We start from the raw sequence: 144,179 nt of genomic DNA on the forward strand, positions 1-144,179 counted from the left end.
ATATGGTCCGAGCGGTTCACGGATATCGAACTTGGTCGGTTCGGTTCATTTAGGGGTGACAAAACGGGCCGCCGGCCCCACCCGCCTTATGCCCGCCAAGTCTAAATGGGCCTAAAACTCATGTTTGCCCGTCTATTTTTTATTAACTTATTTTGACTTTTTTTTTAATACATTAATAGACTTTTTACCTTTCAATTAAATTTTACACTTATTTTTTAAAACAATTTTTTATAAAACATCTCTTTAACAGATTTTATTTTAAAAAATGTTGCATATATTTGCAAGGATTATATAAGTTTTTGGTCCCTATAAATATTGCAGTTTTTATTTTTAGTCCCCCTGCCTTTAGGCAACGGTTTTTACAAAAAAAAAGTTGTCAAAACCAGCTAAAACCGTTGTCAAAATCCAGGAGGGACTAAAAATGAAACTGCAACATTTATAGGGACCAAAAACTTATTTAACCCTATTTACAAATAAATATATAAACTAAACCATCAAGAATTGGAATTAAATAAAAAAGGCAGAATAGGCTGAACGAATAGGCGAGCGGCGGGTTTTGGCAGACAGACTTGGGTGGGCGGCGGGCCCAAAATCCCAACCTAACTCGCCATTTTATAACGGGTGCGCAGGCTGACCCGATGGGCCTCGACCTATTTTGCCACCCCTAAATTTATTGATCATTCATTAATGTTAGAATATTTTATATTAATTTTGATATCATATAAATTAATATAAAAAGACATTATCATATATTCATAATATTCTAAAAGAAATTATAAGATATATATATATATATATATATATATATATATATATATATATATATATATATATATATATATATATATATATATATATATATATATATAAAATTCTAAAAGATATTATAAGATATATATTTATAATAGTTTAAGAGATATTATAAGATATTTATATTATTTGAGAGATATTATAAGATTATAAATAATATCTTTTATTCTAACAATTAAGGAGATATGTTTTGGAATTTGCTATGGATTTGTTGGATTTTAGCTATCTTCTATTATTTATAGTGTGACAATTTTAGAGCTTACAGCAATAAGGGAGAGTAAGGGTTTAAAGCCATAACATAGGATTTTGGCTATTCTCAAGAGAAACCTTAGAAAGGCAAGGATTTTTGAGAAACCGACTGAAGAGATTGGGAAACACTTTGATAGAAACCTTAGAAATTGAATATTAAATCTTGTCGTAATTTATAACAAGATTTACAGTATATGAAATGGAAGTTATCGAAATGGGTAAGTAATGAAAGAACGATAAGAAGTGCCCGAATGTATGAGGTCATCCATGTGCCTAAAAATAGTGCTGCTTGATAGAAACCCACACTTTATTTTAAATTTCTAAACTTGTTTAGTACAAAACAATGAATATATAATAATAATAATAATAATAATAATAATAATAATAATAATAATAATAATAATAATAATAATAATAATAATAATAATAATAATAATAATAATAATAATAATTTTGTTTTACCACGTATTCGAAAATATTATCTCCTTACATTATTATAATTGATTATTAGATTTTGTAAGCTTTCAATTTTGACTCTCGTATATTTATTATAAAAAAATCGAGTCTCATAATTATACAATATAAAATTTTACATTATTAACCAATAAAAATAAATTATTTAGTCATACCATATAAATAATTTAAAATCTAAGGTGTGGCGTTTCATGGTGGTGATTGTCAATACATATTTCATTTTTTAAACAATTTTTTTTTTTATATTTGACATTTATATATTTTTATGTCAATAGATATTTTCTATCAGATCAATAACCATACAATTTGATCGGTAAATCAGTGATTCAATATCTTAACTTTGATCGGCCTGGGTTTTAAAATATTAATTGAAAGTTTATAAAAATAAAGAATATTTATATAGATGGATTTCATTTTTTCAAACTTTCAAATTTCTACTTTTATAAATAAATTAATATGTTAGAGTCAAAGATTTTTTTAATAGTTTACTTCCTCAGTTTTCTATATAACATATACCAATAATTAAATGTATCTAAAATAAACTTTTATTTTTATATGACTAGAGGGAGTGTTAATTTGGGAGGTATAAGTAAAAATGAAAGTATAAAAATTAATTTTCTGAAAAAGCCCATACTCAATCCTTTTGATTTCTCTGGGTTGCACACGATCCAACAGTCAGAAATTCCGATCCTCGTTACTTAGGTCTTAGACCAATACATGCTTGGTCAGCAGATGGGTTTAGATATCAAGATTGTAAACTTCTCTATTTTTTTTCTCCCATATAATCCTTACAAATTTGTTTACTCTTTATGATCAAACTTTTTAAAACTATAATCTCAAATCTCAACAAGTCACCCTTATATCCCACTCCAATTCAAATGTGGTTGTATTGTCGAAGTGAAGTTCAATCCTTGTATTTTTTTTAGCCTTTTTTTTTGGGTTATTGATTATCTTGTCTTGCTATCCTATATTTTTATTCATTTGATTGAGCTATAGAACTAAAATGACTTGGTACTATCCAACAAAGGGTTGGTACTATCGAATAAAGGGTTGTTTATAAAGATTAAAGGTCAATTTCGTGCGTAAGATATCATAGACATGATACCATATAAAGTAGGATAAAGATATGATATGGTATAGATAGAATAAAACTTATCATATTATATATTTGAATCACACATGATACCAAATCTAATAACATTATATATACCAACTACATTTTCTCTAAATTATTTTAAGAATATTTTAAAATTTGATAAAACTATCAGGCTCATGGATAAAATTTAACATGAATAAAAATATATATATATATATATATATATATATATATATATATATATATATATATATATATATATATATATATATATATATATATATATATATATATATATATATATATATATATATATATATATATGACAAAATTATTCTTGCAAGAAATTATATTTTAATTTGATAAATAAATAAAATTAGTATTCATATTTTTAATAATTATTTTATTTTAAATATTATAATTTAGATGACTTCTAAGGTAAGGGCTCCATCAAATCGTTCACTGGTGAGTCACATGTACAAGATTTTAGAGCTATTAGATCAATCAAGCACATCAATACTATTACACATTAAATACACTAGATTTTTTTTCTATTATTATCCCCCTTATCATCTCGCCCTTTCTCATATCCTCTGCACACACTCGTTTTTGTTTTTTTTTTTTGCATATAACAAAAAAACAAAAGCGAGTGTGTATAGATCATCTAGAGTTTCAACTTTTCACATCACATAATTTTATTACCAACTTTGCACATCACATAATTTTGTTAGATGATATAGGGTTTCAACTTTGCACACAGAAATTTGTGATGTTAATTCTAGGATGGCTTAGAAAAATAAAGGAATTGATATTATACATACCCGTGTTTATATTAAAATGAAATAAAACATCCTTTAAAGCTTTCATGTTTTCATTTGTTTGTCGGTTAGTGAATTGATTGTAATTTTTCACCAACATCATATTTAACATCTCATTACATTAAACCTTACACATCTGACCTTTCCCAAGTTCCAATAAGAGAGAGGGCATCTGTGAAATTCTTGCAGACACAGAGAGGTTAAAATTTTGAGAACCTTTCTTTTTCATTCACCTTCTTAAAATTTGAAGATAGAAAGTTCCTATTTTTAATTAATAGATCATTAATAAATAAGATGGAAGAAACTTTTTGTTGTGAAAAACGATGTCAAGAACAAAATATAATAGGAATTAGGGAAGGTAAGAAGAACACAAGAATTGGTTATAACTGTTATTCTTTTACTTTCTCTTAAAACAAGATTACAAGTTTACAAGAATAACAAATAACCTCTCTCACCCTAAATTAGGATTTGCAGCTTAGCAATGATGAGAGACTAGTATGCTATTTATAATAAAACCTAACATACTAACTAATGGGCTTTTTCCACAAGGCCCATTACATAAGCCAACTTAATAAACAAACTAACTTAACAAATTAGGGTTTAAACACTAAAACCTAATTTAACATGCTAACAACCCTAGCATCTTCGACACAAGCATGTGAACAACCTTCGACTTCATGCTTAATCCTGTCGAACACAGAAGCTACCCTTCGACCATACTAGAGTTCGATCCAATATCCCACAAATCTCCACCTTGGACCTAACTCTACAGCATCAAGGGAACAAACTAGCTTTCTTCATGCAGCTTTATCAACTGCATACAGTGGAAAACTTGCAACTCGGCAATGTCTTGGTGATCATATCAGCATCATTGTCTTCAGTCGAAACCTTCAGCACTTGGACTTCTCCACGCTCGATTACTCCTCTGACGAAATGCAGTCTCACATCAATGTGTTTAGTTTGCTCATGATAGGCTGAATTCTTCGCAGGTGTATTGCACTTTGACTATCACATTTAACAGTGTTACCTTCACCTTGAAGTTTCAGCTCCTTCGCAAAACCTTCAAGCCACAATGCTTCTTTCACAGCTTCAGTTAGGGCAATATACTCGGCTTCAGTGGTTGATAGAGCAACAACCTTTTGAAGTGTTACTTTCCAACTAATTGTTGTGCCAAACATAGTGAAAACATATCCAGAAATAGATTTTCTGGAATCCATACAACATGCATAATCAGAGTCGACATATCCTTCAATTGCTGCTTTACTATCTTCACCCAAGGCTCCACCATAAATTAGGACTCTGTTCAGAGACCCATTTATGAATCTTAAAATCCACTTTAATGCTTGCCAGTGAACCTTTCCAGGATTCGCCATGTACCTGCTTACAAGACTTACAGCATATGTTATGTCGGGTCTAGTACAGACCATAACATACATCAAAGAATCAACTATATTAGAATATGGGATGCTATTCATATAGGCTTTTTCGACATCAGTACTGGGACACTGATCAATACTCAGCTTGAATTGAGGGTTTGTCGGAGTCACAACTGGCTTTGAATTCGACATACCAAACTTTTCGAGAATCTTTCGTAGATATGCTTCTTGAGATAAGCATAACTTCGACTTCTTTATATCTCTTCGAATGTCAATTCCAAGAATCCTGCAAGCAGCTCCCAGATCCTTCATATCGAACTCCTTATTGAGTTCAGCCTTCACCCTCGTCACATCTTCAACATTGTTGGTTGCTATGAAAATATCATCCACATAAAGAAACAAAATAACAAATGAATTACCAGGTCGAAATCTGTAGTAAACACAGTGGTCGAATTGACTTCTAATGAAACTTATGCGTGCCATGAACTTGTCGAATCTCCTATTCCACTGTCGAGGAGATTGTTTCAGCCCATACAAATATCTCTTTAACTTGCACACATAATCTTCCTTCCCCTTTTCGACATACCATTCAGGTTGCCTCATCAGGATCGTTTCATCTAGATCACCATACAAGAACGCAGTCTTCACATCCATCTGTTCCAGTTCAAGATCGAACTGTGCCACCATGGCAAGCAACATTCGAATGGACCTATGCTTCACAACAGGAGAAAACACATCATTGAAGTCGACACCTTCTTTCTGCGTGAAACCCCTTGCGACCAACCTTGCCTTGTATCTTTTCGACGTCACTCCTTCGATTCCTTCCTTAACTTTGAAAATCCATTTACAGCTGACTAACCTTGCCCCAACAGGTTTCTTGATCAGTTCCCAAGTATGATTATCATGAAGAGATTTCATCTCATCATCCATGGCCTTCATCCATTCAGTTTTATTTCGACTCCTCATAACTTCCTTGTAGTCTCTAGGTTCTTCGTCTAGAACCTCACTTGCAGAGATTAAGGCATAAGCTATAAGATCTGCATATCCAAGTCTCTGAGGTGCCTTGATGACTCTTCTCGACCTATCTCTCGACAATAGGTAGTCATCGTCAATTTCCTCAACTTCCTCAACATCTTCTGCTTCTTCTTCGACTTCATCAGGGATATGCAATTCAGCATCAACATGCTCCACCTCAACAAGAAGCTCTACCTGTTCCAGCTCTTCGTTAGATGTCTCTGTACTTCGACCAACATCATAAGTTTTTTTTAAAAACCATTTCAGTTTCATTGAAAGCTACATCTCGACTGGTGATACACCTCTTGTGACCTGGCTCTAGGCACCATAGCCTATAAGCTTTGACTCCTTCAAGGTATCCCATGAACATGCATTTCAGAGCTCTAGGTTCGACCTTGTCCTGCCTAATGTGAGCATAGGCTAAGCAGCCAAATACTCTCAGCCTGTCGAGATCTGGTGGATGTCCCGAGCAAACTTCTTTAGGTGTCTTCATATCTAACACTGTCGAAAGACATCTGTTTATCAGATATGTTGCTGTCGAAACAGCCTCAGCCCAGAACACCTTCTTTAACCCCGCACTAGTCAACATGCATCTGACTCTCTCCAAAATAGTTCGATTAAACCTTTCAGCCAAACAATTTTACTGTGGAGTACCTGCAGTAGTTCTGTGCCTTGCAATACCAGAGGCCACACAAAAATTGTCGAACGCCTCATTGCAAAATTCAAGGCCATTGTCGGTTCTCAACCTCTTGACCTTTCTGCCAGTCTGATTTTCGACCAGAGTCTTCCAACTTTTTAAATTCTCAAAAGTTTCATCCTTAGTCTTCTGAATGAATACCCATAACTTCCTAGAATAATCATCAATTATGGATCAAAAATACCTTGCTCGTCAATGTGATGGACACCTTGCAGGCCCCCAAATATCAGAATGGATGTAATCAAGGGATCCATGTGTTATTTGTTTGCCTTTGTTGAACTTCACTCTGCAAGATTTTCCAAGTACACAGGGTTCACAAAAATTCAGCTTTTCGACTTTGTCTCCACCAAGCAGATTTGGTTTCCCTAATTCGACCAGACCCCTTTCACTGACATGGCCCAATCTCATGTGTCAGATTTCTGTCTTCGACAACGGTTTCGTGGATGCAACATTTGTCGAACCACTTACAACTTCAGCCTCAAGGGTATACAAGCCTTGTTTCTACACGCCTCTCAAGACTTCCTTCGACCCCTTCATGACTCTTAGGATACTTTTCTCTCCTTGGAAAACATATCCTTTCTTGTCGAATTCACCAAGAGAAAGTAGATTTCTCTTCAAATCAGGAACATACCTGACTTCAGTCAATAACCTTATTGACTCATCATGGAGCTTGAATCTCACAGATCCAACACCTGCAATCTTGCAAGCCTTGTTGTTTCCCAGCAATACTGATCCACCATCTTGATCACATAATTCCTCAAACAAGTCTTTGTTTGGAGTCATGTGCCAAGTGCAACCTGAATCCATAATCCACTCTCTTCTCGAGTCACTGCTTGAAACCACAAGAACATCAGATGATTCGAAATCATCTTGAACAATGGCTGCATTGCCATTATCCTTATCTCCATGATCTTTCAGGCGTTCAGGGCACACCTTTCTCGTGTGACCCTCCATATTACAATGATAGCATCGAATACCAGATGTTTCGCCACTGTAAGACTTCGACTGGCTTTTGCCCTTCTTCTTGTCGAACTTACCATCCTTTCGTAAGAATTTTCCTTTAACGGTCAAACCTTCACTAACAGTCGAAGGTTTATGCTCCTTTCGTTCATTCAAGTCCTTAGAATACAAGGCTGATTGAACTTCTTCAAACGTCATGGACTCCCTTCCATACAAGAGAGTTTCTTTGAAGTGAGCATGTGATCGAGGCAAAGAACATAATAGTAACAGCGCTTGATCTTCATCATCGATCTTCACATCAATATTTTCAAGATCAAGAATCATCTTGTTAAACATATCCAACTGCTCAGCCAACACTTTATCTTCAATCATCTTGAATGAATACAAAGCTTGCTTCAGGTAGAGTCGATTTACCAGCGATTTGGTCATATACAAACTTTCAAGTTTCACCCATAACCCTGATGTCGTCGTCTCCTTTGATACCTGCCGGAGAACCTTATCACCAAGGCTAAACAAAATTGCGCTGTGTGCTTTCTCGATCATATTCGTCTTCTCCGCTGTCGTCAATTCTGCATTCATGGCTGCCTCTCCCTTCAACGCTTCCAAGCAACCCTGCTGAACCAGTAAGGATTTCATCTTCAAGCGCCACATACCGAAATCATTCACTCCGGTGAACTTTTCAATCTCATACTTTGTTGAAGGCATCTTCTCCACGCTCACCGCACCAATTTATTGTGAAAAACGATGTCAAGAACAAAATATAATAGGAAATAGGGAAGGTAAGAAGAACACAAGAATTGGTTATAACTGTTATTCTTTTACTTTCTCTTAAAACAAGATTACAAGTTTACAAGAATAACAAATAACCTCTCTCACCCTAAATTAGGATTTGCAGCTTAGCAATGATGAGAGACTAGTATGCTATTTATAATAAAAACCTAACATACTAACTAATGGGCTTTTTCCACAAGGCCCATTACACAAGCCAACTTAATAAACAAGCTAACTTAACAAATTAGGGTTTAAACACTAAAACCTAATTTAACATGCTAACAACCCTAGCATCTTCGACACAAGCATGTGAACAACCTTCGACTTCATGTTTAATCTTGTCGAACCAAGAAGCTACCCTTCGACCATACTAGAGTTCGATCCAATATCCCACACTTTTGAGTAAATATTTTAGTTAAGGGATGTTGTGATGGTAGTGTTTTAGAAAGAAAAAAAATTGGAACTCAAAGTTGCTCTAACAAACATAAGAGAGATAAGCACTAGAAAGAGATAAGCAGTAGAAAGATAATGTGCAATCTAAATCTTTAGTAATATGTACAATAGATTGGTTGGTACATAAAAATGCTCAACTTGTGAATTACCTAATTGATGGTTCATTTTAGCCACATCTAATTTATTTAGTTTTAATTTTTATATTGTATAAAGTGATAAAATTATTTTTATGACAAAATCATATATGTTTTTAAAAAAATTATTTAGGCTAAATTACAATTTTGGTCCCCCTGTTTTAGGTTTTTCACGATTTTGGTCCCCCTATTTTCTTTTTAAACAGTTTTGGTCTCCCATCCCAATTTTGTCCATGAACAGTGCATGAACAGTACATGTCCGTACATGAACAGTGCATGAACAGTTGCATCAAAATTGGGATGGGGGACCAAAACTGTTTAAAAAGAAAATAGGGGGACCAAAATCGTGGAAAACCCAAAACAGGAGGACCAAAAGTGTAATTTAGCCAATTATTTATTAGTATTTTTTAACATAATATCAAATTAATTTTTATTTATCCTTCATTTTAAATTATATTTTATATGGATACATTAGTAAATTTTTATTTAAATTATATTTTATATAGATAAATTAATAAATTATTTTTTTATTCTATCTTTCCGAATTCTAACTCAACTCATATTCAGGATAAGAATTTAAACTACTGAGATAGAAAAGGATAAATTTCACAATTAATTTATCATATCATATTGTGTCATTAAACACTAGATTGAGATAAGATATAATATAGATATACTATCATACTATGTCTCTTATCTTGTACATCAAAGAGGCCTTAATTGAAGTAACTTCTTTTTTAAAAAATGTTTTCAATCGAAATTGAAATGATTCAATTAAGGGTGGACAATCGATCGGTTTGCGTCGATATCGAGCCCAAAACTTAAATCCGACGCAAACCACAATTTCAATTTAAAAGCCTAATTCTGATCGATAAAATTTTAATTTTTGATAGATTCGTTTAGATCGGTTTATCGGATAAATCAGATGGATTTAATCGGTTTAATATTTATTAAACTAAATTCATAAAAATTATTTCTTATAAAGTTTATTAAAATTTATTTTTTAAATTTAAAAAAAATAATAATCAAAATTTTAGAATAGCATTATATTTTTATTATTGAAAAAAGTTATTATTACGTGATAACATTTTCAATATCATTTGACATTAATTTGATTGTTATCATACTTTAAACCATAAAGTAAATAACAATCAAAATTGTGTATTGCATTTTCTTGTATTCTTGTAAATAAATAATATCATTATTAGATTATAAAATGATAATATCATAACAATATTATTGAACTCTATTTTTAAAATCTATCAATATATAATAATACAAATAAAAAATTAAAAATTAATTGAGTTCGGTCGGATTCAGTTTTCGACGGATCTAAAATAATCCCCCAACTTGACCGAATCAATTCTATACTATTCAAATTAAGCATTGAATCAACATAATGCCCGACCTAATCCAAATGGTTTGTAAAAAAAAATACAATAGACCAGTCGGTTTGAGCAGTGGGCTGAAATTTGTCTACGCCTAAATTCAAACACAAGTTCTACTTTCTAGTCATAATATCAAATTATAAACCATATGTAGCTATTATGCCCCGACCGTTTTGTAGAGTGGCAATTGCCGTTGGCGTTGGTCGTGCTGTTGGTTTGTTGTTTCCCCCTTCTACATATAATAACAATACAACAGAACCAAGGGCGGTTGTAATATTCAAGAAAGTCGGTGTTTTAGAGTTTGATGCCAGCTATTTATACCAAAACTTCCCAACTGCTTTTTATTCTTTTCCACAACACTCCAAATGAAAATTTGTTGTTTTATCCACGTCGGCGACTACAACTTCTCATCCCAATCCCAAACTTACCTTTTTATAAAGCTTGTGCTTCAACTTATTTGTTCTATGTGTCAAATTGTCAAACTAACTTACAAGCTCTTTTCCCTTTTTCCTAATAATAATGTAAAAAAAATGGAGATATGTTTTCAGTACTCAAAATTTGGTTGGTATTGGACGGTAACATCGGGCAAGTTGTTGAAAAGAAAGCGAATCTTAAAAGGCCAAAAACTATCTTTAGATGGCCCCATCATAGAGACATTTGGAACCAAAATCAATTACGTGCTATTTATAAACACGTAGCACTTAAGTGGGTTATTCACCACACAAAAATTATGCACAAACGTACTTTATGTACTATAAACAATTAGTTGTGTTGTGTGGTTTGGTTTGGTCTTTCACGTAAACACACTAAAAAAAATCGTTTAAGAGATTCTGATCCAACTAGCGATACATTGATCAATTAGATCGTGTTTTTAGAAGCAATCATATTTCATTTCGGTGTCACCAAAGATTGACAATTGCCCCCACGTGTTTGTTCATCTCCCCTGAACAAAGAATACATGATGGAGAGGACATGAATAATGTTTTTATTTTCTCTTGTTATTCAACTATTTTGTTTATACATTATTCTACTTTCTTTTTAATTTGTTGTACGGTATCTCATAGTACTTCAATAAGGAATATTGGACTTTATGGTATGAGTGAGCTCATGAGACAACAACGGTGAATGAAGTAGACGATAAGGTGACTAATTCAACGCCTAGTTCTTGAGACTTGGTGGCGGACCTGAGACTCAAGTAGATTGTAAAGGATGGGTCGGTCATTGCTCTCAACTCGTTGCATATACAAAATTACAAAACATTAACATGTAAGTATACCCTGTTAATCAGTGCATCTCATATGGATTTGTGTATGATAATGATTAGAGAAATAGATCATATTATTTTGGTTTGAAGTGTTTTAAACGAACCATTAGATAGAATAAAATTTAATATCTCAAAATTCGAATCTGATTAAGGGTATGTTTATTTTGTATTTTTAAAATGATTTTTAGAGTGTTATATAATTTTGTGTAAAAAAAATTAACAAATTTTTTTTTATAAATATTTCAAATAAAAATTGATTTTTTCTTTACCCAACTCTCTATGGGGGTCACCCCAGCGAAAACCCAAAACTGCCTCTGCTTCGGAGATGCATCTCCGAAGTTATTTTTTTTTTTGAATTTTTTTTTACTTCGGAAATGCATCTCCGAAAACACCAAAAAAGTGGTGTTTTCGGAGATACATTTCCGAAGTCAAAAAAATTTAAAAACCGTGAATATTTTCGGAAGTTCATTTCCGAAAATATTGCTGCATATACAAATTTCCCTCCTTCACTATTTCATCATTTTTCTCCAAAACTTCCCCAAACCCTCTCCAAAACCCAATCAATCTCCATCCATTTTTCGTCCTAAAATCAAGTTTTAAACCGTTGATCACGTTAAAGGGAGCATAGAAAGCTACAATTTCAGGTAAACATCACTCATTTATTCCCCTATTTCACTACATTGATTGATGAATTTTATGCTGAAACTGATATGGTTCGGAAGTTCATTTCCGAAATATATTACCTAACAAATTTCGGAAATGAACTTCCGAAATATGCCCTGGCAGTAAAAAAAAATTGTTTTGGCCAACTTTTGCTAATTTTTCATTTGTATGGTGCATCCGGACAACATTGTGCAAGACGATCCAGTAGTTGTCAGTGTTAATAACGATACGGTTATCGACGTTAATCCTATGATCAATGCAGTTGATGTTCGGCAAGAATTTACAAATGATCGGAGCTTCAGTAGTCGCGAACAATTGATTGAGTGGGTTCGGAACGAAGCTAGTAAACTTGGATTTGGAATTGTTATTTTAAGGTCGAACAACGGAAATAGTAGGCGGAAAGCTTTCGTTGTTTTGAATTGCGAACGGGGTGGGAGTTATGTACAATCGAACCGGGTGCTAAAACACGACGACACGGGATCTAGAAAGTGCGGGTGCCCTTTTAAGTTGCGTGCTACTCGGAGGGTTGATGATCTGTGGCGGTTAACCGTAATTTGTGGAATTCATAATCATGCCTTGGATGTCAAGTTACACGGACATCCAATGGCGTGTCGTTTGTCCCGCGAAGAGAGGAATGTGATATCGGACTTAACGATAGTCAAAGTGGCGCCTCGCAACATACTTGCCGATTTGAAGCGTAAGAAACCGGATAGCGTTTCAAATATCAAACAAGTTTACAATGAACGACACAATCTCAATGTTTTGAATATGGGCCCTCGGTCGGAAATGCAACAACTTTTGAAACTACTAGGCGATAACAATTATGTTTCAAGCTTCCGAACCTCCGATAACAATTATGTTTCAAGCTTCCGAACCTTCGAAGCCACCTCGCACACCGCCGATCAAAAAATCACCGATTGTCTACATTGATGAGATGCCACTTTTTATGCACAAATGTATCGATAACATCGTTGATGTTGGAGGCGACGACAATTGTGGATATCAGGCCGTTGCGGGTTTGCTCGGTAAAGGGGAAAATAATCACACTTTAGTCCGACGGGAACTCATTGCGGAGTTGACTTCGTATCGGGACATCTACGGCCGACTATATGAAAATCAAGAAAAGTTTGCGAAAATTCATGATTCACTTGTTCCATCACTTACCGGTATCGCTCCGGTTTCGAAGTGGATGTCATTCCCCGAGATGTGTCATCTAATAGCAAGTGCATATGATATGGTGTGTGTCGATTTGACGAGGTTTGGACTAAGTGAGACTTTCTTTCCACTTCATAGTCGACCGCCGTTGGACGCGTCAAGCCGCATCATATGCATCGGGTATCTACGATCGCGGCACTTCGTCCAAGTGTTTTTGAAACCGGGGTGTCCTATACCGGCTACTTCTTGTCAATGGACGGCACATCGTTCAAATGAGGCGGAGACTTGGCCGGATCCGTTCGTTTCGAGAATGGCGGAGTTTGAAGAAATGATGAGCCAAGAGCGCGAGCAAAATAGAGAGCAGTCGAAGAACGTACCTATTTTGGACTTAGGATCCACCGATTGTTTCGGTGAATTTTAGTTTGTTCCGGATCGTTTTTTATTTGTAATGACCATTTTTGTATGTATTGTTGTTTATCATGTAAAATCGGACCGATTCAATACATATATAATATAAGTATGTTTTATGTCATCTTTGTCTAATTTATGTTTATTTTGAATTCAATTTGTTCAATTTACACAACTCACTAAGCAATCAACAAAATGCAAAATTTTGTTCTGTTTCTGCATAATTCGGAAATGAACTTCCGAAATATGCTAGTCTGCCTCCAATTTTCGGAAGTTCATTTCCGAAAAGTCCCCTGAGGCATGATAAGGTTTGTTGGGCCAACATTGCTCCAATAAGTCTATAAATACAACACACTCTTCTTCATCCTTTTCACACCACAAAACACAAATGACACAAACCTACCCCCACCTAGCATTCGTCTACTTCACCACCGGCTACCCGATGCTGTTCCAATTTCGCTTCTCGCGCGACACGCCGTTTGCGGAGTTGATAACGTCGCTCAACACGCTTTTGCGCTATCCCGAGAATCGAAAGGTTGTCAAGCTCGAGTACCGCTCGCCATCGCTTAACAACGAGGGAGCCATTGAATTCACATCTTTTGAGATCAAGAACGACGAAGATTTAGCGGTTATGTGGACAACGTTCGACCGATTTTCTTCGAAGGGCCCGATCGAGTTGGACGCGAAACTTCAAAGATCGGCGGACGACGTTATCAAAATATTGACTCATCCCCACCTACCTGTGTTTAACAATATGTAACTTTAATCTTATGTAATGTGATCGATGTAATCTTCACCCGATTAAATAAAGCGAATCGTTCTTGTTTTTCATCTTTCTTCTGTCCAGACAATATTTCGGAAGTACATTTCCGAATTCCTCCAAGGGGGGTGAATTCGGAGATGAACTTCCGAAAACACCACATTTTCTAAAAAATAACTTTATTTCGGAGATGCATCTCCGAAATAAATATTTTATATTAAAAAAAACACTTTTTCGGAGATACATTTCCGAAAACATCTTTTTTTTCAAAAAAAGTACGTTTTCGGAAATGAACTTCCGAAAATAGGGGTATTGTGGTAAATTCACCGGAGGTGGCCAAGAAGGTTAGGAGGTGGGTGAAGAAATTTTCTAAAAATTTGGTTTGAATAGTTATTCTTAAAATGTGATTTTAAGTATTTCATCTATTTATGGAAAAAATTTGGATATCAAAATTTTAAAAAATTACTTAATTTTTAAGCTATTTTAAATAGATTTTATAAAAATTATTTTTGAAATACAACTTTTTAAAAAAGTTGAGATTTTGACTAGGTTTTGGTCTTCAATAATATATGTTATAGGATGTCAAAATCACTGTTTCATTTTTAAAAAAACAAATACAAAAAACTTGTAATATTTTAAAAAACGATTTTGTAAAATTTATTTTCAAAACTAAAAAAAAAAAAACTATTCTTTTAAACTTGAAACAAACATGTCCTAAATATATATCTAGACTTTAGTTAGTCTTGCCCCAAGCTGACCCGCAATCCTTGTCTCAAAGTAAACATTCATATGGATAGATTACGGTTACCGACTTTCAATGCCTCTCAAATCTTTCGTTTTCATCTGTATCAAATTAGGGTTGTTGTTCCTATGATTTTATAGTGTTTCCATCTATGTCAAATTAGGGTGTTGTTCTTATGATTTCATAGTGTTCCATTAATCTATAACGGTCGCCACTTACGGTCCTCAAACCAACCTTCAAGTTTTCTTTCTCGGCAATACGATAGTTGGCAATCTTTTAAAACTCGGACCGGTCATCAACCGGTGAGGATATTGAGTCATTAGTTTATTGGTCAAATTACTGAGTCACTGATCGAATTGCATGATTAAACCTAATTAAATCAGATAACTCTGTTGAATAAAATCAATCTTTATAACATAATTATATACTTCCTCCATTTTTTTATTATAAGTCGTTTTGGAAAAAAAATGTATTTTAATATAAGTCGTTTTACAATTTCAATGAATAATTAATGATATTTTTCTAATTATATACTTAAATATTTATTACTCTCTCCTTTCAAGTATGTAAATTTATCTTCCACGTGTTATTAATTAAGGATAATTTTGGAAAACTTTTCATAATTTCTTATTTTCATACAACAATCATTAGTCCAAAATGACTTATAATATGTGTGAAAAGTCCAAAATGACTTATAATAAAAAAACGGAGGTAATATTTATAAATCGGTCCAACGAATGACTTGTCTCTAAAAAATCAAGATATCTACAAAATTTCAAAATATTACTCCCTCTGTCCCAAAATGAAAGAGAGAATAATATTTTTAACAAACTATTCTTATTTACTATTGGTGTATTCAAATTATTATTAATGCAAATTCGGAGAATAATAAACTAAGAGTATTAATTAGAGGGTAAAACTGAAAGATAAAAATTAAAATTGCATTTAAAACTAAAAGCGACAATTATTTTGAGACAAATAATTTTATCAGATGCGACAATTATTTTAGGATGGAAAGAGTAAATTGTTTCAAACAAGTTTTGAATAAAATCTAATTATATTTTAACTATATATTTTTTAAATATGAAAACGATGTCATTTTTTTAAGGAAAAAATATGTATTTGACTCATCGATTTTTACTGATTCTCACGTGTTAAATAACATATTCGTTCCAACAATCAGATCGCTCTTTCGATTTTCAATTCGACCGGTCCGACCAACCAATTCAATCTGATTTTTAAAACATTGATAGTTGATATTCCCCAGCACGACTTATTAGGGGTGTTCGCGGACCGGTTTGGTTCAGTTTTGAGAGAACCTGATACTCAAACCGATTAAAATTAAATGGATTGGTTTGGATTGGATTTGTAATTTTTTGTGATAAAGCCCAAACCGAACCGAACCGAGAAACAACAGATTGGTTTGGGTTGGATTGATCGAATAGATAAAAAATACAAAAATATTTATAAAAAAAACTTATTTACAAAAACTATTTTTTCATAATAATACACAAAATATAGTACTAATAGTGTTCAATTGTAAATATTAGACTAACAATTTTTTCCTAATATATTCAAAAATATCTAACAAGAAAAATATCTAACATAGAGACTTTTGAATCTATAACTAGTCACTTTAGTTAGTATGATAATGAATGTGTTTCATAGCTCTATCCTCAGTTACCACATTTCACTAACAATTTTCTAATAACAAATTAAAATAGCATAATTTGTCCACATACGACATTTTACAGTTGAATGTTTGGTAGTAATTTTCATGATAATTAATTATGGTTGGTCTGGGTTGGGCTTGCGGGTAGAAAACTGAAAATCTGATGCCCGAACCAATTGTCATTGGATTTCATCGGTTTGGTTATGTTCTTGCCCGAACTGAAAGAATGTCCAACCCAAACACTATAGTTTGGTTCGGATTCTGGTTTGATTCGGATTTACCCGAACCAACGAACACCCTTACGGCTTATGTGGATCTCTCTCCCTCTCTTTACTACTAGAGAGCATGCTTGGAATGGTGATAACAACGGTGCAGTAATGATGGAAGAACTAAACGATTTCACATCTGAAAGACACCTACACCTAATGACTTAAGTTGGTCCTTTATCATCTCTCTCCATTCCTTAGTTTCTTAGCATCTCTCTCAAACAGGTAAGACTAGGGGTGGCAAAACGGGCCCGGCCTGCGGGAAAAGCCCGTTTTTCCCGCACTTTTACGCGGGGCGGGACAAGGTTTTAGGCCCACTCTCTTTAATGTGTCCCCGCCCCGTTTTTTTGCGGGCATTAGATTTTTCATACAATTTTATTATTTTTAGGCCTAAAAGGTTCAATGCCCGCGGATTTTCCCCGCCCCGCCCTCATTTTTTGCAGGACGGGAAAAAGTTTTAGACTCGCACAATCAAATATGTCCGCCCCGTCCCGCCCCATTTTTTCGCAGGCTTTTGTGGAACGGGTCTAAACGGGGCGGGCATGCCCGTTTGCCACCCCTAAGTAAGAGGCGTCTCTCTTTCTCTCTCTTCACTATTTTTAATATATGATTTCAATGGCTATTCAATTTTGTTCCTCTAATTTGACGTGCCATTTATGTTTTACATCTGTTCCATTTAATTTCTTGTATTTTTTTGTTAACAAATTAAACACTATCAAATCTAAATATTTTTCCTGTAGTTGTTGTTGTTTATGTACAGTATATTGCTTAACCTTTTAATTTTTGATTGTTTAGTGTTACACCTCAATCCATGTATATTGTTATTCACATTTACTTCAGTATGAGCTGGCCAGGACTATGTTAATTTGCAAGCTGAGAGATGAATATTTTGAAAGGCATGTAGTTGATCTAATGTAGACATATTATGTTGTTTATTACGTTCTTTAAGTTTCCAAGTATTTTCTATTAAATTTGCAGAAGCGGCTGAAGTATATATATGTTGTTGATTTATGCTAGTGGAATGGATACAATGCTATTGCTATCTTATAATGAATAAATATAAATATGACTGTTCATATTACTCAGCTATTCTCTATTAACTGTTATGATTTTGCATATTTCTAGTGTTCTATAATTCACATTGCAATGTAAATGAAATTTGAATAATATAAATAATATTACTTTCTTTCTTCTCTTTCTCTCCTTCATCTCTATATTATTTTGGTAAATTTCATAACACGTTATCAGCACGGAGCTCTCAGATATATTTTTCTTTGTTTGTTTTAGTTTCATTAAATATATTAGTTATTCAACCTATTATATCTTATTTGATTAGGATAATATCAATTGTGATTTCGATGCTTCCAAAAAAGAGGAATTTGGCGAGCGAAATCCAGTAACTCTTCCAAAGTATAAGACTAATGATCGCACGATTTTTCTGCTCCCAGTAGGCAAAACAAAATTACAATCGGACACAATTTTCCCCAAAACCGGATTTTTTACTCAAAATCACGAATTGGCCAAAATCGTGAGGAAACTAAAGCCTAAACACGCGAACACTAAACTTATGACTCTAAAATCAGTTAATAACGACAAGAATCTCCGACAATGGTGCCAATTTGATCCGCTGTCGCACACGGATAAAAAACAGGTATTTTGTCAAAGGGTAGTTTAGTGACAATGGCCCGAGTATCGTTCTCAAGGATTCTTATTAATTAACCAAATGTAGCATCGATTTAGGGGGGTTGTTTTGGTACTGTTCAAATAAGCAACAGTGTAATTAAGTGATTAACAAATAAGCTAAAACGAATCAACCTACTGTATCGACTTCCGACTTATCATTGATTCCTATAAAATTTCAATTCCCTAAACGGGTCTAATCCTGCTCGATTATAATAACCACTAACAAGCGCAATAGAAATTATACGATGTATGTTCTTGAATTCCGGATCAAGCAAATGGATTAAAACTGTAGTGAATAGGCAAACACAACTTGATCGAACGCAGTAATGCAAAAGCTACGTTAACGCAAAATTGATTCAAGATCATACAAACAATCGAATTTAAAAACTCTATCCTATAGCAACAATCAAATTAAGCAATCAATCGAAATTATAGGAAAAATTCAAAGGAAAACAGATTGACATGAAATTTATAAAAGAACCTCCAAGCGGAATTCAAGTACAGTAGATTGATTCTTGGATGTGGAGGTGATTGCTACAGTCGAACTTGCAGCGATTGTGCCTTCCCCCGTGGCATTAAACAGTTGTTATCTATTGTTGTTGTTTCTTGGATTCACCATTCTAGTGTATCTTTTTTTTGTTCTACTAGGGTAATCTTTGGAAATCCCACCACTCCTCAATCTCATGCACACAAAGACTCAAAAGTTTCATAAACAGAGAACTTATATGCAGATTTTAAAGAGAAACTGAAATTTTTGCACAACGAGTTCCACCATATGTGCCAATTTTTTTACTTAAGAGATTAAACTCGAAAATATCCCGGACATACTGTGCAAAAAATTGTAGGTTTGAACATGTTTGACATTAAAATCAAAACAATGAAAAGATAATAAAAGGGAACTTTAAATGCAGTAAAATAACTTCAACATAATAAATGAATTAGAAAATAAAGAGCTTAATTCATAAAGTGGAGCGTAAACACACCCATTTTCAGATCACTCGTTTCTCTTGACACCGATACTTTGAGTTTCTAGAATTTGTGTGAAATTGCGTACCCCATAAACCATAAACAAACATTGCTTATATACTAGTCCTAATGTAACCGTCTACAAAATTCGACTTAGCAAACTTCGTCACGTTCCTAAAGTTATGCAATCTGATTTTCTACAAGCTTTACACGTGTTTTGAATAACTGTATGATCTTATCTGTTCTAGCCTTGTTCGACTATGTTCACTTATTGTGTCACTGGAAACCTCAACAATTCTCTAACTCCAAAACATATATCTTTGGTCTTTGTACTACTAAAATTTCGACCAAAGTTATTTCGCCTTTCGACGGGACAAATTATTCAAATGGTCGAGATTGGCCATTCCAATTTGAAGATCAACTTATTTCTTAGGATTATTTCTACTTTCCAAACCCCAAAGCTTTGTGTTGAAAATCTTAGATAAAAGCTCGAAAAAGATAATTCAAAAATCCCATTCCCAATTAAGTGATCCCTCATTTGTAAGGAGAACTGCAGAGAGAACTGAGTTTCGAACAGAGACCGACCATAATTAATGGTGACGAGCCTTTAGGCCCTATGATTTTTTCTTGTAGGTTGTGTTTGCAAGCTTCTAGACCTAGTTGGTATTGTTCTTCTAGTATAGCTATTGCTAATCGATCTCCTTTAACCCAATGGATGGGTAGTTGGCTAACAGGTATATTACAAACATTGTTAACAGCCTTTGCAAATGATTTTGAAGTTTTAGGGATGGACATTTATACCGTTGGAGAATCACGTTTTGGATGAGGTAGATGTCTTTTGGGAAAAGATCGTAGACTTTTTGCAGTTCCATTTGAAGAAGATTGATGCAAAACAAAAGCTAGGCCAAGTTTGGTGTTTGCGCTTAGAAAATCGCCAGAGCGACATGATCTTCCTTAATCTAATTATTTATCTTCAACTAATTTTTAATCAAAATCAATTATATATAATCAATTCGCTCAAAATAATTTTTTTTCACTACATTATCAAATACATGCAATATTAAGCAAAATTAATTTCACAAAAATGATTCATTCAAAATTAATTGTCATAATTGTGGAATCAAAATCACATACAGTACAATTTATTATGTATCAAATTTTAAATATATAAATTATAAATTAATATTTTTATTAAATATATTACAAAGATACAATAAATTAATAAATTTGATGTACAATATAATATATTTAAAATTGATTAAATTAAAGTAATAATTACTATAATAAACTTTAAAAACAATAAATAGTAAATTGATGTAATATATTATATTAATAAAATAAATGTATAGAGTTATATCGTTAAGTTAACTCAATTGGTAGTTGTGTAAAGATATCAGGTACATGGTTACGGGTTCGAACATGTGACATCCCATTTGTTCATCTTTAAAGGATGAACTTCGGCCACTAGGGTACATGACAAAAAAACTAAATCTATACATATTAATTCGATTTATTCAAAATAACATTTTTACACGTCTAATATCCGTTTTTCAATTTTCAGTTTTTTGAATAACTTTATCATATCAATTTGGATCAATTTAATGTATCTTTGATTTTACGGTTGGAGCACTTAAAAATGGTAATGGAGATGTAAAATTGATTTTGACATGTTTGATTTTTATTGAGTAGATTGATTATGCTTTTCGGAATTGATTTGATTTGAAATTATAATATGTAACTTATAAGTCCAAACATGATTTTTACACAAAAATTTATTGTTCTACTCACTTTAGCAGAAATTTATCCAAACATAAATCATTTTATCTTTAACTCACTTTAAACCAAAATCATTTTTTATAATCAATTCAGTCAAGGTCAATTTTTTTCATCACATAATCAAACATACGCATAACATTGTTGTCTTTAAAAATGTTGTCTCATTGAACTATTTATATGAGTCGTATGTGATTATTTTCCCTATTTTAGAATACATTATATCTCACGTTCGACTTGCAGTCTTTTGCTTCTTAATGTGTTTCATTCGTGTGTTTTGGTGTGTGCAATTCTCTTATTTCGTAGTTTCACAATCTTCGTCCTCTTTAATTAATGACATTATAAATATGAAATGTGATAAAAAAAGAGTATAATTTTCATTCATACTATACTTTTGATTAAGTCTATAGTGTTAGTGATTATGATAGGTAGAAAACTTGATATTTAAAAACAAAATAATAAATTAAAAAAAATTGGTAGAGACTTTGATATTTTAAAAATATTGAGAAGTTCTTGTTTGCGTTGGACCGTTGGTGTCATTAGCGTCAAACACATGTTTAGAGAGTTTTAAAAAAAAGTAAAATATACTAAGCGTCTAAAATAAAAACAGTCTCTTAATCCAAGTGATCCAAACTTAGGTATTTTGTCCTAAAAGAAACAACCTGTAAGGCACCTGTGGTACTTTTACAACAAGAGAGTAAAGTTGGTAATACTGTGATTCATTCAAACGAGACTTGTACTAACGAAACGTGGGAGCTGGTAATGGTTTACGGTTGGTTGGTTGGTTTGGTTAGAGTTATAGTATTGAGATTTGAGGTGACAGTGACGCGTTAGAAGAATAATCATATGGCAAGAAAGTCAAAGGAATTCAACTTTGAATCACGTGAGATTCTTACAGCCTGTTAGTGGGGTCTTCTTACGTGGACGACCTTCAACTCTTTTTTCAAACTGCTTTTTTTATGCCTTTTTTAAGCCTTTTTTAAACAACTAGATCGTCTACCCGTGCTTCGCACGGTATATTAGATATAAAATTATATTTTTTATAATAATTTATATTTAATTTTTTTATTTACATATAAAATTATCTAAAATTATCTTGTAGGGCATTTAGATTATGTTTGCAATTATAATATGAAGGACAATAAATTAGAAAAAAATTATTATGATAATATAAAATATATAAATTAAAGAAAAGAAAGATTAATTAACTAAAGAATATTATTAAATACTAAAGAAAGATTTAACTATGAAATTATATTTATTAAATTTTAAAAAACTTAGAACTCATTTATCATGTAAGGTCCAGAAAAATTAATAGTCTAGTAATATTTTTATTTTGTAACTTCCATGAGTATTGAAGAGTTTTTAAATGAATTTATATTTAGTATATTTTTTAAAAAAATCATTTATATTCATTTAATTTTAAAAAGTTTCTTATAATTCATTTATTGGGTAACTTCCAAGAACTTAATAGCCTAGTAATCTTTTTGTTACATAACTTCCATGAATTAAAGACATTGAAAAGTTTTTGAAATAGATTTATAATTAGCATAATTTGTTTATTTTTTAATTTTTTTAATTTCTTCTCTATTATAAATTATTTATATAAAGGATCTTATCACATAATTTTATGAATATAAAAATCTAATTACTGAAACTATATTAAACTTAATATTTAAAATATAATTTAAAATATAAATATAAATTTATTATTTAAATCTGAAATGTGGAAGAGAGAGATTTTTTAAATTATATTTTAGAAATGATATATATATATATATATATATATATATATATAAATTGTTTTTTATATTTTTTATTTCTTCTCTATTATAAATAATTTTTATATATGGTTCATGATCAAATGACACAAAGGTGTCAAACTTAATTACATGACACCAAAGTGTCAAACTTAATTATATGACACGTTCGATAACTCTTTAAGGGATATCCGTATAATAAAATCTACCGTTGGATTGAATGGTAAATTGTTATGTATTGGATTTAAGACTTTTTAGACTTTAAATTAATTGACTTTTAAATTAATTTAAAATTTTAAGACTTTTTAGAATTATATTGAATTAATTGACTTTTAAAAATAATTGTTTTCTATTAAGATTTTTTTCAGTTTTAAATTTCAAAGAATTTATATTACCACCATATTTTTGTATGAATTTAAAATATTATAATATATTTTTATATTTATAATATTTATTTTATTATAATCTTTAACAATTTTTTTTTTCATCTTTCTCATTTGTTAGATTTTTTCTTAATCTTTTTTATCATTCTAATTTTACTTTTTTCAAATATTGTATTTTCATGATTACTTGTTTGTTATAGATTTAAGAGTTTATTTCTATTCTTATTTAGATGGTAAAGTTGATTAATTTTTTTAAAATATTTGTTTATGAATCCTGTAGTTTTCAAATGATATTTGAGGAGATTCACCATATTTTATCCACAACATAATACACAAACATGAACTTAATAGCTAATCATTTTACCAAATATTTGTCATTTAATAAATAAATTAATATATTTTTATAACATTTTATCTCATATACTAAATTATTAAATAATTATTTTTTTAATCAATTAAATAATATTATGAAATATATATATATAAGCACTTAGTATTATTATTTTCTCAAATTTAAATTAAATTTCACAATTATTTTAAGGGATTTAAATAAGTTTTCACATTTTAAAAAAATAAAACCTTAAGAGACCTACATATATGCCTATACACCATAAATAGATAGATGTATCAATTACATAAAAAAATCATTTTTATCATTATCATGATATAAAGTGAATTACATATGACTTGTAGTAAGGATGCAAAAGTAAGAACAATAAGAATTTTCTTTATTCTCTTCTTTTCATTCACATAACAATAATAGTTATATTTACATAAACAATAAGTAGAAGAGGAAATTATAAAAGTAGATAACAAAATATTATATTGATTCTCAAAACAAATTATTATAAAATACTATTGATAAAATATATGTAGATTAAGTTGACTCAATAACCTGCAACATAAATCAGAGTCGTATTATTATAAAATACTATTGATAAAATATATGTAGATTAAGTTGAGTCAATAACCTGCAACATAAATCAGAGTCATTAGCCTGCAACATAAATTTAAAAAATAGTTAAAACATAAGTGAAAATTAAGAAAAAATAATGAAAATATCAATACAAAAGAAAAAGTAGATCTCATTTTCATATGGATTGGGTGGTAGATAGGACCTATTTATATTGAATAAGTTTTCTTTATTAATTGAAGAAATTGAAAAGGTTAAGAAAATTGTCATTATGATTAACATTACAAATGATACTATACACAATAAAAACATTTTATGGGGATACCGTTTTATTATAATATAATTTGTTAAGTAATAATCAAAAATGCATTTATTTTTTGTTTTTAATGTTTATATATTATCATTAATATAGTGTGTTCGTTATAGTTTATGATAAATAATTAAGTAATTTACTAATGTAATAATTAAATTTAATTCATAACAGTTTTGTTTTAAAATAAATTGTTAATTAAAATGGTTTTAATCAGTTACATATTAAACTTATATTTATAACTATAACTATAATCTTTTATTTTCTTCTTATTATTACATATTAACTAAACATAAAATATTAATTTATATTAAACAATTATTAAAATATAAGTTTCTTACATAATATTTTTATAATTTGCTTTCTTTATATTATTTTTGTAAGTAACAAATATGAAATATAACCCAATGCTTAAAAGTTTTTAAAAATTTGAATGATTTGATGTTACTGAATAGACATAAAATAAAAGAAATAGAAAAGAATATGAATAAATTGATACTAAATTCTTTTTATGAGTTTTTTTTTTATTTTAATTCTAAAATTTCTTATAAATTTTGCATTCTTTAAACTATATTCTTTTAATTTATTATTTTATTATTATTATTATTATTATTATTATTATTATTATTATTATTATTATGTATTAACTAAAAATAAATTAGTAATATATATATATATATATATATATATATATATTTATATATATATATATATATATATATATATATATATATATATATATATATATATATATATATATATATATATAGATATATATTAAATTAGAAAAGAGAGATTTACATATACTAAACATAAATTATTATATTAAAAAGTTATAAAAATTTATGGTTTTTTACCTAATAATTTTATAATTTGTTTTCTTCATTTTTTTTTGTGAAATATTAATAAATATAATATATTATAAAATTATATATAACTTTTATATATATATATATATATATATATATATATATATATATATATATTAAGTTAGAAATGAGAGATTTATTAATTGGTAGAATCTTGTGAAGATGACACATAAGCATGAAGCTAGCATAGGATGACACATAAAAGTTTTTTCTAGGGTTGCCATCATGACAACCTTACATTTATATTAAGTAGATGATTTTTTAACTCTACATTATTTTTTAATGAAACATATTAGTAGTTCGTTAATTATTACTCCAACCATACCTTACTTCTTTAAACCACTAAATCATCTTATCGTTTAAATTTGATCCCAAAAAAATACTTGTTAATTGATAAAAAAATTCTTATCGTTCAAATTTTAATAGTAATTTGTAATTTTACTTTATTTTATTTTTTTGCCAATGTCAAAATTTTATAGTAAAATCTAAGTTTAATTAGATTTTTAATCTCTTAACTATTTTTTTTATTAAAATTAATCTTTTATCTAATAAACGTAATTATTAAGCTACTTCAATATAATTCGGTTATTCAACATTAAAAAAAACAACGTTAAATGTTGCAATATTAGCATTATTTATTATTTTTCTTCCATGAATATAATCCTGAAGCATCTATCATGGCGATCTAAAGAAAATCAGGATTCCTTCTTGTTCATCTTCATTCTCATATTTTTGTGTGTTCATTTTCATCTCACAATTTCCTTGTTGTTCATCTTTATCACAGTTCGTTAAGTTCTAATTACTAATAGTCACCATTTCATACTGATTCTTGTTAATCTTCATCTCAGATCATGATCATCTTCATCTAAATCTTCAAAATTTCAAGTCTTTTATGTTAATTACCATGTCCAACTCCTCCTAAAATTTGAGATTCCACTCTGGTCCGCAACAAAATAATTGATCATTTGATTATGTTGGATCTATTCCAAAAAGACACAAGATGAAAGATTGTTATTGTTAAGAAGATACTCTTCTTTCACATGTGACATGTCCAACCTTATATTTGTTTTCTCTAGCTCGCTAAGCATTAAACAAAGGATAAATAAGTAAATGTTAAACCTATTTGAATCAATGAATCAGTTTGTCCATTTTGCATCAATAAATGCTTAGCCAAATTAGCTTGTCTAGTAAATGATTAGCCAAATTTGTTGGGACAAAATCTATTCATACTCCTTAGATTTTGATGATAACAAAGTACTTGAAGAACAATAGGGTATAATAATATTTGTTTAAGTGTGCAAGATCATTAAGCTAGTAATTAACTTGGCTCTGACCCAGTTAAATAACTTATGAAGAAGAAGAATTTGACTCAGATGCTAATGGATTAGAATCTGATTTTCACGTAGAACATCAGCGTCTAGGGACTTAGCCTCTGATTAGTACAACACTTCTGGTCTAAACTCTGTGTAAAGCAGCTTCATCTTGTCAACTGCCAATTTATGGAGAAAGTCAACTAGGGGGTTCTAGCGCAAGGCTCAAGGCTGTTTGAAACAATTTCTTTAGTCTACTCCAGCATGTCTATGGTCGCCTTACTTGAGAAAGACATCATGGATAAAGAGATTATTCAGAAGTAGAGGATCCTAACTGTACCAACTCCAACGCCTCTCTATTAAAAACTACTTCTTCAACAAAGATACTTGTGCAAGTTAGCTTCCAACGTCTCTTTTTTCCCTCTATATTAGGAGCTGGAGATTCAAAGGAAGACACAACAATATAAAACAAGATATCATAACAAAGAATAAGAACTGTTTTTCTCTCTAAGCTTTTGTACATAATTATTGTATTGTAAATAGTCTTAAGATTTCTTACACTTGTATATCTTAGAAATCTTAAGTAACAAGGTCTTGGCTTGTGTTGTATTCTTTGTACCTCTAATTGTATATCAAGTACATCTTATTGTAATCCTAAACATTTTATTTAGAATCTGTAAAGTCTCAGACTAAGTGTTTGAGCTTAGAGGTCTTTATCTAGGTTGCTTGAGCAAGAAAGTCTCAGACCGAGTGTTTGAGCAAGAAAGTCTCTCTCAGGTTTGATTAAGCAACGTAGTTCTGAACTGGTGTGTTTAGGAAAGGAAGTCTCTTCCAGGTTTGATTAAGCAACGAAGTCCTAGGCTAGTTTCTAGGCAAGGGAGTTTCTTTCAGGTGTGATTGAGCAAGGAATTCTTGGACTGATGTGTCTAAGCAAGTTGTAATCAGGTTCTGATTATAGTGAAAAATTCTTGTGGGACAAAGAGACTGGATTACTCTCGTTATAGAGGAATCAAGATAATTTATGTGTGTACTTTAACTTATTTCTTCCGCCCCTTAAATTATTCTGCTGCTTACTCTTGCTTAGAATCTAAACTTGGTTAGATTCCGAAGATGTTGTTCTAAAAATAAAAAGTTTACCAGATACATAATTCAACCCCTTCCTTCTTCTGTATTTTTCCCTCCTTCAAAATCAGATTGCATGAGTCAATCAAATCAGTTTAAATCAAATTTATGTACTAAATTAGTTTGTATCAATAACTAAATTAGTATATCATAAACCAACTCCATAACAATTAGTACTTTTTTGTTCTACAATATCCTTTTAGGAAACCACCATCTAATCATATTATTGGCTTAAACTTGGAAAAGCTTTCCTTACATCCTTTGAATTATATCTAAATCTTTTGAAAAATGTGGGTACAATGACCACTCAAGATGTTCTAGATCATCATCCCCACCTTGATATGCTTGGGCTATTACCTTCATACTTTAAACGATATTTGACCTAAAGAGTTCACAATCACAATCATACATCAATGTGTATTGTTCCTTAAATGAACCGCCAACAATATCAATAACAAGTGATTTTGTTGTGTATAACTCTGTCTTATTGATTCCTACAATCCATTGTGTTTTGTATACATTTCTCCAAAAAAAAAATTCTTCCCCTTTTCTTTCGTTTTCCCTTTTTAGGTCTCTTTCCTTTTTTCCTTCCCTGCATTTTTCCATTTTCCTTTCCTTTCTCCATTTTCCTTCTTTTTATCTTTCTCTATTTCTTTCTCTTTTTCTTTCTCTACTCTTTCCATACTTATGTTTGTACAACACCATATTCTCCTTGGTCACCAACTTCCACACTAAACTTATATTTAAGTTCAAACTCCTCCTTTGAATCTTCAAAATGAAATTTAAATGCATCATTTAATACAAGTGAACCATTGTCTAAATCCTCTTCAAAAGGCTCTACAACATATAAATATACATTCTCATGCATTAATGTAATTTTTTTCATCGTACTTGTACCTAAATCATCTTTTAAAAAATTCATCTCAACTTTGTCCCTAAAATCATAAAACCCCATTCTCTCTACAACTAGGTACCTCGAGTTCTTTAAGCTACATATTACTTTAAAATATGACCAATAATTCATATCACATGCCCACATAGTCTCAATCCCAATTTAAAGTAAAAGATAAATTCACTAAATTCCCTCCCAATGATAGTATGACACATTCAAGTCTACTGTCCATCACAAAAATCATAACAAACATTGAAATTAGGAGAAAAAGGGAGAAAAAAACTTATAAAATATAACAAAAACAATGGTATAAAAGAAACCACCAAAAAAAAATCCAATGATGAAACATAACCAAATTCGTTAAGTAAAAGCGATTATGTGTTCATCGCGTTCTTCTAGTGTACTTCTCTGATGAACCCTAGCTAAATTTTGTTTAGTAAAGGCAATTGATAAAACGCGAATGAAAAAAATGTTGAGTAATCTTCGTCAACTAAAGCCTTTCAATTTAGGGTTTTTGTGTTTCAACATTAAGCCTTCTTCATCTATGTAAGCATGTTTGTCTAAATGATGAATCATAATAAGTCTCGCAAAATTACAATGTTTCACTTATAATGTTAATTTTTTTTTACTAAAACTAACACAAAGGATTTCGATGACTAACATAAATGTATTTAAGAGATCTAATAATAATATTTATTAAATAAGAGATCAAGTTAAAACAAAAAACATAATCAAGAAGCTAAAGTTGTAATTTAAACCAAAATTTATTTTTCATAACATTATTATTTTAATTGTAGTTTAATATTTTACTATTTCTTAAGAGTGTGTTTGGATGGAGCATTTTAACGAGGGAAAGTAATGTTTTGAGGGAATTTAAAATGATTTGACCAAAATCCATTGTTTGGATACAAAAATGAAGAATTGTTAAAATGATGAAAATTTATGGAATATTTCATCTAAGTTAAATTTAATCATTTTGAAATGACACCAAAAACCAAAGAATTTGAAATTCCTCTCATGTTCCATAGAATGTATTTGTTATTATTATTTCTTCAAATTTTACAAATTGGTCCTCATATTTTCCAAAATTATAAAATTGACCCCAAAATTTTTAAAAAAATTACAAATTGATCCTTAATAATTTTTAAAATTTACAATTTGGTCCTTCAAATTTTTAAAAATTGCAATTTGGTCCCTACTTTTCAATTTTTTAATTTGGTACAAAAAATTTATATTTTATAAAAAATGACCCAAAAAATCTAACAATGAATTACCTTAATACTTCATCCAAACAAAATAATTTAAAATGAATGGATTTCAATTGAATCATTTGAATTGCTTTGAATTTTAAATTCCCTTAAAATTTCTAATTACCTCATCCAAACACACTCTAAAGATAGTATAATATTATCTTTAGATTATTTCTAAAAATTGATATTATATATTTTACTTTACCTATTGCATAATATTTTTAATCATCATATTGCATAATATTTTTATAATGTATATTTTACTTTTTATAATTATATATTTTACTTAACCTCATATATATAATTTTCTTTTACAATTATATATTTTACTTAACCTATTGTGTAATATTTTTATAATATAATTTAAAATTTTAATTTAAAATCAAGAGAAAAGGGGTGATGCACTGACAGTGTAAAATATTTTTACACTGTCAACCAATCACCACCCATGTATTCAATTAAAACATTTTTTTATTAAAGAAAAATTTAATGACATGGCACATTTATGATTTTCTATTGGATGACAGTGTAAAATTATTTTACACCGTCAGTGCACTACCTTTTAACTCTAAAATCAATTGTATTTCATGGTATTAGAAATTATTCCTCTACAATCATTCTCAAAAGAATTTGTTTTATTCTCAAAATAACTTGATTGTAATATATACTTTTTTAAAATTTATATACGATAAAATAAAATCAACTGTAATACAAAAATGAATAAAACACGTTTTTCAATTAGAAAAGCATAACTATAATTATTGAAGAGCACTATGAGTAATCAGTTCCTTATGGATAGACTTGAGAGGAGAAGAAGAGAGAAGATGAGTTTGGCTTTCATATATTACAGCTGTATATAGTTCATCAAACAAAAGTAGTCAAAAAGACTTTCGACCCCACTTGCATATACTACTATATTTTAAAATTTCACCTTTGTTTTTTTATAGTAAAACATTTTATAAAAAACGTTTGTTGTGTGCCAAACAGCTCGAATTTTCCTGTCATGTCATGTTTTAAACACACCCAACAAAATTGTCCATTAACTACTTCCTCCCTCTAATACTATTTTATTCACTCACCGTCTTTAATTTCCCTGCCCTACTTATTCAGTACGAGAATGATTTTATGATTTTTATAGTTTATACCCTCTTTGTTTTCCATTTTTGTGCTATTTTTCTTGCTCCCCTATACTCACACCCCTGTATTTATTTACATTATGACTACTCTCTCTACTCTCTACAGCTGTGTGTGGTACCAATCCTATGTGTGAACTAGGTTACTCTATATTTTATTCTACTAATAACTCCAAATTTGTGCCTAACTGTTATCATTATAAATGCTAAAACAGTAAGAAGAAAATGACCAAATAACTGTAAAAAAATGAAGAGGTGAAGAAATTTCAATGAGGACAAAATGGTAAAAAGAAAGAAAAGGAAAGAAGACAAACATGGATCAGAGTGTGCCAGCCAGAAAGGTTGCTCAAATACACACACCCAAATCAAATCGCATCTAATCTATAGAGTCATTGTAATTAGACTCTCTCTATAGTCTACACCCACCAACTATACAAAAGCCTAGTTTCCTGGAAAGTACCCTTCCTCTCACGGTCATACCCTAACAATACCTTACCCCAAAAATATTAATTATTAATTTTTTTATTATTATTATAACTTGCATGCACATTTAAATTAAATTAATAATCTAATCACTCTGGTTTTTCTCTCCATATATAAACCCAATTAATACATCACTCTCTTAGTCCCTTCTTCCCTCCCTGTGCTACTTTCTATTACATCTCAAAATTTACTAATAGAACACTTAGTTCATTCTTTTTTTTTGGTTCAACACTTGGAATGAATTTGAATATGAATATAAATTTTGAAGCAATGAATAGAAGCTCTTCAACGACAACTTCTTCATCCGATTCTTGTTCATCGGAATCGAATCCGTTGAATCGGAGCAAAGTAGATAGGATCAAAGGTCCATGGAGTGCTGAAGAAGATAGAATTCTAACGCGGCTGGTTGAACAGCTCGGAGCGAGAAACTGGTCGTTGATTAGCCGGTATATAAAAGGGAGGTCCGGTAAGTCTTGCAGACTCCGGTGGTGTAATCAGCTGAGTCCAACGGTGGAGCACCGTCCGTTCTCGTCGCAAGAGGATGAAACAATCATAGCGGCGCATGGTCAATACGGGAACCGTTGGGCAACCATTGCGCGTCTTTTACCGGGTAGAACTGATAATGCTGTGAAGAATCATTGGAACTCGACGCTTAAGAGAAGAGCAAGTGGTCGCTGTGGCGGTGGTGATTCTGTTACGGTTGCCGGAGCGGTTAGTGGTGGCAACGAAGGGGGAAATAATTCTTCCGGTCCGTTTGCTCGATCTTGTTTTGCGGCGGAGGATGATCCGTTGACCGCGTTGACTCTTGCACCTCCGGGAATTATTAATGGCGGTGCTGTGGAAGAACAGGAGGAGGCGGTGGCTGATCATCAACCGTCACCGTCGCCGGAGAATGTTCCGTCGGCGTTCTGGGATGTGATGAGAGGTGTGATTGCAAAGGAAGTTAGGGAATATGTTTCTTCTAATTTTTCTCATAACTCTGGTTTTCATTGAATTAAATTAATTAATGAGTCAATAGTCATAAATCATAATCGTTAATTTCTTTGTTCGGTTAATTAGTATTATTTTAAGGAAGTTAATTACACTGCAGTTGGATTTTGTTCTGCTTAATTCGGATTCTAATTCTGTTTCTGGATTAATTTTTCTTCTTTGCTTTTTCTTTTTTAATGTGGCTAAGCTATGCAGTATTTTACTGCTGGCAAGCACTGGCTTTTAGTTACTGTATTATTATATTTGGAGTAAAACTTTATGTACCAAAGCTGTTTATGAATAACTGAATATTGTACAATAACTTTCCAAATTTATATATAATTAATTAATTAGGTGAATTCTTATCTACTCAACTCAAAAAGTTGGGTAAGGTTACCTCCTTTGTAAAATGTTTTAAAAATAACAAATATTTGTATCATTTCAATAAATAATTAAATGTGTTTAATGAGATGGAATCATGTGATTGGTTGAAGGTACACTACCCAACTTTTTGTGAACTTTTTGTGATGGGTAGAGAAATTGTCTCCAATTAATTAACTGTTGGAAACTCGTCAATTACTTAGATTCCTGTAGAAAAAACGCGGTTTATTAATTAATACAAAAAATGCTACATGAACGTTCATTTAACTTTTGCAATAACATCTAATCTGATGCAGTAAATTTTGCCAAAACATTAGACATAACACAAAATATACTACATGTTGATGTTGTATACGCAGGGTCGACTACAAGGGTATAGAATAACTTTATTTTGGGTATCTATAATACATTTGTTATTGTTAAATCATGATCCATGACTAAATAAACTTTTAATTGTGATGATTTAGAATTCAATTTAAAACTAAATGATTAATTCAAGAGATCAATCTAAAAAAAATGTACTCTTAAATCTCAAATTTTCACTCACCAACCATCTATAAAAATTGTAAGCCTATTTGTTTTAGTATAAAAAAATGGAAAATTTGTGGTATTTTATAAAAATATTTTTTAAAATATTAAAAAAAATTTAAATTAAAAAATTAATTTTGACATCCAATAACATAAATATATATTATTGAAGATTAAAACATAATCAAAAATAATTTTTATGAAAAGTTGTTTGAAATAGCTTCAAATTTCAATTTTTTTTTAAAATTTTAATATTTTAAAAAAATTAAAATTCTAAAATAATATTTTAAAGAATATCTATTTTAAAAAAAACTTTTATTTGAAAATTATTTTTTTTAAAAATTATACATATTTTTTCAACAAAAATTTATATCATTATAAAAACCATTTAAAATAAACTGAATCAAATAAATCTATGATTTATCAAATTAAAATTATTTTTTCACTACATAATTAAACACATATTAAATAACATTTGATTATCCCGTGATGAATATTATTTATGTAAAGTATTTTATATTTAAATATGATCATTTAAAAGTGAAGAAAAGTTAATTTTAAAATTAAAAATTATAATCTATAACTTCAAATACAATTATGAAACAAAGTACATTTTATTTTATAAGAATATAATATTAAATTTAATTCATCTTTAAAACTACTTTTGCTTCTTTTAAAAACATAGCTAAACATACACTAAAGTTACTATGGGATTCTTAGAAGTCACAACATTGTTTGGTGCCCCTTGATTTGTGATGAAAAGACAAAATTTTGCTTCTTTTCTATTTTCTAGTCTAATTTCTTGAAACTAATGAAATAAAACATTTTTAGCTGGATATTTTTTGTCGATTAACAAACATACAACATTTCAATTTTTTTCCTTTCTCTTGTATCAAATAGTAACACATTATTGTCTTTTATTCAAAAAATAATAATACATTATGTTTTTTCTAATTTTCGATTCTTGTTTCCTCTCATATTCTTTTTTGTCTATATCTCTAATTTTACTCTCTTCTCCTAATTGAGAGTGGGAAATGTTGAATTTGCAACTGGCAAGAGCATGGAGCCACCGCCCCAACCTGGTCCAATTAGGAAACTTTCTTTGTATGTATATTGAAACCAACCATTGAGACCCTTTTCATCTTTTACTACTATCAAAAAAAAAAAACTAGTTCTACACCCCACTTCAACGCGCAAAGAGGCTATGCAACTTGCAAGTGATAGTATTACGTGGCTAAGTAATCAGCAAGATTGTGAGTTCAGACAAGATTGTACGGTGTTTGTCGTTTAGTTAAAATACAACCGAATCTCTCCGTAAGCAACAGCATAACCTACGGTTGTACGAAAATGAGATTTATGATATTCTGTCCATATACCTAGCCGATATTAATTATTCAAGCCCTACTTAAGCTAAGAGGGTTCGTGTTAGGTAGTAAGAAGAAGAAATCTCACATGCTCAAGTATCTTCAAACACTAAATTTAATCTCATGCGACACTCCATATAAAATTTTAAAAAGAACACACACTACTATTCAAGTCTTCCAATACATCTCAACAGAATAAATTTTAAATTTAAATTGATTTTAAATTTTTATTTTATTGTAATAGTAGTAGTAGTTGTTTGTGCTTACAAGCATGGGCGGTTCTAGCATACGGCTAGCTTGGGCAATTGCCCGGGCTCGGTCCGGTCCAATATTTTTTAGTGTTCATATTTAAAAATAAAAAAAATAAAATTAAGGGTTAGATATGTTTTTTTGTCCTTATAAATAAAGGGAAATGCTAACCAATGTCCTTAGAGTATTTTTTAAGTGATTAAAGTGGTAAGTTTTTGTTAAAATATGTGTATTTAATGTATTGAAAATGTACTGGAAATTGAAATGTTAACTTTTATAAAGAATATTTTCCTATTTAGTATGCTTAAAAAATGCCCTGAGGACACTCGTTAACAAGACCCATAAATAAATTAACATTCTAGTCCTTAAAAGAATTTCCTACCATGAATGATCCTTTTAAATTTTTTTTAAATTTTTTTTCCTACCTCTTTAAAGATTTTATGCATGGAATTTTAGTCCGTGTTATTTTTTAAAATTTTGAAAACAATGTAGTTACTCTTTCATTTTTAAATAATTCTTTTTATACATGTTTAAAATAGTGTAAAATATTTATTTATCAATCTTTAGAATTTTTTAAAATGAGAAGAATTAAATATGAGTTTTTCAAATTTTAAAAGACAATGATAAAAGTAATTAAAATTTCGACTTAAAAATTAAATTTTGAGTTTATTTTAAGGATTTTTTTAAAACGTTCTAAACTTGTCTGTAAATAATCATTCAAAAATACATACTAGTTTAACAATAAGGATTAAAACTACATGCATAATAATTTTGTAGGAACCAAAATATGTAATTTGTTTTTATAGGGACAAAAATAATATTTGGTATTTTATATCGACCAAAAACTTATTTAGCCCTAAAATTAAAAAAAATCTTTTTCAAACTGAAATTAGTTTACAAATTTATTTACTAAGATTTGATATTGTCGGTGTCGACTATATCCATTGAAAGAGCTTTTTCAGCAAAGAAGATTATCCAGTATAAATTGCACAATAAAATCTACGACATGTGGTTCAATGACTTGATAGTATGTTACACAGAGTCTCGTAATTTTATTTTACATGCTATTGTAAGGTTATATTTCATCTCTTTTACTTTTACTACACTTTTGTTTTTGACAAAATGACGAGTCTTTTTTATTTTGATTGATAATTATTTATATATTATAAACAATGTTAAATTGCGGTCTTTAAAATTTTGCCCGGGCTTTATAGTTTTGCTGGCTCCGCCACTGCTTACAAGCTCTTTGCTGTCATTGATTTAAGTCAATTAAAAATATTTTTTTAATCTAAAATGAGTAATGTTTATAAAGGTTAAATATATTTGCTGTCTTTTAAATATTATCAATTTCGTTTTAAGTTTTTTTTTTAAATATTGCTTCTCAAATATTTTTTATTTACACATTTGATCTTTGATGTTAAGTGGTGTTAACACAATATGACGTGATAATACACATGAATTAAATTTTAAGTTGTTGGTTGTATAAGTGATGAACGACATGAAATATGTTCATTAAAATACATTTTTTTTAAATTCTTACAATACGAAATAAATAATTATTTTCCTCAATTATTTTACTCTAACATAATTTTATCTTCCCTCCTTCATCTTGCACGCAGAAACGCAGAAGGGTCTATCTCTCATGTTTTGCTCCGTTTTGTTTCATGTCTTCTTCTTTGGTAAAATATCGAGTTAGAAATTTCTATGGGTGTCAAGGTCGTATGGTTTTATATAGAAAATTTTGTAAAATTTTGCATGGAAATTTCTTTTTTGGAGATGTCCCTTTTAGGGGAGTGATGAGACGTGTGATTTGTTCATATGGGATGAAGACATGAGAGCAAAGGCTGAAAATGAATATGAGAGCATTATAAACTCAGAGTTAGAAGTTGTGGACTATTTGAAGGTTATGTATGAAGATTCAAAGAAAAAGAACAAGAATTTGAAGAACAAACTGGAAACAGAGAATTTTTTGGAAATTTGAAAATAGTATGTTTTCTAATGTTTAATGTTACTTTATTTTGAAATATTGAAACTTTGAATTATATTATTGATGTTATGCTGAAACTATAGATGTAGTGAAATCTATGTATTGACCCTGTTTGTTAATGAAATGTTGGTTTTGCCTAAATAGTTGTCATGGTTATCAACATTTGACAGATCTAGCATTTGTATTTGACATAAGAATTGGCATAGTAGCACTTTAAGTTGGCATAGTAACACTAAAATTAATGACTAATAATTGGCTTTATTTGACTTAAGTTTGCATAGTAACACTTTATTTTAAACTAGTTTGTTTTCCCTTAGTTTGACTTAATGCTGAAACCTGTCAGTACAAACCAAATAAAATTTAAAGATAACATTGATGTTTTCATAGTTCTAAACCAGATAACATTGGTGACCAAAAATTATTTTTGGGAGATTTATTCACCCATTCTAGACTGTTGCATTCTTATATTCTTGCCAAAAAAAGGCATAAGAGTTGGTCTTTTGATCAAGTCTAAGCAACTCAAAAGTTGAAAATATGGGTAACAACGATCTGAAGGGAGTGTATAGTAGAGCCTCATTTTTTAAAGGCGGAAGCTATGCTTATTGGAAGGACACTATATACATTCACATAATATTTGTAGACAAAATTCCTTGGGTAGAAATCACTAACGTTTGTTTTATTCCCAAAAACAAAATTGATGGTTTTGTTAAACTCCCAAAATATTGGTCAGAGGAGGAAACTAAAAAGGCATCTTATGATCTGAAGGCAGGGAATGTGCTTATCTGTGTGTTAAGCGTTATAGTATTTTACTCTATATCACATGATAAGAGTGCACAATCAATGTGGAACACTCTTCATGTCCTCTAGGAGGGTACTGAAAAAACTTTAAGGATTCTAAAATTATTATGTTGATAGAGGAGTATCAACTTTTCAAAATAGAACTTGGTGAAATCGTGGAGGCCGTGTAGACTCGTTTTCTCCACTTAATGAAAAAGTTTGAAAATTTGAGAAAGTCCTTTTCTAACATAATTTTAAGATTTATGTGCATGGAATGAAATTATAGGCATTAAAGAATCAAATGCTCTCAAATAATTTGGATATCACAAAATTGTTTGGGTAGATGATTGAACAAGAAAATGAACTCAAACGACTCGTTGCAAGCAAAGTAAGCGCAAAAAAAAAAAAAGAAAAGGTCAAATAAGAAAAGTGACATGTTCTCTTGAAAGCTTCACAAAGACAAAGAAAGTAGAGGATAATAGTGACAATATTAATGAAGACACTTAAAAAGGAGAAGAGATTAGGTTATTCGCCAAGCGCTAAAATCAATATATAAAGAAACAAAAGCTCATACACTCCGTCAAGAATTTGATCAATTTCAAGAAGACATATTTGCATAAGAAGGAAGATAAGAAAAAGGAAGAAAATGTCACATGCTACAAATGCAGAAAGTTAGGTCATTACTATACATTGTGTCTGAGTCTCAACAAGCACAATAAGAAGGATAAAGACACCTACAAGACAAAGGACAACCGTGCCAAAGATCATATGGCTTATATTGCTTGGGAATAAAAAGAAGATGAGAGCTCTTCTTTATCTTCTGATACTAGCTCAGATGATGAATGTGAAAATTTGTGCTTGATTATGCACAAGAAAAGTAAGGAATCAGATGTATATGATTCTGATTCTGATTTTAAACCATTTTACAAACAATTTTCAAAAGCGTTTAGAGAAATGTATGATAACGCATTAGGCGTATTTAAGAAAATCTCTCATCATAGAAAACTTATTTCAAAACTTAAGAAAGAGATTTTTGATCTGAATAGTTCCTTAGATTCCATAAAGGAAGAACATGCATCTTTCGTCAGTAAGCAGTTTATTATTTCTAATACTTTAGCTAAGAAGGTAGTAAAGATAGAATGTGGCACTTTTTGAATGTTAAAACTTGAAAATGAAAACTTTAAAGGACAATTAGCACAAACTATTCTTCTATATGCTATTATTTCTACTACGTCAAGTGAAAGAGAAAATGTTTTTAAGAAAAAACCCCACTTTGCTAAAAGAGATAGAAAGAATATTACATCTAAAGAAACATGTCATTATTGTGGTGATAAAAGTCACATTAAACCTCTTTGTCATGTTAGGAATGTCAAATTTCCTAATGGTACCCTGGTTTAGATACCTAAATGCTCTTTTACTAACTCTTGAGAATTCAACTGCAAATGGGTACCTAGTTCTTTTTATTGATAACTTGTGCAGCAATGTTAGGGAATCTTAATGGATTCTTAATACAAGTGAAGGAAGAGGTATCCAATTATATTTTGTTGATTATATTGTGATTTCGCTATATTAGTTTTGGTATTTGCTAACTTTACCTATGAAACTGTTAAATCCTAAATCAACATAATTGGTATGATTGTTCCATTCTTCTTTTAGTTGGTGTCCTACATGTTATGTTTTCCATCTACAATGTTGAAACTATTGTCTCTATTTTCATATACCCAATCCTTTTTACCACTAGTAGTCCTATAATATTCACATTTGCACCTATGTTAATTAGTATATTTCCAATCTTCATAATACCTATAGACACATGTAATACATCTATTGTGTGGCCATCTTGTTTCTTCTTCTTCTTATTATCTCTGAAGCCCTTATTCTATAATCCTTTTTCTTATAGTCTTTCTTCTTCTTCTAGTCGTTCTCCCTTGGCTTTGACAACAAATTTATCATCATAAAAAACAATACAATAGCAATTTATTTGGATTTTTTTCGTGTTTTCATTGAATGTGTTACTTGGGAGATCTCTTAATTGTTTGGCTAAATGACCCACCTGTGTTTAAAGGTTTTTAATAGAGGCTTCAATATTTTTGTTACAGGCCATAAAAACCTATCTGAATTTATTAAGTGTATCCTCTAACTTTGTTTTTCTGTCTTGTTAGGGAGGTGCTTGTGAGTAATTTTGAAAAGGTTGTTTGTTGGATAGACTAGCCTCTAATCTCTATCCTTTATTTACAGTATTGTTCCATGGGAAGTTGTTATTTTAATATTTCCTAAGCCTTTGGCCGCCTACATAGTTTACTTCCTCATCAGTAGGGTGGTCTCTACTGTAAAGCTCACATGATGGAATATGTCACTTCATGCATCTCTTTTAGTTATTGTGACAACTTTGACAATTGTTTGGTTAATTCATCCATTGTTTGAGTTAACAACTTGTTTTGAGAATGAATGGCATCACTAGTATTCACTTACATGATACCATTCTTCCTTTTGGAGGGGTTTCTATTGTGTTGTCATTGATGATCACTGAGCCTCATTCGCTCAATAATTGTAATTGCATCTTCTGCACTTTTGGACATAAGAGAACCCTCAACAATAACATCTAGTAACAACTTTGGTTTAATTTGGATTCCGGTTTGGTTATGATTTTCCCGATCCAATGAATTCCCATAAGGTTTAGCAAACAAAATTTGCAATAATCCCATTTTCATTTCACTTTGTCGGACATTCCTTTATGTTCTAGCGAGATGAGCTAGACTTTTAAGACTATTCCGGCATGGTTTGTCACATATATTGTTTACATTATTGTTGGTGTTATTGTCGAATTTAGCCATGATTTCGTGTTTTGATATAGAAGACTCTTCTAGACCTAGCCATTCGACTCTTTGTTTCTTTTTCCTACTTTTACTGAAGTTTCTGCATGCAGTTCATTCAATTTTGGGATCGAATAACAATTGTTCTATAGGAACCTTACCTTTCATAAACTAGTAAAAATATAACAAATTTTAAATGTTAATGGGTTAATGTTTATAAATTAAATATACATATATTAACAAATATACATAGATAAAAATAATACTTAAAATAATAAAAACTATGTCATATCTTTACAACTAGTACCAGTCCCCAACAACAACGTCATTTTGTTGCATTTGCACCAAAGGTAAGTTTTATAATTATCGTATCCATAAAGACTGAGGATTTTAAAGACTGTTCAATAATTTTAAGATCTTAAGTCGAGAAGAGCTGTATTTTTTTGTTGGAAGTAAGTGATATGAAAATAAATGACAGAAAGTAAAATGGAGATTTCAGTGTTACCAGTAAGAAAACTTGCTAGGGGTAGATTATGTTATTAAATATTTATCATACACATCCGTAGGACAGTTATATGTTCCTCTACTCAACTATTAATATTACCACCTATTGCTCTCATTCATTTATCCTTTCGTTTCAACGCCATGAGATCAGTGCATTACCTTATAATTGATTTACTAGACTATTAACTAACATTGAGCACCAAGTTACAACAATTATAAAGCAACAAGACTCCACTCCAATCCCTACTAAGAACATGCATACATTGAACTTAACCCTACCTCTAGGTGCTAGTATCCAATAGATGATTATCTTAGATCTAGTAATAAAAATAACCTTTTCAATTTCAAGTCACACCATGAAAACATGTTTTAGGTGGAAAAGCTAAAATAAGCATTAAGACTAAAGAGTCATCAATATTAAAGCATGAGTAGAATTACATAGAACGTCATGACTTATTCCCCAATAAATATATTTTAGCTATGCTTACTCATTGAAACATAGTTGTCAGTGATCCCGCAAAGCTGATCTTAGAAGTTTATCTGCTATGTCACTTGAATAGTACTTTATCCTTCAGCCCCCTCTCTTATTCTCTTGTTGTAGATTAAGGTGAACCTACTTAATTTTGTACTAACTAACTCCACCAAAACTCTCTTTCCATTGAATTGGAAACTCATATTTATAGAGAAAATTCTCGACTTCTTGCTAGGCGCATCGTCCTCACGTATAACGCGCCTACCTTGCCCTGAATTGCATTGCCCTGCCAACCCTTTTCCTCAGCAAACAATGCTTGCATGTCTATCACATAGCCCTAGCTACTCTTCCTCTCATTGTGTATTATCCTTCGAGTGACGAGCTATCCCTTACTTCACCATGAATTACTTGCATATGACAATGGCATTTGTCCCTCTTCCTATGCTAAAAGTGCTTATGTCGGGTCTAACAAGCCTGATCTGCCATGTTTTTGCTGTGGCTTGGTCTTTGCATGCTCAATCGTGGATTTTCAATCTTTTTCATCTATTTTTAGTTATTGTGTGCTAGAAAAATCCAAACAGGTGTTTTCTTACTTTTCATTAATAAATTGAGGGTTTTTGTCTATATTGTTGTGATATAAGTTAATAAGTGTTGTTGTATTTCACGAAATCTGGCACTTATCTACTATCTCCTAAACAAAATACGAGATTTTGATCCAAGCTAATATCAGAACCAAGAGAGAGCTTACGCCAGGTGTATCTCACGAACCAAACAAAGATTTTAACAAAAAATCTCATGAACCAAATGAGAGATTTTATTAAATAGAGAGATTAAAAACACTTTTATGTTAATGTTTGCATTGCCTTATTAATTTTAGTATGACTCTAATATCTTTTACGAGACTCTATTCACTCAAACACACAACAAACGAGCTTTCATACTTCTTCTCTTTCATTATGTTATGACCATGACAACTGTAACACCTGAGGCCAAATAAGGCGAGGGGTGGTTACGCCGGATGTAACACCTGAGGCCGAAGAGGGCAATGGTGGTCGCCACATCGGAATGAGAGGGATCCTGAGGCCGTGCATGTATAAGACTGCATGGTTGAAGGAAAGCTTATAAGGATTGATGGGTACTACCTATACCAACAAGATGCATATTCTTTTCGGTAGCTCGTTCTATAAGAAATCCACAGTTAAGCGTGCTTGACTTGGAGCAATTCTGGGATGGGTGACCTTCTGGGAAGTTTCTCGGAAAGTGTGCGAGTGAGGTCAAAGCATACTAAAAGGACCCGTGTTGGTTTGTGGGGTCAGTCGATCATCCCGAAAGCAGTATGGGGCATTACGACAACTGGTTGTAGCGGTCTTCGATCAACCCAACATAAAAGATATACCAAATTTGAAGTCTTCGATCAACCCAACATAAAAATAAAAGTGGTCTCCCCAATATAAAATGGTTCAAAAATCACATTAGCCTCATTCCTCTATTGGAAAGTTCGAGATCTAGTTCAAAGGCTTAAGTTTAATCGTCTTCAAGATATATTGAGTCATGTTCATGGCCTCTTCACAAAAGGAGCCTTAATTAGATATTGAGAGTGTCATGGTAGATCTAGCTGGATTTAAGGAAGATGACATTACACCAATGTCACTATCACTAGGTGATTAGATCATTGAACTATCACTAGATGAACTCTCATATCTACCAAATAGCTCAATTTCTACAAATCTCTAATCTACTTTCCACATACCATGTTTTGAGCATTGTAGAAATTTAGTCCACAAACCGCACATCTTACCATTATTTCGAGCCTATATAACCTTCCTAGTTGAGTCACACTTGTTGGACAAGTGATTCCAAACACAAAGGGGTAAATTATTTGGGTTTGAAAAACGTCGTTCAATTAAAAATTCTTTGTTATAATGAATTCTTTAAAATAATTTTATAAGTCAAACAAAGAGTAGGCAACAAAACAAGTAAAGAAAAAACTCAGGGCAAAGAAAAGATTTAAGCATAACAGAAACAAATAAATAGCAAAAATAAAAAGAGATAAGGGATAAGAGAATTTCGCCTGAGATTTATAGAGGTTCGATCTAACCATTTGACCTACTCCTCTCCCTAAATTTTTCTTCTTGAGAGTTTCCACGAAAGATGTGAGATTTTCAAAGGTAATGCCATAAACCTTTTTAGAATAAAACAAGAGTTTACACTGGCTATCCTCCAAACCAAACACAAGATTTGGCATCAGGCTAAACTCAGAACCAAGAGAAAGTTTTTAAGCTAGACGAAGCTCACGAACCAAACGAAGATTTTGACTGCTAATCTCATAAACCAAATAAGAAATTTTATCAAATATAAAGGTTAAAAATACTTGTAGGTGAGTGTGCATTGCCTTATCTTTTACAAAACCCTGGTCACTTAGACACAGACCAAGCGAGCTTTCACACTTCCTCTCTTTCACAATCCCTAAAGCTTTAAGAACCCTTGCTTGATTCAACATTTCATCTAGTACTTGACTTCTTCGTACTTATGAATGAGGCTTGATAAGAATTTTTAATACACACCATCGTCAGAGAGATTGCTTGACTAGAGATAATTAGGGATTCCAATGAATGTCGCTTGACATTAGATGTTGTCCTTAAATGATTTGCTTTTATATCTTGATCTCCCAAGCATGACAACTTGATCATAACTTCATATGGGGGCTTCACATCATATTGTTGTCATTATCAAAACCCTTGAGGTCATTCAACTACCATATACATTATACTGAAAACACATAAATCCACAACACTCTCGAATAAACACCATGAAAGAAGATAGAAAAAATGTATAAGAAATAAGGTATTACATGGTTTCTAGTGTTTTCCAAAGATTTAATCGAGACAAGAAGGGGAGACTGGAACATAAACACTTGGTGAAAATGTGGAAGGTGAAGTGAAGAAATGAGAAGAAAAGTATTGAAGCTTATTTATAAGATTTGAGTGGCAGACAAAATGGTAGTTGCATTTAAGGCTACCTTCTTAGGGTTGTAAAAAGTAGGGATAGGTTATGAGTTGCTCCTATTTCAAAGACGTTTGACCATCGCCACAACTAGGGTAAATGGAACACTCAATCGACCAAAGAACATTGACCGGCCATTTTTAGAAAAATTATTGCAACCTCGCTAAAAAAAGAGCATTTGTTAAGGCACGCCAGATAATCGTTGATCGGTCTCGAATTTTTTTTTCACTTTTGGACGACTCATGCTTGAGGGGACTGTGTACATATATGGTTTATGGGTAGGTCTTAAAAAAGCATTTTTCCCATACACTACTCATGCTTTAGAGACTGTGCATATGTCTCATTTCTTGGTAGATTATAAAAAAATCATTTCTCCTTTACTTGACTAATACTTGAGGGAATATGTATATGTTCGATTTCTTGGGTGATTTTATTGGCCCTTGTTGAAAATGGAGACATTTTTTTCTTTTCGGTTTGTATTTTTCCTACATGTTTATCATAAATAACTGTAAAATTTAATAATTTGGAAAATACAGATACTATGTAAATATGTGAAAAATATGTCGAAGTTATTATTAAAAAAGGCATAATAATTATAATAACTTTGAAACATTCATAATAATTTTTTTAAAGTTCTACGTTTGTCTGTGTCTAAGTTTTCCACATATTCAGTAAAAATATATAGTTTACAATATTTTTATTTTAAGATGACAATGATTAAGTATTCTGCATATTTAGTTTATATACATAAAACGCTTTGGTTAACAAAATTAGTCTTTTCTAAATACAAAACACAATGACCTCGTCTTTCCTAATTTGGGGTTGGGGGTTGGTGTGTAGAAGTGGATGTGAGAGCTAAGTGACTCTTGAAAAGGATAAGATAATAATAGCCCACTATATCGTATATGGGTCTGTAATATGTAACAAGCAGATTTTGTCTCGCCATGCCTCACTTAAATATGACACCCTCCTAATTGCAGTGTTTTTAAAGTAATATTTTTTGTGATTTTTAATAAATATTGTATTTTATGGATTATTATATTTTTTTAAAAAAAATTACCAAGTTTTTAAGAAATTCCATGAGTTTTTATCGATTTTTTGAGGAAATTATAGGCTTATCATTTTTTTGAGAAATTTCAAAGTTTTTATTGAATTTTTCAAAAATCTATGAGTTTTAATTTTTTTTAAAAATATGTAAAATCATTTTTTTTCCAAATTTAAACTATCGGACTTTTCAAATATATTATCGGAGTTTTGGAGAAGATCTATAAGTTTTTATCAAAAGTTTAGAGAATCTACGAATTTTTACCTGATTTTTGAAATTTATTGGATTTTTCAAAAATCTACAAGTTTTTTTTGTCTATTGCATATGAACTTCCGAATTTTTCCTTTTTTTCTTATTAAATATGAACTACCGAATTTTTCAAGATTTCAAACAATTACAAAACATACTAAAATTATCAAAAGCTGAACAACAAGTAAGCCTTCTCAATTTGGACTGGCCCTAAACAAATGATACTCACCCACTCATGTTTTATTTAAAAGCTAAAACATTAACATAAGCAAAAATACAACATCATGTTTATCTATGTCGCACAAATCAACTCAAAAAACAAGGTTTTATTTTGGTATTACATGAAAGAAAAACAGATTCACACCATCCATTTTATTTGTATATTTTGAATTCAACTATGTTAAAAGGAAATAACTTGATTTAATTAGACCATGGCATGAGGGTGTGAAACACATTGGGCTAAATTAAAAGGAACGTGTAGATGGAACAGCAATGAACTTGGTGAGTCCAGCAATACAATCATAGGCATTCCCTTCAGCAGAAGCAAAGTAGTAAGGCTTCAACTGATTCAGCTCAATCTTTAAGCCCTCTCCAACTCCTTGAACTGCACTCCCTAGCAACTTTGCTCCTCTAAATTCACATGTCATGTAACTCCACATGTTTGGTAGTAAGTAAACACTCGGAACAATGGTCGAATTGCCCCGTGGAGGAAACTTGAACACTGCATTCATGAATTTACAAACCAAAACCAATCAATCTTTCATTTATACTGACACAGACACATATACACAAGATCACGGATACACAGATAAATGAATTTGAACTGAAATGTCAGTGTGACATACCTAATGTGTCATTTATGTGGAATGGACTATTTTTGACGGCCCATTGAGTGTAATTCGTGCCAGCGCGCCAACCTTCGGAGTCTCCAACCAAGATGCTTCTTCTGGTCTTGGCCTTGCTTCCTGATCCTGCAGCCAATAAAGCAATCACAAGGAAGATAAATCCTTGCATGAAAACTCTAGACACATGATTCTGCTGCATCTTTAATTAATTTGTGGTTTTGCTCCTATGATTCGTTGATGATGAATTCTAGTTGAAGGGGTTTATATAAACCTGGTTCAACCATAACTAGCAAATTAATAAGTGTATTAGGCTTAGAATTTCAATCTTATTCTGTTACTTTACCATAAAAGATGCTGGAAAGTATGACTCGGTTATATGAAATATTTTCATACTTATAAGTCTAAAGTATCATTATTGAAATGGATTTTTAGGTTTAGATCAATTAAGGGAACGAGTCTCTAGAAGAGTTTTTCTACATAGTTTGGCAAAGGCGCACATAATGCCACTAAAGTTTAAAGATACATTTTTATTGGAAGAGAACTATTTGCAGAGTCTATTAGTTGTTCCACAAAAATGTTTTAGACAAATGTGTTACCCTGACCTTTTAGAGAATGAAAAATCAAAAAGTTAATTGAAAAATATGTCTTTAATGTATTTTGTGACTAAATCCTGGATTTATTTGAAGAAGATGATGGTTATAATAATTCTTTCTTTTTAATTTCAATTTTCACTTTTGTATAAAAAAAATGTAAGGTATTGTCATGATGGCAACCCACCATGCATCAAGTAATCAGCCTAATCAGCATTCAAGTAACTTAACACGTCAATTTACGTTAGTGGATCTTAATTGAAAGAAGTCATTAATGCAAATAAACTTTTTTTTAGGAAGATTAAAGTTCAAAGAATATATTTTTGAAAATAGCAATCGTTAGTTGGTCTAGTGGTGATTGACACTAGACTTGGAATGGAGAACTATGATTCGATCCCCCTTAATTCGTGATTCTACCCCCCGTAATTGCGATCGGGAGGGGTTGGAAGTTGGAACCACTTGATGCCAGAACTGACCCCCGAACCAGACTAAACCCGCAGTGAAAAACCAAAAAAAAATATTGAAAATTAAAAATAAAAGCCTTACCCGATTGCACAATCAGTCCCAATATTTCATCATAGATCCAGAATATTCTTATTGTCGCCCATGCTTTACCCAGCTAACATTTGAAAAGTAACAATGAAATCCTTACCCGATTGCACAATCAGTCCCAATATCTCCTCATAGATCCAGATTATTCACATTGTCGCCCTTGCTCTACCCAGCTAACATTGAGGTCCCTTAAATTTGAGCTCAAATGCTTGTTCACAGTGTTACCATCATACTTCACTTACTTTCTTGTACTCTAGGACACAAAGGTTGTAGGTTTTAAAACTTGAATAAATGCATTAGCATAAAACTCTTGAATGAGGTAAGAAGAAACACTCTGAATCATCCTCTTGAAATAAGATAACCTATGTTTTTTCAACAATTTATGAATCTCAGAGTAATCCTTATCAGCAAGGGTGAATGCTCTCTCCTTCAAAATACTTCTCCTACTCATGTCAAAGGTACGAAAGTCATCATGATTGGATCTTCGCAAAGGCAGAGGACGTAGCGACTCAGCCAGTAGTTTAAGAATGTTATAAGCTCAAAAGCATCGAAAGTCTCAATTGAACCGCAGTGGTCCTCGATAAAAGCATCGAGAGCTCTATTGGAGAACTCAAAATCTGGTTTAGTCCTCGTAGGACGTGATGGCTCGTAATAGTTTCCAGTTGGTCGAATAGAGTGGGAGTAATCATCACACAAGGGTGATGAAAAATGTTTGTGGCTGCCTCCCAAAAGCACGAAGCAACAAGAAACATGGCAAGGTTATATTTGATTTCTACCCTTGAGAGTTTAACAAGGTTATAGATTCCCTACGCCTGTCATGCGAACTTCCTCTTTCTCTCCACCCTATTTAACAATTTTATATAGGCTGAATCAAGATTTTCAAATGGAGAAGGGGAGAAATATGCCTTGTTTTCTAGGAACTAAAAATTGAAAAACTGATCACAGAAAACCACAGGTTCCCACCCATGGAAGCTAGGAAAGAACTCTTCTAAGAAGTTAGGCTTCTTGATAATCCTTGGGAGATGACCTGAGAAGGAAAACGTGATGTCAGTAATGGAAGATGGAAGGAAGAAAACGAAAGTGGGAGAAGAAAATAGTTTAAATAGAAAGAGAAAAAGGTGGTGAAACGTCTTTTCCCAATATTGTGGACAAGTGGTGTGTTCACAACCAATGAATGACCTCGAGTTGTAGAAAGTAGTGTTAACAAAATTAAAAAGTAAAATTTTAATTTTGTTGTTAATGGCTATTTAATGCCCTTGAAAAGAGAGGGTAATGATGGATTTTCGGTTGCACGTTTTGAGACGTGACATTTTAGTAAAAAGTTAGTCATGATGACTGACAGAAAGAGAGGCTGAAATAACGTATGCAGAACGTGAGAAATAGTGAAAAAGCGGTTACAAAAAGTGCCTCACCTCTCCCCCCTCAAATGTTTGTCGAAGGCGACACTTTTTAGGGGGCATATGTTACACTTGGATTTTTAGCAAGAAGAAAGTCAACGGAGAATGTCAAAATGAGAACACATTAGTTGTTAGAAGACATTAATGAAATGTTTTCGTTAATGAAGTGTTTTAAAGAATAGTGGTGACAAAGCATTGACAGAGCATCAATTAAGGTTTTGCAAAGGGGAAAATGGTTTGGAGGAATCTCAGGAACGGATCCACAAGATCATGATCATCTGGAAACATGTCCATAATCTCAAGAAGGGTAGTCGACATAACCCTTTCTACATCAATCAAGGTGTCGACGAAGGTGAACGTGGTGTGGAGGAATCTCAGTAACAGGTCCACAAGATTAGGATCATCCGAAAACATGTCCAGAATCTTGAAAAAGACAATCGACAGGACCCTATCTACAGCCAACATACTAGTCGACTGAGCCACGAAAGTTAAAGACTTAGTATTTTTACAAGTTCAAAAGACCTTTGCAAGCAACTTCAAAAACGCGTTGGACGGTCATTCTCAGAAGTTCGTATGGAAGTTTGAAATGGTTAAAACTCAATATGGGCTCTAAACAAGGAGAATTGTGGCTGACACGTAAGCATATTAGTGGGAACTTGAAGACTAAATGTGGATTGAAGCATAATGGTCCCATAATGGGTTAAACCTTTGTCAATGGTTATTTTGTAAATAGAATAAATAGCATACTCATACATTATAACAAAGGTCACAAAATTTCACACGTACTCTCCATACCACTGGAGTACCCAAGCCAACGACTGAAACGGTGTGTGAGAAACATGTATGTGTCTGCGTCCAGTCTTTTCATTGCTTTCTTGCTTCCTTAATGCAACATTTTTTCCTGCTTTTCCCTTTTACCCTTGTTTAATGTAATTTACTGTATTTTACCTTGTCATTTATTGTAAGTCAACTTCATTTAAAGTTTTTGACTACGTTGTTATTCGTGAAAATGGCAACTGCATCCAATTCACACACATGTGTTCACACAAATTATTTGCACAAATTGCTTTGGAGATTTTTCGAGTTAATCTCACTTTCTTTATAAACTCGTGATTGGTTAACAAAAACACTGGTAAACACCTATAAAATCATTTTTTCTCTCAAAACCTTCACAATGTTAGAAAACATACATTTCCAATTTTTATTTGAAAACTCAAAAAGCCACTTGTTCTTTCATATTTTCAAAAGAGTTTTGGATCTTTTGTAAACACTTGAAAATGATTTCTTTCATCTTATACCTCATTCCTACTCTATTGTTGTATGGATATGAATCTCATTTTTGAAGATTAGTGATTGTTGAGGCGATTTGTTTTGAATTTAACGATTCATTGAAGATTTGGTTAAGATTTCATAGGTTCGCAAGATATGTGGTGTTGTGGCTGATTTTGACAATTTCGGTGGAAAGGATGGAGGTTATTCTCTCCAAGTTGACCTTGATAGTGTTGTGTGAAAGCCTTTAGATATGGTAGGAGTTATTCTCAATCTTTGGACAGACCAACACTCAACATACTGGAGGGATCGAGTAAAGTGGCTGCAGAACGGAGACTTCGGAGCAGGTTGTTGGGGATGGAAGATTAGAGGCGATTCCGTGTGAAGGTTTTGCAAAGAGTTAAGTTTGTAAACTAGGTACAAGTCAAAGATCCAAAAAGAAGATTTTATATTTTCAGTGTTTAATTGGACATAGTGATTGTACAAAACTCTTGTAATTTTTTCATAAATATTATTGGAAAACTAATAAATTTCCAATGGGAAACCATTGGAGACTATAGCAGGCACAAAGCTATGGCGAACGCGCAAACAGGTACAAATTCGGGTGTACTATCTTCTCTCTCTCTCTCTCTCTCTCTCTCTCTCTCTCTCTCTCTCTCTCTCTCTCTCTCTCTCTCTCTCTCTCTCTCTCTCTCTCTCTCTCTCTCTCTCTCTCTCTCTCTCCCCCCCCCCCTTTCTTTTAAATATTCGTAATTAATTGCATGATTAGGTTGTTTTTCATTGCTTTCTAAAAATTGCGTGCCATGAGGTAGCGATTTCTTGTATAAGTGAAGGTTTCGTTAGAATTGAAAATTCAATTTTTTCTTGTCATAGATTAAAATGAAAATTGTGGTTGTAGAATATGTATAGTATTAGTGTAGTTAAACACATTGCATGTAATTTTAACAAGTACTCAATACAATTTAGTTGTTTGCATATTTGGTTGAATTTGAGATCCTAATATTGATTGTGTTATGAACGACTTAATTCATTACATACCAATTCCAATCTATAAGCATAATTTATTTTATGTTAAAGTTCCTCTTCGACATGTAAAATCACTTTTGTTTTGAAACTCTCATAAAGTTTTTCAAATTATTTTTAACAAATTATATTTTTAAAAGGTCTATTTACCTCTCTCTAGACCGTTTTTTATCCATATTCTCACCCAACACTTTATGTGATTTAGGGGCAAATATGAGCTTAATGCCCCTGTCAATCTATAAGAAACTTGAGCTCAGTAAAATGAAATTCAATAATATATTCTTAGAATTAGCAGACTGGTCTTTAAAACATTAAGTAAGAATCTTGTAGGATATGTCAATAAGAATATGGCAATTTTTCATACATATCGATATTTTCTTAACGAAAATTGAGGAAGATTCGCAAATCTCTATTCTTTTAGGAATTCTTTTCCTCCTTCTCATAATAAGTATCTTATTTGAGTTCTGTGCAGTTCTTAAGAAAATGATTATATGTGTTGGTTTTAATGATAAAATTGTTGTCATTTATTAAAATACTCTTATTTATTATAGATAGTGGAGTAGTCGAAAAGCGTGAAAGTTAATAAATAGAGGTATAATTGTGAAAAAATAAATAAATGTTGTATTAATATGTTAAAAATATATTTATTTTGAGATATAGAATAAATATAAATAAAACACTTATTATGAGACGAAGGAAATAACAACCGATTACAGCATAATATGAGATAAATATAAAAAATTTATGTCAATTTAAAACTAATATGCTTCTTAAATACCTATTAAACGACAACAAAGAAACCAAGTGGACCATCAACTCATCTGTCTAAAAATTCTCTTTTATGACTTTCAAACCTTTAACTTATATCTAAATCATTCTCTACATGCACTTATCATCCTTGGGATTAGAAAATTTCTTTACCCACCTCCCTATAGGGGTCACCCCCAGCGAAAAACCCATTTTACCCCGCTTTGGAAATGCATTTTCGAAATATTTTTTTTTTCAAAATTTTTCCAGACTTCGGAAGTGCATTTCTGAAAAAATCCCAAAAATTGGGATTTTGACTAATTCGGAGATGCATCTCCGAAACAACAAAAAAAATCTTAAAAAATCCCAAAAATTAATTTTAGGATATTAATTAATTCACATATCATAAATTTGATATAATTTATGAGTAATAAATAATAATAATTATATATTTTAATATAATTTATGAGTTATGAATAATAGTTATTATATATTTCTATCCTAATTCAAATTTTCAAATTTAAAATAATTTTAATTAAAAAAATTAAAATAATTTCACTTACAAATAAGTTATAATTTTTTATTTATAATAATTGTTAATCTTTATAAAAAAATAACATATTCTTATTTTAAAACAAAACTCACGTTTTTATTTTCTTTAAAAAAATCATATTCAATTAATTAAAATAAATAATAAAATTGTTTCAATTTTAAATAGAATAAAAAATAATGCTCAAAATGTGCATAAATAATGAATAATAAGCACACAAATATGTAAACCTAAAAAATATATATAATATTTTTTAAAATGTTTAAAAATGATTACAAAATATTATCAATTTCATTGTTCACTTTATATAATATTTTTGGATTAATCATTAATCCTTGTTTGTTTTTATATTTACTGTTTATATAGTTTTTATATTTTAACGCACTATTTAAAAATATAACAATTTTTATAGTGTATATAAAGTATATATAATATAAGTTTATTTAAATAAAAATAACAAAATTTGATTGAAGGTCAGAATTTTTTTTTATTTCAATATAACGTTTATTATTTATTAATATTAATAAAAATTTAAGTAAGAATCTTGATTTATATAAGTTAATAAAATAATTTTTAACTTTAAAATTGTTTAGAAAATTTTGATTCACCTTAATTTTATTGATTTACCTTCATTTTATTGATTCACTTTCATTTTATATCTATTAATTGTATTGATTCACCTTGATTTTAATTTTTGAATAATTATTGTATTATTTCGGAAGTGTATATCCGAAACATTCCAAGACCAATTTGGTCTTGGAATATTTCAGATATGCATCTCCGAAAACACCTCCCTCTCCCAAAAAAAATGTGTTTTCGAAAATGCATCTCCGAAAACTCAAAAAAGGGGTGTTTTCGGAAATGCATCTCCGAAAACACCTTTTTTTCGTGTTTTCGGAAGTGCATTTCTGAAAACACCTTTTTTTTAAATAAAAGTACGTTTTCGGAAATGTATTTCCGAAATAAGGGGTATTTTAGTAATTTCGTCAGAGGTGGGTAAGAAGGTTAGGAGGTGGGTAAAGAAATTTTCTGGGATTATGTATGAAAAATGAAATTTTAATTTTTTTTACCTTCCTTCTTAAATATGGTAATATCCTTCAATGTTAAATATGATATTACAGTGGAATAAAAATTATATACAGTTTTTAAAAGAAATTTCTAAAAAAAGTATTTATTTACTTTTTTAAATATCTTATTAATGTCAATGTATTAATTAAAACTTTAAATAATAAAAAATGAAAGAAAAAAGTTGGACAATAGACAAATGTCCAAAGGCCATCACACTCCATTCAATATTGAAAATGATTTTTTTTTTAGAGTTTAAAGACTGTACACTGACAGTAAAATTAAAAACAAAATTAAATTTTAAATAAATTTGAATTTTCTCTTTTGATTGTATTAAAAATATGGATTTAGGTTGTATCCATGGAAGTATTATTTTATTTAGAAAAATAAATTTAAAGTAGGATATTTTGAAGAAAAAAATGGTTTTGGAGATATTCCAATCAAAAACTCTAAAAGCAACCAGTTTTGAAATGAAATAATTTGAATGGAATAGAGTGCGGTAATTTTCCTCTTTCTCACCTAGGAAATGGAATATGTGATGATGTAAGGTTGTACTGAAGATGAAATTGAAATGTTTTGATTTGATTCGATTCCTCTTTTGTCTGTCTATGTTTGATGAGTGGTCCAACGTTTGTTTCTAAACGCAGACTGTTATAGCAAGGGCCCACACACACAGATTCATCTCATCTCATGCCTAACTTCTTCTCTTCCATGCGCGAATGATTCTCTTCTGTACCTATCCATCGTTTCACAAAAGAAAACAACATGCTTTTGCTGCTACTGTAAACTCTTACAATTCACCTCATTTCAGAATAGTATTTCTCATATATTACAGTAAAATAAAGTGATTTTTATACAAATTATATCTTAAACTAGTCAGAGACCCGTGCTTCCGCACGGGTGATTTTTTTTCCGGTGTAGTATTTTTGTAATGATATGAATAATATAAATAAAAGGAATTATAAGCAATATGCATAATTAAAAGAAATTGTTTTATTTGAATAGAGTTAGAGTTTTATTGATTGCTCTGTTATACTCCCAATTCTTTGAAAACCTAATATCCATAGAAATTATTTTGAAATTTGAAAATAAATACTTTAGTTTTCAAATAAAAGTCATTATTGTTTAAAATAAAATAGGCATTGTATTGAAATTGACCCTTAAGATTAAACATTATTATCTTATTCATGTGCTAATTTTGTGTGTAATAAAGAACCATATAAAAAAGGACATGTGAGTTGGAGAAAAAATAAAATTTTAACAAATGCAAATGTAAAATTTTAAATATAAATGAAAAATATGAAATAATTTACTTAATTGTAAATTTAACAATAATTATATAGAAAACAATGATCCACAAAAAAATGTTTAAGATAGGTTAAGAACACGATAGCAAAATTGGGTCTGGTAATTTAATAATTGACGGTCCAACAACAATTAAAAGAAAATGATATACTCCACTATGGTTTAATTATAAATGAAAAATGATCATATAAATTCAGTTATATTAAATAATCATATAAAAAAATACTATAAGATGGAGATAATAAAAATGAAATATTAACATTTAAAAATAAAAATTATCTCTCAATTAATAGTAATTGTTGATTAAAATAAAATAGCTACTATATTGATAATGACCCGTGAAATAAAAAAATAATTTGATGCGATATAAAATATATTTAAAAACAAATGTAAAATAAACAATAATCATGGAAATTTAATTGTATTAAATAATGATAAAAAATCTTGAGATGGAGAAAAAAATAAAAATAAAGATATTATCTCTCAAATAAAGACAATGATTGATTAAAATAAAATAGACATTATGTTGATAGTGACCCGTGAGATAATAAATAAGTAAATAGAGAAAAAATTAAAATGAAAGTAAGAAAGTGTGATGATCGATTAAGATAGAGATATTTGAAATTTTAATTAAGATAGAGAAAATGTGTAATGATCGATTAAAAAAATTAAATATTGAGTTGATAATTAAATATTTTTGGGAATAATAATTAAATGATCGATTATTAATATTTTTTGCGATAATAGATAAATGTTGAAAAATTAAAATGAAAGTATGGAAAAATGAAATGCGAAAGAAATTTGAAATTTTAATTAAGATAGAGAAAATGTGTAATGATCAATTAAAAAAATTAAATATTGAGTTGATAATTAAATATTTTTGGGAATAATAATTAAATGATCGATTATTAATATTTTTTGCGATAATAGATAAAATTTGAAAAATTAAAATGAAAGTATGGAAAAATGAAATGCGAAAGAAATTTGAAATTTTTAGTAAGATTAAAATTTAAAAATAGATTATTAATATTTTTTGTGATAATAAATAAATTAAGAAAAATTAAAATGAAAGTAAGAAAGTGTGGGAAAATGAAATGTAAAAGAAATTTAAATATGACTTCCATCATCCATGGCTTACATGTGATGTCATCATTCATGCAATAAAGTTGTAGGGAAAATGTTATTTAATTCGGACCAATGAAAAGCTAACACTTGGGGCATCCATTCAATAAAGTTGAAAGAGTGAATACTTAATTTGTTAGTTACAAAAATGACCTTTTATTAGTGCAAATAAATTTTGGTGAAAGGGTAATTTAGGCAATTTGGTCAATCTATTATTAATGAATAGATAGTAGATAGTAGATAGTAGATAGTAGATGAAATAAAAAAATAATTTGATGCGATATAAAATATATTTAAAAACAAATGTAAAATAAACAATAATCATGGAAATTTAATTGTATTAAATAATGATAAAAAATCTTGAGATGGAGAAAAAAATAAAAATAAAGATATTATCTCTCAAATAAAGACAATGATTGATTAAAATAAAATAGACATTATGTTGATAGTGACCCGTGAGATAATAAATAAATAAATAAATAGAGAAAAAATTAAAATGAAAGTAAGAAAGTGTGATGATCGATTAAGATAGAGAAATTTGAAATTTTAATTAAGATAGAGAAAATGTGTAATGATCGATTAAAAAAATTAAATATTGAGTTGATAATTAAATATTTTTGGGAATAATAATTAAATGATCGATTATTAATATTTTTTGCGATAATAGATAAATGTTGAAAAATTAAAATGAAAGTATGGAAAAATGAAATGCGAAAGAAATTTGAAATTTTAATTAAGATAGAGAAAATGTGTAATGATCGATTAAAAAAATTAAATATTGAGTTGATAATTAAATATTTTTGGGAATAATAATTAAATGATCGATTATTAATATTTTTTGCGATAATAGATAAATGTTGAAAAATTAAAATGAAAGTATGGAAAAATGAAATGCGAAAGAAATTTGAAATTTTTAGTAAGATTAAAATTTAAAAATAGATTATTAATATTTTTTGTGATAATAAATAAATTAAGAAAAATTAAAATGAAAGTAAGAAAGTGTAGGAAAATGAAATGTAAAAGAAATTTAAATATGACTTCCATCATCCATGGCTTACATGTGATGTCATCATTCATGCAATAAAGTTGTAGGGAAAATGTTATTTAATTCGGACCAATGAAAAGCTAACACTTGGGGCATCCATTCAATAAAGTTGAAAGAGTGAATACTTAATTTGTTAGTTACAAAAATGACCTTTTATTAGTGCAAATAAATTTTGGTGAAAGGGTAATTTAGGCAATTTGGTCAATCTATTATTAATGAATAGATAGTAGATAGATAGTAGATAGTAGATTCTTAGATATGTCACTGCCTAGTTACACTTCCCAATTTGAATTTACACATTTTCTTTATTCGGAGTTAAAGTTACACTGTTTAATTGCTCGCACGAAATGTTTTTTTGGATCAATAAATTTTCCTTACACTCCCATTATTTGTACTCCTGTATTTTCTAAAGCTCACAAAATGACAATATGATTTATAAACAACCCTTCTCTTCATAATTGTGCAGCTATTTCTAACGATGATTGAAATGGTAACTTTTTTTTCTCACACAGACGTCTTCAAAACTTGTAAACTGTACTACATATATACTGTTCAGTTTAGAATTGAAAATGATAACTGATAGTTGACTTGCATGATTAACACTTCAACATTTAAATTAGTGAGAGAATAATAAATAATGTATGAGAGTGGATTTGAATGCTTGAAAATAATATATTTTCTCTCTTATATAGTAGGAACATTTAAAATCATCTACGAAGGGTGTGGCGTGATATACAAACAATTGTCTAATTGATCTTAATTATGGGTGATGCCTCAAGAGACAAAATTGTCAAATTTATGCCAAAATGAGAAGCACTTGTATCTTGCGTTCATTTCCTTCGCTTTACTCTAAGTGTTTTGTTTTGGACCTTGTAAGCAGCCAAAAACACATATTTTCAAGATTTTTACAAGTTGTATTTCTCCTTATCTTAACTTATATATACAGTAAAATTTTATATTTAAATCTAATCTATCTTTAGAAAAGTATATTTGAGATGAGAATTGTTCCTCTATAACTTCTTTTTACCAACTCTTATATGTTTTCTACTTAAAACTTCATGTTTTTTCAATATAATAATTTAGATTTTTAAAGTCTGATTGTGAGTTGCTTTTTAAAGAATGTTCTCTTGCAAAATCAAAAATGGAAAAGATTATGGGAGCTATGATGGAACAAAGCTTCATAAACAATTCGGTGATGCAATTTCTTCTATCAAAAGTTGTGTTCGTGATGCATCTTGAATCAGAGACGTTGATCCTGAACCGATGCTTCTAATCTCCGGTACGAAAGGCCGAAAGGGTACCTGCATGATTAGCACTTCAACGCCCAAATATGTTTAGGATCAAAATAATCATAGTGAAAGTATAGATTAGAAATTGTGCACCTGAAACCCTCTTTTAACTGTATTTGTACTTTGGGTTCAATGGAGCGGGTGATATGAATGGGTCTCACCTTAGTGGGCCTTTTGTCGGCCTAGAACAATTACCTTTAAAACTGGTCAGACATTCAGGATGTCATGAGAGTGTTTTTGCAGTTGTGGAATGGTTTTCCATGCGTCGGCTGGCATGCGTTGCTTTGGTTTTGTCCAACTATAATGGGAATGTGAGCATTAAATGTAGTTTCATCATTGAAAGATTTTGCTGTTTTTCTCTTGACGTGTGACCTGAAAAGGTAGAGAGTGGTGTGATGTTGCTTGTTGTGTGCTCGATTATACTTGAGTTTGGTTGTGTTTTCAAGGTGGGATATGACCGTTGATTTGAACTTGCTTCTTACTTTCAATTTGATCCATCCAATTGCATTCGCCTACATAAGGGAAAAGGAAATTTAGGGAAATTTTTGCAACCTTTTTAGATTAAATTTCCCTTATTTCCTTTTAGTCTTTCCATTTTCTCTGAGAGTGTTTTCGTAAAGTAATTATTCTCACGCATTCAAAGCTTCAAAGCTTTAGCTTTCAGTCTTTCCATTCATTTCACCGCCTTCAACCTGACACTTCAATATGCCTTCTTCAGACTCAAGTTTTTTTTCATTCAAGCATTTATTGTATCATTGTTAAGATGACTGATAACCCTATTAACATAGAGAGTGATGCAGAAGATAGCACTTCTTCTTCGAAAAGGAGAATGAAACTTGGGTCGCATTCCCTTTCTTCTATTTGTGGGGATTTTGAATCGAAGATCATTACTCTGGTTGATGATTTTGAAATGGAACGAGTGTTGGGGGACTCTTTTTTTGAAAGAGCTTCTTCTAACGACTCTTCAGGAGCCTTATTTTTAGGGAAAATAGGCGGGCTGAGGATCCTATTGAGAAATTGATGCATCCCCCTGTCTTGATTGAGGAAGAAATAGAAGTTTCCCATTGAAGGAGGGAATATGGCGGTAACTTTGTTTGATTCTATCGAGTGAGGAATGGTCGCAAGCCTAGCCATTCTGAAATCGTAAACCATTTTGGAGTATTTGGGAATGTACAATGTGTATCTTAGATTAGTCATGGGGATCACTTTAAAGATGATGAACTGGCCTAAAAGAGGCTTTGATTAATCGAGCCAACGAACTCCAATAAATACCATTAGGTGGTTGTTGAAGTGATACAGACTCTTTCCATTCTAAACACTATTACGGCTATAACCAACGTTTATAATATGGATGTCAACCCATCAACTAACCAACTCTTCCGATATATACGGTATAGATGATGTGTAACTCTTTTTAGGGCTGCTCAGTTCCCTTATGCGAATGCCTCTTCATCTGGTTAGGGATACATTTGTCATTTTCTAATTTTTAAGGTGGTTGTGATGGACCACCTGAGAGTTTCCCCTCTTAAATTCATCCTAGAGCTTGAGCTTACATGAAAGTGTTCAAACTATGTGTCGAGCGTAAATCATAAAAACCTTCACCAGAGCTCTTTTTATCTCTTTTACGTGCTCGCACCTCTCAGAATGACGTCTGGAATTTGGGGTTGATTTTCTTTCTCCTCCAAGCCCCTTGGTTCGACTCTTTTACCAAAATGAAACATGATTTGTGTGCTTGGTATCAACGACTCAGGTATGAAAAAGAATTTGGTCCTAGCGAAGTGCCTCCTTCTCAGCAAAAGAAGTGACAGATTGATATTTGTACGATTATTAGTGTGCCCGACCATGTTAAGAGGCAAGAACTCTTTAGTGAGAACGGGGACTCGAAGCACCCTTTTTAGTAACAAGTGTAACTTGTAATTTGTAGATAACATGGATCGGCTGCAGAAGATTCTCATGCTTTCCATGGACCATGGTCTTACGACTGACTCATCGGGCCAAGTGGACTCTTACTCTTTTATTCTAGCTCCCTAATGTTCTTCCTTCTCGGATATCCAGCACCCCGAAGGAGTTTTTCGCTGTTGTGGCCATTGAGGACCTAACTTTAGTTTGGAACCTCTCTACAGCTGACTGATGATGTATTTTTGCAAATGCTTCTTTAACCCTATTCAGGGTATTTTTGTTCTTTCCAGAACAACAACTTTTTTTTATATTATAGAGATAATACAATTAAAAAATAACACATATATATATATATATATATATATATATATATATATATATATATATATATATATATATATATATATATATATATATATATATATATATATATATATATATATATATATATATATCATATTATATTTTTACTTTTACTAATATCAAGCACATCAAAATAAAGGCCTACGCTCCAAAACCCTCTAAAAAAACAACATACCCTACTAAACTTCAGTGAGGCAAGAAATCCATTGATTATAAATGGATGAACTTGGATATAACTAACGAAAACTACTAACTAGTGTAATAAATCAACCCAGTGTAAGTAACTTAAATAGTGTAATTAACTTTTACTACAGTCTTAGATCTAACATACATAGCAACAAAAAGTAAGCACTGAATGAGTGACCAGTTGTTGCATAACATTATGGTGATTAGATAGTAGAGCAGATTTTGTTAGACAGAACACAAGACAAAAGACGAGGTGTGGGCTCCTCCCTCCTTTAGCACGCATCTTTTTTCCTCAAACAGTATTTGCACACTTCAAAGTTCCAACTTCCAAGATACTTTATTTTATCTCTCTTTCAAGTACTACACCAATTTATTAACTCTCATTTTCTTTTGTTTCTTTCTTTTGGCATTCTGCAAGCAATCACATTCTCTAAAGTTATATCAGAATAATTGTCAATAGCAATGTCCTAGTAATGTTATGTGGTGTGCAGCAGCTAGTAGTATTTTAGGCCAAACTAAACTTTAATCATAATCATAAAGATAATTTAATTGGACTAGAAAACTAAATACAACAAAAATCAAAACTAATACGTAACACTCGAGCCGAACATTGACATGGACACCAGACATAACACAGACACTAACGCAGATCAATGTCATGTTAGTGTCGGACTCTATTCTTGAAGTAGTGGAAAGAAAACCAAATCAAGTGTTAGGTGGTGAGTTTTGAGAAGAAGATTGTTCTGGTTGATGAGTAGTATTGATGGGTGTTGCAGGAAGTGAGGTGTTGGCTTCAGTGACTCTCGTAGGTATTGAAAGGTTAATTCTTCCATCAATACAAGTAGAACACTTTCTCTCTGCCCAGCTTTCTACATCATATTGGCCATGACCCATGATTTTTCTTCCTGAGCATAGTCTTCCAATCATTACAGCAATTATTCCCAACACAATTATCACTACAAGAACTCCAATTACGGGACCAATGGAGTCATGATGTGAATGTGATGCACCATTGTAGGATTGTTGTGTGACTTCATCAAAAGGAGGAGGTTGTAGTTGTGGTTGTGGATACATTGGCATCGATGAAGATGATGATGACATTGTGATTCCTGCTAGATAAACCAGAAGAATTTCTTAGTAGAGTGTGGTTTGGATTGAGGTTAGATTGAATGTAATGCAGAGTTAGTATTTGTGGCTATGAAGGTTGTGAGAAGTAGAAAAAGAAACTTGGTGAGTTGATGAGATGTTGTAGGTGTGAGACATTCTCATTCTGAAGTTCTGTTTACAAAGGATGGCTTATATATTGTTGCAGATAAAGAGAGATAGGATATGCTTTGGTTTTGTTAGTTTTGATTATTTTGAGTATTAAAAAGGGAAGAAGGAGTTGAAAGTCGTGTTTAAAATGATTTGAGTATTGGGAACCCCGAGGGGAGAATAAAAGGACGAGAGGAAAGTCGAAAAAGAGATTAGAAAAGTGGAATCTTTGGAGAGTAAAGTGAATACCCTTTTCTCGAGAAGCCCTTTTCAAAACAACATCAAACAACTTTTTCAGGAGACTGCTTACTGTATCAATGCCATCAGGGAATAACCTTAACAATACGGTACAAACTATGTAGAAGCAACTGCTAACCTACCATTCCTCTCAAATCCACCGTTTCTTACCTTTCACATGTACCTGTGGTAGATGAGTATTCTAATTGGTGTTTGGTTCCGCGTCAGAAAACCATGGCAACCCTTCAAAGAGTGTCTCAATGTGAATTCCACGTGGTTTTAAGAAGCTTTGTATTTCACATTTTTTTCTACATTCATTTTCTTATAATTGCTGTCTTCAATCTGTTGTGTATAACTGTGATCAACATTTTCACTAGTGAGTTGTTGTACAATCAATGCCAGAAATGTGTTTCTTACCGTTTTAGATGACAAGTTTACATTTTGAGGATGCCCTTGTGAATGCTACACTGGACCACTTGTTTTGTTTTACATGTAGCCAACCATGATACCCATATCAAGAGTAAAAAGCATTGACAGTTGCCAACCTTGAAGGCAGTTTGTAACGCGTCTTCTGGGACGGGGCTATTGCAAAGACATTTTGCACATCTGTGAATAGCACTATACATTCATAACTAGGTTCATAGACTAGAAACCAAAGTTTACAAGGACAAGACTAGCTTACTCGAGCACATTCACCTCTCCTTTGTAAGCATAGATTTTTATGAGTATAAAAAGATTTGATAAACTTTTTAGTAGTATTTAGTGTTACGTTGTTAGGAGTGTAGGTGTCCCAGATAAATAATGAGTTGCTGGAAGAGTGACTTGGTAGTTGAGATGATGGTTTTACATAATAGTGATAAGGAGATCGGAAATTTGATTGCACACATATTTGTCAATTGTCATTAAAAATTTATGAAGCCCAATCACATAGATAATACTGTGCAAAAGTTAAAAAGGAGGGGGGGGAACTAGCATAGGCTTTCACAATCATATACAAGGAATAGATAAGAAAAATAGACAATACTCTACAACTTACACTGTGCACTAATGCATCCTGCAACATATGCAGTCCTGCAATTACTGGCACAGGCAACAAACAACCTTCAATCATTTTCGCCCCTTGCTGAGCTCGAAGGCCAGACGTGTGTGACATTCTCACAAAATATTGCACAATATCAAAGCAGGTATAGAACTGTTGTGATATTTGGGATAAATCTCAAGACGATTCACCTTAAATCGAATAGTTTTACCCAGTGACTTTCCCCAATCTTGAAGTAATACTTCCAGGGCCAGAAGTGGTCATTAAATTCCCATTGGCAGACATATAGAAATAGTTGTAGTTAATTCTGGTGACCAAATCAGCCAAATGAGGGAAATGTCCTACATTTAGTTTGAAAGATAAAACCTGAAAAAGCCAAGATAAACATTGCACAATCAATTACTCACATATAAATAAATATTTTTAAGTAAACAATTCAGATCAAAACTTCCCCTAAACCCTAAAAACTAATTATTCAAATAGGCAATTCAGGTAAAAAATATTTTCAATGGTTTCACTCAGTGTTCATCTTATTCTTTCTCTACCCCTAATTATTGTGTTACCAACTCCTCAAGTCGGGACTTGGTTATTAATCATTTTCCCTTCAATTTCACAGCATCTTAATAAGAAAATTCATTATTTTCATCCAGGCCATAAAAGAGCTAGTGTCACAAAGTAGCAGTGTAATTAGAAATTTAGAATAAATTCTGAAGAATACCCTAAGTAGGAAAGCAATGCAATCATCAAACTGTTTCTCTATTCGGTCGACCTCCATCTCACACCTTGCCTTGATTGCAGAAACAGTTCCGCCGCTTTTTAATGTCTGTTGTATGGTATAGAAGTCTAAAGCTAAACCAAGAATGATATTAACGCGACTGGCAATCAAAGCCCCCTGAACACAATAAAGAAGTTTGAAACTACTCAAGCTTTGCCCCAGCATAAACACGTCAGTCAAAACATGATACAAGGAGAACATGAAATTTCAAATTACGAGACACGATGAATCACCAGTTTATCAGGAACCACAAAGCACTGCCGCTGAATTGACAAAATGTAGGCCTCATGGGCATCAATGACCTCATCCAGAGATTTCGCCACAGTCATACCTTCACATAGTTCACGCCATGCACTGTGATATACCTGCATAAAAATTGTAGTGGCAGGTAAAACACTTAGGTTCCGTTGCCAAGATGCAGAACCATAAAAATTGTTAGTGAAGATTCCACTAACAACTAGCCATTCTATTGGTAGCCCAATGCTATATTTATATTCTCCCCTTCTCCCTCCAAAATCTAGCAAAAAGGGTTAGTATCAGTAATAGCTGTCTCTCCTATATTATTTGCATTTATGATGGATAATAACTTCAATACTGATTAACTGTGCCCTGTGTACTGTGCTTTGCTAGTAGATCTTCTATTGGAGAAATTATTTTTTGTACTTATCTTAAAGCAATGTACATACCCGGTCCATCACATATTGGTGAAAAGCATCCACAAAATGAAGGAGTTTCTGCTCCACTAGCCAATGACGTTTTCTGTTATTTGTTGTAGATCCCCTACCCTGCAAAGGTTGATTGCAGTTTCAAACGTCAGAGTAAGTATCAAGAATTAAGGAAAATGTAGCTGAGGGAGGGTATGCTCCCCTGAAGAGAAATGAGAAGTAATATAAAGAGTCACCTTCCACATCCATCTCCGCACTTTATCTAAAACACATTTTGCACGCTTGACCTTCAGCAAAAACCGCATAACCTATTATACATGTGAATACATATGAAAGAGAAGATTAACATAGGCAAAAAGAACCAACCAGACAGCACGAAGAAACATAGACAATAGAAGAATAGAACTACAAGGCTAAGAAAAAAAAGAGGATTGTACAGACAAGTCAGATACCTGGTTGTACTTCTTTATTGCCTCTGTGTTTGCAATGAGTTCAAGAGGCCAAGGTACCTGCCAGTTCCAAATTTTTAGTAATCTTTGTGCAAAAAATTAGCTATAGAAAACAATATTCTTAATAAAGAATTAGACAGAAAGGATAATAAACTGACGGAAGAATGACCTTATATGTGAACTTTAGCATATCAAGGCCGTTAATCCCGAAGTTATTGACATGACTTTTACGAGGAGTACCCATAACAGAACCAGGTATGCTAGCTTCCTCATCACTCTCAACAATATTTTTGGTTATAGACACCACCAATGAATCGGGAGCACTTAACAGCATACAATCAGCAGAATTTCTGATTGATTCCTGAAATTAATATGCACAGATAGATTATGAATAGAAAATGGTTTTAAAAATCAAAGGAGGAGAAGGATCCCTAAAATTATGAAATAAACCCATGCACATAACAGAGTCCATCGTGATAATATTGCAAGTTTCTAATAAACCCATCCACACAACAGAGTCCATCGTTACAATATTGCTATTTTCTTTCAGTTTATGCGACACAATAGTCATACCACATGATCGCAATCATTTATTCATTACTACTTTGCCAAACCATTAGGTCGCCACCACAATTAATATCTCCACAATCTATTTTCAAAACATTTAATACAATCATTTGTGAGAAACAGCCTCCCCCATAAATATTTTATTTATTCAACATGTCTTGAATAATAAATAACAAATGGGCTTTATATAGGTAGCATTTGGCACATGTTTAGAACGGAACAGGACAGCCTGTTCTGTTTTGTTTGTTTGGTTCTACCATTTTCAGTAAAGTCAATGCATTATTATCTTGTTTTATGTACTATCCTGTTCAGTTTCTTCTTCCTTTTTTTTTGGTTTCTCATAGGTTCCTCTATTGGAGATAATCCTATTTGAGACATTGTCAGACACTAAATGTGGACAAATATAAAACAGTCATTTGTATTGATTAATCTTTGCTTTAACTCCCGAATGCTACCACAAGAAATTCTAGGAGAACAAACCGTTACAAAAGGAAATGGTTCTGTATAGTTTAATGTGCGAATGCAAGGCAAAATTTGAATCAAAATATTACAGGACTGCAATAAATTCCAAACTAGTAGACAGCAACATGTGTGCAGTTATACTAGAGAAAGATTAAGATCATTAAAGAAAAATTATAGGATAAGAACCATAAACATGCTCAATAGAGTAACACAAACAAATATGACCACTCAAAATCATATGACAGAGACTAGAGGAAGTAAAAATGTATAATTAGACGATGAACATGTTTACGCTATAGGGTTTTAAATGGAGGAAAAAGAAGAAAAAGAAAAAGCTCAGAATTATGATTATTGTCTTATTATATAAATTACTTAGCACAAAACCCTATTTATTCTAATAGAAGACTCATAAATCATTACTTTATTATATGTAAATTGTAAAATACTAAGCACTAAAACTTATGATAATGCTAGGCTCATAAATCATAATCCTAATTAACTAAGGAAACAAATCAAGAAGTATAAGGGAGTATGGAAACCAATTACTAGTCCTACGAGATAATTTAAGATATTAAAAATTACTATTTACTCCCCTTAATGCTAAAGCTTGTTACAAATAAACCCTTGATAAAACATATAATATGTAATCCACAAAACGTTGTAGGCTACTCCCCTTAATGCTAAAGCTTGTTACAAATAAACCCTTGATAAAATATATAATATGTAATCCACAAAACGTTGTAGGCTACTCCCCTTAATGCTAATGCTTGTTACAAATAAACTCTTGATAAAATATATAATAGGTAATCCACAAAACGTTGTAGGCAAAGAACTTCAGGGAAGTTGGAAACATCAAAGAGATGACATTGTTAGAAAGAAAACCCAACAAGATAGTTGGAATGATCGCCAACCTGAGGAGCAAGTTGGGACATTGTATGACCATCGAAGAGGAGACTTCATTGGAATACTCATTGATGCAAATTTTCTTGCAAAATAACTTTCCGACAAGAATTAAAACTTCTTCAGATCAACCCATTAAGGCCAATTTGCATATGGAATAGCCAAGGGCAGACTTCATCTGCAATATCTGGAGGCTGCTAGACAGAGGATACAGCAGTGAAACAATTGATCCAAGGTTTTTGAGATAGATTGTGGAAACGATAAGCAGAAAAAACCAATGACAAAGAACGTGAGAAAGAAAGAGTGGCAAAAATTTGTGCAAAACTGATAAAACAGAATTATAGAATTGATTTTCAGGTTTTAGAGATCTCGGATGATAGAACAGAGAAAAATTCAAGTTGAAAAAGGAAACTGTATTGATGTAAATTCAGGATTGGGGAATTCTACAAAACTGACCCAGAGTCTATGGCTGCTCAGAGAAAGAATTTTCTGCCCTTACCTTTTTTCTAACAGAATGCTAGCATGAATCCCCTTTATTCCCTTCTCACTACTTATAAGTATAACTGTAAGCAGAACAACCTACTAACCTCAGTCTTCCCTATACCGGCCCACACTCCCTCATTCATCTCTCTTTGGGCCCATGTTAAAAAATTCAGACCCAATTAACCCTTTTCCACACTAATACTAGATTCATGACTCTAATTAAACAAGGAAACTAGTCTTGAATCATGACAAAAACGAAACTCCCAATCCTGTGGATAATCCAATATATACTAAGTACTATTAAATATTTTCAAATTTTCTATCAGTGTACAATGCCCTGTGGTAGTTGATCTTTGTCATGGAACAGTAAGTCTATTAGACAAAGTCACACACATGCATGGGGAATAAATTGTCGATAAAAAGTCTCATATCTTAATGAAAAATTGTCCAGACATGAATTGGGTTCTGAGGTATTGTTTAGTTTTCTTACACACTATAAATATGCTCTATCCATACCCAGCTAGCCAACAAACTATGGCGGTGTGGCCTGTTTGTCATTTATGAATCATTTGAATTATGTTCCATTCCTTCAATTCTCCAACTTAGGAATAAATTTACATATAATTTGATACAAGAAACTAGAACTTAGAAGATATTTTATGGTCCAACTTTACTAATCAATGGGGGTAAAGTAGTTCTTTACTAGTCTTTGAGCAATCCCTACCTCTTGAGCCAACTTTGAAAAATGAGATAGGTTTAACCCAAATTTAAAATGGTATAAAGCCTATCCTAGACCATTAGGGAACCTATAGATATCCCATCGAACAAACTTCACGTTCCAGATATCCAATCCCAAGTGCGAAGGGGTGTTGAGATCCCATTTTAACAGAAGGTATGGCCAATAGAGTATTTATAGGACTTGCATAATCCCCTTCTCTTGAGCTTTTTGGGTTAAGAATAAGAATAGGCCTGACCCAAATTCTAATAACAACCAAAAAGTATACCAAAGTTCACAATCAAGCAAAATCAAGAAACTCTACCTGTAATATTGTGTTTAATTCAAAGTCATCATCCCATGTTTCACGTTTATCTAACTTATCAAAAATTACAGTTGAAAAGTGTTGTAGCAAATCACCTGCACAAGACAAAATATCAATACACAAGACATTGATAATATACCAATATGACTCCTACCCCACCTAAAGCTGCAAAATATTTTGAAGTACAATATATTATGGGCCCATTTGATTTGCAAGAAAGTAAGAAACCGAACAAAAATACCAATATGATAGGACTCTTACCCAACATAATGTTATTTAAAAAAATATGTTGCACAATATACTACGGATTCGTTTGATTCGCAAGAAACTGAGACTGAATAACACAAAGGTAATTGTTACATATTCGATTTAAAACCTGATCATGCATCAAAACAAAACAATGATCGCGGGATAGCACATCAAACAATATATAGGGAAAATATCATGTGACTCATGTTTGTTCTATATTGTTTTGTGTGACCATGCCTCAGTGTATCAACTGCATCCATATAGAACACAACAAAATATAATATGCAAATACCTGAACCTAACAAGTATATAGCTCGCAGCACTGCAAGCTCGTCCATCAACCTCCATTCATTCATCAACTTTAACAACATATTTACTCCAATATAATCTACCTGTTCTATTCAAAATAAAGCAAATATAATATTATCATAGTGTTAATCCTGGAATTGTCAGATGGTTTATCTTTATTCACCTGTTTCTGAATGTAGGCAGTTAGACAGTACTGCATAATAACCAGAGGTAGTGGAGTTGTTCTTAGGTCCGCATTTTGCACCCAGTGAAGAACTCTTGAAGGAAGAGTGCTGTTTCTCTGGAAAGGCAAGAGCTCTGACACGGAAAGATCATCCTGTTTCAAATTAAATATTTGTTTATCACACTAATGTACTGCATACTTCATCAAAAGATGTTCATGCTACTAAGTAGAAATACCTGAACTGAAGGCAATATGGTGGGAAAAGGAAACAGCGTTTCTAACAGGTTTCTCTTATCTTGTGAGTGAGTGTGTTTGGATTGATCAAACTGAAAACCAAAAGTATAGTTTGTTCCTTCACTATCAGAAAACGATGTGCTTTCACCACCAAATATAGCCTTTCTTAAACCCTCATCGTTTAAAGAAGGCAAGCAGAATTTTCGAGATAAATTCAAAGTTTTCAAGGCATCCCCATTGTTTCCAATTGCTTTTCGACAAACGGTAACTACTGGATTTTGTAAGCATGATCTCAAGAGAAACAACTCGTCTTTAACAACTCTATCCCCTGCTGAATCTCTTTTGCCATTATTTCTGTCTTCATATTTTGGTTTCAAATCAGCTGATCCTTTTTGAAATAATGTATCAATCAAAAACTTATACCAAATCTTCTCCGAGTATGGTGGAGCAGTTAAGTTTTCACTGTCTGATTTTTCCGCATTTAAATTTAAATAAGATACAAAGGAGGAAACAGAAACAGATTCGTGCCAATCATCTTGCCAAAAGTATTTACAAACATGGTCACCATGGCCAATAAGTCCAGCTAGTGATACAGAAAAAATTTCGGACAGCGTTAGCCCAGCCACTCTATGAGTAGAAGACAAACCATAGTTTGATGATTTGGTACTTCCAAATTTACAACTACTTCCTTTGCTACATACTGCTAAGGAATTCGGAACATGGCGCATCAGCTGCAAAGACTTTCCAGCAGAAACAATTGACTTAGCTAATTCCTTAATAAACAAAGGACAAGCTGGACAGCCTCTAATGCTCTGCCCTTTTCCTTTATTTGTACTAGACAAAGAGATGGAATCCCTCATGCCCGTTTCTTTCTTCGCATTTGATGCTGATATGGAATCGCCAGCATAATTTGTAGAAGACAACTCAGTATCTAACTTACCATGTTGTAGCTTTTTTATTAGATAACTCTTCTCCCAAAACTCAGCCTCAGCAACTGAGACTTCTTTATTAGCAAAAAAGAACATCTGAAGAGATAGATGACATGATAAATACAACATTTTATTGTGTATCTAGATTAGCTTATAAGTTTAGAAAACTTTATAGTGAGCACGCTACAGAGAGTTGTTTGTTCGTTAAAATGCATTATTGTGTAAAGATTAACTAAAACCCAATATGTTCTTAACCAGTATGGGTCACAAAAACCACAAACAAAAGAAATTGCAGTATCAATATGACCTAAAAGTTATTTTAGGCTGTACATTAAAAAATATGCATGCAAATGATTCCCTTAAGTGAATTTCAAATAAAGGAAGTATTTCTTATTTAAACAATATAACATAGACATTTATAAGACACTTTTTAGCACAACGTTGAAAAATAACTTTTTCATCCCCTAGTAACTGAGAGATTCACTAATGATTACCTCATCAGAAGGATCATCCAGTATTCCGTCAAAAAGCCAGGAATCAAGACCCTCAATATATGGCAACAAGCTTCCCACATACATGTAAAGCACCATGAGATAAGCTTCCTCCTGTGATCAGTATAAGGTTTTAAAAACTCAACATCATGAACCAAGAAAAATGTGTAAAAAAATGTGCTGCACGAAAAAAGATTCACGACCTCACCACCTTGTACAAGACACATTTCCTCAAGCTTCTTATGAAGATAGTCAAGAACATGAACAGCCAAGTCTGCTGCAGGTACAGATGCCCCAAACTCAAAATATACATCAGGGATGGCCTCATGAACTAATAGCAATAGGAACTCAGCACCCGAGCAAAGACTAAAAGTCAACAAATGATCATCAGATACTGTCACAAACTCGCAATCGCTGAAATAAATTAATTTTGGAGAAAAGCATAATTTGAAGGAAACAAACAAAACTTAGGTTCATATACTTAGATGCTTTTCGAGCCTTAAATATTCATATCTGCCAATGATTTCCTCATAGTTTGTTATAACCACAAAAAGTTCATTATAAGTCAAGAACAACACAAAAAACACATAAGAAAATGGAGAACTAATCCAAATCTAAGCTAGCTTTCCGAAAAAATCAAATTGTAGTGAGACAATAAATGGAAACCCACTAGAATACCAACCAACAACCAAGCCTTATCCCACTAAGTAGGATCGGCTACATGGATCAACTTCCGCCATAATGCTCTATCCAGGACCATGCTTCTATCCAAATTGTTAATCTCGGAATCTTTCTTAATGAATGCTCTTATAGCTTTTCTAATTCTTCCTCTACCTCTAATTGTTTGACTTTTCTCTATTTGATCTACTCTCCTTACCACAGAATCTACATGTCTTCTCTCTCTACACATCCAAAGCACCTAAGTCAATTTTCCACCACCCTTTCTATTCTAGGTGCTACTCCAACACTCTCTAATCTTGTAATTTCTAACCTTATCCTTATCATGTCTAGTCTTACCACACGTCCAAATCTAACACAACATCCTCGAAGCAACACCCATTAGAAAACACACAAATAAAATCTTAACTGTGCTAGATTTTAAAAGAGAAAAAAAAAACCTCGATAAGGAATTTTTGAAGCCTAACAAAGTTGGAGTGGATACACCATCTGCATTGCTAGTAGACACTTCCTCCTTCAACGCAATATTCCGCAACCGCTGCATCACCAAAATTCAACTCAACTTAACCAATACAAAAGAAAATTTTGACAGATCTTAAAGGGAATTGCAAGGAAACCTTAAGCCAGGCTGAAGCAGAAGTAACAAACGCTTTCAAAGTTGGAGTAGGTCTCGGCACAGCAGTTTCAATTCTTCTGATAGTAATCTCCACGAGTTGAAGACACGTTGCAGCGTGAATGAATTGACTGAGGAGTGAATGTAGACTCGTCAGGGACAAATGCGTAACGTAAACTCCGCTATTGATACGAAAACGGTTTTCAGTGTGATCCCATGAGAATAAGGAAGATGAAAACCCTTGCAGCATTCGTAAAACGCATCGTACCTAATGAAAAATTGGTAGTAAAGCGTAATTAGAAATGCGAAAATTAAAGTGGAAATCGGGGGAATTGGGGATGGATAGAGAGAGAAGAAGAATACGAGTTCGAGTTCGTTTGTTCGGAGGGAAGGAAGAGGAGTTGCGAAGGGGAATTCGTTTGCGATTGGAGCGTAGATTTTGTTGATGAAGCTTTTGGAATGGTGTGGCTCTGCCCCCATGTTTGGGTAGAGCGCGGGAAGATGAAATAAGAACAGTGAAGAAAGGAAAGTGAAGTGTCTCGCTGTGGAGATCACAGTGTATAGTGTGAAATTGAAAATGGTGGGGTTATTAGCCCCGTTTTGTTGCCAAAATTACAAATGAAGATGGTTTCTAGCAAACAAAAATTATTTCTCTTTCCTCCCGTTGTGAAATTATTATTTTAAAAAATTGAAAACGAGGGAGCCACGCTTTAATATTGATTGGGCTTGTAATATTCTATTTGCACCTTGCTTATCCAGTCTACTTAAAAAAAAAAATCAATAATGTCTGTAACATTTGCAACCTAATCTTCGGACTTATTAAAAATGTAATCACAATCATGTCTCAGATACAACCCAGAACAAAGCTGAAAAAATTCAGAAATTAATTTATGTATTTTTTAAATAGGCTAATCTCCATATCTTTTTACAGATGTTACGTTTTGAAGTTGTTTGATTTATATAACGTGTTAGACATTTTCTCTTCCTTCTTTATTTCAAAAAGTTTACTCAAAATCCAAAACAGAGTTTGTGAGCAAACTCAATTTCTATCATTTTTTAAGCTTTCTCTCTACTTTTACTACATTGCATTCAAACTTATGACATCAATGAGCCTCTACTCCACTTCATTCAATAAAGAAAATTGTCGACTTCTCATATTTGACAAATTTTTCAATTTCTTTTTTTTTTATAATGTATTGCTTTGAAGTTAAATGCATAATAGGTATAGTTTATAGTACATTAGGACTCATAACAGATTTGTTTAATGTGGTATGCATGTAGATTTTTTTAAGTTTGAAATTAAAGCATTTGGACATGCTATGTTTCTTCTGGTTTCAAGATGGTATAAAAGTTAACTTCCTGAATTTGTTGTTCTGCATTATTTTTTTAATTTTGTCTGTTTTGTTCCTTGGGTGTGAATTATTTAATTATGATATGATTTTACTAGTTAATTAAAGGTAAAATGTATAAGAATTAAGAAAGAATGAGACATGGTAGAATGGCTCAACACAATTTTGTTCGAAGGGAAAAAGCTAGACCCTTTTGTCCAAACAATGATGCCACTTCTTTTGGTGCATGAGCATCGTCTTTCGGAGTTCACATGTCTCCAACATTGTCATCCCAGAAATATGAGTCCCATGTTGTTGCCCAGAAGACAGAAGTTTAACCTATTGTTGTCGTTCGTGATGTTTTTTCGAAAGACCCTTCAGACACCTCACTATTTTGTATGTATGTAGACCATACTGTTATGCGCGCATGAGATGAAGAGGTAAAATAAATATGTAACTTTTCTTTTAAACACGTGTTATAAGATTTGAAATTTCTAACATTGATGTTTTTTTACAACACCGTTAGTTGTTAAAATATATCAACCACGGGTAGGAAAATTGCGATGTTGTCGCGGTCTAATAAAGCATGGTTTCAGGATCTCATGCAACTGTCAGAGCTGCAAGATTTATCTAGGACTGGGTATACTTTTATTAACTATGGTTTGTTGCCTTCTTTCATCGAGAGATGACACTCAGAAACTTCTTCATTCCATCTTTCGATCTATGAGATATCCATCACACTTGATAATGTGTCATCCCTCATACATCTTCCGATCTAGGGAAGATTATTAAACTACTCCTAATTCAATAGGTCTGACGCACTAAAGATAAAGGTGAAATATTTGAGAGTTGACACAGGTGATGCTAATCGGAGATGGATGACACTAGAGGACGTCATGCCAAGTTTGAATTTTTGGAGATGATGTACATATACCACCTGGATGTGGAAATTGAGATCGATGGTGATGATGCACAGGTAGCACATCATTGAGTATGTGCATTGAGAATCATACCTCTTTTATCTAATTGGAAACACCCATATTCATGGAAAAAAGTGCATACTATGTCAATGTCGTATACCTAAGAAACTTTATTGACTTGGAGAGAATTCATGAGTATAATTGGGAGGTATCTTGTTTGGTTTACCTCTACTCAAAGATAAGTGAAGTTTGTTTATGGAAGACTAGACAAATGACAACAAGGAACACCTTATTTATGATAATACATTTGCAAATTTACTGTTACTAATATTTCATAACACTTGTGCTACATCATTACTAATATATCCTGTGAACCATTTATCAAGCATGGATCATCTAACACTTTCCACGTCTCTATGGTTGGGCATATGTGGATGACTACATCGAGGCTTTGTCATGTGCTTGCTCCTTTATCCCGCTCAAAAGGAATCAAGCTACCGAGTCATTCTAAGTTGATCTTGACTACTTCACAGCAGATGATATAAAATTCATATTATATAGCGATCACCGTGAAGCACGCCCTATTATATGCGATATCATTCTACTTAGGATGAGTGGCTTGTTGGTCATGATTGATGTATCCACATCTACATAAGGGAGCCACGTGTTAGTTCGAGTATCTACAGGGTATTTCTATAGCCTTCATCACTACTACTCCTCTCACACTCCACCGCAGAGATGTTGATGAGATATTTGTTGAGTACCATGATCATTTGGTCCTAAAGAATTTATGAGTGTGTCAGATCTTTATCCATGGAGTACTACATTCAGCTAAATCCAATTTTTTAGAGTGTCACATTTGTACATGACACTGGATGCAAGGGGAAAGTCACATAACTCGGTTAATTAGAGGATATTAGAGGAGTAACAGGCTAGGGCAGACCATGTCGTTGATGTGTCGTTAATATGTCAGTGTATTATGGTTATTAGGTGTGCAGGCGTAGAGAGAGAGAGGGGAGAGTTTAAAGAAGGAACTTTTGAGATGGCCATTATAGAGGCCATGATAGCCGAGGCACGACATGCCTTGCAGTACATGAGGCAGAGGAGGAACCAGAGGGTCAGATATACCCAGTGGCGGTTCTAGTGCCCAGCTAGCCCGGGCACCCGCCCGGGCACCCGCCCGGGCTCAACCCATATTTTATTTGTATTCCGCCTAATTTAATACTAGAGTTTTAGATAAAATTAGGGGCAAAATTAGTCAAAACAGGGTGTAAAAATTAAAACAAATAAATAACCAATGGTCCAGACCCAACCCAATTAATTATTAATGAATCAAAACAGAAATTAAAAAAAAACCTTAAAACAAAACCCTTAACCTTCTTACAAAACTACAGGTAAAAAGCTTTTGAAAAAATTAAAACTCGGTCGCTTCATCTCTTCGTCATGACCCATAAGGTGATAATCTCCCCTATCTTCTTCTTTTATTTCTCCAATTTCCCCCTATCTTCTTCTTTTATTTCTCCAATTTCCACTTCCATTTTTTGACTGCTTGTGTTTGTGTTTAGTTATTGTTGTCACAGACTCACAGTAAATTAAAAGGCAAAAAGATAATAAAAATTGAAACATGAAACTATGAGAAAGTTGTGTTGTGTTGTGTGGTGGTAGTGTAGAGAAGAGAAGTAGGACAAGTGTAGGTACTAGATAGTGTATGTGTAATGTGTCTAGGACTCTAGGTAGTGTGTGGTCCTGTGTTAGTTAACCAAAAAAGTGTATAGTGTTGTGTTATTTTGTTTTGCAATTTTTTTAATAAAAAAATTAATAATTGAAACTATAAAGAGAATTAGCCAATTAGGTGTAGGTAGTGTATCTAGTTTTGTCTAATTTACTTTTTTTTTTCTCCATTTTTTAAAATTGGTATAAACATGTGTGAATTAGGTTTAGTTATTAATTGGTTTAATCTAACAATTAATTCAATTTATTTATTTATTTATTTTATTTATTTATGTTATATTTTTATTATTATTTAAATTAATTAGATTTAGTTGTGGGCTTTAGAGTTAAAGGCTCTCGCTTACTTACCAAAATCGGACCATTTTACTTTCAATTTAACTTCATATTTTATTTTTCTAGATAATTAAATTTCAAATATGAGAAAGTTTTTGGTTCCTAGAGCAAGTATTGAGAATGTTAATGTTGTGCAACCGGAAGCCAAAGTAGAAGAAACACCTCCTAATGTGGCCAATGAATTTAATCCAAATGAGATTGTACGTGATCCAGGATGTAGGAAACAAATTCATGAGTATGCTATAGATATTCAAGACCAAGTGAGGAGGGCATATATATTGAAGGGTCCAACGCAACCAGATTTAGCAATATTTCCTCGTACTCAATTTGGGAAGTCTTCAAGAGCGTTTTGTAAAGCATGGTATAAGAATTATACATGGATTGAGTGCAGTGAGTCGAAGGATGCAGCTTATTGTTTTTATTGCTTTCTCTTTAAGCCGCCTGGGAGGGCCGAACACATTGACAGAGAATGGTTGGGATGATTTATTTATTGTTGTTTTGTATCACAAATGAACTTTCAAAAATCTTGCAAACAAAAGATATTAATATTGTGCTTGCCATGGAATTAGTTGATGATGTTAAAGCTCGATTGGCTACATTGAGAGAGAATGATTGGGATGATTTATTTATTGATGTCCAAGAATTTTGTGTTGCTCAAAGTATTCCGGTGCCAAATATGGATGAAGAAATACCGGTTCGGGGTCGTTCAAGAAGAGAAGGGAGGACTGTCACTAATCTTCACCATTACCGTGCAGAGATTTTTTATGTTGCTGACAAAATATGTGTGGAGATGGATCACCGGTTTAGTGAAGGAAGTAACATTGTGCTGGATTACTTCTCATGTCTTGACCCCAAAAACTCTTTTTCCAAGTTTGATGTTGATAAGCTTGTTCGTCTTGCCGATATTTATCATGCAGACTTTTCTAATGATGATCGTGGAACAATAAGGGAGCAACTTGAGACTTATGTACATCAAGTGAAAAGGCATGCTTCATTTACTTCTTGTGAAGATGTTCAAAGTTTGACTATGAAGATAGTTCAAATTGAGAAACATTTGGTATTTCCATTGGTCTACAAACTCATTGAGTTGGCTTTGATATTGCCGGTGTCGACAGCATCCGTCGAAAGAGCTTTTTCAGCAATGAAGATTATCAAGTCTAATTTGCGCAACAAGATCAACGATGTGTGGTTCAATGACTTGATGATATGTTACACCGAACGAGAGATATTCAAGTCACTTAAAGATGTTGATATTATACGAACATTCACCGCAAAGAGGTCTCGGAGAGGGCATTTACCTCCTAATTTTATTTAGCACACTATTTACAGGTTAGGTTTCATCTCTCTTATGTAGCACATTTTATGATTATTTATATATTATGTCACATGTAACTCGCGGTTTAAAATTTTGCCCAGGCTGCCTAAAATTCCTGGCTCCGCCACTGGATATACCCAATAGTTAAATTTATCTATGTATTTTGATCATTTGTATTTTGTGAACAACATATGGTTTACATTTTGACTTAATATATGGTATTATGATTGAATTACATAAGTGCATGTTTGATTGAATTATATATGGTATTTTGATTGTATTTTGTAATTAATATATCGTTTGATTAAATTATATAAAGTTTATTAAAATATGTAAAATTTATAACAAAAATATTGCCCAAGAGAGAAATTTACTATCATGAAGGTCAATACGGAAGTTAACTTCCATAATATCTACTGAGTCGTGAAAGAAGCACAATATCATAAGATTAAAATGTGACGAAGGGTTAGTGTGAAACTTAACCGATAGAGTCACCTTTCCATCAATACAGAGGTTAATTTTTCGTTTTTTTTTTGGCAAAATGGGGGTGGCTCTTACAAAGTGTTTCGTTAAGAGTTGTTGGGAGTAGAACCTGAAGGATTAAAGTTCATGAATCGTAGATGTACTACTTTCAGTGAGCTCGTCACGGGAAAAAAGTAAAGACCTAAGGATGAAGCTTTTAGAAACTATGACGGAGAAAACTCATTTTGAGGTGAAGTTTCATACTACGAATAATAGTAGTAATGAGGGAAATATTATAGAGGCATTTGATTATTATTTTACTTGTGATAAGGTACAAATGGACATTGTATCATATCAAAGAGGCGAGTATGCATGTCATGGATGTTATGATTTGAATATGGTTGAAAGGTTGTAAAACCAAAAAACAAGAACCTTTAAGGAGGCATTTGAAAGCAGGTAGAGTCAAAGATAGTTTAAGAGTCATACTTGTGGACTTGTTGGACTACTAAAGCAGAAAACGATGATTGGAAATCAAGTGTATACGAGTGGAAAGATTAAGGTTCGAGCAAGGCTTGAACTTGATTAAAATTGTTCAATATATGTTAAATTTTTCAAGATTGGCAAAATGGATCGGTTGATAAATTGGAACCATTATGGTTTTAAGTCAAGATGGATATTGTTGAAGTATGCATTCAAACCTTAAGTGATGAAGAGAAAGAAAATATATTTTGAGATTACATAAGCTATAAGTTAGCTTGGAAGTAAACAAAGACAAAATTACGTAGAGCGAGGCTCATAGGAGAATCAGCGTGTTGGTAGGCTGGCAACAGAGCTGGTGACGATGTCACGACAATGGGTCTGGGTCCGACAGGAGGTTCTATTCATCGGAGCTCGGGTCTGGTTTTTTTATTTGCGCTTATTAAGCTTTGTTGTTCAGTTTATGGACCTGTTTGTTCATGAGTTACGTTTTGGGTTTGCTATGGATTCTTTGGATTTCAGCAGTTATAAATATGTATCTTTTGCATACTTGTCATCACAACCTTCAGAACTTTAAAGTTGAAGACATAAAGAAGAGTATGAAAATCATAGAATTATTAAAAGAACTTCAGTAGAATTATTCAAAAATACCAAAAAAATTATGTGTGGGGACAAAGAACAATGACAACTAAAATAAATGACCTTCAACAAAAATTAACTCTAGCTATATGAAATAAGACGCTGATTTAACTTGGCAGAAGAAGTTAAAGTAAAGGCAATAAACACAATAGTTTTTTGGGTAATGCTAAAATGTGCCCTAATGGCACAAGTTAAGAACTAAATGTAGTAAGTTTGTTTTAGAAATTGTGTCTCGATTTTATTAAAAGATTGTAATAATAATTTTTATTTCTTTTTTCAACATAAATTTTTATTTGTGGATTTCTTAACAAGTGCCCCTAGCGCAAAAGTTAGCATGATCTTAATTTTTTTATCTATTTCAATCAAACGATCTACTCTAGAGTAGATAGCAGCTCTCCAATTCATTATTGTAATACGGTGGGAGAACTGACTTTTAAAAATGTGCGGATAGCTAAAGTCGCCACCGACTTTTATTTTATCCAATTTTAGGAAAGGCAAAAAGAACAGGAAAGATCTTTGAAAGAGATTGAGTTCGGGGGGTAGGTTATACAAAGGGAAGGTGTAAGCACCCTTTATATTCATGGTTATCCATGAGCTCTTAATTTCTTAGCTCACTGGTTTGTTTGACATGTTTGAAAGTGTGTAGTGTGTGTTTAGAAAAACAATTTGTAAAAAGTTGTCTTGAAAATGTCTGAAAAGACGATGTTTTAAAAAATGGGGTGTGAAAAGCGTTTTGAATTTTTTTGTTGTGAGCAAGCACTTAAGAGTTACCTACCCTAAGTTCGTAAGGTATGTCCTATGCTTTAAAGCTTTCCTTGAGTGATAGCACTATCCATACCATATATGGGCAGGTAGTCCTATACATTGGATGTAAAGGGACATCGAAGAGTCATTGAATGGTCATAGTGGCTATCCATACCATAAGCGGGCAGGAAGTCCTATGCATTGGATGTGAAGGGACATCGAACGGTCATAAAAGGCGACAAGTAAGGATACCTTAGTAATCCGAAGGGACTATCATCATTTATCGTAGGCAGCTCGAGGGACGAGATCACTTTATCGTAGGCAACTCGAAGGGACTATGATTTTTATTCCGAAGGGACTATGATGATTTTGAATCGTAGGCAGCATATGCTAAGGTATTCCTACGCTCGAGGAACTTGACCGTTTAATCTAAGGCAACAGAAGAGAGGGTTACCCTACAGGTGAGTGTGTGAAGAGTGTGTTGTATTTAAATTATATTATTTATCTTTGAATTTAAGGTGGTCTAATGATTAGTTTTATCTTCCCATACAATCCTAAGGCATACATCTAAACAGTTAATATCAGCAGAAAAATTAAAGGTGCGGAAAGTAAATGTCCTACGCTATTACAGGGCTTTGGGGAAGTTACATAATTAGAGGTGAGGAAAGTAAATGTGCGAGAAAATAAATCTACGCTATTACAAAAAAAAACTTGCGACCTATACAACGATTTCTAAAATCTTAAAGGTAAAGCAGTAAGTAAACATACATGTGACAATCACAAAGATTTAGAGAGGGAGAAGAAGAAAACGCTTGGTTTTGAAGTTGGTTAGAACCCTAATTAGCTTAACCTAATTGTCTAAATTAATTAAATTCACTAACCCTAATTATAGTTAAACTAAGAAAAAACCTAATTAATTATATAATTATCTAATTAATTAAATGTCTAAGTCAAATTAATCAACTAATTAAAACTAAATCCAATTAGAGTTAATCCTAATTATTTGGTTAATAAAAAGTAAATTAAGTGATAACATCAAGTAAAAAAAATATTTTTGTGTTTTGTTGATTTTATTAGTTAATGATCTTTTCTATGCTGTATTTTAATTAATAACAGTTGAAAATATGAGAAATAAATAATAAACCAAAAGAAATAGAAGAAAATATGTGGAAAAGCATAAAAAAGAGACGTGTTGTCAGTGCTGGGGTTTGAACCCACGTCCTAGGGATCAGCAGTAACACGCCTTAGCCATCTGTGCTGTGTGGATTAACTGAAATTGAATGCAACCTGTGCAAATAAATATCAAAACACGTGACAATTGAAAAATTCAAAATTCAAACCAAATGGAGCCCACGCGTTGGGTTGAGCGAATCACAAGAGAAGAGAGGTTGGGTCTTGTTTGACCAGCCAATGGCATCCGTGCGCGTGTAACGAGAGAGGTCAAGGGGATTGTTTACCTTCTTCTTCCTTGGGCACTTTTTATTTGCTACGAATTTACCGTAAATTAGCTACGGTTTTGCTACGACAATTTCGTATCCAAATATGGAAAATCAAACCTGCAATAAAACAAAACAAACGTACATAAAAACCACTCAGCCCCCTATTTATGGTACCCTGAATTCATTGGTGCAATCGTTCGGGGCTTGAACTGCTTGTAACATGAAACCCGAAGCTTTACAAGCTTGAAGCCCTAACAATGGCAAGCTATGATTTAGGGCTTATAGCTTACATGTAATGCGTAGAACCTGTCTTAATAATCCTCAGGAACATGTTAGAAACATTAGTTTTCGTTGCAACACTATAATGATGATAATACGAAAACAAAAAATAAGAATGAACATGATGATTATGGTATGCTCATTCCAGGCGTTGTAAGTCCAATATTCTGATCCATTCTTACCCTTTGATGTCTCAGGAAGAAGTATGGATGATTGGTTTGTATTGAAAATGGTTGGGGAAGTTGCTTGTGCGTGTCCTAGTTTATGGAAAATTTATGAAGTTTGGAACATGTTTTTTGAGGCAAAGGTTCGTGTCTTCTGAGGTTGAGTATTATGATGATATATAGGAGAGTGAATTAGGGTTGAAAGAATTGGAAAGAAATCATGCCTTGATTAAAAAGAAATTTGATTTGATTTTTGCATACAAACTTTCTTTTTTTGTTTCCATCCTATTTTCATGTCTTTTTCCCACGATTTGTTTTGTCTTAGGATGTAAAATTTGGACCTGATTCAATGAATGAGAATATTCCATGGCATCTTATATGATTTTATTTGATTTATTTTGATTTTAAATGATTTTAAATAAATAAATTCAAATATAAATGAAATAAAATCATGAAATAAGTAACTATTGGTTCATGGGCTTCTCATAAGCTTGTATTCACGTGGGAAGTCCAAAATTATAGGCTTAATACTAAAAAATTTGAAATTGGTCATTTAGGGTTCATGTACCTTTTCCACATTTTCCCCAAGTTTTGGCAATCATAACTCCCTCAATTTTTATCCTATGAAAATGAACTTGTACTTTTTGGAAAGCTCAAGATATTCTCTACAACCCACTTTGGAACATTTTTTGCATTTGGAGATTTTATTTTGAAGATATGGCTCCTGACAAAAAATGACTTTTTGTGAACTTCCAAAAGGACCTGTAATGTTTTGGCTCATATCTCTCAAATGAAGCATTTCTTGGGTTTGGGCCCAACATTAAAGTTGTAGAGAATTGAGTTTCCTCGAGAATGAGCTTTGGTTGGACAATTTCTGATGAACCATTGATAAGTGCAAAAATGTTGTTATTTTGAGTATATAATTGTGGCACTTATCGATTCTATTCATTTCGTTTTTGTAATAAAATCCCCACTTTTGTGTATATATTCACATTATTTAGTTTTCATATGTTTTATATACCGTTTAATAGTTTTTCCTTTGTTTTTATAGGTATTCATGCTTATTGGAGCCTCGAGGAATAAAGTGTCGAAGGCACGGCTCCGATTGCGCGATTTTGGATCAAATAAGCAAGTTTTGTGCAGAGAGCGCCGCTGAGCGGCGTGTAAGCGCGCTTTCCAGGGGCGAACCAAATTTCCCTGGCCGCTAAGCGGCGGGTCTGGCCTCTAAGCGGAGGCCTGTTTACTGTTGTAGATATTTTGTGAATACGTGTAGTCCGCTAAGCGAGATTTGGCCGCTAAGCGGCCGTAGCAGAAATTGTCTTTATATTCTTTCATTTGAACCATTTTAGGGTTATGGTTTTGGAGAGTTTTTGGTTCCAACTCCATCATTTTCATTCTTAGATCAAGATTAGCTTAGAAAACAACACTGGGTCATGCACTTGGAAGATCGGAGGTGGACTTCTCATCAACCGGAGCTGACAACCCGCGATATGTTTGGTTTATCTCTTCTCTTCTTTGTGTATTTCTTTGTGTTGGGTTTGTTTGTATAGTTACTCGAATCTTATGTATATTTACCGATTATAATGTTATATTTAACTTGCTTTACGAATCTGTGTTGATATTGTTCTGGATTTTTGCTCTGTGCTGAAGATTTGAGTTGCTTTAGAGATAAACTGCTTGAATCTTTATCTAGGATGATAATCTGTTGGTTCTGAACTCTAGAGATAGATTTAGAGCTAGCATTCACCGATTGTATCTGTACGTAATGCTTTCGTGTTTGAGCGGCGCGCGAGAGATCGCCGACGCGAGAATACGGATGTTCTCACGACTTCGCGTTAGAGATAACCTTAGTTGTGAGATGATCTCGTTTGTGCTCCAGAGATGGACGCTTATGTGAGAGATACGTGATAACATAGACGAGTATCGCAGGTTGAGTATAACGGGTTGATAAGTGTATGTTTGTGAAGAGTGAATATATTTACATTCCTGATAAGTTATTTCTCTTCTAAGAATGTGTTTATTCTTTTCATGTCTATATCTTTGTTTACTTTTTGCTCATTCAATCCAAAGCTCGAAGCCGTAGAAACTGTTGAATGGCATCTCTCCATCTCTGAGGACGATAATTCCCGGATCAATATTTCCAAATCTCTTTTGTTGCTTGCCCTATACTGCATCTAACAAAATGGCGCCGTTGCCGGGGATGGTTGTGATTGCATCGCAATAGTTTTCGTGGTTTTGAGCTTTGTATATAACGTATATATTGTATATGTTTACTTGTATATTTCCACTTGTACATGTTTACTTGTTTATGTTCACCAATTTAGCTTACTTGTTTATAATTACATATAATTATACTTTTGTATATAACATATATATTTTTATAGTTTCACTTGTATATGTTTACTTGTTTATATTCACCAATTTTTCTCTTTGTGTATGTTAATAGTTATATGTGTTTCACGTTTGTATATATGTGTTTGTTTATGTACATATTTATATACTTGCGTTTTCTTTTATGTTCGTATAATTGTTGTATATATTGTACCCGTAACGTTTGTTGAGTGCTTTGGTTAGGACACTTTCTTTAGGCTTGTGCGGTGAGACGTCACCATGGCATGACGAGAGGAGGCTACTTTCCAAACACCGAAACAATAAAGGCGTCGAGCTAACGACGTAAAACAAGCGCTCGTTGGGAGGCACCCCAACGGTTGTAAATATTGTTTATATTTATATTTATGAGGTATTTAGGTGAAGTGGAGGAAAATTAGAACAGCTATTTCTGTTCTGATTTTTCTGGTTTTTTCTGTCATCGCTAAGCGAGCCTAGCTCCGCTAAGCGATGACAGTAAAATTTTGTTTTCTTGCTTTGTACCAGTGGGATTCCCATTCCACTTGGTTCACTCATTTTTCCCACTTTCACCAAGGCTATTTAGTAGTATATACTAGTTTTATTTTTCTAATTCTTTTATTGGTTGTTTGTACTCAAATTTTGTTCGGTGATTCGAAGATTTTTGAGGTGATTTTCCAAAGCTTGAGTGTTTCAACTTGCGGATGTATGGTAGGATATTGTTTTTGAAGTTGTATCATTCAAGGTACTCATTTATCGCTTTCTATAACATAGCATGTTTAGGAAACTTTTCATTTGTACAATTACCATACAATTCATTCTTTTGCATTACTTGCTTGTTGATTGAATCACTTTAGTTCCCAAACCATAAATGTGAGGAAGCTTTCCATTATTCACATATGCTGGAGGCCACAATCTTTGTTTTAACTGGATTTTATTATGCTTAATCTTTTGTTTATGTTGATTTTATGAAAGCATGAAAAGGATCAAGGCATTTTGTTTCATTTTGAGCACAACCACCATAACCAAATAATCAATTCACCTTGTGAGTGTGTGATCATTTGTTAACCCTTTTGAGCCTTTTTGTCAATGTCCATGTTGTTTTTGCTAAATGCTTATCATTGAGTGTTTAGTTCTCATTTTTGCATGGATGATTGTTTCTTTGTTTTCTTGAACCCTCAACCATGATTTTTGTTATGAATTTTTACCTTGCCTTAGAAAGTAGGGAGTATTCATATGATGGTGTGGTTGAATTCAAGTTGGGGAGAGAAATGGTTGCTACTTATGTGGTTGTTGATATGAGGTTGAAAACAAAGAAGAAAAAAAGAAGAAAATGTGAAAAGAAAAGAAAAGAAGAAAAAAAAGAGAAAAAGTTTTGAAAAAGAAAAAGAAAAGAGAAGTGAATAATTGTGCTAATAAGTATTGTGATTGGTTTGAGAAACTTGTGATTATGGAAGAAGTTTGATCGAGATTTTGTTGTTTGAATCTTTGGTGGATTGATCACTCCCTTAGGTTTAGGCAAGTTTTTGTTTCGATTAGCCTTAGGACTTATCCCTTGTTTGTTAACCAAACCACATTACAACCTTGAAAAGTCCTTGTGATTCTTGCTTTTGTATCTTCGATGTGATTTTTGGATGAATGCATAATTTAATCTTTTGTTAGCAAGATTGTTGGATGAGTGTTAAAAGTCCTTCACCTTTGTGTGTTTTTCATTCATTGATGAAATTTTGCTAGGTGTGATTCATGAGATAGCATGTATTGTGTTAGAATGTTTTGTATGATTTTTGTACTTAAGATTTGTTTCGTTTACATGTTGTCGTTGTAGGATAGTGGTAAGTATTTACTTTGTTTATACATTTTTGTATTGAGCCATACATTTGTTTTTGGTTTTCAAAACTTGTTGATTCACAATTCTTTGGTTTATTACTTTTGATTCTTTGATTTATTTGACATTGTTTGAGGACAAACAAAGTTTTAAGTTGGGGAGAGTTTGATAAGTGCAAAAATGTTGTTATTTTGAGTATATAATTGTGGCACTTATCGATTCTATTCATTTCGTTTTTGTAATAAAATCCCCACTTTTGTGTATATATTCACATTATTTAGTTTTCATATGTTTTATATACCGTTTAATAGTTTTTCCTTTGTTTTTATAGGTATTCATGCTTATTGGAGCCTCGAGGAATAAAGTGTCGAAGGCACGGCTCCGATTGCGCGATTTTGGATCAAATAAGCATCTTTTGTGCAGAGAGCGCCGCTGAGCGGCGTGTAAGTGCGCTTTCCAGGGGCGAACCAAATTTCCCTGGCCGCTAAGCGGCGGGTCTGGCCGCTAAGCGGAGGCCTGTTTACTGTTGTAGATATTTTGTGAATACGTGTAGTCCGCTAAGCGAGATTTGGCCGCTAAGCGGCCGTAGCAGAAATTGTCTTTATATTCTTTCATTTGAACCATTTTAGGGTTATGGTTTTGGAGAGTTTTTGGTTCCAACTCCATCATTTTCATTCTTAGATCAAGATTAGCTTAGAAAACAACACTGGGTCATGCACTTGGAAGATCGGAGGTGGACTTCTCATCAACCGGAGCTGACAACCCGCGATATGTTTGGTTTATCTCTTCTCTTCTTTGTGTATTTCTTTGTGTTGGGTTTGTTTGTATAGTTACTCGAATCTTATGTATATTTACCGATTATAATGTTATATTTAACTTGCTTTACGAATCTGTGTTGATATTGTTCTGGATTTTTGCTCTGTGCTGAAGATTTGAGTTGCTTTAGAGATAAACTGCTTGAATCTTTATCTAGGATGATAATCTGTTGGTTCTGAACTCTAGAGATAGATTTAGAGCTAGCATTCACCGATTGTATCTGTACGTAATGCTTTCGTGTTTGAGCGGCGCGAGAGAGATCGCCGACGCGAGAATACGGATGTTCTCACGACTTCGCGTTAGAGATAACCTTAGTTGTGAGATGATCTCGTTTGTGCTCCAGAGATGGACGCTTATGTGAGAGATACGTGATAACATAGACGAGTATCGCAGGTTGAGTATAACGGGTTGGTAAGTGTATGTTTGTGAAGAGTGAATATATTTACATTCCTGATAAGTTATTTCTCTTCTAAGAATGTGTTTATTCTTTTCATGTCTATATCTTTGTTTACTTTTTGCTCATTCAATCCAAAGCTCGAAGCCGTAGAAACTGTTGAATGGCATCTCTCCATCTCTGAGGACGATAATTCCCGGATCAATATTTCCAAATCTCTTTTGTTGCTTGCCCTATACTGCATCTAACAACCATGTGAGAGTTATGGCCGGTCAACGTTTAGTTGACTTTTAGTTCAAAAACCCTAATTTAGAAGCTTGGAGTTTTGATGATATTGAACCTTTCCTTGGTGAATAATGATGAACCCTTGATCAAATGATGAATATAACCTTAAAAAGTTGACGTTGACAAAAAATCAGGAGTTTTGACTGTAGGTTGACCATAGTTGACTTTTAACTTAACATAGTTGACTGTTGATCATTTGGGCATCTAACTGAGCAATCTTGAGCCATGAGGCTTGAAACTTGACATGGTGATGCTTTAAACCATATGAGGAAGTATGAAGACCACTTGAGGCATTAGAACTTGATTTTGTCTTGAGAGAAGCAAAACCCTAGTTGTGGGTTGATTGCTTAGGAGAGGGCTTGTCTAATCAACCTTTGAGGAACTTCTTGAGTATGGAGATGTATTTGAATCTCAAAAATAGGAGCGCAAATTTTGGGGCATGACAATTATACTTCTAAAAGTTGTTACAAAAGATTACAAATGTGTTATAAGAAAATAATTAGTCAAGTTCCCAAGAACAAACCTTATTTTTCTACCAAATATTTCTTAGTTAGGTTCTATGATAGTCTATGTGATTTAAGGATGCTAATAATACGAACTTGACATGTAAATTGTCACATGAATCACAACTGACTAGCGGTGTTCAAAACCAAACCGGTCCAATAGAAAACCGCAAAACCGAATCAAACCAATCCGAAACCGCAAAAAACCACATTTGGTTCGGATGTATTTATATCATCTTTTAACAAACCGCGCAGTTCGGTTCTGTTTGCGGTTTGTATTTTACAAACCAAACCAAGCCGAACCAAACCGCATTATGTTACAACCCCCTAAACTTCAATTAACTTATATCCAACCCAAACTCAAACCTATTATGCCTTAACCTTATGATTACGAATGATTTTCTCTTCCTCACACTTAAGGTTTCAGTTTAAGTCTTCTCAAATCTCTCCTAGCGGTATTGCACATTCTTCTCATCTTCTTTTCCAAATACATATCACATATTCTTTTTCTAGTCTTTCATCTCTTAAGTTCTTTCTTTTTCTTCTTCTTATTTTTATTCTACGGTTCTCTTTTACAATTACGTTTTTAATGTTCATCTTCTTATCTAGTCGCATCTCTTCTGCTCTTTCTTTTTCATCTTCTCTAATATTTCATCTTTTTTTTTTCTATTTCATTATAATGTTTTTATACTATTTTATGTTTTTTATTCCACTTTTATCTAATATTATTTTTTGGCTAAATATCTTTTTTCGTCCCTTATCTTATACTCGGGGTCCATTTTAGTCCTTTAACTTTAAAAAAGACCATTTGAATCCTTTAATTATACGAAAAGAACCAAATTAATCCTTTCCGTCCAAATGACAGTAACGGCGTCAAATTTTGCTCACGTGGCAAGTGACGTGTAACATTAAATGTTTGTGAGCGATTTAGCTACGGAAAAATCGGTCACTAAAAATATTTTCTGGATTTTTAATATAATCTTCATCTTCTTTGTTATATCGTTTTCATCTTCATTTTCTTGATACATAATAAAGCATTAAATTTTTAAAAAACTGATTTTTTTCCATTTGTACTTCATTGAAAACAATACCCAAAATCTAAGTTCATCAATCATCATAAAACAAAGGGTTCACTGTACCCAGAACCAAGTTTATGTTAACCAACGTCAAGTAATACATTCCAAGTTTATGATTTTTTTTTGGTCAAAAAAAAGAGCTTAAGCTACTACGTACTGTTACTCAAATAAAATTTCATGTCAGTTTTCAAAATTACAATAATTAAAGTATTTTTAACAAAAAAAAATTGAATTGGCATGAGAAAACATTTGGACAAATTAAATGGGTAATTTGGTATGAACAACTCAAGCTATGAACAACCCAAACCCAAATTCATCAAATAAATAAACGAATTCCAAATTGCTTGAATTAATCTCAAATTCATCCAGTAAATGCTTAGTTCACCCAGTCACAATTCAAAATCAAAGAAATTAATGAAATCTAGATTCATCAAATGGTTGAAATTGAGCGAGGAACAACTAAAACCCTAAATTATTTCGGGGCTGGTGTGATTCCGAAAACGACAGTGATGAAAAGCTCTCGATCTATGTCTCTATTTTTCCATTACCATGGACATAGATTTGTCGTCGACCATCGCCGTTTCTTGAATTTGGTCTTGTTTGTGTTTCTTGAATATTCTTAGTAGTGTTTATTTTTGTGTTTGGTTAAGAATTTGAATGAAGAAATGTAGATAGATCAATGACTGGGACGCTTAGGACTTGGTGCAGAAGGAAAGCGCTGAAGCTAAGTTGAAATTGTGTTCTTGGCTTGTCATAAGCTGTTGAGTTTATGTTTGGAGGTTATCAACTTTTTTGGTTTTGAATTGGATTTGACATTTGTTGTTAGGTTTTTATCAAACTAAATGAAACTTTACAATTTTTATTGCAAGATTAAAAGGGGTTGGAGAATGAAAGAGAAATTTTTGACATTTTTTTCCAGAATTTTACAGATTTTGAGGAAGAAGATAATGCAAGCAAAATTGGGGAAGAAGGTGAAGAAGTTGTATCAAAACCCAGAAAAAAAATTAGTGAAGGATTTTTCGTCACTAAATCAGTCACAAATTTGTCTAAGCCACGTGGCTTTCCACGTCATTGCCACATGGTCTTATGGATTGACTTTGACTAACAGAATGGACGGAAAGGACTAACGTGACACCTTTTAAAAAATTGAGGGATTAAAATGGTCATTTTTAAAGTTAAGGGACCTAAATGGACCTCAGATATAAAATAAAGGACGAAAAAGGGTATTTAGCCTTATTTTTTTATTTAAATGGAAAGTTGTTATCCAAATATGATGAATTTTATTGTTATTTGATAACGCATAAATGACTAAATACAAAGTTATGTTGTCATCAATATGTGTATGTATGACTCAATAAATTTTTGTAAAAAAAATCGAACCAACCAAACCAATCCAAACCGCATTGGTTTGGTTCGGTTTTATTTCTAAAAGCCACTTATTATTAAATGAGTTTCTATCACTATTCAAAATTTGCCAAATAAGTTCAATCACGAATGAACAACTTCATAAGTACATTCAACAATTTAGTCTCTATTTTTGACCATTTACTCTTAAATTATTCTATATCTTTGCTTAAATTATATCAAATAAGTTCAAATATGTAAGAACAACACCGAAAATAAATTATGATTGATGAGTGCATGCCATATTAACAAATAAAAAAAGTCTCAACGAAAATGATCTATTTCGAATTTTTAATTACATTATTTATCCAACATAATATGTAAAATAACATTTAACATAATAACATCCAAAATATCAAGACAATTGCATCCAACAAAACTTCTCAAATATAATGATAACTCATAAGGCATTAAGGCAAAGCCTTAAACATGCCATATGCATCTAACATAACATTCAAAATATTGAAATCATCTATAAACTAAAGGTATGATATGACATTTACATTAAAAAAATGATATTTATGGTAGTGGTAGAATAGGTACTTAAAAACTTGGAGGTTGTCCTCTAACGAGTGCTTTTGCTCCTTATTCCTGTTCCCTACATCAACATAATATACACAATGTCAGTCAATATAGTGATCTCTTGATTTGATTTTATAATGTACAACTTATCATAGGTTGGAAGTGTCACTGTAATAAACAGAAAAACTAAGAATGATGTCAATTCAGTGCGCAAATATCATAGGTGAATTACTAACAGCAAAGTGGCCAAAATGTTACCCCGATTAAATTTTGAATTTTGCTAAAAATTCGTGCACGAAAGGAAGCTGGAGCTACACCACGGCTAAGTTTTGAGCCGTATCCTGGACTACTATGTTTGCGCGATTCATCCTACAAAACGAAACCATTAGAAAACATCTCATCAGCCGATTATCAATTTATTCAAAATGATTGCCAATATTTCATGATCAATGAGTTTAATTATAACTAGCGCTTACTTTGTGCAGGGTGCCTAGTGACTGAACTATAACATCTTGTTCATGCAAATTTTGTACAAAGGCATGTGTTAGAAGCACATCCGCGGATGGTCGATCTGCAGGATTCCTTTTGAAACACTGCTCAAGAAAATCCTTCCCATCTTGCGATAAAGTCTCGGGTATGTCCGGGGATCTGTGCAGTACCTTGAACACGACTCGGTGCTAATAGACAGAACACAAACAAGCTGTTACAAATGAGCTAATATGTGTAATCCTGGACTACAATGAGTTAACAAGTATAAAAAAGATGCTCACCCCTGAAAACTCGCTCCATGGGGATTTTCCGGTCAGCATTTCGATGATGGTGCATCCTAAGCTCCATATATCAACAGCCGTGGTGACGTTGGGGTTGTTTTTTTTCATCAAGGCAGACATCATGAGCTTCAGTCATCAAATTAAAGTTAAAATGAGACATGTCATCTAAAACTCGAGGTAATAAGGGTAACAAAATACCTCTGGCGCCATCCAGTAGGGACTTTTCAGCGATAGTTCATATGATTTCTCTGTCATCTAAAATGGGCACAATGGTCAAATAATAAGATCACCAGAAAAGTCAAGAAAACAAAACCAAAAGACACTGGATTCAATGATAATCTAATTCTTACATCGATGGCGAAAAATTAGCATTTGTAAGTTGAAAGACTAGAAAACAATTTTCATATGTTCATACATAATTAAAATGTAAATAGAAAAAACAGAATTTGAAACTCACAGTTTTTGACACCCCAAAACCTGCAAGCTTGAGAGTGCCTGATGGATCAACTAGCAAATTTGCACCTTTAATGTCCCTAAAGAACCACATACAGAAATCACAATCAGACTTTATTACTGAAAAATCAGACTAAACGAATGTTCTTTTAGCAGACATAGTTGTTACCTGTGGATAGTCTCGTTACTATGTAAGTATGCCAATCCAGAGAGAATATGCCGCGTAAAATTGCGAACCACGGATTCTGTCAGAACCCCATTATGTTCTTGCATAAACTCCTGAAGTGATCCAGGATTGACATATTCCATATACATGCGCAATCGATCACCAACCTGAAAACAAAGAAGATTCAGTTATAACGGTTTCTGTATAAGCGTACTTGGGAAGGAGAGGGAACAAACAACTCACTAATTCACTGCCATAATATTGCATAATGTTGGGGTGGTGTAACTGACCAAGAGTCCCGATTTCTTGATCGAGTTGCTTTATATAGTGAGCCGACATGGGATCATCAGGAAACAGATCCACCTCTTTCATGGCACACGAGGCTCCAGTTTCTCTGTTAGAAAAACAGAAACGCGGATGAGTAACAGCAGAAATGAAAAACTTTAAAGTAGATTATGCTCAACGAAGAGAAAAATGTACGCATACAGGTTTGTTGCATGATAAACTCTTCCAAATGATCCTTGTCCAATTAGTTTTCCTTTCTGCCATTGACTCGTGCTTGAATGAAGATTTTCTGTTGAGTCATGCAACTTAGCAGTTGATTGATTTTGCGCGGAAGATTGTTGTGGCTGTAGTGAAGCTCTCGTTGGAGGTGGAAGGGGCAATGGATGTGCATCGGCATGGTTATTTTCAGACGACACCCTGGAGTAAAATTTAGGGTGGTGAGAATAAGATCCTCCTTGAATAGTTTTGTGCTGTTTAGGACTGTGGTTCGCCGAGCTACGCGAACTATGAGGAGTTTTAGCGGGAAGTTCCAAAATGTCGTTAAGATCCCGAGGAAAACTGATGGAAGGATCAGATAAATCTACACTGCTTAATCTGCCGGAACTAGTAAGAGGACTGGATAATATGCTTGTTGGGGTACTCGTGGCAGTAAATTGCAACTTCACATTGGTAAGACCTTCACAGTCATTGTCATGAGAGTGTTTTCTAATATCTTTACTAGAGCCGTTGCCTGTAATAACATGAGAAAGGTAAAAAGAAATATTTCCTATACATGGTTTGTGAGATTGTTTAATAAAATTGGAAAAGAACTCACTTGCCACCAAGCCACTAACTGGAGGAATGTTCACTCTTAAATCACTCTTTGCATTTCCAGATCCTGTGGCAAAAATGGGTCTTCTTAAATTGCTGGAAGATTTTGACCTTCTCACAGCATCATGGTCCACTGTCTTTCTGATCATTTTGGGTGTGAAAAACAAAATTAATATTACCATGAAACTATCTATGCAACACAACTAACTTTTAGGTTTTGTCCTAAAGATAATAAATAATCTCACCTTAATAAAATATTATAGGCAAATTTAATCAAAGATAAATGGTTAATGAGTTTTAAGACAAATCATTTAAAAGAATTCGAATTCAAATTCTGGGAGAAACAATTCTTAACTTGGCTTTAGTTATCACGGTGAATTCTGGATTGCGTTTTCCTTATTTTAGAGTGTGTTGATCAATGTAATTGAATTTTTTTAAAGAATTTAAAATTTTAATCAATTTAAATAATTTAATTGAAATTGATTTACTTTAAAATTCTTTTGTTGTATTGAAATTATTCTTTATTAAATTTTTGAAGTCATTTTTATAAAAAATTTAAATATTAGGCTAAATTTAAATTTAAAAAATAGAAACCCATTTGTATGTTACATTAAGATGTAAAGGATTGTGGAGTATGAGAAAAAATTAAATTTTTTAATAAGTATTATTTCAAAATGATTACTATAACTTAGACAAAATAATTTATAAATTTTATCATTTTAATAATATTTCAAATTTACGGATTTATAAATTTAAAAAATACTCTAAAAAATAACACTAAAATATGAGGGAACGAGTAATCAATTGGCTCTATATTTGAAATAAATAGTTCTACATTTAAGTTGAAGGGGTTCTTTATTTTAGCTTTAAAAAATAAATACATTTTTTTAATTTTTAAAACTAATTTTATAAAAATGTTTATAAATTGAAATATTAATTTTTGAAATCCTATAACATAAATATATATTATTGAAAATTAAAACATAATTAAATAAAAAATATTCCAATTAAAAAAAATCTTAAAAATTATTTCAAATAATTTCAATTTAAATTCAAGTGATTTTTAAAATTTTAATATTTGAAAATATTTTTATAAACTTAATAAAATCTCTTTGAAAATATTTTAGTCAAATTAATAAAATCTATTTTTTAAAAAAAAACTATTTAAACCATATTTTCATTTAAATTTTTTATTAAATTTACTTTTGTAATTTTTATTTAAAAAAAAGCTGAAATAAAGTAACCTGGTTATGGGTAACGTAGCATGATGATCAGGTCGTCGAGTCAACGGCGACTCCGGTAACGGTAACGGTAACGGAAGCGGAAGCGGTTGAAGAACAGGAGAAGAAGACCAACTATAAGAACCAGAACTGTGAGGAGAAGCCGGTAACGAAATAGTTACATCCACCGTTGAATGAAAGGTTTCACCGTCTATCCTCCTCTGTCTAGGAAGCCTACGCTGCAGAAGCGATTGAGTTGTAGATGAAGGTTTGTTATTAGTAGTAGGAGTCATTGAATGATAATTCATGTGATGTGTGAGAGAGTAGTAGTGTTTTTATAAGTATTTGGTATAGTATGTTTTGTCATGAAATTGGAGAGCAAGATACCCATGGAGGAAACAAAACACCAATTTTTTCAATTCCAACTTTTATTCGTGTGTGTTGAATGGAGAATGTTTTTTCCTTTTTGTTTACATGGTCAAAAATCAAAATGTATTAACTCTGACCATAGGTTTAAAATAATAGTATATTGCTAATTTCATCCATTAACTTTATCTCTGTTTTGTTAAATAACCTGATTAATTAATAGACCATCTAGAAAACTATAATTTTTTTTTTTTTAAGTTAATGAGAAGTTTTCTTATCAAATCTACAATAGTCTTAATGATAAGTTTTCAGTTTTTAAGGTTATATTTGGAATCCAAAAAATATTGAATTTTGTGAATTTAAGGGAGAAGATTCAAAGGATTGTATGGATTCGAGGAAGAAGATGAAGAGTAAGATTAAAACTCAAAAAATATTTTTATCGACGAGTTTTTCAATTACAAAATTAATCTAAGCCACATGTTAATCTATGTCTTATACTGTATAATTTACTGACTGATTTTGACTAATGTGATACACGCTTATTTTTATAAAAGTTTTTAGAGAAATGTGTGAGCCTATATGATTGGATATTTAATATTGACTTTAATTTTACAAACATATTTCTCGGCGGATAAATACTATGTATTTCAGTTTTTAAAATACCCAGATTCAACAAGCATAGCTTTTAAAAGTAAAAAAAATAGCAGCCTATTATACCAAAAAAGTTTCATTCCTCTTTGTTTGTAAAACTTGAGCCCAGAATAATTTTGAAAATCCGGCCCAGTATGGTTGTAAAATAAATTGATGGAAACAAGAATGAAAAAGCACCGTTATCGGGAGATCGAACCCAGAATGAAAAAGCGCCATTGCCGGGGATCAAACTCGCGTCCATGTGACAGGCGAGAATACTTGTACAGTTCTTGTAAAATATTAGTCTAATTATTATTCTTTCGTTATTAATTGTACAACTAATCGCATCCTATCTCATACTATACGGTTAATTTCTTTGTCTGTGTTTTCTTTTTTTCAGCTCATAATTAAGTGAAGAATGTTTTTTAAATATGAATGTTATATTTTAATATATAACTTATGAAAATTGACAAATAAATTTAATATCTCACTAAATATTGTTTAAAAAAATGTTTTGTTACAAATTAAATCATAAAACAAAGAGTCTTGTTTACTTTCTTTTTGCGCCTAATATCTACATAATAATCTAGTTATGACTTTTAAGTAATTTTTGTTATTATTAAAGTCTAAAAGAGTCTTATTTATTTTTGCATAAATATTTGTTTTAAAATAATAATTTTAAATTAAATAAATAATTGTATATAACATACTCAGAGTTAAATAAATTCATAAATATTTTGATGATAATTCATCATCAAATACAAATACTTACAAAAATGCATATCACATATTTAAAATATTTAAAATGATGATACTTCACCATCAAATATAAATAAACACATCTTAAAATAAACACATGGTTATAACGCAAAATATTGAATTTATTCCAATGTAAATATATTTAATTTAATTTAATCATAAATTGTTTACGCAAAATATTGAATTTTTTTTCAGTGTAAATATATTAAATTTAATTTAATCTCAAATTATTCATATAAATAATTTAAAAAACCAGAGTTATGTTAAATTAAATAAAGGATTTAATAGAAATACACCAACAATATAAAATGTTTTTACACTGTCAATAAAATCATAACGGTTAATTTTTTTAGAATTTTAATTTTTTCTTTAAATCACAAATAAGGTATTTCTTTATAAGGGTTGTGACTTGTGATGCACTGACGTAGTTGGTCCAGTGGTGATTGGTCCTGGACTTGGTAAGGAGAACCACAGTTCAAGCCTCTGCAACTGCGATCGGAAGAGAGTTGGAATCACTTGATAAACACTGTTCTGCGGGTTTGATTTGATGACACCATAACTAAATCTAAAGGGATTAGCTAGAAAACAAAATGTAAAACTAAGATTCAAATACCCCCAACAACATCATTGTACTAAACATGTTAGAGAACAACAACAAAAACCAAAGAAGTACAACAAAAGGGCTTCTTCTGTTTCTCATTAGTAATATAACCCAATGTAAAATGTAACTAAAATGAAAAAGAAAACGTGAAAGGGAAATTGTAAACTAACAATAACAATCTTGAAGTTATGTTTTTTGCAACAGTGGAAGTTGTTGTTTTGGGTATGCATGTTTAGGAAGTATACTTCCGAAACCCCTAAAAATGGGGGTTTTCGGAAATGCATCTCCGGAAACACTCCAATTTCATGTTTTCGGAAGTGCATTTCCGAATTCTGAAAAAATTTTAAAAAAAAAATCAATTCGAAAATGCATTTCTAAAATACGGATATTTTTTATTTTTCGGCGCGGGTGATCAAGAAAGTAGGGGAATTTTCTTTAATTTTTGTATATTCTTCCTGATTTCTATTATAGTTTTATATAATTTTTAAATTTTTGTATATTATTGTTATGTTAAGAAAGTTTGACCTCTAATACATTATTTTGATTCTCATCATTATTAATTAATTTATACCTTATTTCATTTAGTATATCACTATATTAATTAGTTAACTTTATCTTTTTTTAATATCTGGATTTTATTTTAAAATGCAATTTTGAAGTTAAAAGTAATATTTTGTTCCTATATCTTTTTAAATTTTGTTAACATTATATAAAAACTATAATTTATTGTCGTTATATTTGATTAGTTATATATAATAATTAACATAATATTTTAAAAGATAATATTCTACTGATTTTTTAAATCTCTTCCTAAATTGAATAAGCATCTACCTGAGTTATAAATACTTACAATACTTTCACTAAACATAGGAATAATTTAATTAAATTTATCATGGAACTCCAATATGAAAGCTATAGGAATCACCAGCATCCAAATCTTAGAGATCTCTTAGAACTCAAGGTTCAAATTCATTACTTTGATAATTTAAGTCACATACAATGTGAAATTTTCAACCCTCCAACCATAGTTTTCAAGAAACTATTTAGTCAAGAAGGTCAGGATTATCTTCGAACACATTTTTCTAAAATTTTCTTTTTAACCTCTAATATGCTTGATGACTTAATAAGTAATATAATATGTGAGATTCAACAACAATACAATATTGACATTGTTGATGAAGAAAGTAATAACTTGATTGAAACACCTTTATATCACAATTCACAACCAAAAGTGTTCAATTTGAACTTGGAGATGGAGATTCATAAAGATGAACTAGAGATAGAAATTGAAGAAGAATATTATGATGAATCCAGACAAGAAGTTGTAATGGTTCCAGCTTCAAAAGAAGCCATCAAGACAATAAAAACAACAACATGTGATTTGAATGTTACAAAATTGAGAGACATACTATGTTGTACTATATGTATGGATGAGTTTGATCATATTCATGGCACATCAAAAATATGTACCATGCCTTGTAATCATGTGTTTCATAAACAATGTATCGTGAAGTGGTTACAAACTAGCAATACTTGTCCTTTGTGTCGATATTCAATGCCCACTGCTCTTGGTAATTGAAACTAAAGAATTGCAATTTTGAAGTTAACTTGATGGAAAATCAAATGGAGATATAAGTTAGAGATATGCAAATTATTATTTTTTGTATTGTTATTTATTTTAGTATTTTTCGTTTGTAACCTAACCTGTATGGTTGATCTTATTCATTAAATCTATTTAACTTTCTACTTTATGAGTTATGGTTTGTAATTTGAATTTTTTATTTAAGAATATTAAAAAGATTAATAAAAAATAGTGAAGTCCTATTTTAGTCTCTCACAAAAACCGTAGATGTTAGATTAGTCTCTGACAAAAAAATCCCTATTAAATCTCTTACAAAATTTAACCGAGCCATGTTAGTCCCTCTACTAATATTTTTTTCAAACCAATTTTTCTTTATTTTTGAACCGTGACTGGACCACCAGTGAAGACCTATTTTAGTCTCTCACAAAAAAGGGAGAGTCCAAATTAGTCCCTGAAAAAAAAATCTCTATTTAATCCCTTACAAAGTTTAACTGAGTCATGTTAGTCCCTCTTTTAATATTTTTTTCAAACGATTTTTTTTCGTATTTTTAAATTATGACTGGACTTGACAAGATAGACCTGCTTTCAGAAATTGAGTACGGGTCAAAGGTTGAGTTCCTATGCACATAATCTTCAGAGTCTAAGTTTCCACTAGGAGCTAGGTTCCCTAGATGTGAGACATTAAAATCTTATCATTCAAAATTTGAGTCATCATATTATGATCTTTCATAATATGAGTCTCAAGTTTCTCTTCCTATGTTCCTATCAGAGTTAGAGTTCGGTAAATTTTTTGACTAATGATCCTGCACACTTGAACATATGTTAGTGTACCTAATTGTTCATTAAATACTTTGTTATCATCAAAACCTAAGTGATATGGTATAAACTAATTTTCTTCCAACATACCATGTGTATTATTTTTGCCATAAGTATTATTTACAAAAGCAAGAAATTATCCTAAATCACCTTAATAACAAAACTAAACCTTCCTAAAAGATCATTGACAACTAAAACAATAACGACACCTAATACACAAGAATACATAACAACAAAAACCATAGTTACTCACTCATAAGCCTGATAATAAATCAAACAAAGAAAAAAACGTCGTGGTATCGATGGTTTATCTACAATCCCTTCATAAATAATTTCAATACAACAGTCGTAAAATATAAGTCCAGTCACAATTTAAAAAAAATAGATTTGAAAAAATATTTAAAGAGGACTAACATGGCTTGATTAAATTTTTTAATTAAATATAGCCTTTTTTTTAGGGACTAATTTGGACTATTCCTTTTTTGTGAGGGACTAAAATGAGTTTTTATTAGCAGTCCATCACAGTTCAAAAGTAAGAAAAAAACCAATTTAAAAAAATATTAGTTGAGAGACTAATATGTCTCAGTTAAATTTTGTAAGGAATTTAACAGAGACTTCACTCGTATAAAAAAAAAGAAAAACATCTGAGGGGCAAGAATCAAAATTAGATGAAAATAAAAGCAATTTAATTATATGTCAAAGAAACTAGGAAAAAGATCCAAGAATATCAAAATATGCTAAACCTAAAGTTTTTAATCTTCCTCTTTGTTTACTATGTTAGTCATAAAGTGTTAATTTCAAAATCTTCATCTAAACAAGAAATATTTAATTCACATTATGTTTATCATGTGATTGACGATAAACATAATTGATTCTAACATAATTGAGTTTAGTAGAATTGATTTTATTAGAATTGAGTTTGACATAATTAATTTATGTTTGAATACATTTATGTAAAAGTAAGTTGAACAATAAATTTCAGTATAAAAATCATCCAAAATAAATTTTGGAGGCAGAAACTACAAATTCTAACTTCAAATATAATTAATTCTGAAGACAAAATCAATTCTACTTTTGTCTAAACAAATATCTTAAAATCACCTAAAATCAATTCTACATCTTTAAAATTGCTTTTGGCCATTCCAAAAGGCAAACCAAACATACACTAGTATAACCAAGCGGTTGAGCTCCATTGGCAAGGAGTCCCGTCCAAGGACGTACTCGGGGAATACCGAGTTCGATTCCCAGGCGGAACAATCTTGCTTGGCCAGTGCGCATGCCTCTCCGCACGAGCCGGATTAGTGGCACACCTGTGGTGGGTCGACACCGGTGCGAATAGCAAAAAAAAAACATACACTAGTATGTTTGTAAAGTAAAGATATTCAATGGTTTTTAAAAAAAATTAAAATATCAATATAATCCTCACATTAAAGATACGAGAAAAAATGATATTAAGTTTAAAAATAAATTTATTGTCTATCATGCTAAAATATAGTTACAATACTATGATACATTTATTTTACTTTAAATTTTATATATATATATATATATATATATATATATATATATATATATATATATATATATATATATATATATATATATATATATATATATATATATATATATATATGAGGAGGGATCAAATTACACCCGAAGAGTTACATCACGAGTTACACTCGTTCAATAACTACATCTCGAAATAATATTTTTTAAATTCAACCGTTGGATTGAAACATAATATCATATAGATCATTCCTATAAAGTTTGAGCTTAATCTATAATGATTTACTATGTCATTGAATAACATCAAAATTAACGTTATATGAAAGCTCATTTTGACGTTAATCTTTGGATATCTTGATGATATAGTAAATCATTATAGATTAAGCTCAAACTTTATAGGTATGATCTATATGATATTATGTTTCAATCCAACGGTTGAATTTAAAAAATATTATTTTGAGATGTAGTTATTGAACGAGTGTAACTCGTGGTGTAACTCTTCGGGTGTAATTTGATCCTTCCTCTCTATATATATATATATATATATATATATATATATATATATATATATATATATATATATATATATATATATATATATATATATATATATATATATATATATATATATATATATATATATATATATATATATATATATATATATAGGAGGGATCAAATTACACCCGAAGAGTTACACCACGAGTTACACTCATTCAATAACTACATTTTGAATTAATATTTTTTATATTCAACCGTTGGATTGAAACATAATATCATATATATATATATATATATATATATATATATATATATATATATATATATATATATATATATATATATATATATATATATATATATATATATATATATATATGGGGACGACTCAAGTGAGAACACTTGGTTATTATGAGAAATGAGAACAATGAATCACGACCATTAAATTTTGATTTTGTTGATTTTAATGGACTAGATTGGTTTCTCTTTCTATGATCCTTAATATTTATTTTAAATTAATATAGAAAGAGAAACCAATCCAGTCCATTAAAATCAACAAAATCAAAATTTAATGGTCGTGATTCATTCTTCTCATTTCTTATAATAACCAAGTGTTCTCACTTGAGTCGTCCCCTATATATATATATATATATATATATATATATATATATATATATATATATATATATATATATATATATATATATATATATATATATATATATATATATATATATATATATATATATATATATATATATATATATATAGGAGGGATAAATTACACCAATCAGTTACACCAGCTATTACACTCATTTTAAGTCGTTGATTTAATTTTGATCCAACCGTTAAAAATTCACATGATTCTTACTAAATATAACTTCCTCTATTTTTGGTAATAAAATAAAAACACGATTCTTTTTTATATTTCTTAAAAAACATTAGAATTCAATTTTTTCTTCATGATTCTTAATAAAAAACAGTATGATTCTTGATAAAAATAGTTTATTCTTATTTATAAACAAATTTTTTTTTCTTCAATTTCCTTTAAATATAAATAACACATGAGTCTACTCTCTACTCTTAAAATTTAATTTGATTATTATTGTTATTATAATAATAATAATAATAATAATAATTATTATTATTATTATTATTATTATTATTATTATTATTATTATTATTAATATTTATAATTAGTTTAAGTAACACAGCAACAACAAAATTATATTTTCATCCATAAAGAGTACTATTTTGATTTTTAATTAATTTCTTTTAATGTTGAAATAAATTTTTCATTGTTTTCTTCTATTTTATTTAAATTCTATTTTATTCTATTCACTTAAATTAAAGGATAACATTAAATATTTTAGTATTCATTTTGTAAGTATTTGTACATATATTTTGTTTGAATAAATATTATAGAATGGTAATAGTACAAACACGATATTATATTATAATTATAATGCATCATAAATCTTAGTGAAAAATAGATTCTTCTTATTTTTTTAAAACAAATTTCTTTTGATTTTTTTTTATTTACAATTAAATTATGTGTACTTATTATTTATTATAAAAAGTTTTTTTTTTTAAAATTTTTATGCACAATCTAAATAGAGCTTCATACTTTATTTAAAAATAAATAAATTTTATAACATAATTTAAGTTTATAAATATAATATAATTTATTTATACTCATTTTTAAGTTTTTTTTTTTAAGTTTTTAAATTATACTCATTTTTTATTTATTTTTAAAGGAAATTGAAAAAAATCCAAATTTATTTATAAATAAGAATAAACTATTTTTATCAAGAATCATACTATTTTTTTTATTAAGAATCATGAAAAAAAAATTGAATTCTAATGTTTTTTTAAGAAATATTAAAAAGAAGGATAATGATATTTGTAGCGAAACAACTCGCTCACGAAAGCATCACGACAAACTATGCGTATATATGGTGGAACTTTTTTTAATGTCATTAATTCATGTATTTAATAAATAGTAAACAAATAACACAAAGTGTATATATGGTGGGACCTTTTATTTCTATGAGTACATTGTTTCAATAAATGGTAGACAATCCAATGGTTGTGTTTGTTCGTGATCCATTCGTGAGTTTTATTTTCGTTACAAATAGCATCACTCTAAAAAGAATCATGTTTTTATATTATTACCAAAAGTAGAGGAAGTTATATTTAGTAAGAATCATGTGAGTTTCTATCGGTTGGATCAAAATTAAATCAACGACTTAAAATGAGTGTAATAGTTGGTGTAACTAATTGGTGTAATTTGATCCCTCCTCATATATATATATATATATATATATATATATATATATATATATATATAATATATATATATATATATATATATATATATATATATAAATTAAGAATGAGTTTTTATAAATAATAAAAATAAAAATAGATGAAAAAGTTACAAGCACAAAAACAACTTTAAATAGTTAAAAAAAAAGTCATAGATTAGTTTTTAAAAAAGTTACAAAATACAAGTTAAAAAAACATTACCAAACTTTTGTCTTTGGTATAGATTAGCTTTTAAATCTTAAGAAATACACAAACTATTACGTAGACATGACAAATAATTCTGACTTCGACCTTACTCGAACACACCCACCACAAATTTAACAAAAAAAAATGATTTAATTGGGGACGGGTGAGTGCGAGGAAAACCCTATTTTTAATTAGGGTATTAAGATCGGGTATGTTAGTATCCTCCCCGGACCTTCCTCCTCCCCACTCCCGCTTATTAAATTTATTTTATTATCCTTATTTTAAATAATTTTATTATCCATTTACTCTTCTTAATTTTAAAACATCAAATTTATTAGAACTATAATTTTTTTTTGAAAATACAAATTAAATAAAAATGATCAAGCACTATAATTATTCTTAAAATGATCAATTATTTAGTTTAATTATTCATTTTTATTGATATGGAAAAAATACACATTTAAAAAAATTACAATTTATGTGGATAAATACGGAGCGGGGCGGGGAAACCGGTTCCTCGTTAGAGACGGAGGCAGATGAGTAATTGTTAACTCCGATTGAGTTTGGAGTTGGTTTTTTATTAGAGAGAGAGAGAGAGAGAGAGAGAGAGAGAGAGAGAGAGAGAGAGAGAGAGAGAGAGAGAGAGAGAGAGAGAGAGAGAGAGAGAGAGAGAGAGAGAGAGAGAGAGAGAGAGAGAGAGAGAGAGAGAGAGAGAGAGAGAGAGCACTCTTCCAACAAAACTTGCAATATCTTTCATATTTTCTCACCCTAAATATTTGTCTTGTTTTGATAATTATCTTGAACAAGAAGTTAAAAAGTGCCCTATTAAGGAATTCTCGCAATATTATTATTGTAGAAGAAAAAGAGATAATTGAGAGCCAAGTTGAAAGTCTTCTTAAACAAAAGAGTGACGTGAATGAAGCAAAATTAGTGCTTGAAGATGATTGGTCAATGGTCCCTTAAAAATATTTTTACAAATATATGTTTGGTTCGAACTCTAAGAACATTCATTCTTTACTTTAGCTGATAGTTTTTCCCTACTTTTAATACTACTTACTTTGGAAATGAACATGTTGGATTATTGAATGAAAAATGTGAAATGATGTTTCTCCTACTTGGTATATTTGGAGTTTTTCAACAATTTCCATTAATCACGATGGATATTAGAGACTTGTGGTTAATTTGGATTTTTTTCTTCATGAAGAGTATAATAGAGGTTAAATTTGTGGATGAAAGCATCAAACACCAACATCTCAAGCATCCAACCACAATCAAATAACAAAAAACAACCACAATCAATCAAGTAAGTTGTTTTTGAACTTTTTAGAGTTTATGTAAAGTCCACAAAAATTTGTGTTTTAGGTCAGAAATTGGGAATTTGTTGTTTGTTTTCAACATTAGGAATCGTTACTAAGGTGTTGGAAATGTCTTTTTCATGATCAATGCCAATTTTTGTGTTCATTTGTCGGGGTGGGGAGTCATTGATGTAACTCTGAAATCGCAGCAGAAACCAGAAATGTATTTCCGATTTTCATCAAGAACAAAACCGCAAGTGCAATTTTGGTTTTGTCTTTGTCTGTTTTTCAACTTTTTTCAACATAAATTCTAAAGTTAACATTTCTTACGTGCTTCTACAAGAGCAATGACTGATAGAGCATTTTTATTGAGACACGACAGGGTAGCACAACATGCTTCTATACGGAGAGAAAGGAGTCAGACAACTCAATCTCCTCCTGCATCTGGACAGGCCATACCAGATGCACCACCTACAGCTTCATCATCCGGTGTTCCTGCTGCTACTCATTCAACTATGTCCTCCCGCAGCAGGTGGGATTCTCCAGTCTACCCTTCTCTACCCCCGTCCTCCCACAGACGTACCTCTCCACCGACAGCATTTGAGGTGGGAGAGACCTCCGGTGTAACACCCCATAATTTCCATTATTTAATTTAATTGGAATTTAGATTATTAATTGGATTAATTGGAGTTTTTGGTGATTTATTGGAATATTATGATAAATAAAACAATTGAGCCTAGTGTGATGGTTAGTAAAAGGGAGGTGCAAGCAAGTAAGTCCTACTAAGTTAGTTTTCATTTTTCATATATTCATAATTTTAGAAAGAAAAAAAAATTAGAAAGCAAAAGAGGAGAACTCAAAGTACGTGAAATCAGAGGAAGAGGAAGCTCTCAAGATTTATTTGGTAAGGTAAGGGGTGACTAATTTTTTTTAGCTTATATTATTAGTTTATGAATGATAGAATTGAGTAGGTGTATTGTTTATTCCAATTGAATGTATCAAGGATTTTGGGGTTTTGAAACCTATAGGGTAATTTGGAGGATTTTGATGAAATTGATGATTATGGAGTATACTTGATGTTAGATAAACCCCAAGAATGTTAGGAATGTGTTAGAATGTCGAATTTGGCACTGTTTTGATGATATAAATGTTTGGGTATGTTTTGGTTTGAGTTAGAAGATGAAATGCTGTAAAAAAGGAGATTTTTGAGTTCTGGTTCAGTAGGAAACGGGTTCCCAAATGGGAGAACCGGTTCCCCAGACTCTCGGGAACGTAAAAATTGAGTTTTTAGATAGGGAACTCAGGTTCCCAAAGTGGGGAACCGGTTCCCACTGAGTTGAACTGAAGTTTATGAAACTTCAAAATGTCATAACTTTTGATTCGTAAGTCCGTTTTGTGTGCCGTTCGAAACGTTAGGAAGCTAACAAAATTCTCTTTGTGATGAAAATGAATTGATTATCACTAGATGATCTAATTATTATATGGTTGTGTAAATGACATGTAATTGTATATGTGTATGCCATGGATTAATGTTATTTGGGAATAACATGTATTGGTATTGTGTATTATGTGCTAGTTGTGATACATGGAATTGATGAATGCTAATTGTTATGCATTGTTGTGATTACTACATGATGAATGTATGTTGTACAATTGGTGGATAATTCAATATGTTGGATTATCGTGATATGTTTAAATGTTAAGATTATACAGATAATTCTTATTTGCATATGTTTTGGTAATTGTATGTATACATGATGCTTAAATTTATCAAATGCATATGTTGTTTTTAGTGGTTGTTGAGAATGGCATTGATTGTCTTGTATGCAATATGTCATTTGTGATGGATAAATGCTATGTGAATGCTATTGACGAATGTGATAATGTGTTGATGTTGTGACAACATAATTGTAATGTTGATGTTGTGTTCGGTGTGAATTACGTATGATGTGATTGTTTGATTTGTGTTGAGGAACGAATACATTATACTCAGTGTTGTTTCCGTGAGTTATTTCGTGATGATATTGTTTATCTTAATTGGTGTTGATGATTAACATGCTAGTTGTGGTGCATGCATTCATAATCATAATTGCGGCTGTATCCCGGTAGTGTTTGGATCAGTGGAAGCTAATTCTCATTGTATGAAATTAGTGAGTTAGCGGTGGCCGTATCCCGGTGGTGTTTGGATCGGTGAGATGGGTTAATCCCATAATTTGGTACCACATGCATAGTGTCTCATTGCATTAGTATATATGTTCAATATAACATGAGTGGAAGAATTCCAGTGTTATAATGTGGTGATGCGACTTGTGTTGATTGTATTTGTGGATGGTTGGGTGAATATTCTAAAATCTAAAATATGTTGCAATAGGGTGAACAATTATTTATGATGTTTTTTTTGTTTATGAGATACAGCGTGCACGAGAGGATGAGATACATCATGCACGAGAGGCTGATGGTGATACCGATCGAGCAGGTTACCATTCACAAGAGGTTTGCTATAAGAGCATACCTTTTATATCTTGTTTGCACAAAATTTTTTGTGGACATTAGTGCCACTTACACTGATATCATGTACCTCCGGTTTTTTGATAATTTTGAAACGATCCACCAGTGGAACTAAGGTGCTGCTTGCCTGGTACATGAAGTTGGATGAAGGGATTAAATGGAATACAAAGTAGATAACCGACAACATGTCACTCATGACGGTATAACTTCTTTTTCTTTGTGGCCTTTGTTAATTATTCTGATTTAAGAAACTAACTATTTAATTTTCTTATTTAAGGGATGGATCCTACAGCATTTCCTCCGCATCTGGGGTTGGTCACTTGCGGAGGGTTATACTGAAGATAAGCCGCGTGCCTGCGCATACAACCCCCTATGAGGGAACCAGGAGGTAGAGTCATTCCAGTTGTACATTGACCGGCTGACACATGAGGACGTACACTTCTCTTCATACGTCGACCACCGTGATTTGATACCATTTAACGAGGTGTCGCTGTTTACGGGTTGGTTGGCTTGCGGGATTTGCAAGACGATTGCCTATATGCCTGAGAGGGTGATGCGTTAGTTCGGGTTCATCCAAACTATTCCATGGGATCCTACTGTATCTGCTCTTTCAACGAAGAGACGAAGGGATATGGATGATCTGTTTGATGATTTTGAGAATCATCTTGTTCCTGAAGAGTCTAGGAGTACCGTAGCATCACATGACTGGATCTACGAGTACGATTACATGATATGGTTCTTCCGGGTGTCCCATCCATACATGATACATGATGCTCTAGGGAACCCACCGAGACAAGTTCATCAAGAGATCCTAGAGGAGCAGCAGGCTGGACCGATCATGCGACTGACGTGTTGTCCATGTATCGTCGTATCGTGGAGCTTGCGTGGGATGATATTGACAAAGATTTGTTTCTTGATGGATCTGATGCTAGAGGTGTTTTGTATGCCATCATAACGGAGGCTCTGTTTTACAGGAGGCAGCAGAGGGACGCTTCGAGGGTGACAGACCGACTCATCATCCGCCATACCCGGTAGTTTTTGTTGATTTTTTTGTTATTTAGTTATAGTTTTTTGTTATTGTATTTGGATTACAATTTTGTATTTGGTACTACTATATATATATATATATATATATATATATATATATATATATATATATATATATATATATATATATATATATATATATATATATATATATATATATATATATATACACACCAATCGTACAGTTATTTGTATTTCGTGTGAAACAACCGTATATATATTAAAGTTAAATATGACATATATTGCCTAAAAGTTTTCGTGCTACTGACAGCATTAAAACCGAACATATATTGCCGGCTTAAAACCGCAAATATATTTCCGGTTCTCAACCAATTTTAACAAAAAATAGTGCGCACCGTAAATATCTTTCTTGTTTTAAAGAGACATTTTAAGAATTGCAAAGGGTCTTTCTTTTAAAGATGGGGTAGAATAAAAAAATCTCCGATGAAAACTTTGTCACTCGTCTCAAATCGTAGGATATGATTTTGCATATGCTTCATTTATAATAAAGTTCAAAGGAGGAAGAACATGATGGATGTGTTAGCTCTATAGATCTCGAGGATATACAGGCAATATGAACGGAGCTTCGAAGGATAATGATATGGCATTGTAAGTCATGGCTTATTTCAAGATGATACAAGTAATTGGATTGGTTTTTTTTTTTTTTAAAATCAAGGCAATCGGATGCTGCAGTTGGGGATTTAAGACAGCTTCTTAAAAATCATTAATTAAAAAAAAATCAAACATCAAATTAATCTTCTTTAAAGATTCTAAAAGTGTATTTTGAATTTGATCATTCACACATAAAATCATCAACGATTCATACCCCATGCAGTGCTAGCCTTTCATAGGAGATGTGATAGATTACTTGTGGAAATTACTGGCTGCAGTTTTTCCATCCATGGCTGTGTCTAAAAAATATAATAATAAATTAAATTTTACATGTGAATTTCTCTTGTTGAGTAGGTTCAACTAACCAGTCTAACCTAGCCTTCTCATATACATACATAACAACAGCAAATGAATGCGATCCTTCTCTTCCATTTATTTTCGCGAATTTCTAGCCTGCAATGGTAAGTACCAATACATCCAGTAAGACTGCTGATGAAATCTCAGAAGAAATTCATGCACCAGTCTCTGTCTCAATGTAAATGAAATCTCAGCTGATGAGATGCTTCACAGGTGCTTCACGAATCTCATAACGGTGAAGGGTATGTTGGAGGATTTGGTAACAGTCATGCAGTTGCGGTTGTTAGATTTAAAGGGAGATTGAGGACTGTTAGTTTCTGTCCGCGGACGAGGAGATACAGGAGAAGATCTAATGTGATTAGATTCCTCGGTATTAGCTTTTTTGGAAGTGTCACTGTCATAAACAGAAAAACAAAGAGAATGATGTCAATCCAGTTCTCAGATATCATAGGTGAAATACTAACAGCAAAGTGACCAAAACCTTACCCGATCAAACTTTGAATTTTGCAAAAAAATCGTGCACCAAAGGAGGCTGGCACTATACCGCGGCTATTTTTTGAACTGTGTCCTGGACTTTGCTTACGAGATTCATCCTTCAAATAGAAACCATTAGACAACGACTCATCGGCTAATCAATAGTTTATTTAAAATGATTATCATTAGTCGATGATCAAGGAGTTTATATATAATTAGCACTTACTTTGGGTCCAGAGTCTTCTTCTTTTTGAAATCCTTGTGAATGAACTGTGGTGTGTTCTTTATGGCAGTCTAGTGAATGGACTATAACTTCGTGATCATGCAAATTTTGTACAAAGGCATGTGTTAGAAGCACCGCTGCAGATGGTCGATCTGCAGGATTCCTTTGGAAACACTGCTCAAGGAAATCCCGGCCTTCTGGAGATAAAGTCTCGGGTATGTCTGGGGATCTGTGCAGTACCTTGAACATGGCTTGGTGCTAATAGACAGAACACAAACGAGCCGTTAAATTATCAAGTAACCAAAATTCATTTAAGAGATGCAAGGAATTCAAATTTCTTCTGACACATGAAAGAATAATCCAATTAAGAGGTATGCTGAATCAAAGAGGAGAAAAACCATGAATAATAACATGTATAACACAATTAGCTCTCTTTCTCATTTTTTTCCTTGATGGAAATGCATGCCAAAACAAGGGAAAATGATAATTGCCACAGAAAAGATGTTGCATGTTTGCCCCACCTTGCAACCAAATGCGGAGGAGTTATTACAACAACAACCAAGTCTTATCTCACTAAGTGGGGTCGGCTACATGGATCAAATTCCGCCATAATGTTCTATTCAAGATCATATTTCTATCCAATTTGTTAATCTCGAAATCTATTTAAATAGTTTCTTTTATAGTCATTTATATCTTCCTCTACCTCTAGTTGTTTGACTCTTCTCCATTTGGACTACTCTCACAATAAAATCTACAGGTCTTCTCTCTATATGCCCAAACCACCTAAGCTTATTTTCCCCCATATTCTCTACTCTAGGTGTTACCCCAACAAAGAATCTCTCTAATATCGTCATTTCTAATCTTATCACGTCTAGTCTTACCACACATCCAACACAACATCCTCATCTCTGCTAACATGCGCAATCCTCATCTATGCTAATATGTGCAACCTTGGACTATAACGAGTTAACAAGCATAGGAAAGATGCTCACCCCTGAATACTCGCTCCAAGGGGGTTTACTTGTCAGCATTTCGATGATTGTGCATCCTAAGCTCCATATATCAACAGCCATGGCGACGTTGGGATTGCTTTCTTTCTTCATGGTAGCCATCATGAGCTTCAATCAACAAGTTAATGTTAATATGGCACTTGTCATTACTGATTACCCATCTAAAACTCTGTAGGCAATAGGAGTAACAAAATACCTCTGGAGCCATCCAATAGGGACTTCCTTTCAGTGAAAGTTCATATGATTTCTCTGTCAGCTGCAAGGAGCGAAAACAAAACAAAAAACTCTGAATTCAATGATATTCTAATTGTTACAGATATGGCGAAAAATTAACATTTATAAGTTGAAAGACTAGAAGAAAAACTATAATATATATGTTCATACATAATTAAAATGTAAATAGAATAACAGAATTTGAAACTCACAATTTTCGACACCCCAAAATCTGCAAGCTTGACAATGCCTGATGCATCAACTAGCAAGTTTGCACCTTTAATGTCCCTAAAAAACCATATACAGAAACGGCAATCAGACTTATTACTAAAAAATCAGACTAAACAAATGTTCTTTTACCAGATGAGGAACAAATTTAATTAGATATTTTCATTTAGTTAAGAGTTATGATTCAAGGGTTCGGGGTAAAGATTTAACGAGAAAGTAAGCTCGTTTTTGTAAAGATGAGAACGTTGCGATGGATAAGAGATAAACAAAGACAAGTTAAAATATAAGATTAAGAATACAATCAATAGAAAGAAAGTTGAGGTAGCAGCTATTATTTAAAAAAGAAAGTGGAATCTCACTTTAGGTGGTTTGACAATGTGTGGAGGTGACCCGAAGATCTAACGACAATGAGGGTAGATCAAGTGACACATAGTCTGATAATTAGAGATAAAGATGGGTAGAGAAAACTATAGGACAAAATGTTAAGAGCAATTTGATTTTAAATGGTTAGTTATTATTAGTACTTATTAGGCATTATTCATGATAGGATATTATGGTGTCATTTTATCTATGCAACTGGCCTACCTAGTTTGAAAATACTTTGTTGATTTATGTGGTTGCAAGGCACGACTTTAACTAGTTTCAGCTTGTTCATTATAAAATATATATAGTTCACGTGAGATATAAAAAACCTCATCAGTCAAAAAAAAATTAGAGGTATATTAGTTCAATTCAGCAGACATAGTTGTTACCTGTGGATAGTGTTGTTACTGTGTAGGTACTCCAATCCAGAGAGAATATGCCTCGTAAAATTGCGAACCACAGATTCTGTCAGAGCCCCACAATGTTCTTGCATAAACTTCTGAAGTGATCCAGGATGGACAAATTCCATATATATGCACAATCGATCACCAACCTGAAAACAAAGATGATTCACAAATTCAATTTTATTTACAATCATAATGGTTTCTGTTTAAGCATACTTTGCGGAGGGGACCAATAACAACTCACTTCTTCACTGCCATAATATTGTACAATGTTGGGGTGGTTTAGCTGACCAAGAATCCTGATTTCCTGAAAGTGGGAACAATTCAGAACAACAGATTAAACGTTACTCAATTGGCACATGTGTACAACCAACTGTAGGCTACATAACCAAATTTATCAGTGCTATGTTTATATTTTTTTAGTATCCACATAATATTGTTTTCTCTAGTAAAGGTATTCTTGTGTTTGGACAGAGTAAAGTAACATCAGATTAGTATTCAGAAATTGGAAGACGAACCTGGTCGAGTTGCTTTATACAGTCAGCAGATTTAGGATCATCAGGAAACAGATCTACCTCTTTCAAGGCACATGAGGCTCCAGTCTCTCTGTTAGAAAAACAGGAATGCACATTAGTAACAGCAGAAAGTGGAAATTTTAAAGTCGATTGGACTCAATGAAGATAAAAACGTCTGCATACAGGTTTGTTGCATGATAAACACTTCCAAATGATCCTCGTCCGATTAGTTTTCCTTTCTGCCATTGACCCTTCATTGAATGGAAATTTTCTGTTGAGTGATGCGTTGTGGCACTTGATTGATGTTGTGAATGTGAAGGGGATTGTTGTGGCTGTGGTGAAGCTCTCGGTGGAAGAGGCAATGGATGTGCATCGGCATGGTTATTTTCCGGCCACACCCTAGTGCAAAATTTAGATTGGTGAGAATGAGATCCTCCTTGAATAGTGTGGTGGTGTTTAGGACTGTGGTTCCCCAAGCTACGACGAGGAGACAAGTCTGGACTATGAGAAGTTTTAGGCAGCCTCAAAATGTCATTAAAATCTTGAGGAAAATTGATGGAAGGATCAAATAATTCTACATTGCTTAATCTGCGCGGACTAGTAACAGGACTGGAGAATATGCTTGTTGGGGCACTCCTAGCAGCAAATTGCAACTTCCCATTCGCAAGACCTTCACACTCATTGTCATGAGAATGTTTTCTAGTATCTTTACAAGAGCTGTTGCCTGTAACAAAATAACATGAGAAAGGTAAAATGAAATGTCTCATATACATAACTCATAAGATTGTTTAACAAAGTTGGAAAAGAGCTCACTTGTCACCAAGCTTCTAACAGGAGGAATATTGACTCTTAAATCATTCTTTGCATTTCCAGTCACCGTGGCAAAAAAGGATCTACCTAAATTGCTGGAAGACCTTGAACTTCTCACAGCATCATGATCCCCCGTCTTTCTGATAATTTTGAGGGTGAAAAACAAAATTAATACTACGGTAAAACTACATCCCATACAACACAACTAACTCATAGTTTATGCACCATTATTATGCTGAAGTAGGAGATAATCTTATTTACAGTAAAAGGTAACAAATATCTCCTTAACAAAATATAAGCAAATTTAACCAAGGAAATGAGCTCAAGCCGTTAATAAGCTTCATTTATGGACAAATTGTTCTAAATAACCCGAGTTTGGATTCTGAGAGGGACAATTATTGACCAGACTTTACTTACCTTTTCTTCTAAACTTTGGATTACCAGGGTTCCTTCCCATGGGAACCGGAACCGGAGAGTTAACACACAAAAAAACAAATTTGGCACATTAAACTATAACAAAATATAAGCAAAAATAGAAGTTTTTCCTCCTATTTAATTATTGTATACCAAAGACGCCCTCCATGATTTAGTGTGTTTGGTTCTGCGGTAATGAGAATTGGCCGTGAGTAAATTTATTTTGTGGAATTGATTCTAGTTAAAAGTGAGTTGAATGTAAAGTGATTTATGTTTTGATATATTTATGTAAAAGTGAGTTGATCAACAAATTTTAGTATAAAAATCATATTTAAACTCAAAAGCTACAAATTCTAAAAGCTAAACCAAACATACACTTAATCACTCTTAAGCAATGAAATTAATCTTTTAAATGAGATTAACATGAGTAAACGCGAATAACTAACTATTTCAATAAGCATAAAACTGATTAATTTTGCTCATATCCTAATAAGGAAATACAATAACCAGCTAACAGAAAACAACCACAAACTAACCAAAGATTCATAAAAAAAGATTAACTAATCATGTTAATTAACTAGCTCTAAGTTTGGAATAACTAAATTAAACTAAACTCAACAAAAATATCCACCAAATCAAGGAAAAATGATTTTAATATCAGTATTTAACAACCTGGAAGACGGTAACGCAGCATGATGATCCGGCCGTCGAGTCAACGGCGATTCCGGCAACGGAAGCGGCAACGGAACAGCGGAACAAGACCAATGATCCAAGCTAGACCTCAAAGGCGACCCTGGCAACGAAAACGAAACACCTTCCGTCGAAAGAAACCCTTCACCGTCTTGATCGCTAGGGTAAAACAGCCTCTTCTGCCTCGTCAACCTCCGCTGCTGAATCGATTGTCCCTTCCCCTTCCCTTGATTCGGAGAAGAAGGTTTGTTAGAACTAGAAGAAGCAGGAGTCGTCATTGGAGAATTTTCTTGAAGTCCTCATTCGAGAGTGATGTGTTGGTTATTTGGTAGAGTAAGGTTTGCCATGGAAAATGGAAAGCGAGAAACAGCCACGAAGGAAGGGGAGGCCAAGTTTTTCTAATTCAAACTGTTTTTTTCGTGTGGGTTGAATATAGAATTTTTTTGGGTTTTGTTTACGTGGTCAAATGTATTTACTCTGACTTTGGGTGAGGAAATTTAGAGTGTAATGATAACATTGACTTGGTGTTTTTGGTCGTAACTCATGCCTAATTCAATTACACATTAGCGTTATCACAATGCTTCACAGTTGACTGACTGGGATACTTGTGTTGGAGTATATAGAAACACCACCCTCAATTTCTCCTATTGTTTGTAGTTTTTATGCACATAATGATATTTTTTAAGCATAAATTTGCCGACAGTTTTCATTTACTAATTTAAAAGTTGAATATGTATATTTATCTAAGCATGCATTTTTATTGTTTTATATATATATATATATATATATATATATATATATATATATATATATATATATATATATATATATATATATATATATATATATATATATATATATATATATATATATATATATATATATCCTATTTGATTTTCTTGATTTGATTTTAATTTTTATCATAAATATATCTTATTTTACTTTATAGTGTTTTAAAAAAATGATTTATATTAAAGTTGATTATTGAATTATGTATAATATTTGATTTTATCTCTTTAAGTGTATATTCTTGTATGAACTAAAAGATTGATGGTGGATTGATGAAAGCTAGCGTAGAAGCTCTTTGGTATATTGATGAAAAATTTTGGTAGGTGAAATTGAGAGTGTGTATTTGTATGATTAATACATTAATGTCTAAGTGAGTGAGGAAGTATAAGTTGCAAGAGTGAATGAAATTGTACTTGTTATTTGTAACCGTTGAAACTATTTCCAATAATCATGTGGTTTGGACTGCAGAAGATCTTTGGATTGGACTTGACGACTTAAGATAAACTCGTGGTTTGACTCCAATGTGTGATCTCAATTCTCATTGTGAGAGTGCACCTTTTTGCAAGTCTTGAATGAGAATTTATGGGTTTGGCCTTCTGTATTGAGTCGATCTTGTTTGTCCATTTGACTGACTCAAAACAAGATGAATCATGATTTAAACTAATTTGCAAAAGACTAAAGTAAAATAACTATGACCAAAAGTAAAATTGTGCAATGGTCAAAATCAAATTGAAAAAGTTAAAATCTAAAATAAAAAGTGTTTAGGGTTGTCCAAGCGTCCTGACAAGACTGACCAAAAACCAAAGGTTCAATCCAAAACACCCTCACAAGAGAACAATAGACATGTGGGCCCTATCTAGAAAGATGCACAAAATTTGATTTACTTGTTCATCGTTGATCACCCATTCGATTCAATCCCAGGATCTTTCGCATTCGATGTCGCACATGTTAACAAAAAGATGGAGAAAAACAAAGATACATAGCGGAAAGAAAATAAACAACAAAAAATAAAGAGAAAATGGATAAAAAGAAGGGTTAAATATACAACACCCCTGTAAAGATGAAAAATCACACATATTAAATATGAAATAAAAAGATGAAAAACTAGGAGAAAAATAGACATCCACTAATATAAATATTCATAGCAAAAACTATAAATCTGTCATTATCATTAAACATATAATAGTTCTCATACCAATTTATTTCACTCCATCATTAAAAACAAATAAAAACAAATGACTAGTCATTAGTAATTTGATTTTTGTCACGTTTAATAATAAAAAGAATCATAGTGTATGTAGACATTAATAATTTGGTTTATGTCACGTTTAACAATAAAAAGAATCATATTGTATTTATAGGGGTGGGAATAGGCTAGACCGGCATACAGGGGTCTGTGACCTAACCTATATAAAGCTAGGTCAGACCAGACTTATTTAATAAAAAGGTCAGACTTAAGTTTCTTTAAAAGCCTATTTAATAAATTAGGTCAGACTTAGGCAATTAAAAAAGCCTATCAAGTCTTATAGGCCGGACTATATTTTCATGTATATTAAAAATAGGCTAAATAGATCGACCTATATTTGCATGTTTATTAGAAAAAGGCTAAATAGGCAAGCCTATATATGCACATATATTAGAACAAAGGCTAAATAGGGCGGCCTATATATGTATATATAAGACGACTTATAAGTTTACTTAAATAGTATGGATTAATTGGTAACCATAATGAAAAATAGGCTTTTAAATAGGCTTTCAGGCCAGATCAGACTCTTAAAAAGACCATGTCAGGCCAAAAAAGAGAGCCTATTATAGGTCACAGGCCGGACTCAGACCTTTCAAGTTTATCGTAGGCCAGACCCAAGCCTTATAAAACCTAGCCTATTTCCACCCCTAATGTAGCAATTTTTTCGTTTTTTATATTTATTTTATTTACTATAATTTACATTTTTTTTCAAAATACTAATTAACATTCTTTCAAAATATTAATAATAAATTAATATAAAAATAATATGTTTAACATAGTTTTTTTTTTGACAGAAATATGTTTAACATAGTTAATATGTATATATTGTAACTTTTTTTTCTTACATATGTTTTTGAATAATTATAATTTATTCATTTTATAATGTTTTAACACTTTTATTTTTTATTTTTAAAATTTTAATAAAATAATATATAAAATATTTCTTAGAATTTTAATTACACACCAAATCAATATTTTAAGGGTCATGTTAACACGTGTCCTAAGAGCATGTGTTAAAGATATTATAATTAAAAAAAATGTAACTGTAATAAAGTCATATTTAAAGTTTTAAAAAATTGAATGCACACGTTTTAAGAGAATGTTTCTATAAATAGTTTATTAACTTGTGTCCTTGGGGGCACATGTTAGCATTTCTCATATTTTAAAACTCTAACCAATGATTAATTCGATTAAGGTTAGATCATTGGATCACCGAGCAGACCACATATTTGTTGACCTAGTATATATATATATATATATATATATATATATATATATATATAAATAAAAAATATTTATGAATATAAAAATTATAATCATAAAATTCAAATAAGTTCTCTATCTCTCACACACGTATAAAAATAAAAATTCAAAAGTTTAAACAATCTGACTTTTGGAAGTCCACCGTCACCTTTTCAGATCACAAGTCTCACACTAAAAATGATTATTCTCATCTGACTATTTCCAACCCCGTATGAACACGAACTCGAATTTTAAACATAGGATCGTCCATAACGTATAAAACAGACTAACAAACATAAAGGGTTCTTCTCAACTGTGTCTTTCCAACCTTGGGCGAACATTGAGTTCGATTAATGAAAATTTTAAATTTTTTTGTTTCTTAGTCCATTTTATGTGATGTGGATGATATTGAAAATTCTAGTCGATGTTCTTCTAGTGAAAGAAATAGTTAGTAAGAAGAAGAACCATTTATAGTGAAAGACGTGTGAATTACGATCTAGAAAAGTGACGGTGGATCTCCCAGAGTTTGATTGATGAAAATTTTAAATTTTTTTGTTTGTTGGTCCATTTTAAATGAAACGTACGGTCCGATATTGAAAATTGGGTTAATACCTATTTTCACCCCTGCCATATGGGGTTCGTTTGAAAAAGCCCCCTGCCAAAAAAAAAAAAGTTGCAAGAATTCCCCTAACATTTGAAGGTTTAAAATGTGGGCTTTATCCTTTTGAATCCTAGAGGAATTCTTGCAACTTTTTTTTTGGCAGAGGGATTTTTCAAACCAACCCCATATGGCAGGGGTGAAAATAGGTATTAACCCTTGAAAATTTAGCTTAAATAGAGTTAAAAAGCAACATCATTAAAAAGAAAATTGTAGATACGCAAAAATAGAATTAAACATCTGATTAATGAATTAGGGATAAATTTATAATTATTTAAAAATTAGTCCATTAATAATAAGTCAATATAATTAACACATAAGTGTTTTAATGATTAACAACCGAGATGAGTAGAATATTTTTTGAAAGATAGATAAGAGCTTACCTTTTATTATTATTGCCGTTCAAAATATTATTATTATTATTATTATTATTATTATTATTAAAACCAGATTAATATTTTTCAGTTGTTAAAAAAAAATTGATGGTATAATAATGTTTATAATTTGAAGGGTTAAATAAGTTTTTAGTCTCTATAAATGCACTTTTCAATTTTAGTCCATACAAAAAGTTTCGTCGAATTTTGGTCCTCACAAAATTTTTTCGTCATAAATTTTGTTCCTTCCCGTTATATTGCTCTAACGGAGGCTTATGTGCAATGTCAGGCAAACGCATAAGTAAAGAAAAAAAGACAGATTGTGGGGGTTTTAATTCCTTTTAAATAACTGAAAAATAATAATTTCTCACAAACAACTAATCAAACAATTGGTAGGCAAATCGTTTTTGTCGTAGATTATACACATGATTCATTATTGACACTATTGAAACAAGATTGGACATGTGCTGCTAAAATAACAATGCTTTATTACAAAGCAACCAAAAGGGACACACCAGACATTTCTAAGATTTTGATTCCTTGCATTCGAAAATACACATATTATTTGATCTCGAACACTTAATTGAGATTAGATGGCTCACACTATACCTTCACTAAATAATCTTCAAATAATTTAGGGTTAAATAAGTGTTTAGTCCATATAAATATGGCAACTTTCAATTTTAGTCCCTGCAAAATTTTTCTTCAAATAATGGTCCTCGCAATATTTTTCGTCCCTATTTTTAGTCCCTCCCGTTAAATTTCACTAACGGAGGCTTACGTGGCACACCACGTATAACGCTACATCAATTAAATTCAATACTAATTAAAAATTATAGATTGCGGGGGTTTTAAACCCCCTTTAAATAACTTAAAAAACCAAAAATTTTCAAGAACAATTAATCAAACTGTTGGTAGGGAAACCTTTGTTACTCCCATTCTTCACATTATCAAACCTACAAACCTTGATTACACTCTATCAATCCTCTTTGCATCTTCTATATTTCTTTTCCTTCCTCATCTTTGTGTGATTAATTACACTCTGTCTCTACAAAATACAACCATCACAAATGAACACCTTCACCACATTCATCTCTCATGGCTCCTCCATGGGTTTAAGAATTCCATCTCAATTCGTGACTTCATGATGTTCACAAGTCATATGTTAAAACAAGTGATATGTTCCATTGTAAATATCTGATTTAATTCAATTTCCTTGTTTATTTTATTAATAGAAAGTAATTAATTATACTTGTTTGCATTTTCTATGAGTAACTAGAAATAGAATGTTGCTAATCACATGTCCTCTACTACTTATTTGCATTTTCCTAATAATTATATACAAATGTTTTAACAGAAACACAAGTGGAAACAATGGACAGTCTTACAATTAAAAGTAAAAACATGAAACTAAACAAAACTTTTTCTAACCTGATATGCCCGTAATTCTAGAAATATGCATGGAAGAATTGTCCCTCATAGTTAACCCAACAAAGCAAAATGTTCTAAAATGAAAAAATTGTAGTAACCACAACTATTTCTGCAAATAAATACAAGTAGCTTACCATGCATTAATAGTTGCAGTAACCATAACTATTATAATAGCCATTATCAAAAACATTCTAGTTAAAAAATATTTGACCTACAAATAGTTAGTAAGCCTAAAGAACACACACGACTAGATATCTAACCAACATAATAGTGATCGAATGACACCTGAAGAGAATAATTTGAGTTGGCTTGCGTCCATTACTAGAACTATAGAAATCTAGAAGCAATTCCCTACCATTCAAATTTTAATCTATATGATCATGGTTGTCAAGATCTCGATCTAGATCTTAAAATCTTAAATTTTACGGTCTCACTCACCCCTAACGATCCCGATCTTAAGTAGAATCGCGTGTTGTAGTTAAATTGTAAAAAAATGTCCCTATTGTCTAGTAATTGGCCAAATATGTCCCTAAAGTCTAACAAATTGTCCATGTGGTAGTAATAACGTATAAAAACTCAATCATAAATGTCTAGAGAATATGAAAAATAGTCATTTTCTCACTAATACACTTGTCTACTATAATATATCATGTAAAAATACTTCAAATATAGTAGGATCTTACGATTTCGGCTGCGATCTTATGTTTTACGATCTTGTTACCTGCTCTCGACCTTACAAAATAATTGGGTAGGATCTTTCGATCTTAGCTACGATTTTATATTTTACGATCTTGTTATTCTCTCCCGATCTTATGTAAGATCTCGATCTTGACAACCTTGTATATGATCATACATGCATAAAGAAAAATATTCGATAATTTTCCCTGCAATGAAAATAACAGTCAAATTTTCCTTCCTTGCTTCACCTGCTCAATTATTTTTTCCGATTATTTGGTAATTTGTGATCGGTTCCAAGAGATATAGAAAGTGATGCAGGGCACCTTTGATTTGGAAGCATAATCTAGTCTGCAACTCAGCTATTTTTTGTATTGAGTTCCATACACTTCATTAGATTAAATCACATACATTTGTCATCCATGCATGGCATTACAAGTTCCAAGCCATGAACATGTTCAGCAAGGTCATACATACTGCTGCTTCAAGTTCTGCCATGGAAGGTGGATTCTTTATCCAAGATAGTGGTCAAAATTGCTTGTAAAAAATTTATTATTTTTAAAGTTATTTAAAGGGGTTTAAAACCCCCGCAATCTATCTATTTTTTAATTAGTATTCCCTTTAATTGACGTGGTGTTACACGTGGCGTGCCACGTAACCCTCCGTTAGTGAAATTTAACGGGAGGGACTAAAAATAGGGACGGAAAATATTGCGAGGACCATTATTTAAAGAAAAATTTTGCAGGGACTAAAATAGAAAGTTGTCATATTTATAGGGACTAAAAACTTATTTAACCCAATAATTTATACCTTTAATTTGAGATCAGATGACCAATACTAATGAGTGTGTAACACATTTAATGTGTGGTATGGTATCCGAATCACATTTCTTCTTAAGCATGTTTAGGAGTTCATAATTTCTTCTTCTTTTATACATAGTTAAGTGCTTATCTTGTCTTGGTTTAAGGTTTTATGTAAGTATGGACATGTTATGTAATTTTTAGGTTGAGGCAACTCTACTAGGACACCCGGGGATTGCAAGTGTTGTTATTTTGGGAATTCCAGATGCTCGTTTCACAGAGCTGGTAGCAGTATGTATCCAACCTAGAGAAAATTGACAATGGTTAGAACATTCTACTTCAAATGAAAAGTATCACTTATCTAAAAAGATTCTCCAACAATATTGTTTTGAAAAATAGTTTAACCAGGTTTGTATAAAAAAATTTACTCATATTTATTAAACTAGATTTTGATTGAATTAACTTTTAGTTTGCTAAAACCTTTCAATTAAAATAATTTGTAATTTCTCCATTCCAAAATAAGAAGAGACCAAAGTGATGCTAGATCAGTTAAAAAATAGTTGTAGCCGCCATCAAATCCATCAACCTTCTAGCATCCATTAGCATATTATTCATGCACAGTCCATCCATCACAATGTTTTACGAATAAATATTCGGTTTAATATTATCCACTATTTCATCAAGAACCGGTCGAGCCTCCAACAACTTTCCATTTCTCAGCAAACCCCACAACCACGGCCATTGACATACAATGAAAATAGATCTTCAACAATTTTCATTTTAAGGAAAATAAATTTTACAAGATACTGTTCCCAATATTTATTAATGCAATACTGCAAATTTCACAAACCCATAATATGCTTTAAGAATTAATTATACTTATATCAGACTATGCATTAATGTGTCCATGTTAATACCAATAAATATGAACAGTTACAGCAGAGACCAAACCAACTCAAGAAACAACTTCAATGTTGAATCAGATATTTTCAACCTTAAACATAAAGGTTGCATCAATGAATAACTTATATGAAACTAACCCATTTGAGAGAAGACTCGAATACTTGTTCATATATATAGTACCTTAAAATCGCAATCCAAAATACTTGTCATTATAGTTGAATTAAAACTTGAATTCCCTACCAACGGTTTGATTAATCGCCTGTAAATTTTTTTAAAGTTATTTAAAGGGGGTTTAAAACCCCCGTAATCTGTCTTTTTTTCTTTAGTGTTGACTGTCATTGACGTGGCGTGACACGTAAGCCTTTGTTAGAGTAATCTAACGGGAGGGACCAAAATTCGTGATGGAAAATTTTGTGAGGATCAAAATTCGATGAAATTTTTTGTAGGGACTATAAGTGAAAAGTTCCATATTTATAGGGGACCACTAACATATTTAACCCTAATTTGAATATTATTATTAATAAATGAATTTTTTGATGTAATAATTTTGTTTATGATTTATCTACAAACTTTTGATACTAGTAATATACCCGTGCGTCCGCACGGGTAAAAATTATTTAGTAGCGTAAAATTGTACTGCAGATTGAGAGTTATGTTTATGTATTTTTAGCTGCTTAGAAAACATATTAATATTAAAAATATTTCATCATTGAAATGGTCAATTTATGTATGTCTTTTGTCTATATCTAACTGATTGTGTCTAATGTCACTTCATCAAGTACAAATTAATATTTATGCATGTTTTGTTGTTTGGATTTAATTTTCTGTGTCCCATAACATTACAGACAAATACTAATTTCTAGCATGTTTTGTTGTTTGGATCTTATTTTCTGTGTTCCATAATATTAAATACAAATACTAATTTCTAGCATGTTTAAATGATATTTTTTAAAATAGTATTGAGATGAGATGTTAATCAATTATAATCAATAGAAAAAAAGTTGACAATAATATAAAGTTTCATATAGTTGTAATAATTTGAAATAGATGTGATTTTGAGAATGATTTGGTCAAAATGAAAAAAAGTCATATGACATCAATCGGTAGAATTCAAAGTTATAATGAGTAAGATGTAATATCATTTTGAGACAGATATGGTGAAAGTTATATAGAATTGTTAATTAAAATAAAATATGTATTTTATTGATAGTGCCCCGTGATAAAAGTAGAAAATTTGACATTTAAAAATAAGAATTTTGTGTCTCTAATAAAGACAATTGTTAATTGAAAATAAAATAATTATTTTGCTAACAATGCTCCATGAGAAAAGTAAAAATTTTGACTTTTAAAAAAAATTGTGTCTCAAATAAAGATAATTATTAATTAAAAAAAATTTGTTGATAGTGATCCGTCCATAAAGTAAAAATTTTGGCATTTGAAAATAATTTTTTTCATAATAATGAATAATTTTTTAATAATCATAAAATAATTATGTTTTTTTTTTTAGTAAATTTTTACGTTTCCCTTTTTGTTCAATTAAAAAAGATTTAATTTATTAATTTATTTATGTTTAGAATAACTTATAGTTAAATTAAAGGTTGCATCAATGAATAACTTATATGAAACTAACCCATTTGAGAGAAGATTCGAATACTTGTTCATATGTATAGTACCATAAAATCACAATCTAAAATACTTGTCATTATAGTTGAATTAAAACTTGAATTCTCTATCAACGGTTGATTAATTGCTTGTAAAAAATTATTGTTTTTAAAGTTATTTAAAGGGGGTTTAGAACCCCGTAATCCGTCTCTTTTTCTTTAGCGTTGACTGTTACTGACGTTGCGTGACACGTAAGCCTCTGTTAGAGTAATTTAAAGAAGAGACTAAAATTCGTGACGGAAAATTTGTGAGGATCAAAATTCGATGAAATTTTTTGTAGAGACTATAAGTGAAAAGTGTCCTATTTATAGAGACCACTATAGATTTTTCCCTAATTTAAATATTTTTATTAATAAATAAATTTTTCTACAAACTTTTGATATCGGTTTAAAATGAATGAGTGCCACGTAGATGTGTTACTTTAAAAGAAGGTGAATTCTTATCTACCCAACTCAAAAAGTTGGGTAAGGTTACCTCCTTTGTAAAATACTTTAAAAATAACAAACATTTGTAGTATTTTAATAAATAATTAAATGTATTAAATGAGATGGAATCATGTGATTGATTGGAGGTACTCTACCCAACTTATTGTGATGTGTAGAGAAGTTGTCCCCTTAAAAGAAAGTGATAATCCCATACAAACACGTGGTTGTTTGTAGACAGTTGGATAAATCGCATGTCTGAAACAATGCCATGTGGATATCTATGTGTATTCACCTAGACTTGCATGTGCTCTCATCTTCTCCAAGTTTATAATCAGAAGCTGAAAAATCCTTTAGTCTCTATTTTTATTTGGAATGTGAACTTTATAGCAGTGATCGCCGGCGGCGGCGTCGAAGTGATGCGGCGAAGGCTGCAACAACCTTCTTTGTACTCCTTTGACAGGTATTTTTTTTTGAATTATAATATGTTGCAGGGTGTCATTCCTCATACTGTGGTATTTTTTTTAATTATAATATGTTGCAGGGTGTCATTCCTCATACTGTAAATCATCTCAAACATCTACTTCGTTTTGATGTTCCCTGTTTTCAAAATTTGCATATTTGTTTTTGTAGATGATTGTTTTGTTTTCTACTGAATGTATTCATAACTTAAAACCAGCAAATAAATCAAAATGTGAACGAGCCATTGCTATAAATGTTCCATCCTACTTCTTAATCGTACATCCATTTGTATGCCAAAAACTTTAACAATTATCTCTAATACAAATTATGAAGACCGTCTACTCTCTGCAAACAGAATATGCTTCTACCCTCTACAAACATCCTTTTACTCTCTACATGCTTCTACCCTCTACAAATATCCTTTTACTCTCTGCAAACAACATACCCCTTCTACTCTTTGCAATAACAATGTTGCATACATTTCTTTCTCATCTTTTATTCCTTATACACGGTTTCTTCGCTCAACTCCGACGGACTCACACTCTTGTCATTTATGTCGCACTGGACATCCATTCCTCCTCCCATCAACTCCACATGGCTTCCATCTCATTCAACACCATGTTCATGGACGGGTGTCAAATGCCACTCTTCAAAATGAGTGCGCACGAAGTTAAAAGAATATTAAATTATAGAAGTTTAAAATCGAAACGTAAAATTGAAACGTAAAATCGAAGTGTAAAATTATAGAGTTTATCTCATGTTAAAATAATATTCAATTTATATACACGAAAAAAACAAACACACACGCGTGTGCACGCACACCCACACTCATGTTAAAAGAATATTAAATGTTTATAAATTTATAAATTTATAAACATGTAACACAAAAAACACATGCAAGTGTGCATACACTCACACACACATACATATATACTTAGAAAATATTATATGAGAATGAGCAAGTTGTATGAGAATGTGAGAAAGAATCTGAATCATTAGATTTTAAAATAAATGGTTTAGATTCATTCTCATATATATATATATATATATATATATATATATATATATATATATATATATATTTGTAGATGATTGTTTTTGTAGATGATTGTTTTGTTTTCTACTGAATGTATTCATAACTTAAAATCAGCACATAAATCAAAATGTGAACGAGCCATTGCTATAAATGTTCCAACCTACTTCTTAATCGTACATCCATTTGTATGCCAAAAACTTTAACAATTATCTCTAATACAAATTATGAAGACCGTCTACTCTCTGCAAACAGAATATGCTTCTACCCTCTGCAAACATCCTTTTACTCTCTACATGCTTCTACCCTCTACAAACATCCTTTTACTCTCTGCAAACAGCATACCCCTTCTACTCTTTGCAATAACAATGTTGCATACATTTTTTCTCATCTTTTATTCCTTATACACGGTTTCTACGCTCAACTCCGACTGACTCACACTCTTGTCGTTTATGTCGCACTGGACATCCATTCCTCCTCCCATCAACTCCACATGGCTTCCATTTCATTCAACACCATGTTCATGGATGGGTGTCAAATGCCACTCTTCAAAATGCGTGCGCACGAAGTTAAAAGAATATTAAATTATAAAAGTGTAAAATCGAAACGCAAAATTGAAACGTAAAATCGAAGTGTAAAATTATAGAGTTTATCTCATGTTAAAATAATATTCAATTTATATACACGAAACACACAAACACACACGCGTGTGCACGCACACCCACACTCATGTTAAAAGAATATTAAATGTTTATAAATTTATAAATTTATAAACATGTAACACAAAAAACACATGCAAGTGTGCATACACTCACACACACATACATATATACTTAGAAAATATTATATGAGAATGAGCAAGTTGTATGAGAATGTGAGAAAGAATCTGAATCATTAGATTTTAAAATAAATGGTTTAGATTCATTCTCATATATATATATATATATATATATATATATATATATATATATATATATATATATATATATATATATATATATATTTGTAGATGATTGTTTTTGTAGATGATTGTTTTGTTTTCTACTGAATGTATTCATAACTTAAAATCAGCACATAAATCAAAATGTGAACGAGCCATTGCTATAAATGTTCCAACCTACTTCTTAATCGTACATCCATTTGTATGCCAAAAACTTTAACAATTATCTCTAATACAAATTATGAAGACCGTCTACTCTCGGCAAACAGAATATGCTTCTACCCTCTGCAAACATCCTTTTACTCTCTACATGCTTCTACCCTCTGCAAACATCCTTTTACTCTCTGCAAACAGCATACCCCTTCTACTCTTTGCAATAACAATGTTGCATACATTTTTTCTCATCTCTTATTCCTTATACACGGTTTCTACGCTCAACTCCGACTGACTCACACTCTTGTCGTTTATGTCGCACTGGACATCCATTCCTCCTCCCATCAACTCCACATGGCTTCCATCTCATTCAACACCATGTTCATGGATGGGTGTCAAATGCCACTCTTCAAAATGCGTGCGCACGAAGTTAAAAGAATATTAAATTATAGAAGTGTAAAATCGAAACGTAAAATTGAAACGTTAAATCGAAGTGTAAAATTATAGAGTTTATCTCATGTTAAAATAATATTCAATTTATATACAAGAAACACACAAACACACACGCGTGCGCACGCACACCCACACTCATGTTAAAATAATATTAAATGTTTATAAATTTATAAACATGTAACACAAAAAACACATGCAAGTGTGCATACACTCACACACACATACATATATATTTAGAAAATATTATATGAGAATGAGCAAGTTGTATGAGAATGTGAGAAAGAATCTGAATCATTAGATTTTAAAATAAATGGTTTAGATTCATTCTCATATAATATATATATATATATATATATATATATATATATATATATATATATATATATATATATATATATATATATATATATATATTTGAAGATGATTGTTATGTTTTCTACTGAATGTACTCATAACTTAAAATCAGCAAATAAATCAAAATGTGAACGAGCCATTGCTATAACTGTTCCATCCTACTTCTTAATCCTACATCCATTTGTATGCCAAAAACTTTAACAATTATCTCTAATACAAATTATGAAGACCGTCTACTCTCTACAAACAGAATATGCTTCTACCCTCTGCTAACATCCTTTTACTCTCTACATGCTTCTACCCACTACAAACATCCTTTTACTCTCTGCAAACTGCATCCCCCTTCTACTCTTTGCAATAACAAAGTTGCATACCTTTTTTCTCATCTTTTATTCCATATACACGGTTTCTGCGCTCAACTCCGACGGACTCACATTCTTGTCGTTTATGTCGCACTGGACATCCATTCCTCCTCTTATCAACTCCACATGGCTTCCATCTCATTCAACACCATGTTCATTGATGGGTGTCAAATGCCACTCTTCAAAACGCGTGCGCACGCAGTTAAAAGAATATTAAATTATAGAAGTGTAAAATCGAAACGTAAAATTGAAACGTAAAATCGAAGTGCAGGGCCGGCCCTGTGGGGGTGCAAGAAGCGCCACCGCACAGGGCCTCCAAATTTAAAGGGCCCAAAATTTAATTGTTAGGCTTGATATAAGTATATAATTAAATATTATGTAGCATTTGCGCTAACTTAAACCACATGTTTAGCTATAGCCAAGCGGTTGAGAGTGCAACTTAGTATGCAACCTTGCTAGTTCGAATCCCAACTTCTCAACTATGTATATTTTTCATTTTTTTAATTATTAAAGAAAAGCTACAACCAGAAATCGTTTTAAAATTTAGGGGACACACACATTTTACTATAAAGAAAAGCTTCATTTCCTTTATTATATAGTACGAATATAAATTGTTAAAGTAAAATCAATTACAACTTAAATATCTTTCAAATTTTATTTTAATTCAATTTTTTAAAGTTTTATTTTAAATAATAACATTTTACCGAGCTGATATCATTAAATAATAAAAAATTTATTGTATGATGAACTTGTTATAATCTTTTTATAATTAAATGTGATGCAATATTATTTTTGGGTATCGTTTTCTTTAATAGTGATGTTTTAAAACTTCAGTAAACAATATCATTTTACTTAAAGTATATTAAATATATGAAATTAATAAATTAAATTATTTGTTTTAATTTATTTTTGAATTTATTTTTGAATTTATTTTTTTCTAACTTTTTAACAAGTTTTTTTATTAATTTAGATTTTCATTGTAAATTAACAAAATAATAAACTTGATAGTTGATACGGTAGTTGTCAGACCTTGAAAAATCAAATTATACTCTTATATTTTATAATTTCACAATATTAATTATTTATTAATTAAAATATTTTATTATTAATAAAGAGTTATTATCCTTCATTAAATAGTATAACTTTTTCTTATAAATCGAAGAATATAGGAGTAAATAAATGCAAAGTTTCATGAATCAATTTTTTACAAAAATATTTCTATATCATTTTTTCTATATAACTAATTTTACTTATATTTTAAATGAAATATATATATATTTTTTAATCTGTTGTATTTTTATCTATTAGGGGTCTAATGTTAAAGTAGATCTGGGCCTCTAAATTATTTGGGCCGGCCCTGTCGAAGTGTAAAATTATAGAGTTTATCTCATGTTAAAATAATATTCAATTTATATACACGAAACACACAAACACACACGCGTGCGCACGCACACCCACACTCAAGTTAAAAGAATATTAAATTTATAAACATGTAACACAAAAAACACATGCAAGTGTGCATACACTCACACAGACATACATATATATTTAGAAAATATTATATGAGAATGAGCAAGTTGTATGAGAATATGAGAAAGAATCTGAATCATTAGATTTTAAAATAAAAAAGTTAGATTCATTCTCATATGATATGACATATATATATATTTGTAGATGATTGTTTTTGTAGATGATTGTTTTATTTTCTACTGAATGTATTCATAACTTAAAATCAGCAAATAAATCAAAATGTGAACGAGCCATTGCTATAAATGTTCCATCCTACTTCTTAATCGTACATCCATTTGTATGCCAAAATTTTTAACAATTATCTCTAATACAAATTATGAATACCGTCTACTCTCTGCAAACAGAATATGCTTCTACCATCTGCAAACATCCTTTTACTCTCTACATGCTTCTACCCTCTGCAAACATCCTTTTACTCTCTGCAAACATCCCCCTTCTACTCTTTGCAATAACAAAGTTGCATACCTTTTTTCTTATCTTTTATTCCATATACACGGTTATTGCGCTCAACTCCGACGGACTCACACTCTTGTCGTTTATGTCGCACTGGACATCCATTCCTCCTCCCATCAACTCCACATGGCTTCCATCTCATTCAACACCATGTTCATGGATGGGTGTCAAATGCCACTCTTCAAAACGCGTGCGCACGAAGTTAAAAGAATATTAAATTATAGAAGTGTAAAATCGAAACGTAAAATCGAAGTGTAAAATTATAGAGTTTATCTCATGTTAAAATAATATTCAACTTATATACACGAAAATCACAAACACACACGCGTGCGCACGCACACCCACACTCATGTTAAAAGAATATTAAATTTATAAACATGTAACACAAAAAACACATGCAAGTGTGCATACACTAACACACACACATACATATATATTTAGAAAATATTATATGAGAATGAGCAAGTTGTATGAGAATGTGAGAAAGAATCTGAATCATTAGATTTTAAAATAAATGGTTTAGATTCATTCTCATATATATATATATATATATATATATATATATATATATTTGTAGATGATTGTTTTTGTAGATAATTGTTTTGTTTTCTACTGAATGTATTCATAACTTAAAATCAGCAAATAAATCAAAATGTGAACGAGCTATTGCTATAAATGTTCCATCCTACTTCTTAATCGTACATCCATTTGTATGCCAAAAACTTTAACAATTATCTCTAATACAAATTATGAAGACCGTCTACTCTCTGCAAACAGAATATGCTTCTACCCTCTGCAAACATCCTTTTACTCTCTACATGCTACTACCCTCTGCAAACATCCTTTTACTCTCTGCAAACAACATACCCCTTTTACTCTTTGCAATAACAATGTTGCGTACATTTTTTCTCATCTTTTATTCCTTATACACGGTTTCTGCGCTCAACTCCGACGGACGCACACTCTTGTCGTTTATGTCGCACTGGACATCCATTCCTCCTCTCATCAACTCCACATGGCTTCCATCTCATTCAACACCATGTTCATTGATGGGTGTCAAATGCCACTCTTCAAAACGCGTGCGCACAAAGTTAAAAGAATATTAAATTATAGAAAAGTAAAATCGAAACGTAAAATCGAAACGTAAAATCGAAGTGTAAAATTATAGAGTTTATCTCATGTTAAAATAATATTCAATTTATATACACGAAACACACAAACACACACGCGTGCGCACACACACCAACACTCATGTTAAAAGAATATTAAATTTATAAACATGTAACTCAAAAAACACATGCAAGTGTGCATACACTCACACACACATACATATATATTTAGAAAATATTTTATGAGAATGAGCAAGTTGTATGAGAATGTGAGAAAGAATATGAATCATTAGATTTTAAAATAAACTAGTAGTTTGCCCGTGCGATGCACGGGTAAGTTTGTATAATTTGCTCTTAATAATTTGTTAATTATATTTTTAATATAAAAAAATATCAATTATAAGAAAATAAGTAAAACATAGATTGAAAAAGGGAAAAGCGTGCGAGTAAGATGAAAAGAATATTAGAATAATAATTATATTATTATTATTGGAGAATTAAAGACTTTTTTATAAAAAATGAGAATTAGAATAATAAGATATAATAGTTCTAATTGAATATATTATTATTATTATTATTATTATTATTTTCAATATTATTATTAGTTAGATATTATATAATTATTATTATTATTAATACTGGTGGTTAAATATTATTATTATTATATTATTATTATTATAAATATAATAATAATAATAATTATTATTTATCTTAGTATAGAGTTTGTATAATTAGAGTTTGTACTTATAAATTAGAGTTTTTATTAATAATTATTAATGTAAAATCAATTTTTAAAAAAGTAGAATTATGATTGAAATTAGAGTGACATGTGTCAAAGGTTGCCAATAGTTGTTATCATGATGACACATGGCTAGGGTTGCCATCATGACAACCTTGCATTTATATATAAGATGGTTTAGATTCATTCTCACATGATATGACATATATATATATATATATATATATATATATATATATATATATATATATATATATATATATATATATATATATATATATATATATATATATATATATATATTTGTTGACGATTGTTTTTGTAGATGATTGTTTTGTTTTCTACTTAATGTATTCATAACTTAAAATTAGCAAATAAATCAAAATGTGAACGAGCCATTGCTATAAATGTTCCATCCTACTTCTTAATCGTACATCCATTTATATGCCAAAAACTTTAACAATTATCTCTAATACAAATTATGAAGACCGTCTACTCTCTGCAAACAGAATATGCTTCTACCCTCTGCAAACATCCTTTTACTCTCCACATGCTTCTACCCTCTACAAACATCCTTTTACTCTTTGCAAACATCATGCCACCTCTACTCTTTGCAATAACAAAGTTGCATACCTTTTTTCTCATCTTTTATTCCATATACACGGTTTCTGCGCTCAACTCCGACGCACTCACACTCTTGTCGTTTATGTCGCAGTGGACATCCATTCCTCCTCCCATCAACTCCACATGGCTTCCATCTCATTCAACACCATGTTCATGGATGGGTGTCAAATGCCACTCTTCAAAACGCGTGTGCACGAAGTTAAAAGAATATTAAATTATAGAAGTGTAAAATCGAAACGTAAAATCGAAACATAAAATCGAAGTGTAAAATTATAGAGTTTATCTCCTGTTAAAATAATATTCAATTTATATACACGAAACACATAAACACACACGCGTGCGCACGCACACCCACACTCATGTTAAAAGAATATTAAGTTTATAAACATGTAACCCAAAAAACACATGCAAGTGTGCATACACTCACACACACATACATATATATTTAGAAAATATTATATGAGAATGAGCAAGTTGTATGAGAATGTGAGAAAGAATCTGAATCATTAGATTTTAAAATAAATGGTTTAGATTCATTCTCATATGATATGACATATATATATATATATATATATATATATATATATATATATATATACATATATATATATATATATATATATAGATGATTGTTTTTGTAAATGATTGTTTTGTTTTCTACTGAATGTATTCATAACTTAAAATCAGCAAATAAATCAAAATGTGAACGAGCCATTGCTATAAATGTTCCATCCTACTTCTTAATCGTACATCCATTTATATGCCAAAAACTTTAAAAATTATCACTAATACAAATTATGAAGACCGTCTACTCTCTGCAAACAGAATAAGCTTCTACCCTCTGCAAACATCCTTTTACTCTCTACATGCTTCTACCCTCTGCAAACATCCTTTCACTCTCTGCAAACAACATGCCCCTTCTACTCTTTGCAATAACAATGTTGCATACCTTTTATCTCATCTTTTATATTAAAAAATTAAAATATTAAAATATATTTATTTCCAGTTTAATATAATAACGTTAATTAATTTTTAGTGTACTATAATAATAAACTAAAATTAAACTGGAATTAATTTTACTGTAGCATTATTAACTTTTTAATTGTTTTTAAAATAACATTTATTATCTCTAAAAATTTTAATTGTTTTTAATATTTAAATTAAAAATAATTAATATATTAGACGTAAAAGTATTATATTTAAATATTTCAGTTTATTATATTTACGTCCAATTAATAAACTGAAATTATATTTCAATCATTTTCAATTTATTATTATTTTATTATTTTTAGTATTTATATAGTAAATATTAAAATTGTTTGTTTAATAACGTTTCAATATAATATATTTGAAAATTATATTTATTTATAGAAATAATACTTTCAGTTTTAATATATGGTTGAATAATAAATTTGGGTTGAATAATACTTATGGTTGAAAAAATACTTTCGATTTAATATATGGTTGAATAATACCTATGTAACATATACATATTGATGCAATTAATAGATAAAGGTATTAAATAGCTCAGTTGGCAAGATGTTGTAGAATTGTTTGGAAGGTTTTGGGTTCAAACCTCACTTGAGACAATATTTTAATAATTATTAATTATATATTTTGAATATTAACAATGAAATAATAATAATAATAAATAAATAAAATTAAAATAAATAAAAAATAAAGGGTTATTACGTGGAATTAAAAAGAATAGCGTCACATCATCATTTTTGTTGACCAAATTCAATGAGGGGGCAAAATAGAGGAATCTACAAATGGCAGGGACGAAATCTGTGTTTTTTTTACAGGGTTGTTTTTCGGATTCGCCCCAAATGGCAGGGGGCGAAATAGGGTTTAACCCTACAATATATGCAAATATAATATATTTATGTTATTAATAAAATTTTTAACTCCAATATTATTTGTTTAATTTTTTTTTAATATTCTAACCTTATTTTATTTATTTTTAATTATAGAAATTGTTTTATTGGGTTAGATGAATCATAAGATCAGATAATGGTTTGATTTGCGTTGAAGATATATAGTTCAACTAATGTGTGTTGTTGTTTACAGTTATATTATGGTTTATGAATGAACAAGTTTTTATTTTGTGAAATTTACTCAATACTATTGTTATTTAGAATTATTTTTACTAAGCACAAATAATAATATTTAGAAGGATAAAAAGGTAAATTGATTTTAAAATCCATCTCCTCCCCTTGTGAACCAAACATACTTGTTGTTAAAAATCCCTCCCCTCCTCTCCCCTTCCATTCCATTCCATTCCATTCCATTCCCTTCTTCGAACCAAACATATATATTTAGTTAAATTCCCTTCCCCTACATTAGCCTCCCCTCGATTAAATTCCCTCCTCTTCCCTCCCATCCGCTGAACCAAACGGACCCTAAAAGAGTTAACACAAATCAAAAGACAAAAAATATAAACAAACTGAAAACCTGTTGCTGGATCCGAGCCAAATCAGCGGGTGATAAACAAATTGATTTTCTAACATCTTCAATTAAATGTGACATTAACTTGGTATGATAATCTGAAACAACAACAAAGATTAAACAACATGTTAGTTTATGAACATAGGTTGAAAAAACCTTGATTTGATGAGGAATGTATAATCAATAGTAGAAATTTATATGCAAGCAATAATACGAATTCCTCTTTCATTTTTCAGAACAAATCAAAACCACATCTTCGCAAGAAAAATTGGAAGCCAACATAAACAAAAACGAAATCATGGAAGAGACAAAGGATATCGCGATTAAACTCAGTGTGCATAGTTGATGTAGTGGCGGATCTGGTTACGATGGTCGAAGAAGCATCCATGATGGTTGTTGTGAAGTTCCATAGAGAGTGTTGAAATTTATGTGATACGTTTTGCATCTCTTTTCAAGTGTTTGGATCTTTTTTCTTCTTCTTTATATTTCTTTGTTGAATCTGAATGATTGTTGTTGATGATGGTGAATGGAGGATGTAGTAGAAAGTGTTTCAAGTGATAAGGAATTTGTTTATAGAGATGATAATGAAGGACTTCCATTTACTTTTCCAAATAATAAATAGAGAGGCTTTTCAATTTTCAACGTGTTTTTAAAAGTTGAAAACCAATTTTCTATGAAATATATTCACAATTACGCACGAAATGCAATTGGACTAATAAATTGACATAAATTTATAGTGAAATAAAAATAAATTAAAATCCAAGAAAAATTATAGTTGTGCCACATCAACGGAATTTAATGCCAAATGAACAATAATGAATCAATGGTGAAAATAGTCGCTTATATCACTGGAAACAGAAAAGTTTAAACGTTTTATCAAAAGGACATACTTGGTTTTTACATGTACTTTGATTTTTATAGATGTACATTAGATTAGTGTTTTAAATATGAATGGTTTTGATGTATTGACCAACCGTACATAACAATTAATCTCATGATCTTAGCATTTAGATATTTTATTTTAATATCCATAAATGATATTATATATTGTAGTCTATTGGCACATTTAAAGCTATTTAAAAATTAAAAAATGTTTTATTTTAAGAGTGAAGACCCATTCTGGTCTTTACAAAAATTACATAATCCAAATTAATCCTTCGTAGAAAAAGGACCCGATTTAATCCTTACAAAATGTAACTGAGTCATATTAGTCCATTTGTTAATATTTTTCTCAAACCGAATTTTTATTACTTTTAAACCATGTCTGGACCATAAAGTTGGATTTTATTTTTCATTTTTCATTTTTAAAATACTAAATTGATTTTTATTTTTTAATTTCAATTTTATTTTAAAACAGTTCATATTTGAAAATATCTAAAAAGACAAACTTCACTCTCCAAAGGAATCGAACCCGATACCTTTAGACCACATCCTATGTGTGATACCCCAAAATTTTCCCACTGTATTTCAAGATATTTTGGCTCAGGAATTCTCCATAGGCTCAAACAACCTCTAATGGCAAGCATGATCACTCTTTTCCGAAGCAATGAGGACCAAAACTAGGGTTTTGATTCTCTCGAGGTCAAATCAAATTCTAAGATCTCAAATGGGCTCCATGGCCTCTCATATGCCTCAAAGGATCCTCATGCCAAATTTCAAGCCCTGATTTACAGGATTGCTCATTCAATTGCTCAAATGATCAACAATCGACTAATTTGACCTAAAAGTCAACTATGGTCAAAATACAGTCAAAACTCCTGATTTTTGGTCAACATCAACATTTTTATATTATATTCATCATTTTGATCAAGGGTTGATCACGATTCATCAGGAAAAGCTCAAAAATCATCAAAAGGAAAAGTTTCTAAATTAGGGTTTTAAGGAGAAAGTCAACTAAACTTTGACTGGTCATAACTCTCACATACTTCATCAGAAATTATCCAACCAAAGCTTATTCTCAAGGAAATTCAATTCTCTACAACTTTTATGTTGGGACCAAGGTCAAGAAATGCTTCAGCACAAGAGATATTAGCCAGGATATTACAGGTCCTTCTAGAAGCTCGCAAAAAGCTGCTTTCTGTCAGGAGCCATATCTTAGAGATAAAATCCCCAAATGCAAAACATATTCCAAAGTGGGTTGTAGAGGACATCTTGAGCTTTCCAAAAAGTTCTAGAAGACTTCTACACCATAAAAATTGAGAGAGTTATGCATGGATAAAGTTGACCAATTTTGGAGGAAGTGCATGAAGCCAATATTGAGCAATCTTGATTTTTCTTCAAATGGGCCTCATTGATTGAATTTTCCACGTGATACTAAGCCCAAAGGGAGTCCAATGATCAAATATTATTATTTTTATGATATTATTTTATTTATATTTGATTTTAATCATTTAATTTCGAATAAAAATCAAATAAAATCCTAAAATAATTATATGATAATATTTCTTCTTTTATTAATTCAAATCTATTCAAATATCATCCAAGGGCCAAGAACAAATGGAAAAAGTGTGGAAAATAGATGTGAATCAAAAATGGAAAGTTTCAATACAAAATTTCAATCAAAGTTATTTCTTTCCAATCACATGATCATATTCCTTTCCTATAAACCCTAGTCCACTCCAATATATATATAGGGATGATACTCAGACCAAAGAGGGAACGAGTTTGGCAGCCAAAAAAACCTAACCAATTTTCAAAATATTTCAAAACTAGGGCAAAAGTGAAACGAGAATTTCAATAAGATTCAAAGCCAACTAATCGTCTCAATCTTCTCACAAGTTGCTAAAGGGTAGGTACCAATGTATTTCAGTAAGTAAATATGCATAGAACCCATGCTCCATAACTCACATATTCGTGCATATTTTAATTCTCCATGTTTCATAAATCATCACTTTTTAACGATTGCTAACAATTTGATTGAGTTTCTAAAGGCATAAGGAAGAGTTCTGGGCGCTTAGCATGGAGTGTCGACGCAAGGAGGAAGAGACACCATGGTTAGGGCATGGAGGTCTCTCTCTTCGTTTTCGTGGTGGCCGTTGTTGTTAAGCCACACAAATAGCACCATTGAAATCGCCATGGCCAATTTAGGAGATCTGGGTGCTTATCTTGTTTGGTTAATACTGTTTTATGGAGTCTTTGATTTTTGCAGGACCTGCGGAAAAATCCGCAGGTAAATTCGTGGCTGTTTTTGCAGGAAAATCCGCAAGTGCGGAGGTTGAAGATGATGATGTGGAACGTGGAACGTTTGACTCAATCGCGTGGCAGCTCCAGGTTTTCTTATTGGCTAGTCAACAATGTCGCTCCTCTCTCCTGTTCTGATTGGATGAACGCCTTCCACGTGGGCCCAGCTCTTATTCCTTTTGACTTTTCCAACTAACTCTTATTTGCATATTTCTTGTTCTTTTGTTTGTCTTATTTACAGCGAATGAGAAGCAGCCGGATTGGTAGAAAAGAGATCCATTATCCGCATGACTGGGGTTCGAACCTGGCCTCATGCAAATAATTTTTTTTCACAATTGTGTGTTATGCAGCATCCATAGACCCCACGCAGTAGATCGTATGCGCCCCACGATGCTCCCTCACACTCCAACCGTCTGATCTTCACCCAGGCCAATCTAACGCGCATGGATGCTCAGCCCCACCATAGACCTTCACATGATGTCCATACTGAATCAGTTACTACTTTTTCTTTTTTGTATGTAATGCTTTTGTATTGTTTTTACTAACCACTAACATTTTTCTTTTGAACAAACTAACAAAAATAACTTAAATTAGGATTAGTGTTGACTTTAACTTTTTTTCTAATTTTTAATTAATACTAATTATTAATTAGGTTAGTCACTTGATTTAATTTTAAATCATAAAAATAGTAATAGTATATTAAAATAGTTAGAATTAGGATTTAGTTTTTCTAAGATAATTAGATATAGGTCTTAATTAATTTTTATTTTTGTAATATAATTAACTTAGTTGAATATTTAATAGGTTAGGATCAATTTTAATTTAATAATAATTAATTAGTAATAAGGTTTTAATTAATCACTAACCTAAAATGTTTTACTAAATCCTAATCTCTCCCAATTTCTCTTCTCATCTTAAAATTCTCAATGATTGTCGGATAATTGTGTATTTATTTATTTAAATTATTTCATTTAAATATTAGAAATCGATGTATAGGTCGCAAAGGTTTTTTTGTAATAGCGTAGGATTTATTGTTCTGCCTTTACTTTCCGCACTCCTATATCTGTTTAGATGCATGGCTAATAGGATTGTATGGTAAGATAATTAATCAATCGCTAGCAAACCTAAATACAAGATTAAATACTCGAATCTAACACACGTGATTGTTGCACACACTCACCTCTAGGGTTTCCCCTCTTCCGTTGCCTTTCGGAAAATAATAGTCAAGTCCCTCGAGCGTAGGGATGCCTTAGCCCATGTTGCCTTCGATTCAAAATCACCATGTCCCGCCGATTTAAAGATCATAGTCCCTTCGATGTCGCCTTCGGTATAAATGATCTTATCCCTCAATTAAACGGTGATAGTCCCTTCGATGGCTAAGGTATCCTTACATGTTGCTTTTATGACTATTCACATCTCATAGGACTTCCTACCCTCTTTATGGCATGGATAGTCCCTATGACGATTCGATGACCCTTCGATGACCCACACATCCAATGTATAGGACTACCTACCCTCAAATGGTATGGATAGTACTATCGCCCAAGGAAAACTTTAAAGTATGGGAAAGACCTTACGAACTTAGGGTAGGAACTCTTAAGTGCTTGCTCACAATCAATTCAAACAAATCAAATGTTTTTCACACCATGTTTTATAACATTGTCTTTTCAGACATTCTTAAAATTCAAATTGTTTTTTCTAAACACACACGAAACTTTTCAAACATTTCAAACAAACAAAGTGAGCTAAAGCAATTAAGAGCCCATGGATAATCATGGATACAAAGGGTGCTTACACCTTCCCTTTGTTTAACCTACCCCCCGAAATCAATCTCTCTTAAAAGGTCTTTCCTGTTCTTTTATACCTTTCCTAATTGGATAAAATAAACGTCGGTGGCGACTCTTGCTCACTGCAACATTATTTGCGAAATAAAATTAAAGTCAGTTCTCCCACCGTGTTACACTATGCATTTAGCACTAGGCCAATATACATTTGTGACAAATAACTTTCAAGATTTATAGTAATATTAAACTATTCTAAATTTAAAACAAAACAAAATATATAATTTGTACCCATAGGGTCACAAACCTAAGTCCCTTCAAATTAAATGGTAGTCACTTTAGTGTAAATATGAAAAGTATTCTAAGAGGGGGTGAATGAATTAGATTAATCTGTATTAGTGAATTTTTCTCAATTATGAATATTAGCAATGTTGTTATCATTTTTCGAAACTATTATGAATGTTAAAGCACTGAAGATAAATTCAGAAGTATAAGAACACCAAGATATATCCTGGTTTCTCTTTCTAAACAAGGGGTACTCAATTCTCCTCACACCCTTTGGGCGATTCCACTATGTTAGATATGTTACCGCCAATCCACTTGGCTCTGATCACTTACACTTAGTGAACAAAATAGAATTTAAATAATAGATTTGTATGAAGTTGTTGCACTTCTATCAAACTTTATACAGAGAATGATCTTTTCTTCCAATGATCAATTCAAATGAATAAAAATTAGATTGCTCAAAAACTTTTATCAAATATGATATGAAAGTTATGCAGAAAAAATTTAACTTAAAATTTTTAATGATAAATACTTAACTTAATAAGTCAGAATAAACAATTTTGCTAAAACTAACTATTCATGCAGAACACATTTGAACTACCTCCCGAAAGAAGATTTCAGTGAGGTCACATAGGAGTTTGTAAGTATTAGCTTTAGGGATTTGAGCAGTGCAATTAATACAAGCTCAAGAGTATGAATGCCTTGCTTATCCCTCGGTTGGGATCCCTATTTATACTTTCACGAACCATAATCATCCATATTAATGGAAGATCGTAGGATTCCTTCCATAATGAATAATATTCAATAACCTCCGCCGTCAGCCATTTAAATGATCATAACTTCCGATACAGAAAAAGCCCTTTATATGCAAATATCAATTACATCTGATTGGGTAAGTCGCTTCGGCTTCACTATAACTATTGATTTTAGAGCCAAGTTGGTAAGCTACCTCAGCGGAGTTGATAGGCCAACTCCTCTTGAGTTGATAGGCCAACGCCTGCCGAGTTGATAGGCCATCTCCTGCTGAGTTAAAGATCCTCAGAGTTTAAACCTAACTTCTCACCAATATGTCCTGTTCCAGCTTGCTGTCCAGTTCTGATATTCCAAATATGTACAAGCCCACCAACCTAAAATTTCAAGGGACGAATAGTTTTGTCCTCCGCGATTTATTTATTTTGGGCCGATCAGGCAAGTCACCATTCGCATCCATCCAATTAGTCGATTGTGTTTTGACGAGGAGTTGGTGAGCCAAGGCAATGAATCTTTTGGCAACCTTCAAGGACCTACAGCAAAATACAAATTTGGATAACCATAAAGTCAAGAAAGCGATATGCTCTTGGTCAGAAACAGAGTCAACTGTTTTATCATGGTAGTGTTCCATGTATTTGGTAAATCCGACAATATCCTTGTCGAACCCAATGCTTGCTTCTTCATTGTCCGTTGGGTTGAAGGCTTCGTCGTTAGGATGAAGGCCAGCAATGGCCGCAACATCAAACAAGGCAGGTGTCATCATTCCACAATTGAAGTGGAAAGTGTTTACCGAACCCTCCAAAAAATAAAGCGAGGATACCAGAAGGTTCGAACAATAGGTGGGGCCAATCCTAGATAGTTGGATCAAGTCAAAGAAAACCCTTGCTATTTCCAAATTTCACCATTTTTTTCCGGCTTTGTTCTACCAAGAAATATAATCTGGAATTGCGGTGGGAGCACAAGAAACCTAGAGGTTTTGTAGATATGACCAAAGTCAATGGAAAGATCCCTAGAGGTTTTGTAGATATGACCAAA

At 31.6% G+C, this 144,179-nt stretch overlaps 8 protein-coding genes across 10 annotated transcripts; 3 read left to right on the plus strand and 5 right to left on the minus strand.

Annotated features, from left to right (window-relative positions):
• The first annotated feature begins 31,645 nt into the window (after positions 1–31,645).
• LOC131655339 (transcription factor MYB73-like) lies at positions 31,646–33,055 on the plus strand. Its single transcript, XM_058925223.1, has one exon. It carries the CDS (start codon positions 32,255–32,257, stop codon positions 33,008–33,010), a length of 756 nt encoding a protein of 251 aa, XP_058781206.1. The 5' UTR covers positions 31,646–32,254; the 3' UTR covers positions 33,011–33,055.
• Positions 33,056–46,507: 13,452 nt separating this feature from the next.
• Positions 46,508–47,548, minus strand: LOC131655340 (uncharacterized). The gene is made up of 2 exons (XM_058925224.1): positions 47,204–47,548; positions 46,508–47,079 (listed from the first exon to the last, which is right to left on the minus strand). The coding sequence occupies exons 1-2, from the start codon at positions 47,400–47,402 to the stop codon at positions 46,823–46,825; spliced, it is 456 nt and encodes a 151-aa protein (XP_058781207.1). The 5' UTR covers positions 47,403–47,548; the 3' UTR covers positions 46,508–46,822.
• A 14,762-nt stretch (positions 47,549–62,310) lies between these two features.
• On the minus strand, positions 62,311–62,706 carry LOC131657828 (uncharacterized). Its single transcript, XM_058927186.1, has one exon. It carries the CDS (start codon positions 62,704–62,706, stop codon positions 62,311–62,313), a length of 396 nt encoding a protein of 131 aa, XP_058783169.1.
• Positions 62,707–63,968: 1,262 nt separating this feature from the next.
• On the minus strand, positions 63,969–73,775 carry LOC131660886 (uncharacterized). Of its 3 annotated transcripts, XM_058930248.1 has the most exons (16): positions 73,506–73,775; positions 73,147–73,410; positions 72,970–73,067; positions 72,055–72,217; positions 71,855–71,965; positions 70,434–71,456; positions 70,198–70,350; positions 70,018–70,117; positions 69,477–69,571; positions 66,194–66,385; positions 66,028–66,084; positions 65,812–65,883; positions 65,597–65,695; positions 65,144–65,275; positions 64,854–65,027; positions 63,969–64,501 (listed from the first exon to the last, which is right to left on the minus strand). In XM_058930248.1, the coding sequence occupies exons 1-16, from the start codon at positions 73,620–73,622 to the stop codon at positions 64,343–64,345; spliced, it is 3,009 nt and encodes a 1,002-aa protein (XP_058786231.1). In that variant the 5' UTR covers positions 73,623–73,775; the 3' UTR covers positions 63,969–64,342. The 3 variants fall into 3 exon arrangements, with proteins under 3 accessions (XP_058786231.1, XP_058786233.1, XP_058786232.1); XM_058930250.1 differs by lacking the exons at positions 73,147–73,410; positions 73,506–73,775 and having other exon boundaries at positions 72,063–72,217; positions 72,970–73,069; XM_058930249.1 differs by lacking the exons at positions 73,147–73,410; positions 73,506–73,775 and having other exon boundaries at positions 72,060–72,217; positions 72,970–73,069.
• A 3,762-nt stretch (positions 73,776–77,537) lies between these two features.
• On the plus strand, positions 77,538–77,936 carry LOC131657829 (uncharacterized). Its single transcript, XM_058927187.1, has one exon. It carries the CDS (start codon positions 77,538–77,540, stop codon positions 77,934–77,936), a length of 399 nt encoding a protein of 132 aa, XP_058783170.1.
• A 77-nt stretch (positions 77,937–78,013) lies between these two features.
• LOC131657830 (uncharacterized) lies at positions 78,014–78,599 on the plus strand. The gene is made up of 2 exons (XM_058927188.1): positions 78,014–78,511; positions 78,570–78,599. Exons 1-2 carry the CDS (start codon positions 78,014–78,016, stop codon positions 78,597–78,599), a joined length of 528 nt encoding a protein of 175 aa, XP_058783171.1.
• A 13,267-nt stretch (positions 78,600–91,866) lies between these two features.
• Positions 91,867–96,332, minus strand: LOC131655341 (mitogen-activated protein kinase kinase kinase 5-like). The gene is made up of 11 exons (XM_058925226.1): positions 95,873–96,332; positions 94,633–94,769; positions 94,020–94,548; positions 93,777–93,927; positions 93,537–93,700; positions 93,372–93,447; positions 93,113–93,169; positions 92,915–93,040; positions 92,621–92,821; positions 92,403–92,513; positions 91,867–92,220 (listed from the first exon to the last, which is right to left on the minus strand). The coding sequence occupies exons 1-11, from the start codon at positions 96,154–96,156 to the stop codon at positions 92,188–92,190; spliced, it is 1,869 nt and encodes a 622-aa protein (XP_058781209.1). The 5' UTR covers positions 96,157–96,332; the 3' UTR covers positions 91,867–92,187.
• Positions 96,333–110,879: 14,547 nt separating this feature from the next.
• LOC131660887 (mitogen-activated protein kinase kinase kinase 5-like) lies at positions 110,880–116,767 on the minus strand. The gene is made up of 12 exons (XM_058930251.1): positions 116,269–116,767; positions 115,186–115,322; positions 114,556–115,096; positions 114,376–114,463; positions 114,102–114,164; positions 113,843–114,006; positions 113,075–113,150; positions 112,846–112,905; positions 112,632–112,757; positions 111,643–111,897; positions 111,429–111,535; positions 110,880–111,336 (listed from the first exon to the last, which is right to left on the minus strand). The coding sequence occupies exons 1-12, from the start codon at positions 116,562–116,564 to the stop codon at positions 111,150–111,152; spliced, it is 2,100 nt and encodes a 699-aa protein (XP_058786234.1). The 5' UTR covers positions 116,565–116,767; the 3' UTR covers positions 110,880–111,149.
• Positions 116,768–144,179: the final 27,412 nt, after the last annotated feature.

The sequence above is a fragment of the Vicia villosa genome, linkage group LG3 (genome assembly GCF_029867415.1).
Source record: "Vicia villosa cultivar HV-30 ecotype Madison, WI linkage group LG3, Vvil1.0, whole genome shotgun sequence".
Taxonomy (NCBI): Eukaryota; Viridiplantae; Streptophyta; class Magnoliopsida; order Fabales; family Fabaceae; genus Vicia; species Vicia villosa.

What these genes read in the sequence shown, in the direction of transcription:
- LOC131655339 (XM_058925223.1), top strand. Translation starts at nt 32,255, where the DNA reads ATGAATTTGAATATGAATATAAATTTTGAAGCAATGAATAGAAGCTCT.
- LOC131655340 (XM_058925224.1), bottom strand. Translation starts at nt 47,402, where the DNA reads ATGCAGCAGAATCATGTGTCTAGAGTTTTCATGCAAGGATTTATCTTC. An exon ending in CCACATAAATGACACATTAG is followed by an intron (nt 47,080 to 47,203) that starts GTATGTCACACT and finishes TCATGAATGCAG; the next exon opens with TGTTCAAGTTTCCTCCACGG.
- LOC131657828 (XM_058927186.1), bottom strand. Translation starts at nt 62,706, where the DNA reads ATGTCATCATCATCTTCATCGATGCCAATGTATCCACAACCACAACTA.
- LOC131660886 (XM_058930248.1), bottom strand. Translation starts at nt 73,622, where the DNA reads ATGGGGGCAGAGCCACACCATTCCAAAAGCTTCATCAACAAAATCTAC. An exon ending in GTCTTGTACAAGGTGGTGAG is followed by an intron (nt 71,966 to 72,054) that starts GTCGTGAATCTT and finishes TACTGATCACAG; the next exon opens with GAGGAAGCTTATCTCATGGT. An exon ending in TGCGGAGATGGATGTGGAAG is followed by an intron (nt 65,696 to 65,811) that starts GTGACTCTTTAT and finishes CAACCTTTGCAG; the next exon opens with GGTAGGGGATCTACAACAAA.
- LOC131657829 (XM_058927187.1), top strand. Translation starts at nt 77,538, where the DNA reads ATGAGAAAGTTTTTGGTTCCTAGAGCAAGTATTGAGAATGTTAATGTT.
- LOC131657830 (XM_058927188.1), top strand. Translation starts at nt 78,014, where the DNA reads ATGGAATTAGTTGATGATGTTAAAGCTCGATTGGCTACATTGAGAGAG. An exon ending in TTCAAATTGAGAAACATTTG is followed by an intron (nt 78,512 to 78,569) that starts GTATTTCCATTG and finishes CGGTGTCGACAG; the next exon opens with CATCCGTCGAAAGAGCTTTT.
- LOC131655341 (XM_058925226.1), bottom strand. Translation starts at nt 96,156, where the DNA reads ATGAATTATCATTCAATGACTCCTACTACTAATAACAAACCTTCATCT. An exon ending in AATATTATGGCAGTGAATTA is followed by an intron (nt 93,701 to 93,776) that starts GTGAGTTGTTTG and finishes CTTTGTTTTCAG; the next exon opens with GTTGGTGATCGATTGCGCAT. An exon ending in AGTAACGAGACTATCCACAG is followed by an intron (nt 93,448 to 93,536) that starts GTAACAACTATG and finishes GTGGTTCTTTAG; the next exon opens with GGACATTAAAGGTGCAAATT.
- LOC131660887 (XM_058930251.1), bottom strand. Translation starts at nt 116,564, where the DNA reads ATGACGACTCCTGCTTCTTCTAGTTCTAACAAACCTTCTTCTCCGAAT. An exon ending in GTTTATCATGCAACAAACCT is followed by an intron (nt 114,464 to 114,555) that starts GTATGCAGACGT and finishes TTTTTCTAACAG; the next exon opens with AGAGACTGGAGCCTCATGTG. An exon ending in ATTTTGGGGTGTCGAAAATT is followed by an intron (nt 112,906 to 113,074) that starts GTGAGTTTCAAA and finishes CGCTCCTTGCAG; the next exon opens with CTGACAGAGAAATCATATGA.